At 35.8% G+C, this 144,179-nt stretch overlaps 4 protein-coding genes across 8 annotated transcripts; 1 reads left to right on the top strand and 3 right to left on the bottom strand.

The window, feature by feature from the left end:
* Positions 1-365: 365 nt before the first annotated feature.
* On the bottom strand, positions 366-3,612 carry LOC116173424 (protein phosphatase 1M). Of its 2 annotated transcripts, XM_031490893.1 has the most exons (6): positions 3,031-3,612; positions 2,870-2,983; positions 2,741-2,819; positions 2,597-2,662; positions 1,116-1,273; positions 366-1,063 (listed from the first exon to the last, which is right to left on the bottom strand). In XM_031490893.1, the coding sequence occupies exons 1-6, from the start codon at positions 3,460-3,462 to the stop codon at positions 605-607; spliced, it is 1,308 nt and encodes a 435-aa protein (XP_031346753.1). In that variant the 5' UTR covers positions 3,463-3,612; the 3' UTR covers positions 366-604. The 2 variants fall into 2 exon arrangements, with proteins under 2 accessions (XP_031346753.1, XP_031346752.1); XM_031490892.1 differs by having other exon boundaries at positions 2,597-2,819.
* A 21,125-nt stretch (positions 3,613-24,737) lies between these two features.
* Positions 24,738-63,052, bottom strand: LOC116173776 (filamin-A). 2 transcript variants are annotated; one of them, XM_031491463.1, is made up of 28 exons: positions 62,884-63,052; positions 55,645-56,073; positions 45,521-45,662; positions 45,342-45,471; positions 45,086-45,291; positions 43,944-44,323; positions 43,479-43,679; positions 42,261-42,430; positions 41,988-42,213; positions 41,384-41,939; positions 41,099-41,340; positions 40,441-41,007; positions 39,914-40,255; positions 39,692-39,864; positions 39,361-39,647; positions 39,152-39,308; positions 38,930-39,097; positions 38,745-38,875; positions 35,154-35,289; positions 31,699-31,849; positions 27,090-28,184; positions 26,808-26,972; positions 26,509-26,748; positions 26,151-26,347; positions 25,875-26,100; positions 25,609-25,824; positions 25,348-25,557; positions 24,738-25,300 (listed from the first exon to the last, which is right to left on the bottom strand). In XM_031491463.1, exons 2-28 carry the CDS (start codon positions 56,033-56,035, stop codon positions 25,113-25,115), a joined length of 7,293 nt encoding a protein of 2,430 aa, XP_031347323.1. In that variant the 5' UTR covers positions 56,036-56,073; positions 62,884-63,052; the 3' UTR covers positions 24,738-25,112. The 2 variants fall into 2 exon arrangements, with proteins under 2 accessions (XP_031347323.1, XP_031347324.1); XM_031491464.1 differs by lacking the exon at positions 40,441-41,007 and having other exon boundaries at positions 62,884-63,047.
* A 10,928-nt stretch (positions 63,053-73,980) lies between these two features.
* Positions 73,981-75,349, top strand: LOC116173780 (3-ketodihydrosphingosine reductase). The gene is made up of 2 exons (XM_031491468.1): positions 73,981-74,796; positions 74,846-75,349. The coding sequence occupies exons 1-2, from the start codon at positions 74,035-74,037 to the stop codon at positions 75,047-75,049; spliced, it is 966 nt and encodes a 321-aa protein (XP_031347328.1). The 5' UTR covers positions 73,981-74,034; the 3' UTR covers positions 75,050-75,349.
* Positions 75,350-84,826: 9,477 nt separating this feature from the next.
* Positions 84,827-137,311, bottom strand: LOC116173777 (protein trachealess). Of its 3 annotated transcripts, XM_031491465.1 has the most exons (11): positions 115,582-115,756; positions 111,988-112,050; positions 105,604-105,842; positions 89,650-89,723; positions 89,259-89,348; positions 88,662-88,824; positions 88,036-88,157; positions 86,643-86,943; positions 86,439-86,586; positions 86,258-86,382; positions 84,827-86,179 (listed from the first exon to the last, which is right to left on the bottom strand). In XM_031491465.1, the coding sequence occupies exons 1-11, from the start codon at positions 115,689-115,691 to the stop codon at positions 85,149-85,151; spliced, it is 2,466 nt and encodes an 821-aa protein (XP_031347325.1). In that variant the 5' UTR covers positions 115,692-115,756; the 3' UTR covers positions 84,827-85,148. The 3 variants fall into 3 exon arrangements, with proteins under 3 accessions (XP_031347325.1, XP_031347327.1, XP_031347326.1); XM_031491467.1 differs by lacking the exons at positions 111,988-112,050; positions 115,582-115,756 and adding an exon at positions 137,257-137,311; XM_031491466.1 differs by lacking the exon at positions 111,988-112,050.
* Positions 137,312-144,179: the final 6,868 nt, after the last annotated feature.

Here is a 144,179-nt window from a genome sequence, read left to right as displayed (position 1 = left end):
ATTTTGATTATTCGTACAAATGTTAACTCCACATCAGTGAACATTTTAAAGCCAAAACAAATTTTATACGCCTTTACGTTTTTTATGGGCAATTGTTTCTTTTCAACGTTTGGGAAGTTGACAAAAACCGAAGTTATATAATCTCTTACCTGTAGGTCCCTGAAAAATTTTTTTTTACTCAACCACCTCACACATACAATAGCTACTCACTACTGGCCCGATTCGGCAACTTACCGCGGAAAAATACCAAACCGGTAAGATGCCCTTGACGGAATTACAAAACACGTGTCTATGTCCGCTTTGGCCCCTACTGTCCGCCTTCACCCCAGATGACGGTATGTAAATTTCAAAGAAAATGAATGCGCTTTAAATTCAATACTAATTTATTGAATAACGGCTATTCCAGTAAACATATAAAAATTTAAAAAGTAGAAAAAACAAAGTATAGACATTTAAAATCAAATAGTTGAGCTTATTTCGATCAAATAACTAAGATCCTTAATACCATGCGTCATTGGCTACAAAATCTTGACTTAGAAATAAAATTAAGATCACAAATGGGAAATAATATTAATAATAATAAAGAATCAATGGACAATACCTATTAGTTTTCATCACAATTCATAGGATTTGCTAAATAATGACTTTTCCAGTCTTGATGTTCATTTTTATAACATAAAAGTGGTATAACAAACACTGAAACGTCATCAACGGACGCCTGCTTGCCACATTTCAGTTGCCAAGAATGCTCATTAACTAAACTACCTCTCGCCGAGCCAACTAAACATGTAGCAGCACTCACGTAACGTTCTTTCTCACTAAAAATGCCTAAGGCTTTCGAAACAACTTCTGCGGCTTTAGTTCCACTAATGACATCCCATAAACCGTCCGTTCCCATCACTAAAACTTCATCCTGTTGGGTATTATCGAGACGATGGACCTGCACTTCTGGATGAGGTGACAAAAATGGCTTTATAGGAATCTTTTCAAGCTTCTGGTACACGGCGATTAGGTCATGGTCGCCAAAGCCACGTGTCACACCTATTGTACCCATCACTCTACTCTGTAATATATACATAATAAGATAATTGAAACAATCACTATAGCCGACACACCCTTTTTCCGTGACCAGTAATCACAGGTTTCTTGATATCTTCAGCCTCCACAGTTTTATATGCCCACCCTTTCATGTGGGCATCTCTATACATAACCGGTTTTCCTAAATCCATGATGTTTGGTTGTTTAATGTACTCGCGAAAGGTAAATTCTTTCCCTGTAACAGTACGCTATTTTTAAAATGATGTCAAAAAGTTTGTGTACTTCAGTTTGAGGCTTCAGTAAAAAATAACCATGCGTAAGGCCAATTTTAATAGATATGGTATCCAAGTAAAGCCTCCATTTCAAAAAATTTTGAGCTTAGTTTGTTCATATGGCTGTCCAAAATCATTTTTCTTGTAGTCACTTTGTACCTCGTTCCATAAATGAATGATCTGGTTCGTCCAAATCGTTGGTTCCACTCAGATGGACTGAAGAACAGTTGAATTTGAATCAGACAACCCATTCACAAAACTGTAATGGATTGGGAATGAGGATAATATGTAGAAAATGGTCCCAAAAAATCTTTCAGAAGAACAAAATGCATTAACTGAAAATGAAATCCGTTTCTTGTAACTTGTGATTACTAGTATGGACCAGAAACCAAACAAAAGTGAATTTTTGATGAGTAAAAATTTCCTGCCATGACAAGGTACTCAAAAAATACGCATTTTGGAGGAGGAGGGGGGGGGGGTTAGTCTTAAACCTCGCCACATGTCACCAGGAGGAAGGGGAAGGGGTTAAAAAGTTGCTGAAAACATCATGTGATGAATCGACAACCCCTTTCCATTGCCCATTACCTCAATGGTTCGATAATGAAAATAGAGAAGAGCATAATGTATTTATATTTACAAAAAAAATAGTACATACGAAACTTTATTTAACAAATGACCATACGGAACAGCTATATATACCTACCTACCTAAACTATGTTGTACTTAATATGAAGAGTTAGAATGACTAGAAAAGACACGCCAAAAAAAACCTATAGAAATAATTCAAAAAAATTAGTAGTTACACTTTTTAAATAAATAACATTTTCCTACGCAAGTGGGCACGAAATAATTCCGCATGGAGCGTACAGCTTGAGGAGCCGAAAGATGAATAGCTTGTCGACTATGCTAGAGCTAACATGTCTCAAACTTAACCCCGAGAGCCCTCAATTGAAGATGAGCCACATGTTGAATCCACTCCCCTCTCTCGAGGTCCTTGTTCAATGAAGTAATTGCTCCTAAATGTAACTAAAAAGTCAAATTGTATCTTTATACATTTCTTCTCCTTTAGATGAACCCTTAGATTATACAGATCCTTTTCTTGAAAACCCTGATTTTTCTTATAGAGAAGTGGGAACCTAAAGGCTATGCTTACTCCTCATAGTTGACATTTGTCATGAAAAATGTCCAAAACTTAAAACAGTTTTTAAACTGTACCTCTAGCATGGATTGTAAATTGAATGAAACATAATCACTTACTACATCTAAAGATTGGAGGAGACACTCACCTAATAGTGCAGGTTGCTGCTCTGCCAGTCTCCTGATTCTGTCTCTTTCAATTTCTGGTGTAAAATCTATAGACATAGGATGATACTCATCACCATTACAAATAATGGCTCGCGAATCACCGGCGTTTGCCACATATAATTTACCTAATATTATTAAAGCTACTAGTGCTGTGCAACCTCCCGCCGCTTGGTATTTATTACGATCTTCCGCTATTAATTGATCCTTAAAAAAGAGCAACATCGTAACTCAAAGTATACAAATTGAGCAGGTACCATCTCTTGGAATGCCGCTTCTAGTGCGCCTACAATTAGCAAGTCTCGAGATTTTACTTGGTGTTCTCCGGTGAATTCCAACCAAATGTCGTCTTGAGCGTCAACTAATTTTTCCTGCAAACAATAATCAACGTACAATACAAAACTGAGGGAGTAATTACGTGTAAAATGTGGTGTAATTGGTTGGCTGCGCAGAGAGCTGCTCCTACACCGGCATGGCCATCAAAAATTCCATAATAAGTATAAGGAATGTTATATGTTTTGGGGCCCAAAATATCATTCGTGGCAACCTTTGTAAGCACCCCTAAACGATAAACTGCTTGATCCTCGTTCCATTTCGATTTGCCCGCATTAACACATTCGGCATAGCCCGCATAATAAGGTAATTGACGACTTGGGTGTATTATGGGCCGTAATTTGTGATCTGCAGACATTTGGACTTCGTCATCTTCGAGATTTAAGAAATGGGGGCGTCTATAGGGAAACTTGGGGGCAAGGTGGTTTTTTTGATTGATGTCTGGACCAGAATGTATGCCATTTACTTCTAATCCAGTAACAGCACCAATCACGACACTTTTAAACCGATTCAACATGTCTATTTGAATCGGTTGTCTATTACAAATTAATTAATTAAAAGTTTAATTTGTCTAAAAAAATGCAATTTTTAATTGTCAAAGTAACTATAAAATTTAATAACAAAAGTGAAATAAGAAGCTGTCAACATTTACAGCTTGTCAGTCATTACTACCAATATAAAAACTAAAAAGAACTGCCATGAAAGGATAATAAATATTTACGTTTACATAACTTTTATCATTGAACCTTTATTTATAAACAAAAGTTCAATGATCTTTAGTTTACAGATGTGATACCCATCCTAAATAATTATCATACCATTGAATATGGAACAGTAGACATAAGTGTAAGGTGTGTTGCCTATGCACCTACTACTAAGGCGTAGAAGAAGCTATACGAGTTATTTTATGTCACTAGTGATAACCTTCCTTTTTTACCAAAAATCGAATGCACTCTCGGGAAAACACTTTTTCTTATTAATTTTGGTGCGTAGAATCCAAAACAATTCGTACTTTTTCGATCAGACTTCTCAATCAAAAGTTATAGACTAGAAACCAATTTCGAAAGAAAATTCAAAGGGCTGTAACTTTTGAACTAGTAGCCCAATCTTGGAACTGTTTGAAATTATGGATTCTACAGGCCACATTCTATAAGAAATTTTTTTTCCGGGTCGATCTGAGACAATTTTTTTTGCGGGGCAAAAAAAGGCAGTGTATAAACCTTCCTTTTCTACCAAAAATCAACTACACCAAAATTTCTCGGGAAAACACTTTTTCTGATTAATTTGGGTGCGTAGAATCCAAATCAATTCGTACTTTTTCGATCAGACTTCTCAATCAAAAGTTATAGACTAGAAACCAATTTCGCCCAGCTCTGCTAGTGACCGACACCGCAGACTATGCCTGCTCGGCGGGATTACGTTTTAATTTAAGACACGAAACTACAGTGGTCATTTTTCCGACGAAATTTGTAAATATATGAAGATCTTGCTCTACCACCAAGGCACCAACTTAATCTCGACCGTAACAAATGGCATAAAATTAATTAAAGCTAAGACGAAGTTCAGTAGGTATAGGTACAGATTAAATAATTAATCTGTGGTATAGGTAATAAACATGCAATTTCCGCTCTACCATGTAACCCATGCAATTTCATTTACAGACAGCAGCGAAGAAGAAATTGTTTAATTACGACAATGCAGCCGTCCATTCGTATCGTCTTGTGTCCCAGAAATTGTTCGATTTGCGTTTCCATTTGATTTCCTACAACCCTTAACCTCTTGATTTGGCTCTGTTTATAAAACTACCTATACTATTTTGAGAAGTTGGAGGAAAAGCACTTCCAGACGCGGATCGCGGGGTTGGGGAAACGCTCTTTGAAGTGCGTTGAGCTTCGGTGGGCTACGTCGAAAAATAAGGTCTATTTTAACTCTTTATCATCGTTATTTAACAATCAAAACAGCTAACTTATCCAATCTCTCGTATATTACAACATCAGCATCGTGTACCTCGTCTTCTATTCTATTCATAAGGGGAGCCCAAGCCCAACGATGCAGCACGTGGCGTATGCCCATTGTACCTACCCTCTTTCTTTCGGACCTAGGTTCAGAGCATGTTCCTCTCAATAAAGAATAGGACCTTCTTTAGCCTATAAGTTGCTTTCATCCTTCCCGGTTCCAGATAACTGTCGCCAAGGAGATGATGTCTGTTTCTGATCATCATCTGCTTCGCCACAGAACCTGCACGTGGGCTCTTCTACAAGCCCAATATTGTGCAGATGATAGTGGCGAGTTGTCGAATTGGCCGGTCACTCAGTGGCGAATTGATCATGTCCCCAAAACCTCGCCTGTGACCAGCATCGTGTTTAACACCACCCACATCCTCTACTCTAAATGAAAGCAATTTGCGCCAACTACAACCAAAGGGGCGCTAGTGTACAGGGTGGTGGTTTGCGCAACGTAGCATAGGATCTACAATGTCATATGAATCTTTTATTCTTCTTTATTTCTCAAACAACAGCACATTAACAATTAACAATTATTAATCCTTTAGTGGCGCAGCTATCAATTTAAAGGGAAAGCCCCCACAAGATAACACTGATAGCATGCGCATATCACATATCCCTAAGGATTTAAATGCTTTCACATCAATGCATACGCATACAGGAGCGCTATTTCACCTTATCGTTGGGAGGGTCCAGTGCTAAGCGACGAAGGCCTATGGGCTATGGTATATTACGTGACTGTTTTGACTGCCTGTACCATGTATCTACTACCTAGGTACATTTACATAGGCATGTTTTATGCCTTTTTGTTTATTCATTTAATAAACAAAGGTTATCCTAAACAGATACGATCCTTGGGGCATCATACGTTACATTTTTACTATAAGTACGTGTGTATTTGGTTTATTTTTTCATATACTTTAGGGGGGGCACGGCCCTCTCCTGCCACCTCAAATGGCGCCCCTCACGCATAAGTGAAAGTACGGAAAACTTTGCTGCAATTCGCGCAAAGACAATTTGATAATTATGTCTAAAATGGCATTCGTAGGAATTTGGAATACGGGGTGTTTTACAAGACTGTTACATATAAGTATAAAATTTAATGAATTCAAATAATTCCGAATTAATTAACTGCATAACAATACTATAAAGTCCTTACAGATAACTAAATTACGTGTTATAATTTAATGTGCACACTATTTTTGTATACCTTTACTTGCCTGCCCTTATCGTCTTTGATAATGCAGTTTGGTCCTTCTTTCGAAATTACTGTATATGGACCGTTCAACCAAGGATCTAATTTACTACGGTTTTCATTTGTGATCAATACTGGATCACCTGGTTTTATTAATCGAATTTCGCATGAATTGGCATCACATTTTCATTTACGACTTCTTTTCACTTTCTCTAGTTACTCTCCAGCTCTTTTTTAAGACAATTGTAAACTATACTTAACTTCTGTATCATATGCGTGGATATTATAGGCGGTTCTACTCGAGATCCGTTAAGATTCTCGGGTAAATCGGCTTTCTTTGCAAATAATAGTTCAAACGGTGTATTAATTATGGTAAGTGCTTGGTGTATGCAAATTATCTACTCCACGCCACTCCACCCCCAAGCTGACTGACCGTGGTCATTTATGATATACAGCCTCTTTTTATTCAATTCCTTTTTTTGTAAATTATTTGTTCGTAGTATCCGATCAACAATCATCTTAAAAACGAATTATTGTTGTACCAACAGGTACAACACCCATAACACCAGATTCACCGCACTGATGAGGTAGATTTACTGTCAATTCAGCAATAGTTCTGGAAATTAGCCCAAATTAAAGACCTTTCAAGTTTCGCTTAAATCCAAGCTTATTTGGACATTGCTAGCTAAAGGTTTTTGTGCGGCCCAGTACAAATCTCTTTAGTGGCTATGATTACAGCACACCTAAGGAACGGAATTAAGTTGTGTATAATATATTGTCGAAAGTTGTAGAGGAAAACCTACTATTATTATTAGGTAGTAAGTACTACAAGAAGTTGAGGAATCGCTAATTTCATATAATTATTTGGATTAAAGCCAAAATACTGGCGAATCTTATATGCACATTTCACACTTACATATTGTCCAAAGTTGTATACAACTCGTGTATCACTAATCACTATGTATTATTACGCAGTAGGTACTACAAGAAGTTGAGGAGTCGGTACTTTCATATAATTAATCGCTTTAAGTTTTATTTTTGATGTACATTTAGTATCTGTAACTTAAAACATAGTTACAGTTGACAAAACGTCAATTTTTACTACTGTCATTTTACTACTGTCGTGCAATGATCGACGAAGGAATTATTATTCAAAATATGAATCAATCAGGTCAGTTTTCTTTACTTTTGCATATTACACGTGCGTTTTAGTTAAATTGGAACAAAATGAATCGTTTTTAGGTGATGGCGTCGAGGTCTGCAGGGTGTGCGGGAAGTCTTCCGTTCCACTATCCGTCGTGACGCCGGATGACGATTGCTTTGTTAATGCGAGGGAGTGCATGCTTTATGAGGTATTTTTACGTATATTTTATTGTTCAAATTGAGCTCAATTGTATTTTATAGCTTACATCTGCAGGGAAAAGTTTCCCTATTTGCGAGACGTGTGAAGCTTCCTTAATCCATTGTGCGAAGGGAATTATCAATCACTTAACACGATCCAATGTTCTTAAACCAAAGGATTGCCGCTGTTGCTTCATGTGTGGTACCATAAAAGATTTAAGAGACTCCAAACTTGCTAACAAAAAAGCGAACTTTACGATTTTGGAACGTATCAGGCAGCGATTTGGCTACGTAAGTAGAAACTCCTCCATTCCACTTCTGTTCAAATGTTATATTTTGTAGAAAAATGAAAATGACAAGGTTATCTGCAAGACGTGTAGAGTAGGATTTGAGAATTTGTACCTAATGCATTCTGCAGTGAGCGAAACAGCGGAAAAGCTTAGTGTAAGTAGTATCCGAAGTGCAAAAGTACCAATCCCAATACTGGGTCATTTTAGTATTGTACAAACACACTTCACGATCTGAAAGTAAGTGGTGTTCATTCGGTGACGGATAAGGGACCCGAAACTGATGGTTCCAATTCAAAAAATGAAGAAATTGCGGAAATCTATTCACCTGCAACCAGCATTAAGAAAGAAGTGAAATGTACACCCGTGATAAATAATAGCACAACTACCCCTTGTGAGAAAACGGTTGTGCGTAATAACTTGAACCACTTAACCCCAGCTTTTACTTTAAATGAGGAATTGGATTTTATGGGAATCGAATCATTGAATATACCAGGCAAAGGTAATGGCCATTAGAATGAGTGAAGCCGTGTGTAATACAGAATATCCATATTTCAGATGAAAAGACATCCAAAGCAGCTGAAGCAGAACACCAACAAAAGGAAAATGCGACGGAATGTGTAGAGAACGATTGCGAACGTGACAAAAGTAAGATCTTTGGATTATTTTTGAAAAAAGCTTCGCTAGACTTATTTATTCACAAAAATTTAGCAAATTTATTTGTGGCAATACGAATGAGGTTACTTCGTAGTCAAATTGGTGAAACTCGATTCCAAATTTGCCCGAGGGTGGGGTTTGTAGTAATCAAATTTTCCCGAGCGAATATTCAAAACGTGAATACTACGGGAGTGAATTTTTTAAAGACAAATTTTCCAAACACTCCAAGAAACGACACGCAATACTTCCCTATTAAATCTAAGTTCCTTTGTAATTCCTAAGTATCGGGACTGAGTTGATTCGTGTAGGAATTGCATATTTTGTCGAAAGATGTAGGGGAAAATTCATATTTAATACTGCGTATTAATATGCAATAATACAAGAAGTTGGAGTTTAATTTGTGATGTAAGTACTACATTTAATATCTGTAAATTAAAAATAAAAGTAAGTGTTTTGAATTATATTTGAGAACATCCTTCCTAGAATTATTTTTTTACACCAATTACCACATTTATTGGTGTCAATATGAATATTAAATGCCAAAATCCTATATAATAAGTCAAATGCAACAATCCTCCAAAGAAATAGCCTAAGTTCCTGCCATATATGCATTTTAGAATTTGAATTATTAATAGACTGTAAATACTTTCTTCAGACAAATTTCTGGAGGCGAATATCCAATGCGGAATTTACATGGGGCCTGGGTGTGTGTTATATAGATGCCAAATTTTCTGGAGCTAATATTACGAAAGCAAATACTGCCATAAGGAATTTTTTGAAGGCGAATTTACCGTGGAAAAATTTTTGGGGCAAATTTGCCGCACATTCCAAGAACGACACCTATAAGTAACCTGCTTAATATTCTTTTTCTTTGTACATAATTTATATGTTCGGAATATCCGATCAACAATCGTCTTGCAAATGAATTATTGTTGTACCAACAGTTACAACACCAATAGCCAAAAGAAGTTCACAACTGATGAGGTAGATTTGCGGTTAATGAATTCCGCAATGGTCGTGAAATTATCTCAAATTAAAGCCAAAACACTCGCAAACCTAGTAAATCTAGCTTATTTGCACATTGCAAACTTTCATATTGTCTAAAGTTGTAGGGGAAAACTCGCATATCACTATATGTATTATTATGCAGTAGGTACTACAAGAAGTTGAGGAATCGGTACTTTCATATAATTAATCGCTTTAAGTTTTATTTGTGATGTACATTTAATATCTGTAACGTAAAACATAGTTACAGTTGACAAAACGTCAATTTTTATTACTGTCATTTTACTACTGTCGTGCAATGATCGACGAAGGAATTATTATTCAAAATATGAATCAATCAGGTCAGTTTTCTTTACTTTTGCATATTACACGTGCGTTTTAGTTAAATTGGAACAAAATTAATCGTTTTTAGGTGATGGCGTCGAGGTCTGCAGAGTGTGCGGGAAGTCTTGCGTTCCACTATCCGTCGTGACGCCGGATGACGATTCCTTTGTTAATGCGAGAGAGTGCATGCTTTATGAGGTAATTTTACATATATCTTGTTGTTCAAATTGAGCTCAATTGTATTTTATAGCTTACGTCTGCAGGGAAAAGTTTTCCTATTTGCGAGACGTGTGAAGGTTCCTTAATCCATTGTGCGAAGGGAATTATCAATCACTTAACACGATCCAATGTTCTTAAACCAAAGGATTGCCGCTGTTGCTTCATGTGTGGTACCGTAAAAGATTTAAGAGACTCCAAACTTGCTAACAAAAAAGCGAACTTTACGATTTTGGAACGTATCAGGCAGCGATTTGGCTACGTAAGTAGAAACTCCTCCATTCCACTTCTGTTCAAATGTTATATTTTGTAGAAAAATGAAAATGACAAGGTTATCTGCAAGACGTGTAGAGTAGGATTTGAGAATTTGTACCTAATTCATTCTGCAGTGAGCGAAACAGCGGAAGAGCTTAATGTAAGTAGTATCCGAAGTGCAAAAGTACCAATCCCAATACTGGGTGATTTTAGTATTGTACAAACACACTTCACGATCTGAAAGTAAGTGGTGTTCATTCAGTGAAGGATAAGGGACCCGAAACTGATGGTTCCAATTCCAAAAATGAAGGAATTGCGGAAATCTATTCACCTGCAACCAGCATTAAGAAAGAAGTGAAATGTACACCAGTGATAAATAATAGCACATCCACCCCTTGTGAGAAAACGATGGACGACAAATTGGACCACTTAACTCCTGCTCTTACATTAAATAAGGAGGAATTTGATTTGATTGGAAACGAAGCATTTAAGATTCCAGGCAAAGGTAGTGGCAATCTAATTTGGTGACGGTGTGTATTACAGTTGACCCGTGTTTTAGGCGGAGAGACTTTTAAAGTAGCTGAATCAGAAAATCAACAGGAGGAACATGTGGCTCAATGTATAGAAAACGATTATGAACCTGACAAAAGTAAGTTTTTTGGATTATTTATAAGACCAACCTTACTAGAATTATTTATTCACAAAACGTAGTAATTTGATTGGTGTTAATACGAATGTGACCAATTCGCATCCCAATTTTTATGGCAAAATTCAAATGCAACAATCCTCCAAAAAAGTTTCCTAAAAAGGAACACGCACTTAGTACTTATTCTTTCCATATATGTATTTTAGAATTTAAATTCTGGGCGAAAGCTTCCTCAAGCGAATTTTACGGAGGCGAATACCCCATGCCAAATTTACATGAAAGTGGTTTTTTTGTAGGGGCCAAATTTTCTTCAGCGAATATATTGCAAAGGCGAATATTAGGAGGGCGAATTTTTTGAAGGTGAATTTTCCGTGGTGAGGTCTTTTGCGGCCAATTTTTCAATGGGTAATTAAGACGCACCACTTGATTGGGTTGTGTAATATATAATATACTGTCGAAAGATGTGAGGGAAATTTTCTATCGTTTATAAACCACTACGTTTTACCATTGAATTCGGGTTTTTAGTCAATGGGATTAGAACAAGAAGTTGAGGAATCGGTGCTTTCATATAATTTGCTTCAGCTTTATTTGTGCTAACTTAAAACCTAGTTACAGTTGACAAAACGTCAATTTTTATTACTGTCATTTTGACTAATGTTGTGAAATGATCGACGAAGGAATTCTTATTCAAACTATGAACCAACCAGGTCCGTTTTCTTTACCTTTGCAATACACACATGCATTTTAGTTAAATTGTAATAAAATCAATCGTTTTTAGGTGATGGCATCAAGATCTGCAGGGTTTGCGGGAAGTCTTCCGTTCCACTATCCGTCGTGACGCCGGATGACGATTTCTATGTTAATGCGGAGGAGTGCATGCTTTATGAGGTGATTTTACGTATATTATGTTGTTCAAACTGAGCTTAATCTTTATTTTATAGCTTACGTCTGCAGGGAAAAGTTTTTCTATTTGTGAGACGTGTGAATCGTCCCTAATCCAATGTGCAAAAGGAATCAATCACTTAAAACGATCACATGTTTTCCAGCCAAAGAATTGTCGCTGTTGCTTCATGTGTGGTACGATAAGAGATTTAATAGAGTGGAAAGTTGGTAACACGATGACCGACTTTGCAATTTTGGAACGTATTAGACAGCGATTTGGTTACGTACGTATAAAAACTCTTTGATTCCACCTCTTTTTAAATGCTGCTTTGTAGAAAAATGAAAATGACAAGGTTATCTGCATGTCGTGTAGAGCAGGATTTCTGAATTTGTACCGAATTTATTCTGCAGTGAGCAGAACAGTGGAAAAGCATAGTGTGAGTTAATTTGCTATATTACCACCGAAATGCAAAAGTAACAATATAATATAATAAGAATTTTGTTTGACAGTAGATAGTGAATACAGGATAATTTTCAGTATTCTACAAACGCACTTCACGACCCACAAGTAAGTGACGTCCATTCAGCAACAGATAAGGGGGAGGAAATTGGTTCCAATTTAAAAAATGAACTTGTTTCGGATATGCCTTCTACTAACGATACTGGACCTAAGAGTTCACAAATAATAGATAATAGTACAGTCACCCCTTGTGAAAAAACTGTTGTGGGCAAATTGGCGAACTTGCCTCCTGCTCTCACTTTAAATAACGAGGAAGCACAAGCACAAGACGCATCAAAAATTCCAGCCAAAGGTAATGGCAACTAACAGTCCTAGTTAGTGTTGTTTAACACATTTTTTAGGTCAGCTACGGCCTCCTGTGCAGAGGAAAGTGATGACATCTACTGTAACCCCAATAAAAAGTTGCCTGAAAACTTCAAAATGTAATTCTTCATGTGGTGAGTTTTTTGAAAAAAACTGCAAACGTCTGGTTTCAATTTTATCATTCGTCAGCGAATCTTTACAAAACTGACCAATCACCAAAGCGAGTGACTTGGGGCGAATCCTGGAACCGGGTGCATGAATATTTTCCAAGTGCAAGTAGAAGTATGTCTGCAATGGGTCTTGAGGAAGAAGATTCTCTAGAAGACTCTTACACCGATTATGAGGCGGAAGAATCCCACAGCTCTTATAAGTCAAGCAGTTCTGAAGACGATTTCTGTGCCCCAGTGGTCCACAAAAATTATAGAACGGAAAGAAACTCAGTGCGTGGTGACGAAATGTTTGACAAATATAGTTCACAGAGTAAAGGTAAAAGGGAATATCATAGGAATGGGTTTAAATTGAATCGTAGGTACTTCTCGAGCATATGGAAAGCATGCTCCTCTTGACCAACCAGTGATAATGTCTCACAAATGCTGTACAGGAACGTGTAATTTATCAAATTCCAGTAAGTCTTAACCATAATTCAATTTAAGGTATTTCTGCCTATTATTACGCATCGTTATTTATTTCAGATGAAGATAATTTTGTGACGTGGTTAAGGAATGTGACTGAAATATGGAAGGACATAAAAAATTGTTCATGTTCACATAACCAAACCGGTGTAAGATGCATTCAGGGTAATGTATTATTGCTAAAATCTTTAGTGTAAATAACAGTTTCTCCCATCAGAACTGAATGCTGCAGGAGTTTCCGAAGATAGTGATAATCTGATATCAAATTATATGAAGTACAGAATTCATGGATCGAGAAAACACGTTCATAGACCGAAAAGACACATAAGCTTGTCCAGGAAGCGATCACAAACAAATTTTGCCATTTTAAGACACAAACCTTGCAACACTGATGCAAACACCTACCCAGGTATTTATTGTCTTTGATTTAAGAGAACGTCAATAACATCTTTTAGACGAGGATTTTTATGATATGGACAATGAGAAAAATTTTAGACCTCCTGTAATTATTTATGATTATATTGAAGCAGATGAAAAAAAATCTTCCGAAGAATCACCTTCATTAACACTCCCAAATCCTATACACTCTGTAAGTAGTTTTGATCTCCCAAAGATAAAGCATGTTGCTGGCACCGATAATACACGTACTGATAAACTTATACATCCAACTGAATTAAACTGTACCCAAACATCCGCAAACCAACCTGCAAAGATTAAAGAGCCTTTGTCAACAAGTACCTTTAGTCGTTCTTGCATAGGAATAGGATCTGGCAGTAAGTTTAGTTAACCGCCACAGTAAACGCGTTTACCTTTGTTTTATAGGGGATCAACATAATGGTGATCTAAAAAATCAACTGCCTTCCAAAGTCTCTTTAGAACCAAAATTAAAAAACGAAGGTAAATTAATGAAAAAATGCCATTGGGAATAATTTAATGATTTCTAGTTAAAAAAATCTCTCCCCAAAGCACTGCACAGTTAGACGGTACAGGTTATAACGATGACCCGTTAGAAGTTTCGAAAAGCAGTACAACTGACGCCAGGTCTGTAGGGTTTTCTAAGATTAAATCTATGACTCAGCAAGGAAAAAGCAAAACTAGTGGTGAAAATGAAACCGAATGCGATGTTGTTATCCAGAACTCAAATACAACGAACGAATGTGAAGACCTCGCACCGCTTCTTGATTCAAATAATCAAAAAGTGAAAGGTAGGGGAAAGAAAGAGATATTTGATACTCATTTAACTTCAACAGCTCGAACGATTTCTGCGGCTGCTTTAAAGAAAAAAACACAAGAACCCGACCGTGATCGTCCTGCGAAAGGAGATACTAGTGGCGATATTGACATTCATCAGAAATTGGGAAGCCCTAAATACGGACTAGCATATCCCAAAAAAGAGAATGTGAATACTATCCCCAAACATGAGGGTAGGTAAACGACAAAGAATAGAAGACAGATAAATCAATTGTAATTTACAGCTACAGCCAATCAAGGAGGTGGTGAAATTGCACAAGATCCTAGTCCTGAGATGGAAATGGCAGATGTAAAAGAAGGCGACGTGGACACTATATCATCTGATTCAAATGATCCAAAATACAAGGGTGTGGTTCAACAATAGCCATAGATCAGTAAATCGTTATCAAACATTTCAGCTCAAAAATTATTTGAAACAATAATAAAGAGCGGTATTCCTGAAAATGTAGAAGAAGAAGAAAACAGCTGCGAAGCTTACTTGAGGGAACTGTTAGCAGAAAGCCTGTCAGAGAAAGCGCCAAATAACAAACAGAGTGGCTCAAAACTCCATGTAACTGAGGATACTAAGGGTAATATAGAATCATAATTCCAACCTTTTGTTAATTACTACTTTTACAGATGAACCAGAATGTGAGGCTGAAGATGACTGCCCAACTTACGCAAGTGACACAAGTTGTGACGTTTCATTGGACCACGACGAGATGCCAAACAAACCGGAACAAGATAACCAGGATGACTTGAACGCTAAGGGTTGCTATTAAGTTTTTGTTACGAAATAATTTATTTCAATATTTCAGCTCAATCAATCATTGCCTTGTTGAATAAAATCCGGTCTTCATCTGATGTCGTTGTGGGTGAGTCAGGTGTGGGTGAGCCTAATGGTAACGAAAACACAAATATTGAAAACACCATCCAAACGTTATGTAATTTATTCGCTACACGTATAGCAGTTCTGCTCAATTTATTTTACAGGTTCGCTAGTGTCCCAAATGCAAGCTTCCAATAACTCCAATGAGGAAGAAGAATGCAGGTCCGAGGAAGAAGATTATTCTCAGGTAGATGAGGATTGCTCAGTGGCCTACAGTGATGATTTTGTATCTTCTCACGAAGCGGATTTTCCAAGAGGTAATACATATAATTGCTTTATGTTCCCGAACTACCGTTGGGGTTGTTGAAGTTCCAACTGAAATCGACTGCTAACTTTTTCTTATTATTGATATCCGTGAAATATTATCATTCGTCACAGGATTCGATTGTTCAAATCAGAAAAACGTTTAAGCATTGAGTTATTAAGACATTCAACAAAATTACATTCAAACGAACGGAACGAAAATCAAGGGAATTGTAGTTAATATGCTGTCTTTGGTAAAAAAAACCTAATAATTGCAACAATACTATTAAGTACAGTCCTAAACGCGATAATTGTTTAATTTGCCAAGCTTAATAAAATGTAAATTTTTTTACGGAGAGTAGTTGAATGTAATTCTTGTTTATAGTGCGTTTAGGATGTCTTTAATGCACAAAGTATGTGTAATTTGTTGTTCAGAAGTTTGTAAGAATATGCAAGAATGTGTTTTGTAAAAAAAATGTTATTTTCTTGAATATGCCCATATCCCATTGCTTAATTGTTTTTCTGATGAGCCATTTTGAACGGGAACGCACTGTATGATACCATTTCTAGGTCCGAAACGTAAATAAACCAGTAAAAATTAATGAGAGACTTCACGGAATCTGGCTTGAAGTCTCGACTGAAAATTTATACACATTTTCTACAATTTTGTTTAAATTTCTTTGAATAAAAAATTTATTTACCAGAATTTCGCAATTCTTTCATGGCGGGTGCCATAGAAACCAAGCACTCGTAAGCATGTAAACGTCCGAGCTAACGATAGAGTCCCAATACGAGTATACCTACCACAGACGATGATAATGATGATTTCCACAAGTTCACCCCCACGCCGAAAAGAGATTTAAATTAGCGATCAACAGATTATAGCGTCCTCAATCCAGATTGCGGTCGAGCTAAACCGTTGGCGGTGCTCGTCGACCTACATCACTAAAAACTGCAATCTCTTAATCCCTTAAATATATATGTACAGTGACAAGAAAAATGCTCCAGTTGAGACAAAGCACTACTGCTCTGAAATTATATATTGTTGGGAACAATAATCTCAAATGGTGTCATGGAGATTTGGGGTGCTTTCTTCCACCAGCACCCAACTCCAGCATAAAAAATATGTGGAGTGTAGAGTCAAATTAGTACATTGTGCATAAAACGAGTTTAGCTAAACTAAGCACCCCTCTTAGGAATTTTGTAACTTTGGGGTACCAATCTAAAGACAAAGCGCATGCAAATTTTTGCGAAAATTGACTAAATACTATGGTCGAAGCATTTTGTAAATGAAATTATTTTGGTGGGAATGCATTTTAAAACCACTCATTTGTCCATGGGTACTGTGCATGTCTATGGACACTTCGCTTCATTATAGTAGAAATTCAGTGGTACATTACATATAAGTGTAGTTAATAACCCAAACAACCCTCTTATGAAGCTGTAAGTTTATGGGTATTGTTACCATGACCACTCATCTTATAATTTATATGAAAATTAAGTAAAATACGGCAATTTTACCACTATTTCTTTAGGGTTACCAATTATTTTCTTACATTATGTAGTCAATTAAAAGACAAGTTACACAATCTGTAGACGCAAAAATATTTGGTGTATATCGCTGCATTTAATTAAATAAATATAAAACGGTAAGTGTTCCTAATGATTGTAATTTTAATACTTAAACAAGAATCCTTTCATTTATGTGATAAGGAGAAGCGGGGGAACAGACTCTACGGCCAATGCATTATTGGCCACAGGTAACTAATGCATTACTATACGTTGACATGCGCGTATTTCGAGTTTCGCCGTCGAAGATAGAGAGTCGTTTCGTTCGTCTTCCCGTGGTGGTTCGTATTAAAACCGATAAGGGTAAGTTTTTGACTTATAATTATGGTATTAATACTTTGTAAATCAAAAACACAGCAACTAATTTGTGTCAGAAAATGAATCAAATCTTTTCATGGACAGTACCCGTCCTCCTTCGGAAAATCAGTCATTTAAGAAATTTGCGTGTTTAAGTGATCTGGTTATTTAAATTTTTGCATATTGCTCTATAGACGTAGAGTGTTAATCGTTCCCAAAACATAGATATGTGCCTATTTATACTAATTCAAAAATAACATAAAACAGTTAAACCCATCGAAAATGTAACATAACTTTCTTGCTATTTGTATATCTTGAATTAAATTTGCAATTGTGTGGCACAGATGTTTGGACTTTGCCTATTAGTCATCTCTTCACCTGGGCCCGATTTATTTCTATAAAATGTTCTTATCTATACTTGACCATTTCCTTTTACTTAATTATAATCAATCGAGTGTTTTTATTTAAATTTAGTCTTTAATGTGACAATGATCATTTCATCAAAAAAATCTTCGAAGTGTATACAAAATCCACGAGCTGGGCATCGCCTCCTTTAGTCGATATTAATTACTTTCAGATTTTTGCGCACAATGACGGAGGTGTTATGTAACTTATCAACAACTGCCTTGTAAAATTAAATAGAATTACGGGCGGCAGGAGCACATTCGTGGTTTGGGCTTACCCAAATATTCCAAACGGCCCAAACAATGTTTTTAGGGACGTTATAGATTTTCGAACGCTGTCGAAGTCTGAAATTTTATTTAAAAATTGACTAGAAATGCAGTCATAAATGCTTATTTGTGAAATCATTAAGTTATTTTGGTGGAGAAGTTTTTATGTTGAAGCCCTATTAAATAATAATTAAATCGGCAAGTCAATTTAGTCCAGGTGTCAGTCAGGAGATCGAAAATCGTACTGTTACGTTATTTAATTGATATAAATGCAACTTTTCACCAGATTCCATAAAACGAGAACTCCAAGGCACCGCCTTTGTAACTCAAAATTCTCATTAGGAGTATAATTTCTTATACCTTTTGGTTTAAAAATTACTCCGACTGGATTAAATAGACTTATTGCCAAGGAATTCTCAGATGTTACCGTAATTGTGGATTAACCTTAAACCCAAGTAAAGTCAAATTCGCCATGTCAAAACTTTCCTAAAAATGTTAAACAAATCCAACAATTTATAGGTATTGTATATCATTTTTAAATTTATTCACAATTTCACCCTGAAACGACTTGAAAAAGAAGAATTTGCAACAATCCGGCCCCAAGACTTTCAGACTTCCCGGCCTAAGCAATGCATTATTCGCACGCGGATGCCAGCAACTTATAGGTATTTCAGGGGCCCTTCTTAAAAAAATAGAATACGGTATCCATCCTATATCATTTGCTTTACGAAAATTGTCTCTTACGAAAAAAAATAGTTCCCGCACCTACACTGACATACGAAAAAGAGTCGCTAGCTGTAATTTGCAGCTGCGATAAATTTCGTAGATTCCCATTTCATGTGACGCAATTATCTTACCAACTTATCTAAGTTCGGAAGACGGTTTAACTTTACCATTGAGCATCATGGATCTTTAAACAACTTTTCGAAGAAGATGAAATTTCCTCAAATTATACCAATTATGACCCAATGTTAATTCGATCACTGAAATTTCTGAATCCTTCATATCCATCGAGAATCACCAGCGATCGGACAAATATTGTGACGTCATCAAATCCCATCTTTAAAACGGAAGTGATTTCAATAAGTAACGATTTGCTAACATGCGCGGTTAGTCGGTATAAAGAAACTAAAAAGGGTTGTCATATCGCAAAAATTGTAACAACTAATTATTTATTATTATCGTTGTTCGAAAATAGGAAATCACAATTCTATAACTAAAACCTATAGATCAATCGCTAAGAAATTCTGGTGATACGGTTCCCCTCCCAATAGGAAGCTAAAAATAAAAACAAGGATTTTCAATTTTCTGGGCGAATTGGATTCTACAGCTCAAAATCGTCAAAAAATCACCGATATAGGTGAAGACTTACCATCTTTGCCTATTTTTGTGGATTCTTTAAACAATTTCGCACAAAATTTTATTTCATAAGTTAAATCCTTCTTCGAAATTTGATAAATATATACTTCCCCATGAAATTTATTGTTGTAGAAAATAGTAAATGCGACTAGTTTCGCCAATAAGGCATCATCAGGCGTTAATTACCTATACTAAAATTACAAACTAGTGAGGGTTATCACAGCTACTTACAATGAGTTGTTATTGTTTCATAATTTAAACAACTCATTGTAAGTAGCTGTGATAACCCTCACTAGTCATTAAGTTTGTAATTTTAGTGCAATTAACGCCTGAAGATGCCTTTTTGGCGAAACTAATCGCATTTACTATTTTCTACAACAATAAATTTCATGCATGGGGAAGGTATTCTTCCAGACGTTCCAATCGCTGTTTGTGATGATTTTGTATCTTCTCATCAAGCGGATTTTCCAAGCGATAATGCATATAATTACATTATGCTCCCGAACTGCCGTTAAAAATCTTGTTGGGGTTGTTGAGGTGCTTGCTTTGAGGATTGATAATTATAACTCTATATAGCGTGATCCAACTGAAGCCGGCTGCTAACTTTTTCTTAATTATTGACGTACGTGGAATATTGTTTCACAGGATTGGATTGTTCAAATCAGAAAAACGTTTAGGCATTGAGTTATTGAGGCATTCAACAAAATTACATTTTTTTATGGAAGGCAACAGTTACAAAGCACATTCTAAAAAAAACGGAACTTAACGTAAGCTAAAAGTAAAGGAATTGTAGTTAATTCACTGTGTTTGGTACAAAAAACCTAATAATAGCAAGAATGCTATTAAGTCCAGCAATCAACGCGATAATTGTTTAATTTACCAAGTTTAATAAAATGTAATTTTTTTACTGAGATCTGTTGAATGTTTTTTGTCTTTGTTTTGCGTTTAGGATGTCTTTAATGCACGGAGTATGTGTAATTTTTCGTTTAGAAATTTTGTAGAATATCCAAGAAGGTGTTTTGTTGAAAAATCTTATATTCTTAAATACCTCCATATTCTTTTTCTGATAAGCCATTTAGAACGGGAACGCACTGTATGATATCATTTCTAGGTCCGAAACGTAAATAAACTAGTAAAAGTTAATGAGGGACTTCACGGAATCTTGCTAGAGCTTTCAACGGAAAATAGGTACCTATTTTCTTCAATTTTGTTTAAATTTCTTTAAATAAAAAAATTATTTACCACAATTTCGCGAGTGCCATAAAACCAAGCACTCGTAAGTATGTAAACGTCCGAGCTAACGATAGAGTCCAAATATACCTACCTCAGTACCTCAGACGATATAATGATGATTTCCACAAGTTCACCCCCTTCGCCGAAAAGAGATTTAAATTAGCGATCAAAGGATTACTGTCCTCGATCCATTGTACTGACTGAAATTATATTGTTGGGAACAAATAATCCCAAATGGTGTTATGTATGGAGATGCAGATTTGGGGTGCTTTTCTACCAACAGCACCCAACTCCAGCATTATAGATACCTACTGTGGAGTGTAGAGGAGTCAAATTACTACATTGGGCATAAAACGTGTTTAGCTAAATCATTGAATAATAAATCTGAATTCTTTATTCATGGCTAAACTATGCACCCTCTTAGGAATTTTGTAACTTTGGGGTACTAATCTAAATCAAAACGCTTGACTAAAAATACCATGATCTAAGCATTTCGTAAATGAAATTATTTTGGTCGGAATGAATGTTCAAACCCCTCATTTATGCATGGGAGCTTAGGTGTGCACTGTATATGTCTATGGACACTTCGCTTCATTAAAGTGTGGGCAATACCCCAAACAACCCCCTTATGAAGCTGTAACCCATGACCACGCACCTTATAATTTATAATAAATTAACTAAAATGCAGCATCGTTACCACTGTTTGTTTGCGTCTTCCAATTTTTTTCTTACATGTAGTAAATCAAGGAAGTTACACAATATGTAGACGCAAAAATATTTGGTGTATATCGCTGCATTTAATTAAATAAATATAAAACGGTAAGTGTTCCTAATGATTGTAATTTTAATACTTAAACAAGAATCCTTTCATTTATGTGATAAGGAGAAGCGGGGGAACAGACTCTACGGCCTATGCATTATTGGCCACAGGTAACTAATGCATTACTATACGTTGACATGCGCGTATTTCGAGTTTCGCCGTCGAAGAGAGAGAGTCGTTTCGTTCGTCTTCCCGTGGTGGTTCGTATTAAAACCGATAAGGGTAAGTTTTAGAATTATAATTATGGTATTAATACTTTGTAAATCAAAAACACAGCAACTAATTTGTGTCAGAAAATGAATCAAATCTTTTCATGGACAGTACTCGTCCTCCTTCGGCAAATCAGTCATTTAAGAAATTTGCGTATTTAAGTGATCTGGTTTTTATTTAAATTTTTGCCTATTTCTCTATAGACGTAGCTTAAGCGTTAATCGTTCCTAAAACATGGATATTTGCCTATTTATACTAATTCAAAAAGAATATAAAACAGTTAAACCCATCGAAAATGTAACAACTTCTTGCTATTTGTATATCTTGAATTAAATTTGCAATTGTGTGGCACAGATGTTTGGACTTTGCCTATTAGTCATCTCTTCACCTGGGCCCGATTTATTTCTATAAAATGTTCTTATCTATATACTTGACCATTTCCTTTCACTTAATTATAATCAATCTAGTGTTTTTATTTCAATTTAGTCTTTAATGTGGCAATAATTATTTTAACAAAAAATCTTCGAAGTGTATACAAAAGCCCCACGACCTGGGCATCGCCTCCTTTAGTCGATATTAATTACTTTCAGATTTTTGCGCACAATGACGGAGGTGTTGTGTAACTTATCAACAACTGCCTTGTAAAATTAAATAGAATTACTGGCGGCAATACTTATAATTCGTTAGGGCATTTCGAAAATGGAGTTAAAACACATAATCTCTATAACTGGGGAAGGAAACCTAGGAGTACATTCGTGGTTTGAGTAAGCATAATATTCCAAACGGCCCAAAGAATGTTTTTATGGGCCGTTATAGATTTTCTAGCGCCATTCTCATGGCCAAAGTGTGAAATTTTATTTAAAAATTGACTAGAAATGCAGCGATCAAAGCTTATTTGTGAAATCATGAAGTTATTAAGTCCAGGTGGGAAGCAACTGGTTTCCTAATCTTAGTAAAAATATATAGAGCATTAAACTAAACTCATGTAAGTCTCCATTAAGTCATTAAGTTTAAATTGACACGAAAGCTACATCTACAGGGGATATGAAGAATATTTTATATATTCCGCAATTATCGATTTTCTCACGATAAATGGGACACCCTGTATATAAATTATTTAAAATTACGAAACTGGTAGTCGCGAAGTTTACCCCGCAACTACCAAAAAATTGATCGTTACACCCCAATTCGTCTTGCAGACACAGTTAAACCCCAATAAAACATCCCCTCAAATTGATCTTTTCTAGGCAAAAATGCTTTCTTCAAAATATTGTATCACCCCTATTTTTATTACTATTCAATTCCGAATTCCATGTCCTAGATACTGCGACTACACGCGTTTTTTTTTACTTTTGTTTGTGTTTATTACTAATAGGTAATTAATTTATTGTCTACAGTCAAGCAACGTTGCTTCCGGTAGTACTCGTGTTTAAATGGCTAACAACTCGAAATCTGCGCTCGTTAATGATTTCTAGGGAAATTTTAAACTTTTTTTAATTTTTAAAAACAGCAGGTTAAAAAATTTTGAAATTTTAGTAAGCCTCTTTGTGTAATAGATGTGGTATCAATTTAACACCAGAGCACATACTTTGTGTTTGTGTAACATACCAAAATGAGCGTGACCTATTTAAAATTAGTGAGATATGGGAAACAAATTTTGCTAGTCAAGATCGCTGTCGAGGTGTGTTGGGATTCATGCGAAGCATTGGAATTTTAAATGATCTGTGATAATCTGTGATATTATGCGAGGCATTGGAATTTTGAATGAAATGTGATATTAGTATGTATGTATGTTGCTTAGTTCTTGTTCGTCGTACTTGTCTATATCTGTGTAAAAACTTTTCAAAGAAAAGTAATAAAAATGGGTGATAGGCAAATGGCCTCAGCAGCCGAAGCCTTAGGAAAAAAAAAATGTTGGTTTGCATTTCTAGAATAGAAATCAATTAACGCTTCAATAAAGTAGATTAAAGCATTTTGGATTTTCATAGGAATGGGTGACAACGATAAATTTTTAACGCCAACGACCCTGGATCCTGTGATTACTGAATACACAATATCACAAGTGATTCGAAGGGAGTACGAGGTTATAAGGTTACGAACCCTTCTTTTGTGACCTATCATATCAAATAAATTTTGATTAAGGCCAGTATCCAAACGTATATGCATTAATTTATATGGTTTCTTCATTAGTTATCATTTAAGAAATCCATAAATTGGGTGTGGATTCTATTAAATTACTAAATTATTGAAAATAAATATATACTTTATAGCCTCTCAAAGTCGAACTTATGCGGCACCTAAAAATTATTTATTAATTTAATAAATAATAAAGTTTTAATGTATACCCGACCTAAGTAGAGCATTTATCTACCAGATTCAAAACAATCTCTGCGATTGATGCACTCGTTCAAGAGCTGGCCTATTTGAAAATCATATATAAAGAATACATTGAAATATCTAGCGTGTTTTGCGTCATTTTGGTCTCAATATTGGAGTTCAATTTTGAGTACAGTGCCCCCTTTTGCGTTTTTCGGATATTTATTCAAATTAAATCTTAAAAGTTGCATGAAAAACTATTCAAACCGGTAAATAGTTTGAGTATCGAATCAGAGAAATTTAATTTAAAATCATTAAGCTGAATTACATTACTGGGCATCTGAAAACGTGAGTTTGAACGATCATTGCAATTTTTGACATGCCCGTTATTTGCAATGTGCAATTTTCGATATATTCGCTCTTAAATATGAGGAATTATAATCGATCACGATAAGGGATCGCGGTGGATGACTGTAGTTGGTAAAAATTAATTTTTTTCGTTGAGATCTTTCGTTCGAGTACCCCAACCCCTCCATTTTTAAAAGGGGAAGGAAGAAAGGCGAGAGTAAATAGAAAACAGTTCCTTAATTCTGCAAATGTTCTTTTCATAATCCTTTAGGGATGCGCGGTAGAAAGCAAAACGTTTAGAAAATCCCCTGCTACACAATAATGTAAAATAACGAAAGAGATTTTCGTAAGCAAATTTTATTTTAATTAAAAGTAACATTCATACTCAGATTTATGTCTAAATTTTTAGTAGTAAAGAATAACGACAAATGGGAATAGTTTCATATATCGATAGTAAAATATAATTTTTTAAAAATAAATATTACTTGCAATCAAAAGACTTAGGGAACAAAGGTATGTACACGTAAGCACCATTTTAAATAGCAATAATAAAATATTAAATTTCGCGTTGATTATATAGAGATGTGCTTAATAGGTAGAAAAATGACGAAATGGCACAAAATTTAGGAAAAAACGCGAAAACATATAAATTAAGTATCAATAGCAAAATGATAAAAATTAATTAACGTATTGAACTTTTATCTCAAGTCCATCCATTACGAAACTTCCACTTTGAAAGGAGAGCCCGGAACATGATCGTCGCCCCACTTGAGAATAATAATATAGTCACCGCGTTCTCGAACAACATAATTGACTTGATATTGATTATGGCCTTGGTGTTTGATGAAGACTTCTTCGCAAGGACCCTTTGGTCCATGTACTCCCACAAACAAGATATTCGTGCCTGTAAAGCAATTTGAGGTGCGTTCGCACTATCATTCCGTAACTTACCAGCTGTATTGGCGGAGACTGTAAACTGATTTTGCTTCCCAATATACGCTTTCTTTAAGCCCATTCCTTTTGAGCTCACTTTAGAGGCGTCACTTTTGAAAACTGGCAGTATTGACGCCTTTACACCGCCTTCTTTACTTACTTTGGCAACAGTTTCAACAATAACCGAAGACGTTTCTTGCGAACCAACATCGACCATCGTAGAATCCCCTGAAGAGGCATGTTTACGTACTTTGAAAATAACAAATGATGCAAACATACCTGTGCTGTGAACTTTAAATGGAGAACCAACAATATGATTGTTGTTGTATTTTATGCTAACGTAGTAATCCCCTGGAGCTAATGGTGTATAACGAACTTTGTACCCTTCTTCTACCTCTGTGCAATCCATAGAGACCTTACTTGGACCATCAATGGTGACCGCCAATGTACCCGCACCGGCGTTAAGAGTGTCAATGACGAAATCAGTTTTAACACCTTCATTCAAAAGTAACGTTTAATATTGTGCATTTATAGGATTTTATTACCTGTCTTAATATCCTTCAAGCCATTTCCATGAGCATGAACGGCCGCAGGATCGGCAGTGTCTTTACCAACTTTTACTTGGAATGGTGATCCAGGGATATGGACCCCATTGTACTTCACATGAATTTTATGGATTCCATTTTCTCTCGGCATAAATCTTACGGAATATTCCTCTGCGTCAATAATTTGAATGAAGCAATCATCTTCATGGCCAGAAGGTCCTATGATCTGCGACAAATTTTGGTAAATTGTGAATCCCTATACCTAATAAAGGTTACTTTGCCATCGAGGTCTCCTTTTCCAGCCCCGTTTCTTTTCACAATGAAATGAGAAGGTGTATCGGCCTGAACACATCCTTGAGGGAATTGCGCCACTTCTAATAAATGGGCGTCTCCAACAGCCGGTGAAATGTAAACTTTATACGGAGAATCTGGCACATGCTCATCGTTGAATTTAATCCCAATTCTATATTCGCCTATTACATTCAGAAAAAAAACATTGCGTTAATAAATGTGGCGCTATACTTATTTACCTACATTATAAAAATAAGTTCGCATGTAACAAGGTCAATAATTTACGAACCTTCGCAATGCAGCGCTATTTTTGTCATATACAACAAGGATTAATGGGCCTTACCTGGTTCTGAAACTTTATACGCAACGTCACAAGATCCGTCTTTACGATCCGTAAATTGAATTTCAGCTTTGCTCGGTCCTTCAACAGATATGGCCAACTGACCACTACCGGCTTCTCTGGTCCACACGTTAAATTCGTTAATCTCTCCTTGTTCACCACGTTCTAAACCGCCACCTCCCGCTTTAACTAAATGAGCTCCGTGATCCCTTAAGGGTCCAACCGTAAATTGGAATGGTGAACCTTCATTTAGAAACAACTGGTAATGTGGGAGATCCTGTCAAAGGGTAGGTATAACTCACCAGGTATGTGCATATCCTTGTACTTAACAGAGACGGTATGAATACCCAGTTCTTTAGGGACAAAGTGAACGGCATACAAGCCATCTTGAACTTCATTGATTTCTGCATCTTCGGTGACCCCACCCGGCGAGGTTACGTTGGAGGACAAATCAAATGCTGTAATACCTAAAGAAAGTATGAGCTGAGTAATGCATACATTTTGAAATATCTGGCAAATGCTGTGGCACAAAAATATTTTTCGCAGCCATTTGCCCGGTATGATCGAAATATCATGGTACGTACCTGGCATTTTGAAGGTCAATTTACATTGACTTCCAACTTCGGTAATTGGAACCGCTTCGCGTTCCCTTTGGATCTTTTCACGTTGGCGATTAGAACCCTCGCCCGTAATTTTGGCAGTAAACGGAGATCCTTGTACATGATGGTCGGCGAATTTTAAATTAATGATGTAGTACCCAGGTTCGGTGGGTTTGTACGAAATATTTAAGGTGCCGTCTTCCTTATCGTTGCACTGGATTTCTGCCTTGCTAGGACCTTCAATGGAGAGCGACAAACCTCCAAAACCAGCATTTCGCGTATCGACAGAGAACATGTTGTCTACCTGCGTTTTACCTTCTTTTAATGCCGTTCCCGAAACTTTAACTTTCTTCGCGTCTCCAACCTCTCTTTCACATACGTTAATTTTAAAAGGAGAATTTGTAATATGTTTTCCCATTTTTTTAACTGACACAACATGTTCACCAATTTCACGCGGCGTAAACGATATTCCGATATTGCCAGTAGGTAGTCTCTTTAAGAAGCACGGTTCTTCCAAGCCGCTAGGAGCTTGAATCGAAGCGTTTAGAGCGCGGATGTCATCGTCAGATATTTTTCCCGGTAGAGAAACTTCACTACACGATCCAACAGATATTTGATTACGTTTTCGACCTTCCCCAGTAATTTTGGAGTTGAACGGCGAACCTTTAATGTGTTTATCTCCAAACCTTACTGATATTTTGTATTCTCCGGGCGCCGTAGGAAGATATGACACCGACACTGTTCCGTCTTTATTGTCGTGGCAACTGATTTCGGCTTTACTAGGTCCTTCTACGGCTAACGATAGGCCGCCGGCTCCAGCACCCTTTGTGGAAATGGTGAAATTACTGGGTTCGCCACTTACACCATGCGTAAGCCCGGGCCCATAAGCAGTTACGTAGCCCGAACTTATAGAATCTACGTGGAATTTAAATGGAGAACCTTGGACGTGTTCGCCGTTGTACTTCACCGACAATTCGTGAAGCCCTTCCTCACGTGGATCGTATTTAATGCTAACGGTTCCATCCCGATTGTCTTCGATTACAGGTTTGTCTATGTTTCCGCTTGGCATTTTGATATCCGCTATAAAGGAAACATTTCATAAAGCGGGGTAATTGCAATTATGCAAAAAAAAAGCGCAAAAACCACCTACCTTTATGGGTGTGAATAAAGTAATTTGACCGAAAAGTTAAGGGATCAAAATTTAGTCCAAACCTTTCACCCGCAAGCGGATTTGATAGTTTATCAATATAAAATACAGTGCTTTCTTCGTGATCAATATCGGAATAAGTAATACATTTGTAATTTTCTAAAAATAATGTTGAAATTTCGGACCAAGTTGCTTGTTTAGGTTTTTTTAACCACGAAAACATATTCTATGAAACACAAACATAAAAAAGTAGAACCGCTTAATTTAAGAAAAATTAATTCCAGTAGAAAATAACTTTTTACGCGAAGAATAAAGCGATACGGTTCACCACTTGCGTCGGTGGTATTAATGAATATGTCGTCCGCACACCGTGAAATCTCAACGGTACTGATGTCAAAAATTTAATATTAAGATTATATCCATCCCTATCAAATACTTAATAACTTGTCATACCAACAGCTGCACGCGAAAAATATGAAAAGCAGGTAAAATATGTAACTTCTAAAAATATAAAATGTTGTGAGGTAAAGTTGGGATCATCCCAATAAAAAATTGACTATTAATTAACTTTCAAATTGGGGGTTTAAAATTGTACGTGCATTTTACACGGGGGTTTATACCTATAAACGCCAGTACACAATACCTATTGTAATTTAGCTATAGCTTAGTTCAAATGGTTTAACGTAATGGTAGTTGCCGGAAGCTTGCTAATGCCAAAATTAACTAGATGTCTGGTCATTAATCGAAATTTTCGTGAAACTGTAACGCCCCATTTACGAACTTGGCATCAATTTTAAAATGTAAAATGGTCACAGCATGTAAGAAATAAAATTCTCAATTAACTATCTCCTTTTATCTCATTTGCTAAATTAAAGTTGGGATGATTAACAATTTGACAAAAAATTGAAAAAACCCCATTGTAAATTTGTGCTGTACTTGAGAATTTCTGTGACGGTCGCGTATTTTAACGGAAGATGAGAAAAGTTATAAAAATTCCGGAATTTAAAAATAGAAAACATACCGAGTTATTACATTGACATATTTCAACCGATTTTTTTATAATTTCAAAATTGCGGGGTATGAAACCACGGAATAGATAATTAGAAACCATACGATACTAGTTATTGCGCAAAATTAATGATATCCGAGAGTGCCCACATTGCATGTAATAAAAGTGCATACTTTTCGGTATTAATTTTATTAACATGTATTAAAAGCTGCTATATTTTGAAATCTATGCCAAGTTATAATTTAATTTGCGAGATTTTATAAGATGTACTGCTTCGCATCTATTTTTTGACAATGAAAGTTCTAATCGAAGCAGAAAAAAAATAATTTAACGTAAATGTGCCTTTTGCCCTTTAAACGTTAAAAATATGAATGCATAATAATGGCCGTTTTTTGGCAAATTTTGTCATATGAAAGTGTATAATTAATCATGGTTTTTGACAGCTTGTTTAATAGTTGGACGTAGGTGAAGTATAAGCAATTTGGAAACGGTCACTCATTTTAAGCCATCTGTTTTTCTCCACAATTTGCTCATATGAACTGAAAAATTTGTAGCGATTTTTTAAGACAGTTGGATGTCAAATATTATTGCCGATACAGAGCTGATTTAGCTAGCCGAATTAACTACTCTCGAAGGTGGTGAATCGATGGTCCAATGCCAATTATGCAACGACCATGTGAAATGCATAAACCTCTCCGCAGAAGAATACGAAAGACGAAAATCTTCATTATGCTCCACGAGTAAAACTTCACAGTCACTTCCTACATCTGCCAATAGTAAATCTATAGCCCGTCTCCCTTTCCCTTTCAACTTATCATGCCCTAGAACGAACCATTTCCATCTCAATCTAAAGAAACACTAATAGAAAATCTCCAAATCTGTAGGAAACAATATAATGTTGACAGAAAATATTATTAGTATTATTATAACCAAAATGCGTAAGAAACTTTTTCTGAAATATGGGCATCATTACCCCTGGAAGACAAATAGTTTAGAAACGAGAATATTGGCTACATTCTTTTCCAGTCAAAGACTGTTTGGTGCAAAGATGAGATTTTCGAAAATAGGTAGGTACATATACTAAAAAAAAATATCGTAAACTACCCACTGCTAGGCAGTGGATTAAAACAAGTTCTGCACATACAGTCAGGGGGGGGTAAGAAATAGAAATTGGGTTGCAGGTTGCTGATGCTGGTAGTCATTTATCTATTTATTATTGTACAGGCGAAAAAGATTAGATTAGAACGGTATTTTATTTCTTACTGCTGACAGGCCCCTTTATTGCTTTTGATTTAATTAGTCAACGAAAACTTTGAATAAGTAATAGGTATATTTATGGACAAGAAACCAATTTCGACAAAAAATTCAAAGGGCTGTAACTTTTGATCTAGTAGTCCGATCTTGGAACTGTTTGGAATTATGGATTCTACAGGCCACATTCTAGAAGAAAATATTTTTTTCCGGTCGATCTGAGACAATTTTTTTTTCTGGGCAAAAAAAAAGGCAGTTATTACCTTCCTTTTTTACCAAAAATCGACTGCACCAAAATTTCTCGGGAAAAAACTTTTTCTTATTAATTTGGGTGCGTAGAATCCAAAACGATTCGTACTTTTTCGATTAGACGTCTCGATCAAAAGTTATGGGCAAAAAAATTCCTGTTTTTAAAATTTAAAATTCTTATTTTCGTCATTTCGTGAAAGGCAGGACGCAGGTACCTCACCTCAGTAGCAGTACTAAGTACCTGATACCTATTTGTTATTTTGGGCATCAATGTAGCGAATTGCCGATCGATGCCGAATAGCCAAATCGTTGACTGCCAACACTGATCACTCACTGAATAGTGAATACTGAATACTACAGAATATTTAGATTTTAGTGACTTTAGACTTTAACCAAAACCAAAATTGCTCTCTATATATACCTATATATTATTGCCTTTATTTTAAAGTGGGCGGAGCGGATAGCGGAGTATTACCTAAATACCTAATAGCTATGATGATAACTCAATTCTTCTGGAGGGGGGATATATCCCCTTCATCCGCCCCGTAAATACGCCACTGCTGCTAGGCAAAATGCGTTATAATCGCACTTTCGTTGTACACTTACCCCCGTTCTCATTGCAACCTAGAGCAGTCAGTTGAAAAACATTTTTGTGTGATGGGAGTGTTTTGTGTATGTTGAATCAGCCAAGAGGCCGTTGGCACTTTTAATTGGCTTAACTCAAAACTGACCGATCTTTTTTTGGTTTTTGTGTTTACCGAGTAAAATTGTATAAGAATTCATTCTTTCTATACACAACTAACTACTTTATTCTGATTGCCATACTAACAAACTAATTTAGGTTTTTTTTTTCATGTCTATCTGACAGTTAATTTGCAGGAGAACATATGTTACTCACATAGGTTATTAATTAACTTGAAAAACTGAGGGTAACATACCTGTAACGTGTCCTCCTGTAGTCGGCAGAGGAATATTATCAAGGTTTACAACCCTATAGGATGGTTGCTTCTGAAGTGGGGCGGTAGTCTTCTTTACTTCTGTGTGCGTACCGGAATAGGTTTTCTCGGTTTGTGTTATATGTTCCTCTGCCTAAAAGAGCAAAAATAGATTTTTGGAGATGTAGATTACATGGAAAGTATTAAAAAAGCACACAACATATTTTTTTAAGCAAGCTAGTTTATAGGATTTGAATTATTTTAGTTTTACATATAAATAGATTTGCAGCAGTTGGTAATATCGCGCATAACATTTCCTATTACTATATTTGAGAACCGTCGCCAACGACGTCTTTAATCACACAACCTAGAACCCACGTAACATAATTTAGATGCTTATGAAATTTAAAGTGCGATGTAAATATCTGTGATTTATACTAGGAAAATATTTTTTTAAGACTATTCCCATCAAACAGTAAACGGAAATATTTTAGCAATTAACAGTTCTAATCCAAAAATAGAGCCAAATTTTTCTTTGAACCTTATGCTGCCAAATCTTCACTTCACGGAGATCAATTCGTATTAGTAAAAGTAATTAATAATTAAGCAAATTAAATGTTCAGCTGTGATGTAAATGTCGGGTCGGTTGTAATTATTCCGAATGTAAATTAGATAAACTGCTTGTGTATCAAGTAATTAATTCTAATGCTCTTATTAATGAACAATTTGTTGCCAATGCAAATCACGTACAAGCGTATATCATTAAAGCACACTTTGATTGTAGTATAGTATAGTTTGTACAGTTGTAACTGGGAGATGTCAATAGTGCAGGTTACAAGCCTTGTTGTTTTTGGCACATACTCTGCTTATATAAATTATAACACTTCTAGTCACAATAAAATCCAAGTTAAATTTCAACTTATCGAATCCACCACTGTGGAGTCCAATTTGATAATTTTAGAAAGGTGCAAACCATGTTAAATTTATATGAGATTGTTACGCCAAAAAAAAGCTAGTCTAGAACAATGCCACTAACTACGCCAAAATAGTGACAAACTTTGGTCCAATTTGCAGAGACATATTGTAACAGGTGCGAAGACTTAAATAATTCCAGCAATGAATTAATTACTTACACAAACGCAGTAAGCACATTCCATGCAATTTATCAATCAAGACGATATATGAACTGAACCGCACATTTCAATCTGCATTTTTTAATGAAAAATTATGCCACTATTGTGAAAAACTGAAGGTTTAATACGCACTTAATGTTTGACCTTGGGGGTAAGTTTCCCAAAGGAAGGTTTCGAACAAGTCTGCATGATTGCATTACGAAAAGTTGTGTCGAAAACCAATTTAAAGTAACACAACACAATTACGTTTTTCTAATTTACCAATGTTCAAGGATCGCCACAAAAATAGCAAAACTCTTACAGAACAATAAAATATTTTCAACACCCCATTTAATGTTCCTCCATGAATACAAGAGTATACTAGTGCCAAGGTAACTTGAAAGAACATGCAGTCTAAAAATCTCTACACCTAGGTAAATTCTCGCTAATTTATGTACAATAGTCAAACATAAAGCCAACATTTTCTAATAATGAGGAGCACAATCGAGAATCTATTTCGGCACTGAAATTATTACACAATTTTCGAGATGCAAACCTAATATTAAAAAAAAGCCAGAATTGTGTGCATGCATTTAAATAGCTTGTTCCAAATAGTGGCAAAATTAAAATTTGAAATGATCACGATGGTAACAGTTTTATAATCAGAATTTGCTCGTTTTAAATCAAGAAAATGAGTTTCAGTGGTGAAACTCTAAGTAAATTCAAGTTACTAATAATTTTAATTTGGCAAGTGTGTGAAGTAATAAATGTCACCTCAAACTCCCCAAAATACTTAAAAATCGTTTAATTGAAACGATCAGCGTCCATAAACGTACCTTCTTGTGGCACGTACTAATCCACGTGGGAACAAGACACTACACTAAAAGTAACTGAAAGACAATGAAACTTTCAGTACAAAATGCATTATTTGCAAAAAATTAGGTGGGTCACGCCCCTTAGTAGGGTGGATGCCCAAAATACCCAGCACCTTCGGGATTTGTCGATTGTTTTCGTCTATTTTTTTTGCAAATTGTCCGAAAAAGCAATATTTGTAATAATTTCAAAAGAAAACAGCGTGCGAATTGCTTCCTGTGCTTGAGATAAATTATATACCTACACGTCTCGCGCTATTTATTTATAATGTGTTCAGAAGATGCTTTCATCTTTCATTTTTCGACAAATAACCAGAAATTATAAAGAAAACTGTATGCTTTTGTTACGTATTCATCAGGAGCATGTTCTAATCGTTTTTATATTTGGAGGATCCTCAAATAAATACATTTTTACTAATTTTATTTTAAATATAAATCGAGCTAAATTATGTTAGTCTATCTAGCATAGGGAACATAAATAGATAAACTTCTCAGTCAGGAATTTAGAGTATTCCGTTTCATAAATTCGGGGATAATTATAACTAGGGAAATCGAAAATGTTAAAACAATCTATATCGCGTAGCCCTTAAATGGAAAATTTTTAAAAATGCAGTTACTCTACATGCTCAAAAAACACTACTGCTGTTTATACTCTTCAAATTTTATGCGATTCGTTCAGCTCGTGCATATTAGTCAAACTTCAAAAACGCTTTGGTTAGTATGCTACTGTACTCATCATTAAGTAGGGTACACTTACCTTTTAATAGCTGAACTGTACGAACCGCAAAAAATCGAACATACTCCGAATGTACAAACACGTACTTAACACCATATATTTATACGTATAGCCCACGAAAGGGAAAAATCAATTTGCAAACCAAAAATATTTATTTCGTTATACAGAAACTAGTTCTAGCACTCACTCACTTGGAAAATTGTAAAAAAATTCTGAATACTGTAAACGCGCATGCAGCATTAATTCTTAAACTTTTCATAAACGGGATGAAAGAAAATACATAAAACATTATATAAATATTATTGAGTGTACACAAACAAGACACATGCGTAAAATATTTACATTACAAATAGTAAGAGAGGTTTTCCATTAAAAAATAATGGAACTGTAAAAAATTGAGAAGATGCATGCAAAGTGATGACAATAAATTATGTAAACAGTCTCTACCGTTCTAGATCATTACATACACTCGGCTCTTTTATTCTGTAACCTTCACTACTTCAAAATTGGGTACGTGCACCCAGAATTCTGCAAAATATATAGAGGATACAAGCTGCGACTTTTAGAGAATAATACTGATGAATTGTGTAATCAGCGTGTAGGCTCTGTTTTTTACAGAATAACTTTCAAAAGTCTACCCCCATACCACAAACATGAAAGATGTATCCCTAACTTGAAAATAATGGGCGGTTTACATTACTATAAACCTTAATTAGAAAAATTCTCATTCTCACTTACAGTGAAAGTGTAAAATCCTCCAGAAACTGGTTGGCCACCAAACTTGATACTGACGGTGTAATCCCCGGCGTCTTTAACGTTGTAGTAAATGTTGAATGTTCCATCACCATTATCGACGATATCAATATCGAGATCACTGTAACAAAATTGCTTTTGAAGTTCCACTTTCGAAGGAAATCGACATATTTGTCCAGTGTCTTTTGAAACCTTCAGTTAAATGAAAATAAGTTCCTTACTTTGCTTGAAAAAATCACACAACATAAAGCGCTTTTACACGACACCGGAAATTGACTCTTAATTAATTTGTTATTTCAAATGGGATATCCTTTTTCATGAATTTTTGAAAAACGGCACCCACTGACAAAAATAAATTACCTTTTGTAAGACAAACAAACTATAGCCACTATTTTTCAGCATCTATTTAATTAGGTCAAGATTTTACCTATTATATGTAAAAACTGGTTTTTATACAGGTTGTGCAGGAGTCAAATTTATCATTTCGAAATTGATTTTTTTAAATGGTAGGTACACTATCGATCAATGGAAGTCTATATCTAAAATGAACAGTTTTTATAAAAAGTAAAACGAACATTACAATTTAACATAAATCTTTGCTCTGTAATTTGGAGAATAAAATGAAAAAAGACTGCTTGGGTTGCTGTTTATGCGGTGAACATAAGCTCGGTGTGTGTGTAAAAAGAATGGGAAGGAATGCTCCCAGGTGTCACACTGCTTCCTCTAAATCAGTTAGGTTTTAGTAATGAGGACCAATTTGTCAGTGATCTGTGGAGAATGTGACAAAATGGCACTAAGACTTTGGACGTTGAGGCCCAAAATTTATTTGTGCTTTTTATGAACAAGAGCATTGAATCATCAAAGCGAAGTAATTATTGAATATGTGCGCTTCGTTGCCCGAAATGAAAAACTGTTCATTTTAGATAAAGGTTTGTAACCATAAAGTGCCCTATTCAGGACAGAATTCGTTGATGAAGAATCGCATACGATTTTCAGTAGGGGAATTTTTTGTCACTCAGCTCGTATTCGGAAACCAGACTTTTTTAATCCGACTCATATTCAATAGCACTGATCCTTGAACACATGAAAATGAACTGATTCGTATATCATTCGACGAGGAAAAAATCTTCTTTCGATTGGTGTTATTATAAGCCCTCTAATAAGTTAACATGGGGAGCCAACTATCTACAAAAAACCTTTTTCATATGTTAATTCCCTATGTTCGGTTTGGGAATATTCACCCGGTATAAGCAAATCCAATTGTGTTTCGAGTGAGTTCTATCATTCATTCGGAGTGAAGTATATTACGCTCCCTCTCGTATGTTGTAAATTGTGAGTGATAGTAATAAATTATTAATCCATTTCAAGACTGTTATAAATTTATTGTAAGTATGTAAATAAATAAATCATGTAATTAAATTTACGTTACAGCATCATCTCAAACTTTTAGAAATCTAAGAGAAGACAATTAAACTTGCGTTTTAAATTTTAGATTACTTTATGTTCAAACGGAAATTATTATAAACACGCAATTTTTTAGTCTTAGTTATAACTCACAACTTTCATTATAAAATGCAAAACAAACTTGGGATCCCAATATATCTCGAGAAACTAACCTCCGGATTTTGGGACTATAATTTGTACCCACTAGGAAATTATGAGGTGTAAACACACGTGCATGGTATTCTAATCAAACGAAAGGAATTTGGTTCTACAAACTATACCTAACCTTCCTCATCGATTCCTTTGAGATCAGTGGGTGGGGGTTAGAAATTTATTTTATCGTTCATAGTATTCTAATGAAAGGTCTCAACGAAAGCAATTAATTTCTAGTGATCGGTTGTATGGAGTTCCTCATATCTCTAGAGATGAGTGTCGGATGCGAGTACTCACACAGCGCGACTTACAAATTGGGAAGAAATATATCCGTTGATGATGTCAAATCTTTAAGGGCGAATATCTCCAAAATGAAGTATCGGAAGAGGCACTCATAAGGGTACTCTTAAATGTGAAATGTGAATATCTCGAAAATCGAGGTTCGAAAGAAGGTACCTAGGCAGGGAAAATGCAAGATTGCGGACCTAAGGGCTTGATTATTCTTGCAGTGTATGGCGTAGATTTTGAATGTGTGCCATGCGGCCTTTAAATGTTTATGTGTAATGAGGTCTCTCTCTATTAGTCATCTACCAAGCAGGTAAATAGCATGCTATACCCCACTATACCTTATAACCCAATTATTTGCTATGCGCTTTATCTGCACAAGAGTTGTGCACAATTTGTATCTACTTTATAATAAATTGCACTTTTCTCTTATGCGCCGCCAAAAATAGCTTCTGCGCCATTACTGTTTTTTTTGCAAATGTTAAGGATGCGTATGCTATCTCATTCTTGTGGTTGTTGAGCTCAATTGCGTCCTAAAAATAAAATCCAGGGCCGAAAGTAACCCATACAGGTACGATAGAGCCACATTTCCTATACGAGCCTGGAAGGTTTCCATATTCTTTGCAAAAAAGTATTTTTACTCAGGATATCAGGTGTAACACATCTAATTAGTATCCGGATATTTGAAAATCGCTTAAAACATTAAATAACGAATAAAGAAATGAAATGATAATGAAGAACTTTTGAAAATATGAGGGTAGATGTCTTTGTTTAAATTTTAACAAGGCATTATACAGTGTGTCAAATTGAAAATTTTCAATGCGAATACCTATCATCAGTCCTATCACGCCAAGTAGAACAATTGCAAGAATGCGGTTTGGAATAACTGGAATAGAGGTTGTGGGAACGGGAACTAGAGCCAATTTATTTTTGTCACGAAGTGAGTCATCCCCTAAGCGCCCCCAACTCTCCAATTTCCTTAAACTAAAGGTCTCATGTGACTAGTATCCATCTGCTTAAGAAATATTTGCCATTAAACTCCATTGCACGTAATCAAGTAGGTAAAACGATATTTCGTTAAAAAGAATTTTAGGCGAAGAATTAAAACATTTCCAATTTGTGATTTCTGTTATAAAAATGGGCACATATCTGTACGTAAAGTCAGCACTCTGTGGAAGTCGAGGAAACAAGGTTTGAGTATATGTACTTTATTTACAAAAATGATGGCACCTTTTATATAGTTTTACCATAGACAACAGTTTCCTGTGCATTTACCCCACTTTTACAACAAAATATTATTTCGACTGTTTCAAGGTAGGATTTGTAGGAAACACACTAACCGTTTACTTTTATAGCATTAGGCACATTGACCGTCTATCTGTGCCATTGGCGTAGCATGCCCAAATGGCGCCTATGGCAAGCACTAAAATTGGACCCCTTCGTAAATTACCTTAATACAAAACAAGACACAAAGATTCGCATACGATTTTCAGTAGGGGAATTATAATTAAAACAGCTCGCATTCGGAAACGACTTTTAATCTGGCTCAGATTCAATAGCACTGATCCTTAAACTCGCAGAAATCGATTGGCGAAGGTTCGACATTACTCTCAATCTGAATGTTTTATATTATGCAATTTTTCTTGCACGACAGTAATAATATTATCAATTAAAAAACGCGTCATTGACACCTACCTGCCAGAAGTCGATCGGATTCTACAAGTCACAGCACCAACACCCGCATTTTCTGCATTAACGACAATGCAACATTCTTCTCCGCTAACCAGGTGTTTTTGAGCGCCTTGCGTAATTTTACACTTTTCGGCCTAACAATGAATTCAATTTCAAATAAAAACGTTCTAGTTTTAGAAAACACTTACATTTCCCACTGCGTAAACCTGTACGTGGAAAGGAGATCGGGGAACTTCTTGATCGGCATATTTCACATCCACTTTGTACCTTCCACAATCGTCAGGAGTGAAGGTCGCCCCGAACGTTCCGTCCAAATTGTCTGTAATTTTTACTGGTCGCAAATGGCCATCCGGTCCCTAAGGGATCGCCAAAGATTACATCGATTCGTTTACCAAGCCGCGTGTTCTTACCATAATTCGAACTTCTAAATCACCATACCCAGCGTCGTTAGTGTCAACTTGAATTGTGGTAGGAATGGAGGCAGGCACGGATTTTTCGGTTATGCAGGGCCCGCTAAGTTTGACATTGTCGGGTTCGGCATAGGGACGAACTCGCAGTGGAAACGGACTAAATAGCAAAGAAAAATTAGTTCAATGTTATAGCATGTGACCTGCCTGACCTGTGAGGTATATCTTTCCCATTATATAAAATTTGCGCTTGCAAATTCGCCCCTTCGTTTGGAGGGATGTACGTTACGTCGTAAATACCATCACCGTTATCCACAATTTCGGGTTTCTTAGGTAAAGCTCCTTGATCAGATCGAATATTAACCGATAATGGAGCTCTGCCCGATTTTGACGTGTCAATGGTGAACTTTGTTGGTACGCCAGTTCTACAGTGTGATGGATCTAAGCCAGGCCCATATGCTGTTACCAAGTCTGCGTCGACCTCATACTCAATGTTCACCTGTACAAATAATTACATTCTGAAGAAACCACAGTACTACTTACTTTGAAGGGCGAACCAGTTATATGTTCGTCAGCAAATTTAATTGTTACATCATATTCCCCAGCTTCTGTTGGGATATACTCCACAGAACAGGAACCATCACGATTATCTGCACAGGTCATCTTCGCTTCAGAAGGACCCTCAATAGCTAACCCTAAACCTCCAGTTCCGGCACCTAGTTAAACGCAAATGTTAGAAGAAAATTTCTCGAATCCATTGCTTACCTTTTGTTTCTACAGTAAAAACGTTAGCTCTATTAACGAAACCTTGCTCAAGACCAGGTCCAAACGCTCTACATTTCTTGGCATCGCACCCTCGCCTTACATTAACTATAAATGGCGATCCAGGGACTGGCATATTGTCATAAAATATATCTATAGTATGTCTTCCTTCTTCAAATGGAGTGTAGCTAACTTTATAGGTCCCATCGAGCAAAGGTGTTACTAATTTTTCAGTTTGGGCACCCGACGGATTCGTAATTGTGCAGGTCACTTTACCATCATCTCGTAATTTCGGTATTCCTCGCGTATCGACCAAGAAATCCGTGGGAGAATCAACATAAACACCTAAAAATTGACAGTAAAGAATCACTTTATCTTATACATTCACGAAAACATGCAAATTTCACATTTCGTTAATCTATTTAACTACAAGGATATTAAGCTGCAATTGAACGGTTAATGGTAGTACACAAATTGTATCCATCACTATGTTAGAAACATGCGAGAACGCTTGTTGCACACCGATTTACCATGAAACTGGATACCATTTCCAGAGACTTTAATTTTGGTGAAGTCTACACCAGGTACAACAATAGCTTGGTAAGGGCTTCCAGGTATATGATCATTGTTAAATGTAATGTTAATAACGTAATCTCCAATTTCTGTAGGGAGATAGGCAACTGAGCATGTGCCGTCTCCGTTATCTCTACAGTTAATAGCGGCCTCACAAGGTCCTTCCACGGTTACACCAAGTCCCCCTTGTCCTGCTCCTCGAGTGTCTATCATAAACTCCGCCGGTTTGTTAACAATCCCTCTATGCAAACCGGGTCCGGAAGCCTTCACTTTCAAAGGGTCACTTCCGGTCAAGCAAGTTAATCTAAATGGCTTATGTGAAATTGGTTCTCCTCCGAAAGATATTCCGAGTAAGTATTCTCCAAGTTGGGTTGGGGTAAAATTAACGAGAAAACCTTCGTGCGTTGGAATAACGTGCGCTTTTACTTTACTTCCCGAGGGACTTGTAATAGAAACGGCAAATTCCGCCTTTCCAGCGCCGTGCGTTATAACTCGGAATTGTTGTAAACTATTCACTGGTGCCGCTATGGCCCACAACAGAGTTAAAACATTATTGTAAAGTTGTAAATATCCCACACCGTTCTTAACTAGACTAGGTTAGTATGAAATACTTACTTGGTTCCAATCCGTCAACTTTTATCTTCGACACATCGACATTTGGCTCGACTTTAAACTTGATTGGAGTACTAGGCACGTTGAAACCGCCATAATGCAGCGTAACTGAATGCGTTCCGGAGTGTGGAGTTTCATAATCTACAGTATAAGTTCCATCTTCGTTATCTGCAACGTTGACAGGAATTTCGTGTCTAGTGTCTTCATTCATAAGTACCACTTCTAAATCAGCCTGCCCAGCGTCTCTGTGAAACGCGTTACAGCACGTGTTAAAAAGGAATATTATACCTGGCGTCAACATTGAAATGGGCGGGCGTGTTAGTTTTCACTCCATTTTGGATTCCGGGACCAAAGCAGTGAACTTTTGTAATATCCAGTGGTTCTGACACAAAAACTCTGAATGGAGAGTTATTGGTTGCAACTCCTCCGTAATTAACCTGAACTGTGTGTTTATTTCCAGTTTTAGGGGTGTAAGAGCCGTCGACGAGACCGTCAGCTTTTTGTTTTAAATTTACGTCTACTTTGTTACACTTGGGGTCCATGACCTGTACGTCAAGTGGGGCCGATCCTGCTTTGCGCGTGTCAATGGAAAAAGTAGCAGGCTTCCCTTTGTGTACTCCTGTTGGTTCAATACCAGGCCCATACACCTCCACCTTATCAGGGTAGTAATCAGTGGTCGGAAAAATTTGAGCAATATATGGACTATTTGGAATGTCTTCGTTATCGCAAAGTATATGCACTGCATATTCACCTGGGGCGGTGGGGTAATACTTGATATCTGCAGAACCGTCTCCGTTATCGTGACAGTCTATTTTTGCTTGCGAAGGGCCTTGAATACTAAATCCTAATAACACTATATTAAAGAAAAAGTTTATCTATCATAATTCAGTACCTAACGCGCCCGTCTCTCCATGGGTTTCCACAGTGAACAGAGCCGGATAGCCTGTAACTCCTCCCATTAAACCGGGCCCATATGCGCGAATTTGCGTTTCTTTGTAAGGTCCTACATTGACTTCGAAAGGAGATTTGTAGATTTCTTGGCCAGCGAATGTGACCATCACAATATACCTTCCCTCTTTTTGAGGATTGTATACGACTTGATACGTTGTTCCGTCAACCTAATACAATCACAAAAATTACATTGTAGTGCAAATATTGGACGTACTTTGTGTAATTTACAAGGAATTGCTACAGCACCAGGTCCGATAATCTTTACTTCAGGATGCCCTTCGCCGGCACCCTCGGTGTATATTTTAAAATCTGCATCGTCTTTTACTCTAACTCCTTGTGGTTGTAAACCTCTACCGCTTGCTCTGACTTTCTTCGCATCAGATACTAAAAATTATTTATGAAACACACAATCTCTTACTATATGCACACAAAAAATGTAGACTCCAGATTGAGGTTTAGTAAAAGCACGTGCCAAATTCTTGACAGAAGAGCTAACTAGCACAAAGGTTTTGACATCCTTTATGCCAAACACTTACAGACGTGGTAGTGGTGTCGTCATTCGACCAGAAATTAAAAATAATGTCATGTTTGTATTCTCGTTAAGGCATGAAACGTCCATAAGGGCTGTTAAAATCGAAAAAACGAATTTGAAAGTGCACACTTCATCTCTTGCTCACAAGCGGCTTAACAAATTTGTTTGTAATAAAACCTTGCATAATTTTTGTAGATTATAGAGAGAAAAAGAAAGTCTTTCGAATAATTTAGTAACAAATTTCCGTTTCTATTTTAAAAAAAAGTTCGGTCCCGTTGCCACGCTCCAAATGTTTTTTTTTTTTCAAAAATCCGGTCCGTAATTTTCGTTTCCGTATGTCTAATATACATATACAAAATTTAAACAAAATCCGTCCAGCCGTTACTTGCAGAAATTTTATTCTTTGAAAGTTCTTTAAAATGATCTAAAACGTCATCATTTGGTGAAATTTTGACATGTCCGAAAAACGGCGATGGCCATCTCGGGATCGTATTGTACCAGAATTGTTGTATCGATAAATGCATGACAATGTAAAATGGAAAAAATTACTTATTATTTTTTCACGTAGCAAGGAGGCGTAGACTTCCTTCGACTGTATTATGGTACCCTTACACAAATAATGTCTCTTAAACATGGTTGAATCAAAGTAACTAAAATGCAGAGGAAGGGGAGGGGAGATCGTAGAATGGACGAAAGGATGAAAAATAACTTCCGCTGTCAGAATTGTCACTGCCAAGTTCCTTAGCATAGGAAGTGTATGAGTCGTGAGAGTCACCGCGAATTAGCCAAAAAAATTTTTTGTTAGCCGTAGTGTTAGCGTTAAACGGACCATTATTTCATACCGAGCCCATTCAAAGTCTACAGATTTTTGTGCTCACAGTAATTAATGTAGGTACTTACCAGGTGATATACGTACGCCATAAGGACTGTTTGGAATGGATTTTCCAGCAAAAAATATATTAACGGAATGTAAACCAACAGTCGGTGAGACATATTCGCATCTCCAAATGTCGGGAGATGTCTGCCGGACCTTTACGGGAACCGAATTTTTATTTCCTGACGGATCTAATATAATCACCTCGGGTACCCCTCTCCCGGCATCTGCGTTATTCGATGATTAGCACGGATGTGCCGCAGGTCACTAGTTCCAAAAAATTAGGGAGTAGAAGAGACCAGAAAAACAACTTTTTTTTCAATGTAAAATTTTGGCAAAATCGGAAAGGGGATGTGCAAAAAAAATGTGTCTTGGCTCGATTGCTAAACCCGAAACGTATCCGAGTCTCAAATTATTTGGAAAATCTCTCCTCAGTCACCCAATTTTTTGGCTGGTTTGTTAAACCTGGTATAACAACGTCAATTTGATACCTTTTGTAGAAATATCAAAGTATGTTGATCTATTAATGCAAACACCATCGGGTTGTAACCCAGGTCCTGAAGCAGTTACTTTGTTGGGATCTCCCGCGTGCCCCTCAACTGTAACCTGGTACGGACTCTTGGGAACCTCCCTCCCAGAAAACTTCACAGTTACTTTATGGACGCCTTCTTGTTTCGGAGTATACGCTATTGAGTACGTTAAGTTCCTATCGTTGTTGAAACGAACTTCTACCGGTTCCTTCTGGCCAACAGGGTTTTCTACTGACACTTCAACTTCTCCCATGCCTGCAGAAAAGGTTTCTATTGTGAAATTTGCAGGCGCTCCAACAACCGGTCCTATCGGTTCTATTCCTGGCCCGTAAACGCGGACCCTACAACGGTTCATAAAAACGTGTTAAATCGAATTTAAATTATTAAAGAAAAATCGCCAAAAAAGCCACATATTGAAAAAATTTAGAAACAGTTTTCGGATTCAAATATATCCACAGCATAAAAAATTATTTTAAACACAATATAACACAATGTTATTTATTAGTGTACAACAGGTGAACAACCACCAATTAAGTACTATAGTTAATTTCAAGCTTTTTTTTAACTTACCGAGGTGGGGCAATACTGATATAACAAAGAAATACGTTAATACTCTTTTATAGTAATATAAGTATGTAGTATATTTTAACTGTTAAATAAAGGTAATTGTAGTTGGGGTGGGATTCCAGAAATATTACGTAAATGGTCACGTCTGGCAATTATTTAACAGTTAAAATTTTAATTAGGCAGCCAAAGCGTATGACCACATATTGTAGGGCTTTTAAATTTTATACACAGGAAGAGTGATGAAATTATAATTGGCGCTGTGCCTAAATTATTGCTTATATTGTACTCCATTGAGATTTCTTTGTATATGTATATTGCTTAGGTGCACAGTGCACAGTATAATTTTATTTAATTGCTTTAAATTTGGCCACCTTGTCTACGTTTAAAATCAAAGTTTGCCACGATCAAACAGGGCTAATGTACTAGCAATACAATTTGTTGCTCTAAATTTAGGCATTTTGCGTTTAAAAAGTACAATTAGAACTGTTTGAAACTTGGCCAGTAAATCCTACAGTTAGTGCATAATAACAACTTACCTATTGGGATTTGTTTTTGGTCTTAATGGGGCACCCGGTTTTAGTTTGGCATTTGGATATTGAGATAAATAGGTCATCATTGATTGTTCGTCGATATTGGGATTGACCATTTCTTCTGGTTTGATGAGTTGTGGAATATTTAGCCAATCGTCGGCCAAGCCCATAGCTTCTGCAGCGTTTTGTACAGAATCGTTCGTATTCCAATCCTAAAATGTATCCATATACCTTCTCTTATTAAAACTGCAATTGTATATACCGTCCAATCGGGACACAATCCTGGCGCAACGGCATCGACTAAAGCTCCAACAGCTTTACCGCTCGACCAATCTGTAGTGAAATTTGTAATTGGTAAATCGGGTACTTTGTTCTGTATCCAGTTTAGAAGTCTACAAAAGATGGTGAATAGGTACACGGTTTTGCTCTGGAAATTACAACCTTTGTTTTGGAGTAGGTCCTTGCCCATTGCTTACTTCGTCTTCTCCCTCCCACATAGGCAATGAAATTGAATAATGTAAAATTAATGTCCATATTAATCCTAATATAAGTTTTAATTTACAGTCCACTATATGTGATGAATCTGAAAATAAAACATTGACGCTTCACTTATTTGTAAGAAAATCACGTACATTCTCGTCAGAGAAAGGTACACTACAACTACAGTTAATTACAAACGTGTTAAATCGTCCGTCTGATCGTTTCATTTTCTTATACTACAAAGCAAAGGCATTGGAACCAAGTTGTATGAATGCATGTTTAATTGCGTCAGTAATAATTAATCTGCCTTTACATTATCTTGGGTCTCACAAAATGGAATGACGCATCTTACTGACCAAATTGGGCGTCTTAACTGAAGTGGAGCCAATTAGAATAATTTAATTTAGCGCGGCGTCCTTGTGTTTTATGTGGTAGCATTTTTACTAAGATTGCGGTATGAGTAAGTACTGGTTTTCTTTCAAAAGACCGGGATTATGGAACCATTAATAGAAAAGGCGTGTCGTCCCACTTTAATATTTCATATACTATCATTTTTAGCGCATTTCCACAAATTAAAAAAAATGCTTTATTGTGGCCACTTCGTTCGTCTGTCTGTCTCTACGGCTATACCGCTACTAGGTACATCATTATATTAAGAGCTAATTTGGTTCGTTATGGTATCGAAGCTTGCGTTTATTACTAAAAAAGTTATAGTAAAAAATAGATTTTTTCAGGTTCCTACCATAATTTCACACTTTTGCCAATTATAATTTTGTATTGCCGTATGTCTGTCTGTCCATGTCCTAATTCAGTTGTATCAAATTTTTGTGTTTATGTTCCTTGACGTGGCAAAGAATACTTTGTGCATGCGCAGTGCTAACTTTCTTATTTGTGAACGGATTTTTGGGAAATTTTAAAAGAAGGAAGGAATGAATGAAATGCACATCGAAAAATAAATTATACATACACGGACTAAAAACACACGTAAAACAATGAGTACGCATGCTCACACCGTTACATTTTGTGAACCAATCTTTCTGAAATTTTAGGGCAGAATTCTTCTTGTAAAATGAAACTGAACTAGCACGTCAAAAATAAATTCCACGTGTGCAATGCTAACTTTCTTATTTGTAGGCGGATTCTTACGAAATTTTAACAATTGTTACAAATGGGAAATGAATACGCTTTTCGTAAATTGTTTACGATTAGTTTTTTAACTTGTCTAACTTGTCATCTACAACACTTAAAATACATACGCATAAATTGTAACTCAAAGAGAGGCTTTCCTATGCAAGTTTAGGTTTATGTCTTAAAATCCCAAACCAGGTTCTCTAGGACATTGTTTTTCAACCTTTTTGAGCACGCGACCCCTTTGCAAATTGAAAAATTATGGCGACCTCCTACCGCCTTAAATAAATTATGTCAATTACTTCAATTACAGACTACGTATTTAATTTTCATTAGTTTGCGACCTATATCGATCGAAAATGAAGTAGGCACTATACTTAATTTTAACTGTAAAAACAATCGTGAGAATTCTGCGTAATTTTACTTTCTGATTTAAATGATGCGCTTAATTAAGTGATCAAATTTCGAGAGCTTTCATCGTACACTAGTTTCTACTTCCATGGTTCAAATTCGAAAAATCGTACGGGGCTATTGGCATGACACATTTAATGTTTTCTTGCAGTTTTCCCGTTTTTTAGAAAAATGTCATTTTTAGTGTCTCCCAGTGAAATTCGATAATTACAAAACATTTGAAACCCGTCATTTAAACGAAACCACAACATTTCATTACACTAATGTTTCAAAAATTGATTTAATCAATCTCCTACACCTATTTAGCTTAAAGATTAGTGAAAATCCGTTTTTCTGATATGTTTATGAGGAAAAGCTATTGATGAAAAAATAAAAAAAAGAACCTATAACACTTTTATTTCCATAAATATTTTATAAGATCTACGCTATAACCCAATAATTTGGTCTAATTTAAACGAGCTGCCTTGTGTATTTCATTTCATCTTTAATATCTCTCAAACTTTTTTTTGTATAAGTAATTAACATCGCCCAACAACAACCTCATAAGTGACAAATGCTGATGCAGGTCAATGATAGGGAATTTGACTGTTAATCCATCAATAACGAAACAATTCATAATGTATAACAGGCAATACATTTCAATTTTACTTGCCCAAAGAAACATTCTCTTACTTGTAACTTCATATTCTCCTGTAATGGAATGTTTGTTGTTCTGTTGGGCAATAAAGGAAATTTAATTTTATTCTCAGCGAAAATATATACTAGCTAATGATCTGGGCTAATGGGAATCTACTTGCAATAAGAATATGGAATCATAGATTTAGTTTTATTCATTATTAAAATAAAAACATTCTTCGTTTTTGGAAATTCATTTTTCTTGCCGCTTGAAGGATCCAACTAAAAACGTGCCAAGGGCCTATCGAATAAGAGAGTCTATCCAATTAGACGCAAAAAGGAGAATAGGTGTAAATGTTTGAATGTTGTTAGTTCTTATGTGTGAATTTTTTTAATAACAATAATGAGACTGACCTCTACTGATATGAAACAAAAACAGTTTTAAAATATAAGTATCCTTATTGACAATGTAAATATATGCTTACTGTAAGACTAATTGAAGAATTGCAAGCATGACTACTAATGAGGAAGTTCCGCGAATATCACTTAGTTATCAAAATATAGTAATACTCAGCTTATTCGTCCATGAAAACGTCAATTTTCAGCATCCTTGACACGGTCCCAAAGGAATTCGCGTTGTACAGTAAAATATCGCATAAGCATATCTAAAAAGAAACTTATCTAAACTATCGTATGTACGTTTTTAATAGTTTATGGACAAATTAACCGCAGCCTCCGTTCCGGTTTTTTATTCTACTTCCTTTTGAAAAATACAAAAAGTTAAACTCAAAATTATGGCTTAGTTTTGAGTTTGGGCCAACCATGCGGTCATTGCCATATTTCGAAGATTAGTGCATCGTACATAAAATCAAAGGAATGTCTACGTCAGCCTAAAATTTTTCAAATTCCATCTGCCGGTGCAATATTTCTAATGAATCATAGGTGGAAAGTAGGCATGAAGAAGTTTATTTTTCCAGCATTTACATCACAAAAATGCTGTAAAACAAATTACGTTGTAGTATTTCCTTTGTACAATGACCCGTTTCTCCAAAACGAGAAATGCAAATAGTTACATTACAAACCCATGTAGAACCTGATCCATCGTTACATGTGAATAAAGAAAGAAATACGTCCGTAGATCTCGTCGCCTGTTATTTCTTCAGTATAATTTTTTAATTCTTTTTAAAATTGTAAAAGTAAATCGTGCCTGCGAACCGCGCACGTACCAAACTTGTTTTTGTGGATGGAATTTTCGGTGTGCAGACTTCCATGTGTCAATTACAAAAAGGTGCCAAAGTATCGAAAACTGGTACCTACCTAATAGAAAGAGGACATGCTAATTTACATTTTCTTAAAAGAGCGTCGTTCATTTTTTCATTTCTAGATTAGTTAGGGTTAGAATAAAATACACAATATTGCTGTTGAGAGCCTTTTTTGCTCAGTTTCCCTTGAATGTAGTTTCAAAATAAGTTTGTCTAAATAAAAGGGGAGGTAAGTGCATGAACACTAACTATGTGATGATCAAACGGCGAGAAAGTTTACAATACGCAGAGATCAGGAAAGCCGATGACAAAATGTCAATTGTTCAAACCATATCCATTTGTGTTGAGTGTTTCCCAAAATTGACCGCTTTTCGCAATGACGTCTCTTGAAGACCAAGAGAGAAATAGCGTCGCCCAAAATCAATCTGTTTTATTGGAGGATGTTCAAAAATAAAGTCCTTTGATGAGGCACATGACGTGTAAACTTCATTATAAATTTGACCACATACACCTCCACTCCTCCACATGCCCTATTATTATTAAATAGAGATTCGGCATAGGTTTGCAGACAATATATATGCATCGGGAATTGATTATTAGAGAGGGTTGCCATTTGTCGGGGTTTGTCCTAGTTGAGGGGGCGTCCATTTTAAAACTGTAGGATTTTAACATTTTAATTAATTCAAAAATTAATGAAAAGTGTGTTAAAAGCACAGAAGATTCCACGATTCCAACAGTTTACCTAAAGGACTCATTTCAGTTTTAAAATTCGCAGGGGTACTGAATATTACGTTTGTTATTCTTTTACCATTACTGCCTTTAAGAGTAACATAAAATTTAAATTTTAGAATCGTGAAGTTTTAAAGCTTAAGATGCAAATTTTGAAAATCCTACTTCCACTGGGCATTTTTTAAATACCCAACCTAATTATTTTTTTTTATTTCATTTGGTTTTCAGTATTAGCAAAAGTATTCTTAGACACTTAGTACAATTGTAAAATTAATTTAGACATTGATACATTATCGAAACCAGTCATATAATAAATGCGTTAAGTTGCTCAGGGCGTTAGTCCCTTGTTCAGAAAATTACCGAAAATGCTGGAAAATATGTATGACATTTGAGGAAAATATGAGTAACTTTTCGGGGAATAAGAAGAAATGAGATTATGAGTAGAATTACAAATGAAGGGAAATTCCAAGTTAATTCGAAGAAAAAAATAATAATGGAGACTTTAATATGTTTTCATTTGAGTGTGTTTAATTACATTTATTTATCTGATTTTTATTGTCCTGTTAATTTAGCAACCTTCTCTTGGCGTTTCATCAGTAGCGTTTCACAAATTAAGAGTTCGTGCCTTTTTTGTCTTGCCTTGCATTAACAATTTCGGAAAAATAGATGTCTGGGAAATTAAAAATTCTTGTGTTCTCTTCCTTTTTCACGTTCTTGCCATCTTCATTTGCTGCAAGACCAAGTTGCTAAGAACGAGAAGCAAGAATAGAAAGTTTGTGAAACGATACCACCTGGGACCCTAGGTACAGTGGGGAAGCAGGCGAATGCTGGTTTTCTTCTTGTCGAAACCCTAAGAGGACTGTATTCAAAATTGTTTTTTTAATTTCGTGGTCGTTATAACTTCTAGTGGCAACATGAAGTTTTAACGCCTAAACTTCTACTTAATTTCGTGTTTTAGGTCAAATGGTAAAATTTTGAGTCGAAGTTTTGCGATCATATTTTGAATTTACAGTTTTAGGATTAAAATTAATGTCGCAATTTAAAAGTATGTGGGCTCCGTAATTTTTTACATCTAAAATCTTCTGTCTTCTAAAAGTGATGAGAACTTTTTTGTCGTCTGGCTGAATAATTGAAATTTATTCACTTAACTAAGTCAATTGTTTAGGTTACTCCAGACCAGAAATAATGGGTTCATCATCATCGTGATATCAAGGACAATTTAGGGCATAATTTTCCGCCGGCTTTTTAAATTCCAAAAGGTGAAACTTGTTTAGGTATTATCTTATCGCTTAGTACACAAATACTTTACGTACACTTGCGATAAGTACCCTACTAAAAGGACGTGATTCATTTTTCGTGAGGGAACAATAAATTTAAGACTTGCTCATACGTAAAATATTTGGTTTGACGAAGATTAAGGCGTGGACTTTTTTCAAAATACTTGTATGTAGTAAGAAAACTCATCTAGTTTTTTCTAGGACATGTTTATTAATATCCCCATTATCTACATCCTCACAACTACAACGTATTTTCAAAATTGTTGGATGTGAGTAACAGTTAGCAACTGGACACGTACTTTGTCATAAATTAATAGAATCATTTGCTACATTTACTTTTATTAAGTGTAGTTTTCTTTTACTTTCCCAACAGTGCTGCTACTTTTTAAATACCTACGCAATGCTGAGGTTCTACAGGATTATATGAGTTTCTCTTGCCTCTGCAATGTGCCAAAACGAATTATTCCCATCAAATTCACCAGATAAAGTATAGCAGCAAAGCCAGTTTACCAAAATGCACATATTCACTTATTGTATTTATTATATTATTAAATAATACATTTGAAGTATTGATGAAAAATTTTGGCAACAAAACTTCTGTACAAAAATAACTTGCTTCTGTCTGTGACTATACTTTTTATCCCTTCATCGGCCCATGCATTCCAAAGCACGTTTTGCTGAAGAGTGGTATTGATTCAAAACTTTGGTACCAGAACGCTTATGTAATAGCCCCCCCCATCCCTTCTTTTGTGTATGACTACCAAATGTGTGCCTTGTTACTTCCAACTTTCGTATTAAATTCTAGTCTATAATAGTAATAGGCAGTACAAGTATTATTTAGAAAAAAAGACTCGCATGAAAGCCCAGGGGGTGAGACTATAAAAACAATTTACTATGAAGTGAAATCGAATCCTGTGACAATTCCGTAAAAGTTGCTTGGGCATTAATCAATAACCTCAAACCCAAAACTAAAAAAAATAATTATCCTCTAATATCCGACAGTAAAGTGACCAAATCAGATTCAGTCGTGGTAGCAAATATGTTTAATACATTTTTTTTTAAATGTCCCGCTTCAGGTCGTTGCTCACACTCCAGTTAATAGACGTTATCTAAAACATGCCAGCTCTAGCAATAAGCCATTAACTATACCCTTTTAACGGTCAAGAATTACTCAGTTTTTTAAAACATAAAATTTGACGATTTGACGAAATCAGGGGCGGACTGGCACGGGGGGGGCGGGGGGCGATTGCCACCTAGCCTGTAGATCATAATGGCCCGTTGGAAATTTATAAGTATGTGCTGTATTTAGTTTCTTGCACTATTAGTAAATTATTAACACGTTTCTCTAATTGGGGTTGATGTTAGGTTGTTAAAAAATTCTGTGTTAATTGAAGTGTTTTACAATGAATTTATCATTTTTTGTCGTAGTATTTTGAAAGTGCACATACAATGATAGGCGACGCACCTCGTGTGGATTGTATTTTGTTACTTTTAATTATCAGCTGCAATTTTAAAAAAACTGTATGGTAATTGATTTTCGAGAAAGGAGTAACTTTGTTGTAACTTTTGAACTAGTAGCCCAATCTTGGAACTGTTTGAAATTATGGATTCGACAGGCCACATTCTATAAGAAAATTTTTTTCCGGGTCGATCTGAGACAATTTTTTTTGGGGGCTCAAAAAAAGGCAGTGTATAACCTTCCTTTTTTACCAAAAATCGACTACACCAAAATTTCTCGGGAAAACACTTTTTCTTATTAAATTGGGTGCGTAGAATCCAAATCAATTCGTACTTTTTCGATCAGACTTCTCAATCAAAAGTTATAGACTAGAAACCAATTTCGAAAAAAAATTCAAAGGGCTGTAACCTTTGAACTAGTAGCCCAATCTTGGAACTGTTTGAAATTATGGATTCTACACGCCGCGCCACCTTCATTACTACACTAATACTTTAATGGCCCGTAACCTATGCAATTCCACCTGGCCCGCAGTTACCCAGTCCGCCCCTGGACGAAATACCAGTATTTCTGTTTAAAAAATTCTACCGTGTATAGTGTCTTCCTTAACATACAAAATTGACAGTTTCTTGTTACTTTGACACACTTGGGTATGCGCGATTCTGACCCTTGTTTTAATGGAAATGCGAGTACAAACACACAAACCGATCGACATCATCGAAATTTGGTTTAATTCGGATTCCTGGTGCTTCAAAACGTGTATTCAATGCAATACCTCCCCTTACTAGCGTGCGGGTGGTAAAACTTGACTATCATTTGTTACTGTTATTTCCAATTTTCATACTAAATTCTACACAGTATATAATAGTAACATGCAGTACAATTATTATTTAGAAATACTACTAAGAGGGTGAGTTGTACTCAGCATGATATGAAAATAAGTTTATTGCGCATTGAAATAAATAAAATGTCTCGATCAAACGGGGTTTAATCTTAAGCGGAAAGTAGTACAATTATTATGTAAAAATAAACCCCTACAGTGGATCTAAAAAAGCCTCAGAGCACCTGGGTTTGACCCTACGGGGTCATTGAACTTGACCCATTTTCAAAAGGCTTGTTACATGTGGCATGTAGGTCAGCTGTGCAAAGTTTAAACCGAATCGGTCCACGCGTTTGGCAATTATCGTGTTCACGGACAGACGGACACCATCGACTCCCCTATAAAGTTTGCATCGCTTTGCTCTGCCATTTAATAAAAGGCACGCACTCAAGTCTAAGGGGTGAGATCTAGAGCACAGAGAAGAGTTATATTGAATTGTTACACATCTAAGAGTCATAGGGAATAATCTAGCGAAAGTCCAAACTCGATACATGACCTAGGTACTGAAATATGTAGATTTCTATCATATTGACCCGCAGTGTTTCCTGTTCCCGATTCACTTGAAGTCCTACTTTTGTTCCTATTGAACCAGCTTCCCGAAAATCAATAGGGGCGTCCGTCGTTAATGTCCAAAGTACCCGTACACCAAATTGCAATACAAACAACTAATGCAAGGATCTAAGGGGGTAAGATTTTCCTCGCAGCACACCGAAAGTAAACATTTTTTTTAAAGTTGTCGATTTAGATCGCCTATGGGATAGATGTAATGTAATCCCCTTAGGCGATGTCGCACCTTCGTTTAGTTTCTGAATAATGATGGTACTACCCTATTTTGAAACCAGGACTAATTGCGTGGTTTTTTAATCGATTTTACCCGTAATTCAACTATTTGGTATATTTTCGTAAACTGACCCCCTAAAGTTTTGACTCAAATTTCTAAATAGACAACGTTTATCATTAATTTTGTCTTGATAACGAAATGTAGGAATATATAAACCACAGGGATATGGTGGTACTTTTCTTAGCAAATCCTGAGGAACCCCACATCCTGGCAAGTCATTTTTTAAAATAGCTACAATTATGTCACCACTTATTGAATTGGTTGTTTAAGTGACTGTTTTTAAATCCATTTAATGCCTATTTCCATAACACGTTTCATAGAAAATTGTTGAATCATTAATTTGATATTCTGCAAATGTTTAATCAATGAAAAACTATAGATTCAATTAGATTTTTCAAAAAAATATAACGGAATTCCAAAATTTTTTGCAAGTAGCGAAATCGGTATCATTTATGTTTACGAAATTAATCTAAAGCGGAAATTTTATTTTACAGGTTTATCCACTTCCTGGAGATAAACGGTTGGGACTGAATGAAAAAAGCGTATGCGAATAACGGCTGTAAAACAGGAATGTTGCTGCAAACTGTGCCATTATTGCAAGGTAGGTACTATATACGATTTATGACTAAGGTGAGCATGACATAATTGGTTAAAATTTACAATCTGACATCATTCACCGATGCCAGGCTAACTTTTAACAGGTGTCCTTGCAAAATACAATTTTAATTTGTTGAACGAGATTTCAACCGAAACGTCGGGAATTTGTTCATAATTTTTTTGGGTATTTAGCGCAAATATTTTATCGCTTCGTGGGAGATAAAATAATCAACTTCACGACCTAGTTATAAAGAGTAATTATTGGCTGGTTATGATTTACCACTGGGTACCGACACGAACGTATCTTGAGAACAATCATCGATTGAATTGGCTATAATTCGTCATAAAATTAACACGGCGTGAGTTTAGTTATATGTGATTTCATTGCACAACTGATTTAATGCAAATGAAGTAAAAAAGAGCTGAATTTTAATTAGATATTACTGAAATACTTTGAACTGAAAATGAAAGTAATTAACCATTGTACAGTTTAAATAGTGTAAAATAGGGATGGTGGTGGTATGCACCTTTAAAATTCTGAAAAAAAATATCGAGTGGGTTTATCATTCAAAACAACTACAGCATGGATACCTTATCAAACCTACACTTTTGTAATTAGTTTATATAGTTATCAAATTAAAATACTTGATAAGCTACTTTCGGACTTTTGTGATTAAGAAGGAAACTTTCATAAATGATTTCACCCTTTCGCAAGGGGTGAGTGGTGTGACGCGCGCTCGGATTCAAAAATTAAGCGGCATTAAGTAGGACCTGCGCGTTTCAGAAATCCTCACGTAAAACAGGTTAAACTTCAAGGTGCAAAAGGCCTTGAACTTGGAATTAATTTTGAATACTATAAAGTTATTTAGTGACTTAAGAGAGCACTTACCTATATTTACAATTCTAATGTTCTCGTCTTCTTGGAGAAACTTGAGTGCCACTGATACGTTTTCCAATTTTTGCGAACGAAAAGTCGGCCTTTTCGTATGTTTTGGTAGTTTACGTCCTGAGAGTACTTCAATTAGTGTAATTAAACGTAATCCGTCACTTAGATCTGTTTCCAAATTTCCTATGTGCTTTTGTACCGTTTTTAAATGTTCGTTTGCCCACCTCGTGAAGGTATTTTGTTGGATTTTTTTCCATTGCGCGTCTTCGGCTAAATCGCGCTCCGCGGCAACCATCTCGTCCTCGTCATCAACTTCGTTATACTCGTCTAGGTCGCGGGGCGATGCCAGCGAGCCCAACCCGCCTTTATATCCCTGCTCCGCTGTAGTAGTCATCTTGCTTCTACTGACCAATTTAATTCACCTCTGACCTACTGGAAGAATTTCTATAATTATTTTTTGTATCAAATTTAAATTTGGAAGCATTTAATGCGACTAGGGCCCGTAATTTCGAAAATTCTAGAGTTCCGGTGCACTTTGCATTTTATAGAAATGATGTCATTGGGGAGAGTCATAGTTCATAATTACTCGTAATCTCGTGAACATAAAGCGCTAATTACAATCGCGGGTAGGAATGTACTTCCTATTTTTTTTATTTGTGCATATATAATCAAAAGTAATTACATTTTTATATGTTCATTTACCACTCGGCACGAGCTATGCAACTCAATATGCTTAGCGGTGTATTAGGTTTCAAATTAAAGCATTAATGTATCACTATATACAAAACGTGTACCTGATAAAGTGTTGCACTGAACAATAGAAAAAGAAACCATTTCCTTGGCTTAAAGTAACAAAAAAAAACAATTACTTAACCCAGGCAAATTCCAAGATTTTCAACATGTAATATTTGCCCGATGCGACTTTGAATTGAATTGAAGAAACTGGACTAAATCATTTTTTGTAATTTTTAAAAATCGCGGATTAAAAAGCAAGACGATTTAAGAATTTTCAAAACCTTTTTATCCATCTTGGTAGCACAAACTGAAAACGCATTACACCTACTTGAAAATTACACAATTAAACAACAATATGGAAAATGTTACTAACAGAGAGAAAATGTCGCCGTGAACCACTAAAATACAATACTAATTATACACTCGCTTTATCAAATGAGGCAAAGTAATCAGCAGGAATTTGTGTTTAGGTACTGATATAGCGGCGAGCTAGGAATTACGAATATATAAGGTGAACAAAACAACTGGGTAAATGTTACAATGCCACTGTTTCATTGCTTTTGAGCTTATCCAATATGCCCATGGCATGTCTCCCATCAAGATTCCCGGCAATCTCCCCTATTGTAGTCCAGTAAGGCATCTCATTGTAACTGTTTTTAATAAACTGTCTTACAGAATGCACTGAATTGAAGTCTCAATTTTGACTCGAAAAGGAATTTGCTTTTTCGTGTGTTTTAGCGTATTTTAAAAAATAAAACAAATGTGCCACGGGGGCTGCTTTACCCACCCGAAGCTTGAACCAAAGGAATTTTTTCACGTATGTAATAATTTGACTCCTGCTTCTAACGCATGCACCCTTGAATCTTGAATACTGTTCTTGGACCAAAAAGGACAAACAATTGTACTTAAATATGCATTCACTTTTTCTTGAGGTTAAAATTTTGATGGAATTTTCAAAATTACAAGTTGTGACTCTCTAAAGCATACACAAAAATGAAAAAATTCCAAACTTTCAAGCAAGGCCCCATCTGATTTGACAACCTATAAATCCCCCGCATTTCCACAAAATATTCCGCAACCCTTTAAAATCCCCGTAATTGTAACTAATTTCTCGTAATAAGTTAAATCTCGCGCAATCCCTTATTTTCGGAATCTTACCACAATTAGCAAAGGCTGAAACGACTATATAGGTACAACCAGTAATTATTTCTCGTCACTTTTTGTTTTCGTAAATCCCACCGTTTCACATTCGCATTTGCTTGAATGGATTTTTGGAACCTACATTCTCTTCGATAAGAAAACCATAAGCTCGGTTATACATCCCCCAATACGCAATGAAAAAAATTATTGCCCAACGAAATTTGATTTGGTGTCTCTGATGAACGTTGAAAAGGAGGAGTAATAAATCACAAAAATCTACCACCTGGAAATTGTTACATACTGTTTCCAGTACTTGCACAAGAGTGAAAAGTACCTGTATCTAAATGACAAGGAGTTGTAACGTATCGCGCAATTTTCTCCAGAAAAATCCCATTCTCTTTTAGGCGAGGAAAACGAAAAGGGTATACGAATGTTATCTTTGACACTCGTAATTGTCTATTATGTGTAATTCTAATAGCAATAAAACTATTCCAGTATTATTTCCAATGGTTATAGTGTTGATTCCAGCATTAATTTTATAGATTTATTTAAAGCAAAAGTCCATATACTTTAAAGGCATAGTTGATAAATTAGGGGTTGAAGTGGATTAAGCTTTATGTTCGTTGGGATTGTGGTTGGTTTTTGTCTAAACTTTGTATTTCAATATCAATAGATGTTATTAGAAAGCGTGCAAAGCTAACGTTGGTAAGTAAATTAGGGATTGGGGGGATTACCTACTTTTTATGATCGTTTTCGAGGATTAAGGAATGCATTATAAGGGATTGTGTTTTCGTCTAAATTTTGTCTTTCATTATCAATTCATTAGAATAATATATAAGTACTTTAGAAACAAAATTGGTAAATTAAGGGTTGAAGAAGATTGTTGGAGGGTTAAGATGGGGTAGATTAAGATGTTTTTGTCTCTCATTATCAAAAATGGATCTTTATTAGAAACCGCACAAACCAAAAGTTGATTTACTTTACGCAAAGTTGGTAAATTAGGGGTTGAGGTTACGTTTTACGGTCGTGGTCGAGGGTTAAGGTAGAGTAAATTAAGGTAAATTGTGTTTGGTTTTGGTCTCTCAATATTAAAAGTCAATTTTTATTAGACCGCGTAAAGCAAAGGTTGATCTTCTTTAAAGGCAATGTTGGTAGATTAGGGGTTGGAGTCAATTAATTACGTTTTATGATCGTTGTCGCGGGAGGTTAAGGTAGGGTATATATAGGGATTGTGTTGGGTTTTTGTCCAAGTGTTGTCTCCGAATATCAACAGTGAATTTTTATTAGACACAGCATAAAGCAAAGAGTGATCTTCTTTAAAGACAAAGTTGGTAAATTAGGGGTTGAAGTGGATTACGATTTATGTTAGTTGTCGAAGCTGGCAGCCAATGCCAGCCCGTAGAAGAAGGAAAGACGAGGAGTGTTAGGAGTGTATATGTACCTACCGGGGCCGTGTCATTAACAACTTTAGGAACAAGGCTACATGATGGGGTTGACAACATCTGGACACAATCCCCGAACGAGCTATATCAACGTGGTGATTTTTAGCGCTTTGTCGAAAAGGAAAATGAACGCTATTGTCCGCACTTTGTCCGTCTGTACCACCACTAGTCCTCCAGTTTAAACTGTTTCGTTGTGGTTTCTTTCTTATACGGTGTAGCACAACCCCGAGACCAGAACGACAAAGGATTTTTTAGATTAGTCCCTTCCTACCCGAGTTATTACTGATTCTGTGCGGGGAAAATGTTCTGTTTTTCCTATCTTCCTCTTCACTTTCGTTTATTCCCCAGGGGGCAAAATGAACCACCTTTTGTAAGGTAGTCGACTTTCGGCGCCCAAAACTTTCCTAGAGCTCCAATCGCGGTCTCTCCTTCTCGTGTCGCCATTAGAAGTTCGAGCTGTGAGAAGTGCCCCAAAAATTGAGTACTATTTTGTGAAGGATTTTTAGCGAATCTATCAAAATGCGAATTTCGTGTGAACGGGACGTCAGAACATGGATTTTTATTAGAAACCGCACAAAACAAAAGTTGATCTATTTTAAAGGCAAAGTTGCTAAGTTAGGGGTTGGAGTTAATGACGTTTTATGATCGTTGTCGAATGTTACGGGCTAGACTAGGGATTGGATCTGATTTTTGTCTAAAATTTGTCTCTTACCTTCATTAGAAACCGCGCGAAGTAAATTCGTAAATTAGGGGGTGGTGTGGATTACGTTTTGTGATCGTTTTCGAGGGTTAACGAAGGATAGATTAAGGGATTGTACTTGATTACAAAGTAGGTAAATTAGGGGTTGGGGTGGATTACGTTTTATGATCGTTACATTATGGGGATTGTGGTTCATTTTTGTCTAAGCTTTGTCTCCCAATATAAAAAGATGTTTGTTAGACACAGCGTAAAGCAAAGGGAAATCTTTTTTAAAGGCAAAGTTGGTAAATTAGGGGTTGAGGTGGATTACGATTTATCTTCGTTATCTGGGTTTAAGGTAAGGAATAAGTATAGATGAGGGGATTGTGGTTGGTTTTTGTCTAAACTTTGTCTTTCATGATCAAAAATAGATTTGATTAGAAGCGTGCAAAACAAAAACTTTGGTAAATTACGGGTTGAGGGATTACGTTTTATGATTGTTCTCAAGGGTTAAGGAAAGAAACAATAAGGGGTTGTCTTGGTTTTTGTCCAAGTTTTGTCAAAAATAGTAGAGTATACTTTAGAAACAAAGTAGGTAAATTAAGGGTTGGAGAAAATTGCGCTTTATGATATTTGCCGAAAGGTTAAGGTGGAGTTTTATTGAATAATATTTTTGGTTTTTGTTTCTCATTATCAAAAATGGATTTTAATTATAGAAACCGCGCAAACCAAAAGTTGATTGAGGTCATTTACGTTTTATGATCGTGATCGAGGGATAAGGTAGGGTAGATTAAGGGATTGTGATTGGTTTTTGTCTGTTCTGTCTCTCAATATGAAAAAAAAAGATTTTATTCGAAACCGTACAAAGCAAGTGTTGATATACGTTAAAGGCAAAGTTAGGGGTTGGGACGTTTTATGATTTTTCACGAAAATCAAAGTAGGGTAAATTAAGGGGTGTATTTAGTATCTTTCAAAATTTGTTTCTCAATATTAATATTGGATTTTTTATTTGAAACCGTACAAAGTAACAATCTATCTATTTTAACCGCAAAGTTGGTAAATTAGGGATTGAGGATTACGTTTTATTATCATTGTTGAGGGTTTAGGAAAAGTACATTAAGGGATTGTGTTAGTTTTTGCCTAAATTTTGTCTTTCAATATCAAAAATAGATTTCATTAAAATATATACTTTAGAGGCAAAGTTGGTAAGGGTTGAAAAAGATTACGTTTTATGATATTTTTCGAAGGTTACGGTGGGGTAGATTAAGGGCATGCGTTTGGTTTTGTATAAATTTTGTCTCTCATTATCAAAAGTATCAAAGTTGGTTAAAAAGGCGCTAATACTGACGTTTTATGATCGTTGTCGAAGGTTAAGGTAGTTGTTGTATCTGATTTTTGTCTAAAATTGGTCTCTTACCTTAATTAGAAACCGCGCGAAGGAAATTCGTAAATTAGAGATTGGTGTGGATTACGTTTTATGATCGTTTTTGAGGGTTAAAGGGGTCTACCGCATTTTGGTCTATAATTTTATCAGAATCCGTGCAAAGCAAAAACTGATATACCTTAAATGCAAAGTAGGTAAATTAGGGGTTGGAGTGGATTACGTTTTATGATCGTTGTCGAGTGCTAGGGTTGTGTTTGGTTTTTGTCTAAAATTTTGGCTCTCAATATCAAAAATGGATTTTATTAGAACTCGCGTAAAGCAGAAGTCGATTGAAATTTAAAGCTCCCCAAATCTTTCTAACATCGTTTAAAATTTCCTTTCAGAACCTTTGCATAAAATATTGTTTTGTGTAGTTTTCGACGTCAACGAAATTATGCATAACAAATTTTGAAGGTTAGCTTCCGATTAACAACCATAATATATGTAATGTGACTCGTGTGGAAAACGGTCTAAAAATCTGCCCTTGTTTGCATACTACCTAAACGGTTTTGGTTTTTTTTCGGTGTTTTTAATAGGAAAAATAGAACTTTTTCAAATGCCATCCTATACAATATACATAATATTCATCAGAAACTGCGTTTTGAATAAGCAAATGATACATGAACGAGTACATAAATATCTATTTTCAGAAGGTAGGGCACAATACTCGATAAAATATTACGGGATCCAAAAAATTCTTGAGTAAGGAGAGAGGGTGGTACTACTTATTGTGTATTTCGAAGGATGTGTCGAGACAGTATTAGGTACACGTACACTTGAATATTCTTATGAAATATTTTTAATGTAGGTACATAATCTGTCAAAGGTCTCCTTAGATATCAAAACTTTAAAGAAAAAAAATGGCATCTACAAGCAGAGGGCGGCAAATTAAATGCGACAATACATAATGGATAATTATTAATTCACTAATGGTACTACCTTCTCTTGTTCCTCCGACTTCGACAAACACTTGAACACAATGGATACTAAATATTTGTGTGTATGTGTCATCTATTTTGTAGGCCGGAATATGTTTATTATTAATAATTATTTAAAGTTATGATAACAATAATATATAAAATGCATGCTAACAGCATTTGGTATCAGACACAAAGCAACGATGCCGGTAATTGTCTGCTTCTTTGCGATGTTTCAGGATTTGCATTCTTGAAGTTGTGTGGTCATTTAGACAACAATTTATTGGAATGCGGAGACTGTGCATTTACCTATAAGTTTAGATAGGCATTTAAAAACGGGAGGCTTCTTTCACATAACTTATTCTAATCGTTTTCCATGCTTAAATGCATTCCAATTATAGATGGGTTCAAGTTTAAAAATAACAATCGTATCAAGGTTAAACGATACGATGCAAGTTCAATACTCCATTTAAAAAACAAAAGAGAGAAATTGAACCATAATCGAACCGACGATTCGCATATTTCCGAAACACGTAATTGTGTGTCTAGCGGAATTGTCAAGTATAGGCATGGCCAATGGGGTGAGTAATACAAATTTGTCATCAAAGATCGAAAAAAATTCTAAAATATTGAATAGTTCCAGATAAAAACGTGAATGTGGGTTTTTGACTAAAAATAAACCGAGAATTTTAATAAATTTAATTAGGCCGATGTTATGATGATGAGTTTCAAGGTAGGGATATAGTTTTATTAATATTTTGAACTCAGGTGAGGCGCGCCAGAAATATTTTTTTGTTTTAATGTGTTAAAGGCCCGGAAACAACCTGAACAAAGTGAAATAGGTTTATTTTCTAAAAATTCCGGCCGGAAAGTCAAAAATTCGAAGTACAAAAGGTAAAGACTTACCAATCTTATCACATAAGCCACACAGTTGTGATGATATTCAATGAATGCATTGCACTATTGAAATTGTTTTTCAATAAAAATGATGAGCAGATACAGCATCCAACTTAAAACACACACGTCTCGCAAGTCACCAAGTTAAAGATATGTACGATACCTAATAATAGCGCTCTCCTGTTCGCGGCTTGGGATGTACATATAGCTTTCCGTCATGTTTGAACCCCACTTTTTCAAACGATCCTACCACAATTTGTCACATGTTTCATATTTTCGAAAATATCCAGGTATTTTCAAATTTTCTGTAACTGTTCTGTTGGTCAACTTTTGGTTCGTCGCCCCGTAAGCACCACAAAAATTGAAGCAGGTTACCATTTAGGATAACATTTTTGTTTACGTAAATAACATACACGCACACATTCACCTATTGAATTAGAAACTCCAATTTTCCACAAACTTGCCCAATTCGAATTCAAAACTGCAATTATCTCGTTTGATGAAAGGTGAGGATTGTTTACTCTAATGACAATGATTAAGACCATAGAAACTTAATTTAGCAATTAATATTTTATATGGCAAATATAAAAAATACTGTTTGAGTATTCCAGACACTCATACGCTTCATAATTGTCTTATGTTTGAATCTTTTTTACAAATTATTTAAGGGGCAACTTTCTAAAATCCTATAATTTCACATACTGTGGAAAATAAAATTCTTTCACTGTAATTTTATGTTGATTTAATGTTAATTTGCGCTATTATTTTGGATTTAGCGCTATCCATCTGGATATTTTTTGGACTGTTATAGTAAGAACAATTTAGCATTTATTGTGGTGCCATCAAATCAACAATCTCATAAATGTATCTTGCTTAAAGTTCATGCCACTATCAGAAGAACTGCAAAGGGCTATATTTCATTCCAAAAAATTAAACGCAAAAGAGGCCTTTGTAGATCTTTTTACAAAAAAATTATAATACGTAACTTATATTTTTGAGACGTTCTTTTGAATACAAAATATTGTAAATTATATCAGTTTCCTATTATAGTTTCTGTACTACTAAATCTCAGGTATCGATTGCAAGGGAAATCATATAACATGAGTTGAAGAAATGGCTAGATAAAGCTTGAGAATACTTTTTTTAAATGTATTATCCCTCTCTTGTGTATTTTCAGCTTGTGACAAACTATCTCTTATACAGTCCTCGAGATATTCCAATCCGATAGGTGTTTCTTGAAATCGTGTGGTTGTCCGTCTGTTCACACAATATCCCTCGAACGGAACGTGTTATAGCCGTAAATGTTTCTATATAGCTTCCTCTTGGTCCAAGTAAGGATCCTTTGAATTTGGGGGTGAAAAATGCCAAAGTTTCAGGAGTCAACGTAAAAGTTGATATAAATTATGAATTTTCATTTAGTAGTATTACACTTTTATTCGTTTTTTAGCGCATTTCCATAAAAATAAAAAAAATGCGCTATTGTGGCCCGTCCGTCCGAATTCCGATCGCTACTAGATCATTTCCTTAAAAGCTATTGTCCTACTTTGTTGCTGTTTGGTTTGTTATGGTGTCAAGGCTTGCACCAAGGCAGGAATTTGTTCTGCGTTTATTACTAAAAAAGTAAATTTAGTGATGCCGCCGAGACGAGACTCAGTCTCGTCTCGTCTCGTCTCGTCTCGAATTTTCGAGACGAGACCGAGGTTCAGTCTCGTCTCGTCTCGTCTCGACGAGACGAGACTAAGCATGAGTCTCGTCGAGAGTCTCGCCGAGACTCTCGTTTGGTCTCGAATTTGTTTGTATTTATTTGTACTGTTTTAGCGGAATAGTCTAAATCGAGAACAAAAAAAGATAAACTTTTGCGAATCGATTTCTACGAGTTCAAGGATCACTGCGGATTAGAAGTCGTGTTTCCGATTACGAGCTGTCAAAAAATTCCCTGAAAATCGTATGCGATTCTTCGTACATATCTTGTTTAATTGTGCCCACGGACACGGAGGCCATCTTGAGGCCTCCAGTTGTTGTGTTATGAGTATAGCAATTCACAAAAAAACAGTTCAATTAATCCGCTTCTGCCGCTATTTCCGGCTGGACAAAACTCGGTAGAAAAGAATTTTTCCTTAAAACCCATCGCCCTCAACCTACGGTTATCAATTTCAGGTGGTTTGGTTTTTGGTTTAATTTGCGGAAAAAAATTCACCGGAAGTGCCTATTTTTAATAACATTCCGGCCAGAAAAAGGCTGGCAGAAAACTCATTTTGTGTTATTCAAGTTGCAAGGAATCCAGTACCTAACAAAGATTTCATCTTGTTAGCTTATCACTACTGGTTCCATGCGTCCGGCTCTCGTACCTACTATATTACTCCTATTATTTACTTGTCATGCCTTCGTAGTTCGTGGTCTTTGATATGCTATATGCTCATTGCTCTACCTACATACACTATATTTGGATAGTGTCTCGAGACCAGGCGAGACCAAACGAGACTAGACGAGACGAGACGAGACGAGACGAGACGAGACGAGACGAGACGAGACTGAACCAGGACGAGACGAGACTCAGACTTGGTCTCGTCTCGAGGTAACGAGACGAGACGAGACTTTCGAAAGTCTCGTCTCGTCTCGTCTCGTCTCGCGGCAACACTAAGTAAATTAGTAAAAAATCCATTTTTTTTATTTACCGTAATGATGATGGTTCAAGGAGACGAAGCGTCAGACTTAAAATTAACACTAGCATCTTGTAGAGGGAAAAAGTGGCCATAATAATGTGTCATTTATTTTGAAATATCTTTTTAAATATCTTCGGTAAAAAATAAAAACGATTTTACAAAATTTCGTTTTTGTTTCAGGATATTTCCGAAAGTAGTCAAATTTAAACTAAACCTACCTATTTCTTACAATTTACGAGATCCCCGTGGTGGCCCTCGAATTTGAATCATCCTGTATAGTCCCCACTTTATACGCTCATTTCAAAGCAATAACCTTTCGTCTACAATTATAGTACAATAGAGTACAATAAACAACAATTAATCGATGCGCCTGTAAATTTCTGATAATAGCCTAGTCTATTTTATACTTTCAAGTGTTAAATGAACCCAGGTAGAATTTCATTGATAACTTTTTATCGCGTAGCTCGCGTAAAAGAATATAAAAGATATGTAACTTATTTTAATTAATTAGTTCGTTTTTTGGGTATTACAATTAGCGGTTTGTTTATAATTTTGAGTAAATAACGCATTAAAATATATTGAAAATAAGCATCTTACGGGTAATTCTGCTTTTGAATTTGCACTCCCGAAAGCGGGCCAAATTGTTGCCTGCGTTTATTGATCCAAAAAATATAGACAGGGAGACAGGGAGAACCCCCATTTCTTCCCTAATATGCCTATAGTCTAGTTTAAATACCTTTTTAAAAACCTCCATGGAAAGCTTCTTCGTAATCATTTTACATCATTTGCTTATAGGAATATTCCCACTGATCTTGTCGCAGCTCGTACACAAAGTTTACCTACATCCCAAATCTTCTTGGAAATTAAATACATATTTGGAAATTTATTCAATCTTACTGAAAATAGTCACCTTTTCGGAATTTTAGAAAGGTCCTGGAATTTTGAAGTTTGTCATAGATTTCCAGAAATGTATCTCATTCTCCCATATTGGGCTTGAAAAGTTAAAGTTGCTAAAATTTTCGTTAAACAAATTTGCGTAGACCACAGACCATCACTATAAGGTGAGCCAGATTTTGCAACTATTTGGTTCAGCATGTTATATATAATAAAAATCTTACATTATTTTGTGGTTTGGGGGATGGAGCACAACAAACTCTCGAAGAATTTTTGTCGTAAAACGGATGGCACATCTTAATTTATTGTACAGGTAACGTACCACTGATATAGATTTTAAAACATAAACAATTATTATCTATTATTCTAATTGTAATACAAAATTCTATTTTAATTAGGCGCGTCGCCAAAACACGATTTTATGTTTATGATATTCATGCAGCTCATGACATGACCAAGTTGAAATGTATAGCGTGTTTAACCACAAAAGTTGTATCTGATATAAGGAGGTTTTTTCCTCACAATTTCAATTCGATCACAATTGTAGGGATGAAAACAGAAACATCCTTGGGTTGGCAAACCAATTTTCCAACCAATTTTTTTGGAAACCTGTTTGGAACTAAATCTCTATACGAACCTTGCAGTTTTCCAGTGTAAATGTAATTTTTTCAGGAATCATTTTTTGAAATTTTTTGATTTCCTGAGGAATTAACTAGGGATATTTCAACAATCTTTCCAGAAAATATCTTAGGCAGGTTTATATCCATTTTAGGCATTTTGGGCTGTAACTTTTTGGCCCGTTAGTCTATGTAGCCGAAAATAGCGAGCTTTCTTATATCCGGAAGAACATGTGTATATCAATTTTCAAAGCGATCGGACGTTTCTACACAAAGTTATCGTGCACGCGGACAGACAGACGGACGGACAGGCAGCAATACAAAATTATAAACGATCTCGAGAATCGTTAATAAATATATAACGATGACCAACTCCAATATTTCGGCAGCTGATTTATATTTCCGGGGCGAATATTCTTTGGTCAAATATAGGTATATCGTGGGTAAATTTTCCGAGGGCCATCATTCCCGGAGCGTATACTCTTGGAATGATTATTTCTTGTTGGCTTCCACAAGTAATGATAACTATCATAGTGAAATCGCAAAACATTTTTCAAATTTCTATCCCTCAAGAAATTTAATCCACATCGGAAACTTTACCAACGCTTGATGCTTATAGAACAGTGCAGTAAGTGTGATAAAACTCGAAGCATCCACAGGCACTTCCTTTCTGAAAAGGCCAAAGTAATTTCAATTATATTAACCTGCAAGTGCACCAGATGTAATTGTTAGTAGTTATAATAGCGCGTTGAGAAATCTTGTCAGATAATTATAATTTGAAGCATCGTTTACCAACCAAAAACAGTCACTGATTAATTAGCCCGAGGTGAAAATATTTAGAATTCATTGCACGAGGTAATTCGACAGAAAGCTGCTTCGAAAACCGCATGCATGCCCAAACAAGCAAAATTTACATCCCAGGAGCTTTTTTTCGACAAATATTTAAAACTGAATTATATTTTCCAATTATTTTCTTGTGAAAAATCAATCAGATGTGGCCAAATTGTCGTTTATGTTAGAAGTAGAACATAAAAGAATTTATTGGCTTAACCTTGCCTTATACGGTTTAATCTGGCACAAGCAAAACCGAAGAGTATTGCATAATTTCTTTTGAATACCCTTATAAGGTATCAGATTGAATCATAATGCTTTTAAAATTACGTTACAGAAGAGAGCAACTTTCAGTCTCCGCGCGATTTCAAAACGTATTTTTAATGTGTGTTAACAATCTATTCTTGTCTTCTTTTTTAAGACAAACGGTAGGAAACTACCTACTCAGATGTTCGATAATAAATACTACAAACAGTAAATACTAAATTAAGACGCTACAATTAGCATCTTCCGTTCTTCTTATACTGTGTGGGCTAGAAAAATGAACCTCGCTTTTAGATCGAAGGCAGTAAAGAATATTAGAATACGCTAAATTTATTTTTTGGGGAATATCTGCCCATCCGTCCGTTCTTTTTCGTTTAATTTTTATAAAATTTGAAAGTATCCATAGTTTTGTGATACAGAACCAACTTTATCATTTAGGAAGAGCTTTCCTTGAAAGTCCCTTAAAAGAAACAATTAGGATCCACATACATATCACAATTTAAAACTTCTTTGACCAAGTGTCCTTAAATATAATGTTATTACTCTGAATGGTAATGGGGATGTTAGTCAAAACCTATATATTGTCAATTTACACCTCTGACTCCAACACAGCATAATCTACACAAATAGGTATTGACCTCAACGTTAAATAATTAATAAGATTTTTTTTACTTATTGGGAGCGTCTCAACTCTTTTTCATAGTTTGGTGTTAAAATATAGGGTTTTTAGCATGTGCGCGAGATCTTTTGCGTCATTTGTCTATACGTTTTTATTACTTTTAAGGAATTTCTTGTATTAATTGTTTTAGTTAACGAAAACTTTGAATAATAGGTATATTTATGGGCAAAAAACCAATTTCGACAAAAAATTCAAAGAGCTGTAACTTTTGATCTAGTAGTCCGGTCTTGGAACTGTTTGGAATTATGGATTCTACAGGCCACATTCTATAAGAAAACATTTTTTTTCGGTCGATCTGAGACAATTTTTTTTTCTGGACAAAAAAAGGCAGTTATTACCTTCCTTTTTTACCAAAAATCGACTGCACCAAAATTTCTCGGGAAAAAACTTTTTGTTATTAATTTGGGTGCGTAGAATCCAAAACGATTCGTACTTTTTCGATTAGACGTCTCCATCAAAAGTTATGGGCAAAAAACCAAGTTCGACAAAAAATTCAAAAGGGCTGTAACTTTTGATCTAGTTGTCCGATCTTGGAACTGTTCGAAATTATGGATTCTACAGGCCACATTCTATAAGAAAATATTTTTTTCCGGTCGATCTGAGACAATTTTTTTTCTGGGCAAAGAAAAAGGCAGTGTATAACCTTCCTTTTTTCCCAAAAATCGACTGCACCAAAATTTCTCGGGAAAAAACTTTTTCTTATTAATTTGGATGCGTAGAATCCAAAACGATTCGTACTTTTTCGATTAGACGTCTCAATCAAAAGTTATGGGCAAAAAAAATTCCTGTTTTTAAAATTCCATTTTCGTCATTTCGTGAAAGGCAGGACGCAGGTACCTCACCTCAGTTTGTAGCAGTACTAAGTACCTGATACCTATTTGTTATTTTGGGCATCAATGTAGCGAATTGCCGATCGATGCCGAATAGCGAAATCGTTGACTGCCAACACTGATCACTCACTGAATAGTGAATACTGAATACTACAGAATATTTAGATTTTAGTGACTTTAGACTTTAACCAAAACCAAAATTGCTCTCTATATATACCTATATATTATTGCCTTTATTTTAAAGTGGGCGGAGCGGATAGCGGAGTATTACCTAAATACCTAATAGCTATGATAACTCAATTCTTCTTGGGGGGGGGGGGGGGATATCCCCTTCATCCCCCCCCGTAAATACGCCACTGTAGTTTAGCAAGTATATTATTGGGTTCTTTTTCTATGATTTCCCTTAAGGGCTCTAGTTGTTTTTCTATCTGCTGTGGCTGTAAACCACTAGGTGTGCATCGTAAACGCGACCTTATAAAAAGGAAAAAGCTTGACTTATTACATGAAATTTTAAAAAACCGGGCTTTTCTGTTCGCAATTTTCCAAAATAATACCGTAACAAATACGGATAAACAAAAAGCTTAGGACGACGTTTTGGAAACGATGGTCTAGGATTGCCTCAGACGGGGAGAAGATGGAACAATCTTTCTTTTAAACTTTCAAACAATGCATTTTCAATTAGTCTTCTTGTACGCTTGTGAGTTGTTTTGTAACGTTTCTCTGTGGGGTCATTTGCACCTACATACTGTAGATTTTCTGCTGCAGAAGCGCACGACGGCATGCGATATAAAAAAACACTTTCAACAAGATTCATTGCTTCATTTTAGCGCATTGCTGCGAAAATTAAAAAGATGCGCTATTGTGGCAACTTTGTCCGTGCGTCCGTCCGTCTTATCACTATGGATGCTGTGTCGCCACTAGATTTTTATCTTAAGAGCTGTCTAAGCGCTGACTAAGGCGAGACAACCGCAACATAAACCCAAATTACCAAGGTTTGGATCCTGGTCCAAGGGTGTGTGAAAATGCCATGAGGTGTGTGATTTCCATAATACGCGGAGCTTTACGGAGATAGACATTTTATTTCCTCAATACGAAACAGACAGTAAAAAAACAATATAAACAATCCAACAGTGAAAACCGAAGGCCCTGATCGAAACCGCATAGTTATTTGGGTAGAGAGAGCGGAGTCAAGCTGCCAACTGCCCAAGCAACTACCTCAGGGAGGACGCCTAAGCGACACCACTCAAGGAGAAGTATTCCACACCAGATAATGACATCTACCATTAAAAAGTCAAAATTCTGAGCAAGTTGAGTAACCAACACCAAATCCTTCAACGACGCAACTGCTACAATCTTCCGGATGGCGAGGAGACGTTGATAGAAGAGGAAACAGGGACTTAAGGACGTGGTGGTCAAATTTTCAAAGTTTTTTATTTTTTTATTTTTTATTTTTTATTATCCCTCTCTTGTTTTGGGCCCTCAACAGGCATGCGCCCAATTACAGAGTGACCCGCATAATGCTATTTAGAGGTGCCTCTGCAGAAGGTCTTAAGATGGTCTATACTACTCCGGTATTTACCTTACGAATTAGGAAAACTGCAGGAAAACCTAATTCGGAGTAGCCGGTAGAATGCTCGGAACTGGCCTAAGGTAATTTCCATCTCCGCCACAGATGAAAAATTCACCTCAACCCAGGTTCGAACACCCGACCTTCGGATTTATAACCCAATGCTCTTACCACTGAGCCATAAATCCGATAAGTTGTATAAATGTATATTAGTGTGGTTTTAAAGGAGCGAAATATTCGAACCCATTGTAAAAACATGTTGTCGCCGCCTATGCCATGTTTAGAACTGATCATATCATAACCAACCGGATGCACTTACGTGGTTTGATATCAAAAACAATAATAACAATAATGAATTTATTGTCTAACAGCAAAACACGCCAATTCTAAGACAATGTAGAAAAATTACAATGAATGTACATAGCTACAATAATAAACGCTAAATGCGAAAAAAAACAACATAAAAAAACAAAGATAACAAACATTATTGAAAGCAATTAATTATCCAGATTAATAAATAACAAACGTAAATCATAAAATAAAATTAAGTTAACAATATAATAGCAAAACAAATAGATATCTACATAATTTAAACTATTACCTTACTATAGACAGGGGCGGACTGGCACGGGGGGGCGGGTGGCGATTGCCACCTAGCCTGTAGATCATAATGGCCCGTTGGAAATTTTATAAGTATGTGCTGTATTTAGTTTCTTGCACTATTAATAAATTATTAACACGTTTCTCTAATTGGGGTTGATTTTAGGTTGTTAAAAAATTCTGTTTTAATTAAGTGTTTTACAATGAATTTATCATTTTTTGTCGTAGTATTTTGAAAGTACTGAAATACAATGATAGGCGACGCACCTCGTGTGGATTGTATATTTTGTTACTTTTAATTATCAACTGCAATTTTATAAAAAACTGTATGGTAATTGATTTTCGAGAAAGGAGTACTTTAAAATGTTTTTGTGGTGCACCTCAGAGCCAACCCCCCTCCCTCCCTCGCCACCTTCATTACTACACTAATACTTTAATGGCCCGTAAGTACCCAGTTCGCCCCTGTGTATAACCTTACCAAAATTCAACTACACCAAAATTTCTCGAGAAAACACTTTTTCTTATTAATTTGGGTGCGTAGAATCCAAATCAATTCGTACTTTTCGATCAGACTTCTCAATCAAAAGTTATAGACTAGAAAACCAATTTCGAAAAAAAAATTCAAAGGGCTGTAACTTTTTGAACTAGTAGCCCAATCTTGGAACTGTTTGAAATTATGGATTCTACAGGTCACATTCTAAGAAAATTTTTTTCCGGGGTCGCATCTGAGACATATTTTTTTTTTCGGAGGGGGCTTAAAAAAAAGGCAGTGTATAACCAGGGGCGCACTTGGCCCGGGGTGGCGGGTGGCGACTGCAACTGGCCTGTACGTCATAATGGCCCGTTTGAAATTTATAAGTATGTGCTGTTTCTGCACTATTAATAAATTATTAACACTTTTCTCTAATTGGGGTTGATGTTAGGTTGTTAAAAAATTCTGTTTTAATTGAAGTGTTTTACAATGAATTTATCATTTTTTGTCGTAGCATGAAAGTGCTGAAATACAATGATAGGCGACGCATCACGCACCTCGTGTGGATTGTATATTTTGTTACTTTTAATTATCAGCTGCAATTTAAAAAAAACTGTATGGTAATTTATTTTCGAGAAAGGAGTACTTTAAAATGTTTTTGTGGTGCGCCTCAGAGGTAACCCCCCGCCACCTTCATTACTACACTAATACTCCGTAACCTATGCAATTCCACTTGGTCCGCAGTTACCCAGTCCGCCTCTGACTATAGTAATATATATTTATGAAAAAGTATAAAGTATGAAAAACAATAAACAAATATAAACGAAATGTAAACGAAAATTAGTAAACTTAACATTGAAATTACACCTAGCATCTTAATTCAGGGGGGTTCTAGTAATAGCTGTAGATAGGTACCAGCAAAATTTCCTGTAGTGTAGTAAATAATTACAGTAAACAAAATAAGCCCTATAATAACATATATAATAGTAATGATTAATGAAGGTAATGGTGATTATTTTATCTTGAAATTCTGGGTATCAAATTAGGGGCCTTAGCGTACGTCACTGGAATCTACGTTATCAATTCTGTTGCTCTCTAACCTGAAATTTGCATTTAGCACTTTAAACCGCGAACTTCGAACTGTAACTGACGTTAATTTGTTGTAAACAGTTTAGGCCCAGTGGCGTACCGGAACTAAATGGCGCCCAGGGCAAGTGCCGAAATTGCGCCCCCCCCCCTCTCCCTCATTCACCATCTATCATCCAGATTTTATATCATTTTTAACAAGCGAAATATACTTAGGTTTCTACTGTAAAATACATGATTTTAAAGTAGAAATTCATTTAAAGAAACCAAAGAACACAACAAATCAACTATCAAAATAAACGTTTATTTTTTCAATATTTTTATTATAAGAACCTGTGAAGTTATAACTATTACCTGCAATACTACTAACTACTATACCAAAGAACGCTTTGCATTCAAGTTTATGCAAAGTTCACATTACAAACAGTCTTAGATTTACGCAATTTTAGGCAAATTCAGCCGTAATTTTGAGTTGTTTTGAATTTTCCGGAACTTTTTTACAAGAGTGCCAACACTCAACCGCAGACTCTCTCGTCTTTTCCGCCCTCTCGAGCGCCTGGGGCACGTGCCCTGTCTGCCTCACCTTAGATACGCCACTGTCTCAGCCCCCTTCATTCAGTCTCTTGTATTAATTACAAATTTCATAGTGATTAAGCTATGTTTTTCCTGCTTATTCCGGTTGTCTTGTACATGTTAATTAAAAAATATTTTTTCTCAAAAAGTCCAAAGAAGCTACTAAAGAAACATGTTGTGGTAACGGGAGGTTCGAGTGGCATCGGGAAATCTGTTGGGATTTTGGCCGCGAGTCGAGGTGCAAACGTCACAATTATTGCTAGGGATGAAGACAAGCTAAAGCTGGCAGAAAGGGACATAAAAAAGGCCTGCATCGATGAGAATCAGCAAGTTAAAATTTTCTCTCTGGATGTTACGGATAATGTAGCAGTTACGAGAGTTTTCGATCAAATTGAGGATTCCGGAGGTCCAATTTATATGTTGATCAATTGTGCGGGAAAATCGATCTGTAGAACATTGGAGGATATGAGTGTCGATGACATAACATCCATGCTGAATTTAAATGTGCTCGGCACTGTGTTTCCAACTCGTTGGGTGTTGCCAAAGTTTAAGGCGAGAAAAGAAGGAATAATTGTTATTACGGCGTCGCAAGCGTCTCTAATTGGTATCTACGGTATGTCTGTCTATAGCGCCAGTAAATTTGCCCTAAGAGGATTCGCTGAAGCTATTGACATGGAGGCTCGTTTTCATAATGTTAGTGTTACCCTTTCACTGCCACCTGATACAGATACACCCGGGCTTCATGCCGAAAACATAGGAAAACCTGAAGAGACTTTGTTAATATCAGGATGTGCCGGATTGTTTCAGCCTGATGTAGTGGCAGAAAGGTTACTGGATGATGCTTTAGTAAGTTTATGAAGCATTCTTGTCCATATAATGGATTATTTTATTTTAGGATAAAAAGTTCTTTAGCCATATTGGTTTTGAGAGCTTTGTTAGCACTACATTGGGTGCAGGAATGTCTCCATGCTCTTCTATTGCAGAAATCCTCCTGCAACTATTCTGTATGGGACCACTTAGGCTTATTGGTTTAGGATATTTAGCACACTTTCATCGCATAATCCGTAGAGGCGTTGAGAAGTCAGAAAAACAAAAATGATTGTAGTGGTCCTCTTAGTTGTGCTGAACGATTTTGTGTTGTTGATCAGCAGTCATGAACTAACAGAACAATCCTTTTGGAACTATTAAATGAAGCACAGATCTAACTTTTATATGCTGTAAAACTTACATCATATTTTTCAAGATCTCTCCTAATTTACTATTTCTTAAGCACATTATTTAAAAAAACTTCTTTGTAATAGTTGACTCTTTGTTCCAATTAATATAACAGGCCTGGCCAAACTGATATCATTTTACATTATAATTTATATATATTAATATAAGTACCCGTTTTTCCTTTTGTGGGAACTGCTGAATCTCTCATATGAGACATAAAGTTCCAGATCTATCTGGGACATACTTATAAAAATCCTATGTAAAATGACTGATGGATTACTTAAAATATAACATTGCTGCGTACATTTCAACTAGGGCTCCATAAGAAAGGTGGTCATCTACTATGATTTTTACACCTACATAGTTTTAGGGATGAGCAGAGGTTTATGGCATACCTATATTAAACCTCAGTTTGAAACATGGTGGGGGGCATCCCCAGAGATACAGAGGTTCACTATTACCTACTTAATAAAGCTAAGATGAAGAAACTGTCGAACATCGACCAGAAAGTGTTACAAAATTTATTACCTATATACAGGGTTAAGACAATTTGAAAGTTCTACCTTTGGCTAACACATGTAACTAAATACATTAAACATTCTCAGAAGCTTGCTGAGCAGACATTCTAATTCGTCTTTTGGCCTCTACAGATTTTTCGTAATTCTTCTGTCGCCGATTGATACGTTCCTTTTTTAGACACACCACAACTTGATGATCAAACACATTGCAATGACCGATGAACTTTCGAATACTGTGCTAGAAGAGAAAATGTGAACTTTCAATGAAAACTTTGCATACAGTCACTTACATTTTCGTGGCAATCTTGCAACAACTTTATTAATTCGTTACATTCTTTTGTGTGTAAATGAGGCGACAAATCGGGATGCATTTCTCAATTTTTCTGTTTTATTTGGGCCCTTTTGCCAATTTGATGTTGAGGTTATGTCACTTCTCGGAGATTGTACTTAAAGTACCTTCAAATTTCAATAACTCAATTATTTAGGGCTGTGGTTAAGATGTTGCGCAGAGAGAAACGGTTAGGCAACTTGTAATGCACCTTTTTAATCAACAACAGTAAAATTATTGAATATGAGCATGTTATTGATTGAATAGAGTGTTGGAGCAAATCCTGTGGTATACCTAACTACGACAAACATTGCACTCTCCAAAACGGTATGGTAATTATAAATTAATGTGCAGCAGATTTAAGGGAATAATGCAAAAAACTGGATAATGTATTTTTTGTGCCAATACACAGTAAGTACCACATACTGTTTTGTCTGTGGTTTAGAGTCTGTAAAATCCACTTGCTGTGTTTTGGAATAGTATATTGAATTACGTTGCTGCAGATACTGGGTTTTGGCAATAACGGTAATAGATAGAGCTATCCTGGTTAGCTTAAAACATGCAGAAATAACACAGTATCTACATGGAAGTGATAACTCATTTTTGAAAAAAATGTTGGTTACTGTGTTTTGGAATGGGGCAGCCGATTGTTTCGCTTTTTCTTATTGTCCGAATTCATTGCTTCGTCTTATTGGTTTTAGGCATGATTCTAGTTACACCAAAGCACAGTTACTTTCAAAAGATTCTTTGGAGATGTTCACCCAATGATCCTTTGTCTGAATGTAGTACATTAAATACTGTTACTTGTGGTCTAAACTGTAGCCCGCATTTAGCATTGAGAATACTTCAAGAATTTGCTACAGTTGAAGAAGCAAATCTTCCTGAGGCAAGCAAATTATTGAAGAGTCAATAGACGATGTGAATTTAATGACAAAATTTGCACAAGACGTACGATATTGTTCAACATCGGCCGCACTTTCAACCAAAGATCTTATGCAATGTTTGTGGAAACTGAATATCGGTTGGGAGGAACCACCCCCACAAAATATTGTGAATAACTGGCTCTAAATATTTTCTCTGAAATAGGTACCCGAACCTTCAAAACTTACCCTTCTCCGTAAAAACTTACTAGAGCACTTCCGAAGGTGCTTCTGCGACGGTTCTAATTTAGGCTATTGGGGCTATTGTTTATCTACCTTGGAGAAAATTTCAGTTTTTCTTGTTTGTGGCAATTGTCGGACTGCACTATCAAAATCATTAACGATCCCGCGACTTGAACCTATAGGTGCTAAAGTTCTGTCTGATTAAAACCGTAAAAGACAATTACGCAGATTAAATTGTCTTTGAGAATAATATCTTTGCCTGGTGTGATTCACAGGTTGTATTAGCATGGCTCGCTTCCCCGCCTTGTCGATGGGAAACATTGGTGGCGAATAGAGTTAGCTACTTCCAAGAAAAGGTTCATTATCGTTTTTGGAATCATACTTTTCACTCTAAATGCGATAGATTGTTCATTTAGGGGGACCTCTCCTTTCCCTCAATCACGACATCTGGTGGAATGGTCATTCGTTTCTTTCTTTACCGAGAAATGTTTGGTATGAAAGTGACCTTTTCACACCACCAGCCGATGATACAAACGTCATTCGGGGAGAAAGAAAGGTCATTTTAACCACAGAAACTACTAAAGCCTCATTTCTTAGATGCACTACTAAAAACCTTCAGTTCTTTACTCAAAATTCAATGAATTATTTCGTTCTGCTTTCGTTTCGCATACATAGCAAAAATTTAGCAACTAAAGATCTAGAGCCTCCCCACTTTTTACATGAAAAAGAGAAAACGAATTAATTATATAAATGATTTCTTAAAATGTAAATGAAATTTTTTATGGTAGTCGTGCTATCAATTTTAGCAATTTTGATTGTAATCTAAAAACGTGGGAAAATTCTTTGAAAAAAGTACTTAGTAATATGTTCCGCGAGCACCAACAAGTAGTCCAATGATATCGACTTTTTTAATCTATCTATATGATTCTTTGAAAAAGATCTTTGTTGGACCATAAATCTCTCTTACTGGAGCGACATAAATCATTTTGATTGCGTCTTTCAATTCTGAAGAAGAGTCTAATATGTATTAATATGTGGGAGGGGGTTGGTCCTTAAAAAGGTTTACACATCTACCTTTAATTACCAATTTAGTCTAATAAAACGGATCTTATACCTATATTTTACGGGCTTGATCTATTAAATTAAGCTTTTTCAAACGTAATTCGTTTTCACATTCCAAGTTTCTTGTTTTTATAAGGATTTCTTCATTAGAAAGTTGCAGACGGTTACATATATTAATATGTTGTAAATAAGCCTCCCAACCAGCCCAAAACAACCGGAAACCATTACTATTTTCTGATGTGTACCTACTATCATTGCATTTGGAAGGTCTAAAATTTCTTTTAAAGCACAGCGAACCATTTTGTCAATGTCATTAAAAAATTCATTGTGCATTATAAGTAATGGAGCAGTTTGAAAGTTGTATGTTAAAGTGGGCCAAATATAGGAATTCAGAATTGTTAACTTTTGAATATCCTTCAGAAAAGGGTGAGAAATAACAGTATCAAGCTTTGTTCCCAATTTTTGAATTACTTCTGATGAATTAAAAGTAATGTCGTTATTACAATTGACTCCTAAATATTTTATAGTTCAGGGATTTACTTAATAATCCATTTATAAGTTAATTTCTTCCTCAAACAATTTGCTTTTGATAACATTTATAATTTTGGTCTTCTTGACATTTAAATTCAATCCAATTTCACAAAATAGATGAATAGCTATTTCATACAATATCATAGCGGATTCTTTTGATTTCCCAATTAGTATACTGTGTCATCAGCAAATCACTAATAAGTGGAACTTGATCAATAATTTTGAAACCAATAAGTTGATTTGAAACGGAATCTTCGGTTAACTGATCCAATCTTTTTTGAGCCTTATTAATAACTTTCGTGGTAGTATAGGTAATTTTTTTTTGTAAATAACTTCAGGGGTTCTACGAATAAGTTGATTTTTACCTGGCCACAATAAGGACATCGTGAATTATGTATTTCCTGTGATGACTCAATATGAGTTGTAGAATTAGTGTTCCCTGGATCACTTTTAATAAATGCGTCCTCTTCCTAGTTACCTTATTTAATGGGTTAGTGAGCGGATACGGTAATAGTTGCCAAATGCTTCGAAGCGTTTTACTTCGTCAGCTGTCTGTGGTGTTGGATAGTTTTTTTAAAATATTTCGAGTCATCCGGTAGAATACCTTGGTCTGTAATTTTATGACCTAAATATGTAACTTCTATCATAAAAAAATGACATTTTTTGGAATTAAGTTTTAAATTAAATTTTCTGTAAGTTTCAAATACGTGTTTTAAGTTACTTAAATGATGTTTATCGGAACAACCTACTACTATTAAATAATCCATGTACAAAAATTCCTGCTATTTCCATGCACATCATTTTTTGAAAACTATTTGGGCTAACCGATAGACCAAAAGGTACCCTTTTAAAACGATAAGAACCTGAATCGACGCTGAAGGATGTAGTAGGTGAATTCCTATTTGGGATTTACAACTCATGATAAAGTTTGACCGATCGATCAAAATTGTTTATTACATCCTTTATGATGATTTTAGAAGGGGGACCAGCAGGGGCGGACTGGCACGGGGGGGCGGGTGGCGATTGCCACCTAGCCTGTAGATCATAGTGGCCCGTTCGAAATTTATAAGTATGTGCTGTATTTAGTTTCTTGCACTATTAATAAATTATTAACACGTTTCTCTAATTGGGGTTGATGTTAGGTTGTTAAAAAATTCTGTTTTAATTGAAGTGTTTTACAATGAATTTATCATTTTTTGTCGTAGTATTTTGAAAGTGCTGAAATACACTGATAGGCGACGCACCTCGTGTGGATTGTATAAAATGTTTTTGTGGTGCACCTCAGAGCTAACCCCCCCGCCACCTTCATTACTACACTAATACTTTAATGGCCCGTAAGTACCCAGTCCGCCCCTGTGTATAACCTTCCTTTTTTACTAAAATTCAACTACACCAAAATTTCTCGGGAAAACACTTTTTCTTATTAATTTTGGTTGGGAGCGTAGAATCCAAATCAATTCGTACTTTTTCGATCAGACTTCTCAATCAAAAGTTATAGACTAGAAACCAATTTCGAAAGAAAATTCAAAGGGCTTTAACTTTTGAACTAGTAGCCCAATCTTGGAACTGTTTGAAATTATGGATTCTACAGGCCACATTCTATAAGAAAATTTTTTTTCCGGGTCGATCTGAGACAATTTTTTTTTCGGGGCTCAAAGAAAGGCAGTGTATAACCTTCCTTTTTTACCAAAAATCGACTGCACCAAAATTTCTCTGGAGAACACTTTTTCTTATTAATTTTGGTGCGTAGAATCCAAAACAATTCGTACTTTTTCGATCAGACTTCTCAATCAAAAGTTATAGACTAGAAACCAATTCGAAAGAAAATTCAAAGGGCTGTAACTTTTGAACTAGTAGCCCAATCTTGGAACTGTTTGAAATTATGGATTCTACAGGCTACATTCTATAAGAAAAAATTTTTTCCGGGTCGATCTGAGACAATTTTTTTTTTCGGGGCTCAAAAAAAGGCAGTGTATACCGGACCAGACAAACTTTTAGGGTGGAGGTTACGAGAATACACCTGATGAGTCCGTATTTTGAAGTTGCGTAATTCATTAGCTTTATCAGTTCTTAACAATTGATTTTGTTTACTTTTTCCATTTGTTTTGGTATCGGAAAGAATACAAAAATAATTGAGGTTGAACAAGTGTGCGATTCCTTAGGGCCTAATAGTAGCCGGGTACTCTGCCTTTGGATGGCTCTTCCGGGATGTGATTCAACATTTCCATTTGTAGTTGTTTGAAATATAAATTTAGGAAACTGCAAAAATATTTCGTATTTATTTTATAGGTAATAAAACTTCGTTCGTTTAAAGAAATATTCTTATTCTATGATACACACATTGACGAAATCTTTAGATACTTGAAACCTTAGTAAAAGTAAGGTAGTATTTCAAATACCACACTTTAAGGGGAACTATCGTATTCACAACCTGGTGGGGGGGGGGGGGCTTCTTAAATTATTTATAATAATCTAATGAACCTTTTTGAGTGGTTGGTCAAACTTTATCATACACTGTAACTCTCAAAGTACTTTTTAATGGTACTTCATACCTACTAGTTTCAAATTTCGCAAGGGTATTTGGTGAAATCCTGAAATTAAGTCGATTACTGAAAATCACTTGATCGAAGATAAACGAACTAATTCCTATTTAGTTTCCTATTTAGTTGTCTGCGATCAATTACCAATAGCCACGATTTTTCACCGTTAGTGGATTTCTTAGGTACTAGTAAAACGTAAAACTGGACTATTGTTCTCTTAACTCACTCGTTTTATCATATTTCACTTTTTGTTCTTCTGTTTATGGACCTTATCTTACGAAAGAATCATCCAAAAGAGTGCAAGTGGTACAGAATGCGCGTCTTCGTTTGATCTTTGGGATTAAACGAAGGCAATACATTTCGCATAAGTTAGTTGATGCCTCATGGCTTAAAACATTGCGACTAGACAATTTCTGCATTCATCCCTATTACTTTTTAAAATTCGAGCAACAAAAACGCCGTCATACTTGTACAATAAAATAACATTTCGCACTGATGTGCACAACATTAATATTCGGCGTAAGGGCCAACTTAGTATACCATTTCATAAGGCCAAAATGTTTGAATGATCTTACTGGTATATAATCGCAAATGTGCTAAATACTTTAGGTACCCGCCGAATATAAGTGTTCCAGCATATTGAAATTTAAAGTTCTTGTTAGTGCGAAATTTTTTTGTACTTAATACTAAGTGAATTTCATTGTGGTATTTGGTTTCATTGGAGGATATGATTGAATGGAAGAACAGGCATCATGGTTGTTTCTTGCATGCCTGAACTCCGCAAATTTTTCATTTTGTTTGTTTGTTCATATTTCTATAATTTATGAAGGGCAGTTGTCTTCCATAGAATCATCCATTTTAATAAACACGAAGCCACTTCATTTCGTCCTCTTCCTGTCACACTTTCATCTCACGCATGCAGTAGCTTCTGATGTTCTCTGATTGTATAGTTGAAAGTCCATAATTTTAAAGAGTAAAACTGAACGGTTTGTAGCTTAGATGTAGGCAAGCATTTTTCTAGATGAATCTGCTTTTATCGTCTATTGAAGAAGAGTTATTTAATACATTTTCATGGTTTTCAACTTGATTTATTGTTGCAAATAAAATTATTTGCCTTCTTGAAGACATGTCTACGCATCACATCACATTTAAACATAAACTGAGAGTAATTTATACAAAATTTCCTCCATACACGATAAGAAACAACCTGCAGCATATTTCGTATACTTACTGTACCAAGTTTACCAAACAATACAAAGGGTAGATACTATGCACATTTAATACAGTTTACCCTTCAATGTTACTGCAACTACTGTTTGCAGTTCTCTAGCTCTATTGTTTATCATCAAACAATACTAAATCCATATACAGTGCGTTCGAGATAAGAAGGTTACCCTACTATATTTGGCGAGATTTAAAAAATTTCAAATATAATTTTATATATGTGACATTATATGATTTATCCCAGCACATATTGAAACTTCCGGTATCCGGTTTTACCGGAAATCGAGGCAACTTTTGTTTTTCAAATGCAATGTCGATGTTTATTTTAAGATCTTTTAAAAGAGCAATCAATTTGCTGCACAACAACATCAAATTTGCTTATGGTTGATATAAAAAATAGAAACATTTGTGATTCAATATTTAGAAAACTAATGAAATCTAGCATACCGTGTGCCATATCACGCACAGAAGACACCTTCATCAACTTATTCAATGTTTCGTTTTGAACTACTCGTGTAACACAACAGACACCGCACGTTCTGACAGCACACAGCATGCGAGGTTTCTAAAGAAAACACGAATTTCTCTATTTTTTTGTATATCAACCATAGGCATATTTTATGTTGTCGTACCTACAGTAAATTGATTGCATTTTTCAAAAATCTTAAATAAAACGTAGGCGTTCCATTTGAAAGACAACAGTTGCAGGGATTTCTGGTTAAGCCCGAAGTATACGATCTGGTAGATCGTATACAACTTTTTCGTCTCTCGCCAAATAAAAGAGATATTGAGGTGACCCTCAAACGCACTGTATTTCTTGTAAAAAAACAAAACCTATGTGTTAAAAAAAACCACTTTCTGGGGAAAGTTTACCTCTGTGGTACAAATATGACGTATGAAAAAAAAACTAGTACGTTTTGGCCGTTTGGGCAGTAAGTCGAGAGATTGCTCTCCGAGCGAAAGAGCGTCTAGGAGGTGAGGGGTCCGCACAGCAAAAATGAAGTTTTGCAATCGATTATTCTTGCGTGGTATACGGTGTCGTTATAAAAAGGTACTACAAATTAAACAAACAGGAAATAAATGACGTGAATTTTCTCAATAAAGTGGAAATAGCGTTTGGAATTATTTCCATGACTTCTCTCATTTATTACATGTTCAAATCAAAATCATATCAACGATTTATTACATTCCTCGCCATGATTCGAACTCAAAAATCCCGCCGCCAATAAATTATGGCATTGTTGTTGAACCCTGAAATTTGATAAGGTGGAATAATGATTATTGGGAGCGTCAAATTTATCCACCTATTGTAAAGAGAGCTTTTAGCTGATTTAACCCACTTGGATCTGGTTCTTTTTTTTTTCTTAAAAAGTAGTTTATGTACCTGACCAGCTGTCATTGTTCATTATTAAATAGTATCCCCCATTTCCCACTGTTACCCTTCAGCCTTTAGAAAAGCAAAATTACTATTTTTTCATTTTGCATTTGTTGAAACGGGTGGCAATGATATGGAGATGCACTTGGCCATTGATTTATAATAAACTTATCTCTTCAAGTTAGGGCCGATTTGACTCCTTGGAACTAGCACCAGATGAGGGAGGGTCTTGTGAGGTGCAACAAAACGAGGAGAAATAAAACACTTTCTTGTTTACGGTTGCATTATAATTAAGTCAACTGGATTTCAAGTGTATATTGCACATAAATACGTACCATATATTACAAATTCATGAAGCCGTTACAACTCACATACTAAATTTGTACTGCATGCGATGCGATAACTAACTACTAAAACATTTGGATCAATTAAAAATAACAAATTAAACTGATTATCACATTCCTATGTTGTGAGCACCTTTCATCTTCATTGTGCCAAGCGTTGTTCCTTGAACACATGTAGAACATGGGAAATGTAGATGAGGCCGCCCAACAAAGTATACCCATTTAATAATGGTATATATTTTTACAGGCCCAAGAGGCTGCAATTTCATCATCAATGCCCATAAATATGCAGCATGCTTTTATGTACAGCTCTGCTATTTGGTGGGTAGCTATGTACAGACATTTTAAGATATGCAAAAATGGAATGGTATTTCTGTATTTTCTTTTTTCCTAATTTGTGTCACTATTCGCAAATAACATCTAGCAATAACCAATGATAAAATAATATATCCTATAATGTCAATTTAGTTTTATTTTTAAATATATAACGCTGAATATATAAAACGGAATGTATACGAAGTTAGAAAAAACCTATTCTCTAAACAATTAAACCTAAAGGTAAAAACATATAAATAAGCAACTTGAAAAATATCAAACAATAACATAAATACGCACTGCAGTGTTAAATCTGATCAATTTTTATCAAGTTGGCACTTTTAGACTTGCACTAAGCACGTTAATCTGCTAAAACTTAAAATTTTTGTGTACTATTTAAGGACACATTTTCAACTAAAACCCTATAGATAAGAGCGTGTAACCCAAAAACGAGTTAATTATTCAGTTTCAATATTATGTTCTTTGGTTTAAAAATTCTTATAGTATCCCCAATGTCAATATTCCCTAAGTGATCAAATTTATTTCGCCAGTGATGTGGTAAACTCAAACCTTGAGATTTGCCAGTTTAAGGAACACATTTGCACAAGCACTCTATTGAGTCTTGAATAAAGTAAATAATTTACTATGAAGACGAATACCAGTTTGTAGGAGTTGTTGGCGCACCTTTGCCAGGATGATACAAATGAAAACTGGCACTCGTTGCTCCGTGATGATAAAACTGTGGTTGATCTACGTAGGAATACACCTGTGGCTTTAGGGGAAGTGGGCTATCTGTATATTGATGCCGCAAAACGTCTTGGTACATAGGAGTTTCAAACGTTACACCACTATGAATTTGTTGATGTTTGTCACGTGGGGAGACACTGGACGGAGGAGTCATTGCGGAATGATAGTCCATAGTATAACCGGTTGAATAGTTCTGATGTTGCGATAATAAAAATTGATGATCACTATATGAAGATGAGCCTTCACTACCCGGAGGTGTAGGCAAGGTACCTACCTGCGCCTCTGATCCATAATACGACGACGCACCTGTCGGACGTGTTGTACCACCAGTTATACCGTGTACGTTTGCGCGAATAACACTCTCGCGATTAGCGTATAATTGTCTAAGTAACGCAGAGGCCGGTAATGGACCTTGCTGTTGCAGTTGTTGATGATGGGCACCGATCCATTGAATAGTTGTTCGCTGTTGTTGCTTTAACAAAGCATCCGTACTGAAATCTGTGGGTTGATGAACCGGCGACTTGCAGGCTGGCAGGTGTTTTGACATCGCATTTTCTAAATCTTTCACAGAAGTACTCGTAGTTTCTTCGTGCGTTTTTGGACTAGTACCGTTGGACTCTACCGTGATAGCGTGTGTTCCCCCTGTCGAATGGCAGGATGAAGAAGCCGGACTAAGCACCATGTTACGTTGATGCGCCGAATCATCTTCGTCTTCCGAAGAACCACTAGCGTCCTGAGTTGCTTTCCGTTTGGCCGCTCTTTGGGAGCTTGTCGACTTTCGCTGCTGGCTGTCTGATGTGGTCTGCAACTGCGATAAATGTTCTACTCGTCGCGTTCGAGGGTCCCCAGCTTCTTCCGCGCTTCCATCCTCCATTCCGTGAGGTGGTTCTTGTGGTGGATTAGGCGGGGCTCCACTGCTGCGATCATCTTACCAGAGATAGAGATTAACAGTAGTTACATTTTACTATAGACTATATGAATAGCAATGGCGGTACGATAACGTACCTCCACGATCGGCGTCCGGCGATCCGTTCTCCGGGTCGTTCCCGCTGGTCTCCTCTCGCTTTACGGTATGAGAATTTTCCTCCAACTGACAGCAGTCCATTATGACGTTCTCGTACTCCCTCCCGCTAAAACACACAGGTGCGTAAGCAAATGGCGGGTGCAACACGTATTTGAAACGTACCTTATCACATAGTTTACACAGATTATGTTTTGTTCGTCCACATTTTTTGAGTTGCAAACGACTGTAGCGCAGGTTTGTAGCCACGTATATCCTCCAGTTTTGTTCATAAGGCGATAGTAGTGTGTTAACACTTGCCCTTTGTTAATGACTGAAAATTGATAAATATTTTAGCAAAGAATATTACAAAGCAATCGAAAGACATACGATCAACATGTGACTTTCTTAGTTTGTTTGCATCTTCTCCATGGCATAGAGTGTATAGGTTCTTTCCCGTAAGCTCATCTGCAGTGTAATCTAAGATATCTGACACCTTTGGTTCACAGTGCGCTATCCGAAAGTCAAAGTTTATCCGAGTGACGAACATGTCTGATTCCAAGCGTATTTCGTGCACACTTGGAGGCGGAAGCGCTATTGCTAAACCTACCATTCCTAGAAGAGGAGGCTGGGACTTGCGGGAGTGTGAAAAAGTGTATTGCGGTCGAAGGTGACATAACATTAACACAACCTGAAAGTCATACATGCGTAACAATTTTTTGAATGGTTTCTTGCTTTCTCTCATTATAAGCTATTTATAAAAACTAATACCACCTGGTTTTTGTTCCAAATACGGTTACAACCTCTTAGTTACATCCACTGATAAAATTTCAATTGATATTATAAATACTTCCGCAATGCATGTCGTGAGTTCTATATTAAATTCGTTTTTAAATGTCCACCTCTTCCAATCTCAGGATTTTAATTGTCGAGATGATCGAAATTGGAAGTCCAACGGGGAAACGGTCGTCGAGATTGCACTTCTAATTTGTGGCAGCTATTTCGAATTCCCAGATAAACGTGTAAATTACAGTTCGATCTGTAGCTTAACAAAAAATAACTTGAATGCCCCTTCTACGTTTCCGTACAACAAAGATCACTAAATCCTGCTTCAACAACGGTCGAATTGCTAAAGATGACAACACAAAGATAAAAATATGATCGTTTCTATAGTCAGAACAGTCATTGCTCATATTGCATCTGTGTAAAAACTGGATTGAAATACTACTTGGCAAACAAATACATAATATGTAAATTTCAACACTGCCACATTTGTGACGGCCTGTAACTATTGTTTTATTCAGTTGAAATATGCTGATCAATGTATCTCTGGAACAAATAGTGTTTTGTCATCTTTCATTTCCAAAATTTCCCAGAGAAAACCCACGGCCGTGGCCAGATATAAATTTTTCAGTCAAAAACATTTCACATAGGTCATTTGGATATGGAACGGAGAGAGAGATTAGATTTGCACTTTCTTGTGCAGTTGTTAAAACAAGGAGAGGATAGCTCTCACACGACCACCACATTTTTGCTTGTTAACTAATGCCAGATAAATGCAAGTTTTATGGTGTAGGTACCCCTTCCCACCTTCTTGGAATTATTGACTCGCGGATCACGTTGACTTTACTTTGGACATTGAGCTGATTAGTATTCAATGTGTGACGATTTGTAGGCATGCTGCAAGTTTAGAAATTTCCATATGTATGGTTTTTTCGACATATGGGTGAGGTATTAGTTTTTATAAAATGATTCACTATTGGTACTGTTGATAGATACTTACTCTATACCCTGACGTTTTGAAGTGACAACCTCGTTTTGTTAACGTTGATTTCATTCTAACACAGAACGCCCTTTCTAGTCCTTTGTAAGGTGGACTTCCGGAGAGCGACATTATGGTTGATACTACAATAAAATAAAGGAAATCTCTTAGTTATGCTGTGGAACAACATCCATAAATATTTAGGATAAAAACATAGCAGAAGCCTGGTTGATTGTAAATAAACCTTAAATAAGGTAGAAAGTGGGACGATATGAAACAATTCATTGAGTAAACGATTAGTTATAGTGGCCGGCAGCCACAGCATTCCTGGGCGTGACACAAAGCATCGCCACAGAATAACAATTGACCACGTACGCTGGGCCGCCCTTGCTTTGCATGCTTAACCACGGCTTCCTGTCACATCCACAACAACCATCATCGCTTACTGCACCCGCAACGTAATTGCAATTTTAAATCTGAAACTACTTCTATGAGTCGACGTTTTCTAAAGAAATCGTACAATTGCCGTCGTTGTAATGGCAAACGTGCGTCGTACTTTTCGAATGGTTCACGTTCCACTTTCTTTGGTTACTAATTACAACTGGCCTAATTTCGGGATTTGCGGGCAGTATGATTAATTTCCTTACCATCGGGATTGTTAGTTCCGGTTGTGGAAGCACCTTCTTCTGAACCACTTCCGGGCGATGCTAAATTTTGACTCTGCGACAATCCAAGTCCAAGATGTTCCGCTATTTCAGAGTGATCTAAATGATGTATGTAATCAAATACGCTACTTCCCGTCATTTCAACCTATAAAGATATCGGCGTATGTAAAGTGAGTAATTGAATAGAGGATGGATGGGATTTGCAACTAGTCGAAAAACGATTAAAAGCTTTTGGGTGGGCTTTGCGATTTTAATTTGACGCGTGTAAAGAAAATTTAGAGCCAAAATCTGGCGAATTGATAAAGAAAGCATTTACAACGTAAGAAGGAGCCCGTTTATGGCAATTAGTATGTGGTGGCGCAACGGGAAAGAGATTTAAAACTATAGGTGATAACATGTACGTGTGCAGCTAAGGTCGGCCATGTTCCCGGCAGTTGCAAACACCCTATTGATTGTAGCTCCCGCCAGCCACATTATGAATGGCAGGCACGCCGCTGCAGAGAACTACGTGAGGAGCATTTGCCAGTTAGGTGGAGGGTGGCGGCGGCGGCCGGCGCTGAAGAGTTGTGCTGTACCCACCTGCGAAAGGCCCAAGTATATTGACACCGTCTCCGATATATATAAAAACCGACCGTCTGCCGCTAACGCCAAGGCAAATCCATCCAGAGACTGAAAGAGAAATAATAATTAAAATAATCGTCAATTTTAGTTAGTAAAATTTAAAAGCGTTTATCTTTCGAAGCAAAATCCTGTTTGGAAACGTTATAGAGGGCAGTTTGTTATTCATATCATGTCTTGACGGTCATTCTTTATACACCGAAGGGATCAAACGTCAGTCAGGACAAGCGCAAGGAAAATTGGCTGGAAGAAAATATAAATAAGGGCGCGTCGGGACATTTCTAGTATGTTCCTGTTATTTCATCATTTATGAACCTTCCTTCCGCAACTAAATCACATAATGGATATTTACCTGTAATATATGCGTTCCCTGGTGTTGTTCGAAAATGTCCATCGCTAGTCCGGCAGAAGATCTATTTCTTCCAGCTGTAACAACATAATTATTAGATGAGTCAGGCTAAGCTAAAGGGTAATGCAATGAATATCGGTCGAGGGGTTCGTTAGTCTAGGGGTTGAGGAACTTTATTAAAGGGAATAGTGAGGACAATTCTTATTTATATGTACCTTATAGCTACTTAGTTCCGTCGGTATTTTCACATATGGGCAGGTTTATGCATCTGTCCTATTAATATCGGTTTCGTGCTTAACATATAAATTAATTAGACCTACACAGGGAATTATTCCATACTAGAAACGGAAGAAGAAAGAGTGTAACGCTCCAATGTATTACGTAGTGCTACTTCCATTAACTCTTCCTATTTTCGGCACGTTTAGTGGTAAATTTTAACAGGTGATGAGGTTTTATACAGTAAGTAAATCAGATGGCAACTGCAGTGATCTGATAATCAGGGGCCACTTTAACATTTTATCTAGTTTCATAATAGATGTTAATTATACTTCGAGTAGGTATATATGTTATTCTCAATAGCCAAAATCGGACAATGCCAGAAATTTATAACCATAACGCGTTGTGGGCACTGCGGTTTGCTCAGAATGCGATAAGAGTTTAGTTTTCCGACGAATGGGTAAAACAATTTAACAAAACGCGTTCTGGGCATATTAGTCTGGAAGCCAGACGAAAAAGCTGGAAGTAAGGTACGGTGAAAATTTTTTTGCGGTTTTAGGTCACTAAGTAGGTCTATTTTAAGAATCCGATTGATGCCACTCTGTCACCCTTGAGCATTTTGAGAAATTCAAGATGGCGCTCAAAAATGTCTACAAAAAATACAAAAATTAAATTTTTTTAAAATATGGGCATGTAGCACATCGATTTTAGGGTTTTCGAGCCTTCTGAATTTAAATCTTTAGTTAAAAATATTTTTGGGGGCGTTTTGGAGGAGTGGGGGGGTGTTTTTAAGGGGTTAGTTTTTATATTTTTTCAATATTAACGTGTCGTACATCGATTTATATGTTTTTATGGATAAGGATCCCGAATTCCATATCAAAATGGAGGTACAGCAAGTTATTCAATGTTAAAAAAGTAGAACGACGCCGACAGACGGCCCGAAAATAACATAACACGCGCGGTGCGCCGCGCCCGCGCTGCACAACGACATCATTTTAATAAAAAGATAATAATTATAACAAGAGCGATACGTCTTTTTATAGGTTTTTTGGGGTGGAGATTACCATTTTGATGTCAAAATATGATTATTGAATAACTCATAGAAAGATATACAAGGTAACTTCAAAATTTAGAAAAGTTTACCAGTTACTCCAATACCCTTACTTAAATATCCTCCTACCTAATACCTCTACTAATATCAAAGCAAAAGTTTTGATTAGTTTAGTAGTAATTTTCACAGTTACAATATTAACTTTTTTTCAGCATTTGTTTTTTCAGTAGCGGAAGTTTTGAAATACGAACTATCTTCGGCGCCTCCTTCAATGTTTAATGATGATGGATCGATGAAGGAGGCATCAACAAAATTGTTTCTTATGAATTCACTGGCTGTTTCCCAGTGTATGAGACTAAATACTAGACCGTCTTTAACAATAATTGATGGATGTGCAATGATTTGGGTTACACTGGTCAGTTCGAGGAACGGTTTCTGATTACCTAAAACTCTTTGTTGGTAAACTTGTTGCTTATTTACGAGAAGCAGATGTGATTTTAATTTTTGATAAATACTACGATTACAGTACTAAATCATCCACTAGAACCAGTCGAGGAAAACATTCTGCTAGACGTTATGTTCTAACAGAACAAACGATACTTCCCTCTCAACCAGTAATTTTGACTTCTACCAAAAAGAAAAAACAATTAATGGGGATATTTAGGTAGGGGTATATTGGACTAGATAGTATATTTTTTACAAGATGGGATATGTGGGATGGAGATATTTAAGTAACGGTATTGGAGTAAATGGTAAACTTTTTAACTCTAAATTTTGACGCTATCTTGTATATCTTTCTAGGATTTATTCAAAAATCATTTTTTGACATAAAAATTATAATCTCCACCCAAAAAAACCTATAAAAAGACGTATCGCGCTTGTTATAATTATTATCTTTTTATTAAAATCATCGCGTTTTATGTTATTTTCGGGCCGTCTGTCGGCGTCGTTCTACTTTTTTAATATTGAATAACTTGCTGTACCTCCATTTTGATATGGAATTGATCCTTATCCATAAAAACATATAAATCGATGTACGACACGTTAATATTGAAAAAATATAAAAACCAACCCCTCAAAAACACCCCCACTCCTCCAAAACTCCCCCAAACACTTTTTCCTAACTCAAAATTTAAATTCAGAAGGCTTAAAAACCCTAAAATCGATGTACTACATGCCCATATTTTAAAAAAATTTAATTTTTGTATTTTTTGCAGACATTTTTTGGCGCCATCTTGAATTTCTCAAAATGCTCAAGGGTGACAGAGTGGCATCAAACGGATTCTCAAAGTAGACATCCTTAGGAACTAAAAACCGTCAAAAAAACCTTCACCGTACCTCACTTCCAGGTTAAGCCAAAAATCCCATTTTGGCATCCAGACTATATTTATTCACCCATAATACAATGCGAACATATAAACTAAATAGCTCAATTTTTTTAAGAAAATCACTGGCATAAACAGAATTTGGTCATCGCAGATTGTGATTTACCGATTTTTCCTTTAAAATTGTAGCGATTTTTAGTGTAACTGTAGAATAAGCTGATAGGATTTCTTTAAATTAGTAAAACCCCTAAAAAATGTTCCTACAAAAATCGTTTCATTTAGATAGGGGTTGCAATGTCAAACTGCTCTTGTTTTTCAATAAAAAATTTATCGGCAATGAAGAGACAGGGTGGGGAGGGGGCATTCAAAGGGAGATTTACATTTCCAAGGGTAACTCTGAACACTCTGTATAAGCTTTTCGACTAGTCCGGTCAAATTATCACAGGTACATAAAATTGAAAAAACGCTACGCTTATTTTTCACTGTATCCTCCATTCAAATGACAATTTGTATTCCCAAAAGCATGACTGAGTGCCCTTGGAAGCTTTTTGGGTAAAATCATCAGTTAAACTGATAATAGCTTAGCTGAAAAGGCTTCTTTTATAGTCCCTATTTACATATTTCTGAAATTGTTATTTGCAGTGATTTCCCGTGCTTCAGCCCTTCAGGTCGTTGTTGGAAATCTGGTGTTTTATTTTTTTGGAAATTTTTTGTCACTGACAATTTTGTAAATTTTCTGTGAAAAAACTCGTATCTAGGTTAATTCCTGCTATCAGTACATGACATGCCAACATACTGTAACGTAGAATGGTGGTAATTTTAAATGAAAATGCTTCATGTTTCGCATTTCACATTTCTGATTGTATATATCTAGGTAAAATGCTCATCAGTATGTTTAAAGTGAGATAAGCAAAGTGATTTTGAGCTCTATGTTTGTTTCTAGGGACCTGCAAAGGATTTACCCCCAAAAATGTCTTATATACAACCCCAAGAAAGTTATTTAAAAAATAAAAAAGCAATGTGTTCCCTTACAAAATTGATGTTTGGATATCACACTGAAACTGTTCTCGCTGCGACTGAAATCTATATCTACCAATGAAACTTGCAAATAGGAATAACATGAAAAAGTGCGCATTTTAAAACATAGGTACTCTTAATGAAACAAATGATAAATACGTTGCACGGTGCGATTAGCTGTGGCGTGTTATACCAACAATATAATAACTTATACAGGGTGAACAAGATTTTTTAAAAGAAACTTTTTATGGTATCCAAAATTTATAAAAAGTTTGCTGCCAATCTACGTACTTTGTAGTAAATTTGTTGTCAGTGGTGTACTTCTGCATGGCAAAGGGGCATATTTTTTTTATGGCAGCACCTAGTTTTCGTTACATATTCTTAAAGAGTACACTTTGGATTTAGCAACATAAAAAACTTATTACATTACATAATCAAATTTAAGAGAAAAACTCAAATTAAGGAAAATAGTTGTGTTAATTAATTTTTAATTTCACTAGTTTGCGTTGCGTTGCACAAATTTAAAGTACGTAGCAAACTTTTTATAATTTTGGAAATCATAAAAATAAAAAATTCTGTTTTGAAGATATATCCAGTGCTCCACCCTGTATATCTCTTTACTCTTTAAGTATTTTTATTGGTGCAAGTATTGAAAACCATAAATCAAACCTTTTTAGTTTTTGGTGACAAAATGGGTTTTTTGATAAGTAAACATTCTCGTATAGGTAGTGTAGGACGAACGTCGACACGTTGTTTAAGAACTGAGTGGATCGATGGACATTAAAGGTGGCTAAGTGTGCCCACTAAATCTTACATCTACACAAAACCATAAACGATAAAAAAAACTTTTTCCTCTCGAAAATGGGAGCATACATCATTTTTCTTGATTAAAGTATTTATGGTCATAGGATGTGCAAAATTCAACTTTTGGTTATCCAGGCCTTTGGTCGTATTCCTTGGTCGATAAATAATGGTTTTTTCCAATTGAAAATTTGCTGAAACTCATTAAACCAATAGTGGAGCGAGCGACTTTTACAATTAATTAACGACAAAAAAAACGGGAAATTATGATAGGCTATGCATCGGATACGACTTCTCCCTAAAAACAGTGAAAAATTGTATACCTTTTCACCATGAGAAACGTTCATGGCAAAAATTTCAAATGGAAATAATAATCGAGTTAACACCTTATTTGAAAGGACCAATTCTTCATCCAACCCGTAACGTTTTTTTTTACTTTACAACGATAAGCAATGTCAGAAAAAATAAATACTCTTTTTGAAATTTTTGACATCTGGCTTATTATGAGAAGGGAATGGTTGGCAAGGGGTAGAAATGTGCCCCTCTGAAACCTAAAGTTGCCGTTTCACGATTTTTTCCTCAATATTAAATTACTAATTAAGAGCTGGTCGTGTTAACTGTATAAAATCGTGAAAACGACGAAAATATGACCTAATTTTGGTGTGCTTTGTGCAAACGGTGAAACGATTAGTTATAATGTCATTAAGATATAAGCGTGTTCCACATTTATTATAGATGTGCGTTATGAGGACAATAAACCCCACAAAGTGAGAAAAGGTTTTTGGCAACTATATGGTTATTTAATCGGAAAGTGCGACCTTGTATAGTACGCGTGCATGTCAGTAATAGTAGCCTTTCGAGCGGAAATTTATTCCCTGTTAATAAGGTGGTGGAGTTTAGCTAAACGCAAGCCTGTGGCAAGAAGGAAGAATGTTGATTGTAAACACGGCACGTGCCTAACCTGTTAAGACACTTTATTGCGCCACGTCGCTTGGAGGATACTAATAGATTCGAGATCATAACATTTATTCTATTAAAGATTAAGAAGCGGCAGTAAAACCAAAGTTGGGAGCAAGTTATGGAAGTTGGCGCTATATAGAGAGACACTTTATGTCGGTAATCGCGAAGGAAAACCGCGGACAAGATTGACGGATGTTTAAAAGACAACGGTTGACAGTAAGTTAAGATGTCAGGGAAACAATGGCTGTAGGTATATCGTAAGCATATATTGGACCAATTCTTGACAGCGCAATTAGTTTTTATCATAAACCTAGTACAGTATATACTGCAAAGGCGGAACACAATTTGTAATTAAGACGTTATAATGTCGCGCTATTCCGCACCATCATAAAGTTGATCTTACAGATTAGAGCAAACCGTATCCTAGAGCTTATTAGTGTTGCAGGATTACCTACTGTCTATGTTACGCTGCCACTTTTATTCGTGAAAATATATCGACTTTGTTATGGATAATGGAGAAAAAGATTCTTTTTTTCGTCTCGCTAACATATCTTAGTACAGTAAAACAAAAAAGCTTCTTCAAATTTTCAGTGCCTACCGTGCGAGATACATCGGAAAATGAATTATCACACCTTAACAATCCTTAGAATGGATACTCAAAATTAAAGTTCGGTTCATATTGAGCAATAAGAAAAGTCTCCACGTATATCGACATTAAGTTGATCTCCCAATTCCAAAAACAGAAACATCCCTTCGAATGTAAATTGTACTTATTTCGCATTAACTCGGAGAGTAGGTATCTATATTTCCTAGTTCTTAGTGGATAGCTTTAACTGGCCATTAGTGTTATTTGCTACATTTAGCAACATCTATTATACCGGGTGGTGCACGGTAAGTAGGAATACAGGGATTTAACATGGGAAATTAGTTTTATGCAATATCCTGTCCTCCTGTACATTTTGAGTTTAAAGTTGTTCAGAATTAAAAGGTACATACAAAACTGTTTTTACATGTTTTATTAAGCTTTTGGTATACCCGCAAATTTAAAAATAAATTTCAACATTTCTGTTATTAGTAGGAGTTCATAAAACAACAAAAGTCATGGCTATTACTTGCGGGTATATAGTAAACAATTTTTCATCGGAAAATCTTGGAGCGATAATGAAAAATCTTGAATTTTTTAATTCTGCAAATGGGTAAAATAAGCATGAAATTGTAAATCCAAATTGAAGATTTTGTGTCTGTTAATAATGGCACATAAAACTTAGCTGCAATTTCCGTAGAGTTCTCAATTTGAATTCGTAATTAACCCTTTGATACAAAATTCCGCCGAAATTGCACAATTTTAGGAATGAGTCATCATCTGGTAAGATTTTGGGAAACGTTTGAAAATTTAGGTTAAAGTCTTCTACGTGTTACGGTTGATTATATAAGCTTTTTCACTCTAAACGAACAACTTTTGACATGTTTTTCTTGGTCTCCTCTGTTTCTTGCACATTTAAAACAAGCAAAATAAAATAAGCATTCGCTACACAATTTGTGCGATCCCCCAAATTTTGAAATAATCATGGAGCACCATGCGTTTTGTAATTTTGTCTGAAAGAAGAAAACACTGATTGTACCAGCTTGAGCCTAGGCTAGTACAAGAAGTAATTTCGTGTTGTAGTTCCCAATACTTGGAGAATGTTGCTAAAGTCAATTTTCTAAACATTTTTTTATTAATTGTGAGTGGTTTGAAAACTACTGCTTACTTTGTGCACGAATTCCTTAGCAAATATTGCGGTTTTATATGCAAATGATATGCAAAAACCCAAACTGACCTAAGAATTCGTTTAAATTGCAAAACAGTAGATGTGTCATCAATACCCGATGTAACATCAAATTGAGTGCGTATTTAATGAAGTGATTTTTGAACAAAAACACAGAGATTGAGTGCAATCCATACTCTCTGCAGTTGCGCTGCCACAGAAGGTTTGGTGTGTATCGGCGGTTTTCCTCCGAAAAACTTAGATATTGTTTTCTAAAGAACCTGCAAATTCTAAGCGTTGTCCGTTAACATTTTCGAGGTGAATTAGTATTATCAAAAACACGTTCAATTAGCAAATTCAAATAGGGGTAGTTTTAATTTACAGACAGAAGGAAACATTTAACACTTACATGTTTTACGAAACTATACGTTTCTTCAATAAAGTTCTCTGTTAAATGAAGGAAGAAATATGGACAATGCATTTAAAAATCAAATACTCTCATCTTCAAACCCTTCCGATGGACGCTCAATATCAGGCCACTGCTTCATTTTGTACTTGTTAGACCTGGAGTGCCATTTCCGTTATCTCTCATTACTAGAGAAAAGCCTTTCTACCAGCTCAACTCAATTACGTACGAAATTAAACGAATTTTTTTCACTTCAGAAATATTCATGTTTCAATCGATCTAAGACCTTTAATGAGTTTTAGAGGGAAGACTAAACTGTATGCTATATTTTTTGGTAGTTCAATGATAATAATAATGTGTCTGTTAAAAAGGCGACGTTCAACATCCGCAAAGAAAGTATAACAAAAAATATAAACCCTTTTCATCATATAGTTTTTCGTCCATTTAAACTTTGAATGTAATCAAAGTATGGATTTAAAAGTAGATGACTTATAAAATAATATTTTCAAAACACGATAAACAAATACATATATATCTTACTTCCTTATCGACTTATACTAGTCGATCTTGAATAATTATACTCAAATAATTCAATTTTTGAACTATTTTTATCTGCTTACTATTAATTTTGTTTGGTGGGGGTCGTCCCAATATCAATTTTTCTTTTTAAAATTATCATTTCTGTTTTATTATGTGAAATTTGTAATCTGTTTTCTGCGCACCAATTTTTTAAAATTTTGGTTTTCCAAATCTTTTCTAGAGTTTTCTTTAATTGGGCATAATAAATCTAGCATTAAAGACTACATTCCATAAAGTTATACCCAAAACAGAGCTTGAAGACATCCCTTCCTCACTTCTTTTGTTATTTTTGTAAATTAATTTACACAGCATGTTGTGCGCTATTGTAAATAATTTTTAATCAAATTCAGCAAGTAGCTATAGAAATTATTGATGGTCACTATAAGTTATCAAACGCCCCTTTGATATCTTTTGATAATGCTAATTTTTTTCTCGAATTTTGTACTATGGTAAAACAAAGAACAAGAGAGGGAGATTTGCCTTCCCAGAATTCAAAGTGATTAATATTGTTTAGCGTTAACATCACCTTGTCTAGTATTTCAATTTCGATCTCGTTTTTTCAAACCATCTGCCAGAGTTTCCAAACGCCAAGACAGGAATACTAACCGAAACGCATTCAGCATTCAGCTACATAACAATTCCGTTATCTTTGATTGTTTAGGTAGGCTATTATTGTGCCTGTGTCACTACTACATCTTCGTTATTGTCACCATTAAGCTTAGAATAAATCTTGGCCCAAAATTTTGATCAAAATTGCCAAACTTATTATCTTCAGCAGCTTTGGGGTTCAAGACATTAAAGCCATTACTTTTATCACATATAAATGCAACAAACCGTGATTTGTACTGTAATCATTTTGTAAGAGCAAATTTTTTAAATCGTAAACAAGTACTGATTCTTTCAATTTGTTTGTTTTGTTGTAGTCTTGCGATTCATAAGTTTAGTTTCAGTACCAAAACTTTGGCAAATTGTGTTAGTTGAATGATCGTTTATAAAATTGAGTATCTTTACAAATTACAGTAACATAATACGTGAGTTGATTGGGTTTTAAGTGAGTCAAGTCCCTGTAAAAAAATGAGAGTTAACGATGAGCTTTTGTGCAGTATTCGTGTAATGTTTTTGAAGGCCGTTGGATAGGGAGTATGTTTGTTGTAATCTAATGAAACAAAGAATGAAAACTTACTACCAGTCACGATGATAAAACTTTTTAATCAGTGAGATCGCAATGCCTCATGCATTGTGGGTAGTGCAATGTAGGTACTAAATCTTAAAAGTTTCCCACATACATCTTATCAGCGTCATTTTGTATGCAAGACATTTCATACTAATAGTCATATATTTCATGTACAGCATAAATATGAACGTAGATAGTAAACATGCAAAACGGTAATAGAAGAGCAAATCAAATTCAACCTTTATAAGTAAAATATGAGCCGATAGGTAATATCGTCAAATTGAGTTAATTATAGGAATGTAATGTGTAATTTGTGTAACCACTTCGCATAAACTTACTTGACGTTATGCGATGATCATGGGAAAAGATACATGTCAGGAATCGACCATTACATCACGTACTTGATCTTTTTATTCTGCGGTGAGAGATTCAAGACCGTGAAATTATAGAAAAACCTCGACTCATTAGAGTTTGATGCCTGCAATCGTATGTTGACCATTTTTTTTAAATTAAGAAACAGTATTAGATAGATCTCAAATACTATACGGAATTGAGCCCGTAGAGAAAAGTGGAAAACAAAAATATCGATGGTTAAGATAAATGATGCAAGTATGAGACAGAATTGCTGACGGCCCGTTATTGAATTATCGCGAAAGCGAATAGTGACCGCTGGCCAGGGCTCCCGAGGGACTTGATCCCACCTTCTCAATATTGTTTTTATGAAGGATGGACGTTAGCTCGTCCGTCGTTGTGCTGTACGTATGTTAACGTTGATTTTACTTAATTTCGACAGTTCCCTTCCTTAAACGAAATTCCCTCGCGAGTTGTTCTTTTTTCGCCCTTACTAACGTCGAGAAAATCGAAATATGTTGATTGCAAATTAAGTAGTCTTTGTTCAAATTAGGTTTTGTTATAAATTGTGGATTCGAATCATAGCAGCATACCTTCCTCCGTTACAAACTATGTTCTATTTTGGAGAAATCTAGGATCAATTTAATTACATACACCACCTAAAAGGGATACCTATGGATGTTATAGGCAAAGTAAAACATTTACAATGCGTGTTGGATTTTTCCAATTTCTCAATGGATTTTAACGGTCAGACATCATTTTTCTTTCTAGAAATCTGTTCTTAGTCCATATTTTGTATGTATAGACAATTCGACCTATTTTGATTTCCACAGCCCGAAATCTAGAGAAAAATTGCGTTTCCCGGTCGATTGCAGGCAAGTCGTTTTTCGATAAGCTAAGCCATTGCTCTTTACCATATTTTTAATGCACTTTTTCTGGGCACAGTGTTACTTCTGTACATTCGTCTGAGGGTTGAAATCTTAGTATTATTGAGATATTCAAAGAATTTTAATAGTTATAGCGCGGAGAGAGTGAAAAGAAAGAAATTAGTCCTTGAGTCTGTATAGGAGCATTCCACATTATTTTTTTAAAGCTAGTACTTATATGAATCTGACTGTATACTAGAGCCTTTAGAAACTCTCAAAAGCCTTTATTAGGGGAGCGTGTAATAGGACTGTAAGAGAGTCCTTAAGAACTTTTAATAATAATATTAGTTTCCGTTTCATAAAGATCTTAAATGACCTTTTACAGTTTTCAAGATCTCTATCAGTGCGTTTTTAAGAGCATTTAAAACTCATTAAGCATATTCTCCTAAAGACTTTTACATTTTACAATGGCTTTCAAGAGCCTTCAAGAGTATTAAATGATTTGAGAGCTTTATTTGGCGTTTAAACCTTCATAAGCTCGACACGCATTAATAACATTTAAGATATGTGTCTCATAAAGCATTTAAGAGATCTTAAAGGTATTTAAAAGCAGTTTGGGACTTCCAACAGCCTCAAAAGAGATGTAGGTAAATAGCCTTGTAGAAGTGTTTGAAACCATTGGGAGCTGTAGTGGGTCTCTGTAACATTTTATTTTAGAGAGCCACCCTTTATTAACTTATTTCATATACACATAAAAGTGTAGCTCTTACTTGTTTCACAAATTGCAATTTTTTAGATGAACACTCACTTTTCCATAATGATTTGTCTATTATGAGAGCGCAGTTGTTGGTACTTCAAATATTTTTGAGTTTGTTTACAACGGCCACAAGCCACCCTTTGAATACTTACATATGAAGGTTTCTCCTTTTCGAAAATTAAATTTTTTTATAAAACGCATTTTTAGGCAATGATTCATTAATTATGAGGGCTGTAATTTTTGGGGTATTTTATATATTTTATTTTATTGTTTGATTTTTGTTACAGGGTCCACGTATACTAGTTTGTTTTATAATCGCCAAGGACAGAATTTTTCCCGATATCTTAGGGGTAAGTAGGAAAAATGCTAACTAAGGTCTTTTACTAGTATGTTCGTTGAAAAAATAAAAAAAAAATCTTTTAGGGGCCCCAAACGAAACGTTTTGGACCCTTGATTTATTGGCATGCTATATTTGTCCCCGTGTAAATACCTTCCCCTGACACTCCACCTTTTGAGAGTACCATAAGGATTAAAGTCAAAGTCGGTTGTTGATAAGTGGTAAGGGAGAAGGGGAAGTTGTTAAAAAAAACAGCTCCTTTCCACATTTATTTAGAATACCTTGGACGATAAAACCAATTTCCCCACCTCCCGCCGCCACTCACTGATATCAAAAAGGGATCGCGGAGATATATAGAAACCAATTCCTTTCGATGAGATCTATTTCGACTATTTCCGACTCACTTTAATTGGGCAAAATTTTATGTATGAGACCAAGCGGGGTATCTCTTTCACCCCAATCACAAAATGCTTAATTGTAACAAATTTAAATTAGATAAATGTACTCAATATGCCATGTATATTTGAGGATTAGCTAAAGCATCGTACGTGAAAATAAAAGTTTTACGAAATTATGCTAAAAAAAGACCTTTGGGGTAACTGAGTTACACGAGGGTTCAACATATTTGCCAAGAAGTATGTAGCGTTAATCCTATGTTTAAAATAAGAACTGTTTTGGTTATTTATCGATTTAACCAATTCCAAGTAAAATTTAGACAAGTAAATTAAATTAATAAAGTTGGTAGCCGACAGTTGACTGCAACGCTATATTTTTAATTACGCATATTTAAACAAAACGGTGCAGTCTCGAAATATTTTCCCTGTAAGAAAATTTAATTCGCCCACGAACATGTAAATCTCATAAAACATCTCATATGTAAACGCATCCCTTGAAAGAATTCCTTATTAAGAGCACCTACTCCAACAGCAAGTTTTCTTAAGGGTACTGACTTAAGAGTTTTCCTGAAACCGTTTTTCGTTGCGTTGCGGCTGTTCGATTCCTGGAGAATTTTTACACTACAAGTTCTAATGCTTGCTTCGTGTAAGGAAAAAATTATTAAAGTCTTCGTACGAGATCGAAGGGAGTTTCGCGAATTTTTGTGTGGCAGATCAGTATTTTATTAGTAAAAAGAAAGTCGCAAATTTTTTGAAGTTTTGACATCCCCATCAGTAAAATGTTGTCCGGTGTTACCACATTTCCTTTGCCGGTACCCCACAATCACATAATGCGCCATTTTGATGGATTTCACTAAAACCCTCCACAAAATAGTACTTAATTTTCGTAGCACTTCTCATAGCTCGAGCTTCTATTGGCGACACGAGAAAGATAGACCGTGATTCCAGTTTTAATAGACTTTAATTTAAACCGCGTGACAAAATTTGCAGCGGAAGGTTACTTTTGGGCATCTCTAGCCGACTATCCCTCGAAGACGCACGCCTTGCAAAAGGTGGTTAATTTCGCCCCTAGAGAAAAAAAAAACAAAATCACCAAGGTAATAAACCACCCTCGGGGATGGCGCCCAGCTATCTTCGTAACCTCGTCCCTAAAGTTGTTCATTACACCGATTACACGACCTTGGTAGGTAGACGTACACTCCTCGTCTAAGTCTACAAGCGGTCTTCTACGGGCGATATCTAAACAAATAAGCTCTTGAGCAGAGCTGGGCAGTATTCGATTTTGTAAATACTTTTTAGTATTCAAATCCTTTAAAGTATTCAAATACTTTGTAATTAAATACTTTTATGGAAATACTTCGCATAGTATTTGAATACTTAACCTTCCTTTTTTACCAAAAATCGACTACATCAAAATTTCTCGGGAAAACACTCTTTCTTATTAATTTTGGTGCGTAGAATCCAAAACAATTCGTACTACTTTTTCGATCAAACTTCTCAATCAAAAGTTATAGACTAGAAACCAATTTCGAAAAAAAATTCAAAGGGCTGTAACTTTTGAACTAGTAGCCCAATCTTCGGAACTGTTTGAAATTATGGATTCTACAGGCCACATTCTATAAGAAATTTTTTTTCCGGGTCGATCTGAGACAATTTTTTTTTCGGGCCTCAAAAAAGGCAGTGTATAACCTTCCTTTTTTACCAAAAATCGACACACCAAAATTTCTCGGGAAAACACTTTTTCTTATTACTTTTGGTGCGTAGAATCCAAAACAATTCGTACTTTTTCGATCAGACTTCTCAATCAAAAGTTATGGACTAGAAACCAATTTCGAAAGAAAATTCAAAGGGCTCTAACTTTTGAACTAGTAGCCCAACCTTGGAACTGTTTGAAATTATGGATTTTACAGGCCACATTCTATAAGAAATTTTATTTTTAAATTTTTAATATATTTGAGTGACAAGTATTTGAATACTTTTTATATAGTATTCGAATACCTTTGAAAGTATTCGAATACATTCTAAAGTAATTGAATACTTTTCAATGTATCTGTATCTACTATTCGCTTGTGCTGGACGTAAAAGTATTTAGTATTCAAATACCGTTGATTTGTGTAAAGTATTTACTATTTAGTATTCAAATACTTTTTGAAAGTATTCTGCCCAGCTCTGCTGTTGAGAGCACACAATGGCCCCGCAGGTCAAAATATATTTCATTTTTAGATTCTTCGCACTAGATTTAAAAAAGAAACAAGTTTTTGTTAATTTTCAAAATTTTCTGTGTTCGGTTTTGGAATATTCGCCCGGTACCTATACGTGGCGCCAAGTGAAAAATATGGTTTAGCGACTCGGACCAGAAGCAGTGCTTTTCCTTTTACTTTAAAATGAAAGTAGGTAATATAGATACCTAAGGGTATATAAAATAAAATTGTATTCTATAATAGTATGAATAATACATTGTAGCGTTGACTATCGCTTAAAAAACTATTACCTTGACACTGAAAACACACAGAATATTTATGCACACCTTTGAATTATTTGTATTTTTAGTTAATTTTATTTGTATCTGAAAGTCCAAAACAGTATATTCTTATACATCTTTTGAATATCTTTCGCTCAAAGGCGGAAAGGGAATAACGTACAAACTTATTATGCAAAAACCATCCAAAATTTATTTTGATCTGATCAACAGATAGTCTCTCTACTTTTCCTTTGCAAATATTAGGTAGGTAGCATATTGTGGAGGAATTTTTGGAAATGACGACGAACGACATGGCAAAATTATTGGCCGAGTGAAGGAACGTAGCGAAATTGAATCAATTCAGAATTTAAAATTAAAATCGGCTTGGGAAAATTAGGTTAGTGTATATCTAATGAAAATTGCCCCATGCCTCGATTGGCGAATACCTATGTATATGTGGCGTATTTGCGGAACTGTTTAGGATAAAGAGGGGTATGTGGTTAAAGGAAATCTGCGTAATTCGAATCTCATTTGAAATCTAAAACAAAGCCCCTAACCCTCTAGATCGATGTCAATTCATTAAGGCTGTATAACTAAGAATGTTCAAGCGCAGACTAATTTTGCATAATTATTTCACTTAGAACCCTCACCGCCGCAAGTACACGAATTACGGCTGTAAATTTTCCAAGTTTGGTTTACAATAAGCACCACCTAATTTTATCATTCTCGGGCGGGAATAGAATTGGATTTGCTAGTTGAACAGCGAGGGTTCATGATTAGATTTACATGTTGTAGTTCGGGGGACATTTCGTGCTCGTCAGGAGCCCCTTTGGTGATGACATAGTTTCAATCAAACCAAATATGTATGTCACCCGCCCTCGTCAAGTGCGTGTGTGTTTACGTTCTTTTTTGTTTTTGTAACTAACGATTTGGGTTGCCCTCTTCGATATTCCGAGAAAATAGTGAACAATTAAATGCTAACCAAGGGAGCTTTCTCTTTCTAGCTAAAGAAATATAGCTTAAAAGTTAAAGAGATTGGGCATGTTAGAAAATTACAATTCAAGAGCACGTATCACCAGCAAATGGCTGTAATGCAAAGCACACAGGGGCAAGATGGCTGCCTAGTTTAGTATTCCAGAATCGTAAATTGAGATTCAGGACAGTGTCACTGTCTTAAGCTTAACCTTATATTACCAGCATAAAACTGTACAAAGTTAAAAAAAATTAAAAATAATCTCCGTTTTCGTATCTTTTAACGCGGGTTGTACCGAAACCAAAGTTGGGATTTTATACTAACAAGTTGGAGAAATGAATTGCTCAGTTCGCTCTAACTGTATAGATCTAACGGTTTTGGCTGCCTGAATTCCATTTTGAGTCTCACATACGAAATGTAAGCCTTCTCGTGACATCTACAGAATGTATAATTACCAAATAAATAGCAATTGAATTTCAAATTGCGGTGACATCGAACCCATCGACACGTTTGCGTGAGATTCATTAAATAGTACCTTACTTTTAATAGATTTGTTTGGCGGAGGTCCGTCTCGATTCCATGGGGGATCGCCGTGACCGGAAAAATCACGAAGTTTCAGGTACGATATTGTTAGTCTGATTATGCTAGCCTTGTCTAATTGAGACGTAATCGCAGCCGGCAGAGGTAACATTTTTGCGAGTTCATAGAATTCAAAATTTTCTTTCCCTCTTCTCGATCTGGCGGCGTCCCTGCTTTTCTCTTTTCTCAACTCGAGTATGCTGTAACAAAAATAAAGGTCGTTTAGTAATTTATAAGACAATATAAGTGTGCGTTTAAGAGTTTACGCCTTAAATAAATTGACGCTAAATAAGTGTAAATGCTGTTTGCTATCGTGAAAGCTTGAAATAATAAAGAGTGGGTCGTATTGAAATCAGAGCTCCCAAAGGGACAAGTTGAGAATGAAAAGCTTCGGAATCGGGGCAAGGCGAGTTGGACACCGCTCCCTGAGGATGAATAAAAGTGAAAAGTAGCAGAGGCCAGAGGTTAGTGCGCCGAAGATGATGATTAGACGTTCCTAAACTGAAATGTCCTGCGGTAAGTGGGGAATAGCATCGAGGAAACTAACGTTGATGAAGAAGGACCGATTTTATGATCCTTTATTCGACTCGTACCTGAAATCTAATCATGAGAATGTCACTCAAACAAAGCTGAACGAAATCGGATCTACTTGTGCAATTAGCTTTCTTGTTTACCATTAAAGTCGCACACCCCAGAATTCGGTTCTAAAAGGTGAAAAGTCTACTAGAGGCATTTGTGAAATTTGAGTGAATAATGGACAGGTCAATGTTTTACGATAATGAAATTTGAAGATGAAGGTCGAAACAATATGATCACTGGGAATGGAAGCCTCTAGGGAACAGTCGTTAGTACGACACGTCACCAGCTCGCCACACGTATCGTGGACCATAAAGCTCCATCCGCGGCTGCCAGTCAGCACTCCGGCGAGTGTCTTGCTTTTACCGCTACCCGGACGTGGTCCATTTGGAAATCCAATCGGTAAGGGGAAGCTATTGCTTGCGATGCACACATGAGAAGATAAAAGGCTTCGTCCGTGGTCTCTAGGGAACTTACAAGGTGTCGCCAGGTATAGAGCGGCGAGAGAGGATGCCGATAACCTAATAATCGTCCGTCGAGGGGTAACTCTCCACGGACTAAAACGACGGTTGAACTAACGTCGACCAATTTCGCTCAATTTTACCAAAAGTTCGACTTAATTTTGTTTTCACACGCTGCCCCTCACAAATACCGTAAATTGAGCAGACGCGTTGCCGACAGAAACAATTCTTTGGACCAATTTACTGGTAAGGGTCCCTAGCGTCCGGTACGCAGCACCTACTATTATTGCGGTCGCATTATGATCACCTCCGATAGTTTTTTCGTTTTATCGAGCTAAAGAAGGGCAGTATAAGATAATACGATTATATCGAGGGAATAACGCTTTATAGGGGAAAACGAAAATAAAATGAAAACAGGTCCAATTGTCGCGACTCGGATTTGTAGATTTTAGATTTGCAGGCGCATTTACGCGGCCCCAAGCGACTCTTTCAATCACGGAGATCACTGCTTAGTTTTACTCACAAGGATTTGTATGAATCACCTATCCTCTGTCCATATTCTGCCCTATTTTCTATATGTTCCTAGAATGCATAATTTTATGCGGCGTAGTGAATATTTCGACCGCAAATTCCACACATTTTTCCAATGGTTAATAATTACACTGTGCCCTGTGGTTACAATAATTACAACATTTTTGCATTATGCATAAAAGTTTAATAACTTACAACATTAAAGCGACAAAAAAGACTCATTTTTGTAGAAATGGCAATAACAGCTAGTACGAATCTGTGGAAAGTGAGCAGGAAATTTAAAATCATAAAATATCGACCTTTTGCTCAAATTATTTTTTATGCCCGCAGTCATAAGCGAAAGTGGGATTTGGGCTGTAACATCAACAAAATTATTTCTTATATAGGTAACCAACATATCTTTATCCTCTGAATATGTGTAGCTCTTGTGACTCAGGCATAGAACGACCCGTTGGTAATTATAGTAAAGAGGGAAGAATTTAGAATGCTACTAACGAGTGGGATCCTCATATCATAAATTGACTAGAATATTGTTTTCCTACGGAAGGACATAAAATCTTACACCCATCTGCAGGTAGGATGAGTTATGCACTTTCTGATCTAACAATAAAAAAGTTTTTTTTGTTCTCGAATTTAATGAAAATACAAGTAGGTACTTTTTAGTGCACTTTCACTGTCAAAAAATAAAAAGTGCATTTTTGCGCTCTTGATGTCCGTCTGTATGAGTCACAAAGGCTCCGGAACTGCACCACTTACAGACTTGATATTGGTCTCATTCGATCAGAAATTAAAAATTATTTCATGTTTGTATTATCGTTAATGCCATAAGCGCTATTAAAATCGAAGAAACAAATTTGAAAGGGCACTCTTCACCTCTTGCTCACAAGCGGCTTAACGAATTTTTTGTTTTTGATTACTAAACATAAAGATTCTAATACATAAAATGAATGAATATACAGATGGCATCTGAAATTTTTCGCTTCCTAGCATGTGCTAGGTAGCTATTGCGATAGCCGTTTTTTGAACATTTCAAAATTTCATCAAATGTCGACGTTTTAGACCATTTTAAACAACTTTTAAAGAATAAAATTTTTTTCCGTCTGTATGTACGTACGTACACGAACGTACGTTTGTTGGCAATTTTCTGAGAAAACGGCTCGATGGATTTTGTTGAAATTTTGTATATATGTTTTAGGTATACCGAACAGAAAAATAACGGGCCGGATTTTTGAAAAAAAATTTTGGAGCGCCGTAACGGCATCGAACTTTTTTTTTCAAATAGCAACCTAAAATCAAATGTTGACGTTTTAGATCATTTTAAACTTTTAAAGAATAAATTTTTCCCGTCTGTAAGTGCGTACATATGTTGGCAATTTTTGGTTTCAGCTAGGAAGCTATTCTGTCAAGAATTTGACACCTGGTTTTAAATAAGGTTTATAGGATTCCTGTCGGAGCGAAAACATTGGGTAATAGCATAGTGTAAGTGGTAATACTAATAGCTCTGTTTTGCATTTTAAATATGCGAGAAATTTGATGATTAGTGGCATTCAAATATAGAATAGTATATTTGCAAAATCACAGAAATGTTTACAGCGAGACAATGCGAAAATCGTTGAATGCAATTTGATATTAGAATCTATTTACAAATCTTTACCCCTAGGCAGGGAGTTCAAGATCCTGAGGTTGCCATTATTTTGTAAAATTGGACGGGACTTAGCTCTCAAGAGAACCAATTTATTGATAAAAAAGTTTAGTTTTACTCCACGCAATCAGCTAATCTTAAGCGAACGCTATAGCGGAAGCTTTTTCTTTTGCTACCAGACTCGCTTGCTCCTCCGTCGGTCGTTTTCTTATAAGCGCTCTAACTTTTCAGGCAATTGTGTTAGGAGCACGAGAATGATTTTTACGGCACATTTTTCACCTAGAATTCTTTAGATCCTCCCTAAGAATCTTCTCTCGCCATGAAATTCTTTAGAACCTTGTTTTAATGTTCATATAAGCTTTTTATGACCTCCATAGAACCTTTTTTAGAATCTTTCTTGGAATCTCTTTAATAAACTGTTACAATCTTAGTCTTCTTGTCTCGAAAACGAAAAAATTCGGCGATTAAAAAGCAGTACCGGTATAATTTTGTTATACCTAGTTGTTTTGTATAGTTAGCTTGGAGTAACAATTGAGTATCCATAAACAGTGCATCATTGTACAAGTTAATTAAAATTACGTACAATTTAAGAAGAAGGGAGCTGATAGTGCATCACGTGCAAGGTCGAATTTTTGAAACTTTGATTCAAAACAACTCAATTGCTACCCCATGCTGACTATGGCTAGAGACAATTGATTTATAACCGCCTTATTAAAACTAGGTGCAGGGTAGTTTGGCTACATCTTCGAAACGGTTGAAAATAAAAATATCGTTTATTCCCGTTGTTGTCTTCAAATAATCTCTAGTTATTATATTAATATTTCCCATTCCTCCTGGGACACCCTGTATACGTTACGAATGTCATTGCCGCATTGACATAAGGGGTTGAGCCCCAAAAGTATTTGGTCCCGGAGAAAACTCTTTCCTCTAACCTCCCCTCCCCTTCCCATTTTTTAACCATATTTATACAACAACCCCAACAGTAGAAACAATAGGATTAAGGCAAAAGAACAATATCCTCTACAGACGAAACTTAAACCAGATCACACTTGAGCTTTCCTACGAGGTCTCTTTCGAACACGAAAAAAATTCATTTGATCTGTGCTTTCGTTTCATTGTAAGTATGTATAGCGGACTTAATACCATATACTTTTGGAGATCAGAAATGCTAGTTGTTTCTTGGATGTGGTGTCTAAATTTTATTGGGAATCAGGGGTTTGTACGCTGTTATCAAGGTTTTTGCGAACCTCTGCTACTGTATTGTAAAACTTATGAGGCATCAAAGCCTTTCGCGGTCAGCTTCTTTTTTGAGTTATGGGCCGATTTTGAAAATTTTCAGCCAGTTTCGTATTTTGACGGATACATATCATCAATGCGTATACTACGTTTCCTTTGTAAATGTCCTCTTTCGACTCTGTTCTCAAAATGAACGCATTTGATTTTTTGAAAACCTTTGCATCTACAATGGGGTCTACCATCAACATTTTTAAAATCTCCCTTAAAAAATGATCCAGTCATATTGTGTGTTTGATTTTTTAAAATAATGACCTCGACCAAAGGAAATGTATTTCATTTGTGTTTGCATGGACTGTGTGGAAATTTTTTATAAATCTACTCTCAGCATCCCTTAAACTACGTTAAGAATGTTCATATACGCTCAATTTCGTTAAAAATAGTTGAAATGGGATTCTTGAACATTTATGTCCATCTTAAAATATTGGGTGATGTCGGAATATCTTTTTCTAAACTTGGATTTGATCAATCCTGATTGTATAAAGCTCCACTACTGCAATTGCATGGATTTATTCCGTTTTAGATCCTTAGTCCTTTGGCACATCACTAAACTGCAAATCCATAATCGATCTTTAGCATATATTATCTTTGTAATAAGGAAATTGACAGAAAACTTTTCATTATAATGAATTCCGAGCGATTATAACATAACTATAATGCTGTTTACTTAGGAATTTCCTTGGACGCATATTTACCATATAAAATTCGCATTGCAAAAATGCGCATGGAGTTAAAGATCGGTAATAATAGGTATACTTCAAAAACTTGCCTACTCCGATTGGAGTACAAATGCTAATACTTTTCGTATTTCGAGTATTGCTTTGGTATTTTCTGCTGCTGAATATTATCTGGTTTAGATGAGTAGTAGTCACGCAAGTAAAATTGGTGCTAAACTAAATAATAGGTACCATGAGGAATCAGGAACATTAAATTCTATACGCCAACTCCTTGGTTATCACTAGGTAGTATATCTCATATAACCCCGCCAAGAATAAGAAGACAAATGGTATAAAAGCGTAGTAAATTTCCTATATGTTAAGATCTCCAAAATCCTTCAACATACGACTAAAATCGAGATTTTACTGGACATAATCGCTGTAATGCAACGTTGCTCAAATGAAAATCCGTATAGAATTACCAAATTGTTCTCAATGCATTGATACCCCCGAGCCGAGACAATTAATCATATAGTGGATGAATGACCTGAACATATAAGTTCAATGGTGGCTGTGGAGAGATTGATGCATTGACAACTGCAGCAATGGATTGGTTAAAAAATTTCTAGCCAATTTGATAATATTATTGCCCATCGCTTTCTAATCAGACACGCCAGCGTATGGTGTGTTATTGGGGAGAGAGAGGGGGGTGGGCTGGGAATCCATCAACGGCTTATGACCAGAGTTGAGGTGTGTAGTGTAGATGCGATTTTAAAATTTTGGAAGAGATAGCCATAATATTGGTCCAAAACTAACGACCATTACAAATGTGTTCAAAAATGGTGCCTTCGAGCCCTATGTCAGGCTGGAGTATCAACTTAACTTGACAGGTCTAGTACTTTCAGACCGCAAACAATACGCACACTCTTAATAAATTGTTATTCTGTTACCCAGGACGGGTATATAATCGAATTTTAAGTCCTTGGTTGAACTCAGTCATTCTTTAATTTTGAACGACTCTATTGATTTATGATTCGCAGTGTTTCAGATCTGCTTATTACATTGGGTTAACTAAAAATTTGCGTCCAAGACATTGTTTTTGTAATGCAAAGATCTCCAATTTGTCAGTTTGCAGTAAATTGTAGTCAACATAAGCATCTTATATAGGTAGAATACAAAAACTTACGGACAAGACAAAAGTGTGTTATTTTCTCCGTCTTGCCTCATGATGTTGTGTTGTACAAAATTCCTGAAATAATCGGATATTATGGATTTTTAAGGTTGGCAAAGAGGCAGGATGCAAAATTGGGAAACGAACAGATATATAGTTGTTTTAAGCATGCCTGAAGTATACATGCACGGTGTATAAGTATGAAGTTTTAGCATTTTTTTTAGTGGAACTTTAGTTTACCCGGTTATAAGAAATGTCACATAACAGCCATCAGTGTTCTTAGTCATGGTCATATCGTAAGTTTGTTAATTCCATCCAAACCACATATTAGTTCCTCAACCATAGGTACATCCTATGGGTTACTGAAAGGTTTGATGAGCAAGATGAACAAGTATTCAATATTGTTAGATCAGACCGTTACAAAAACAAAAGGCATAAGTATAACAAGGAGGCATTACCAATACGAAAAATTGGAGACGTTAACTTAGCACTACACCATTCTACAGTTCCAAAAAGAATACATTAGAAGCTCTATGTCTAGCACCACTTTCAAGTTTTGTAGCGCCCTTGTAGATTTTGTGGTGCAATGCTAATGCTAGCACCATAGCCCTCCTGTCCTAAACGTTAAATGCAAATTCTACTGCATTCGAAGGTTCAGCGCCGAGTTAAGGAAAAAGTCAACTGCACTTATAGAACTGTCTCATAGGTATGGCCGCATGTTTCGCGATTCACCATGGGGATCATGGTTGTCTTAAAAAGCTGGGATGCTGGGTAAAATAGGGCAAACTCTTTCAGTTTTCATAAGCATTAGACAAGCAAATTTCGAGTGTTTCAAATTTTTATTTTACAAAAAAACTATCTTGTTCATCGGTCGCCTTTTGGTTCCCAATATATAGTAATTAGGTATTTTAGTCAAAAAAAGGTATAGTATAGAACATCATACTTTGTGGTATGTAATTTTAGTTATATGTTAACAATCCAAAGATGCGGCGGCCATAAGAAGAAAATAAGTTGTATATTATTGTCAAAGAGTTTTCTTTTAAAACAGATCAGAAAAATGTGAAATTGAGCTGTGGCTTCAAATTTATCCCAATGTACCCAGCACTGTAGATGTATTTTTTAAGATAAATCAATGTACGACCTAAGTGCAACGAATACGTTTCTAAAAAAAATTAGTGGCAGAATCTCAAATAAACTCCTAGACGAAGGATGCAAAAAAAAAACACTGATCTCGGCATTTTGGAGCATTAAATTACAAAAATCTTTATTTTTGAAGGAATGCAAGCGCCTAGAGCCATTTTTTGTTGTTTTTTGTATAAGCAAGAATTGCAATTGGATTTTTTTGTAACATTAAAGAACGAATTGTGAGCTTTTCTTTTTTTGGACGATATAAAGCCCCCCCCCCCCAAATTGTATAGTTGCTCGTCTATGTCCTGTGAATATCAATATACACTGATATTTGGGCCGGCATTGGGTTCTGAAACTTTTAACATCTTTCTACCAAGAAATTCTACAAAAACCAACGAATTGTTCTAGGTTATAGTATAATTTCACCGCAAAAAAATGCAAAATGGTGATGCCTTCCTTCTCAATACTTCAGCCTCGACTTTAGCTTGTTCTGAAAAGAAATACCTATGCAGGGTGTATTGGGGTTTATAAAGATGGCACGTAATTTTAGGCGGTTGCCAATTTTGAAAATTAAACTTCTATCTGCAAGTCAGATTTAATTTATTTGAACCTAACCAAATTGGATATGGTACCTAGAGGTTTTTTCTCTGTAACCATACTACAGAGAAGTTTTTGATGGATACACACTTTCCAACCCAATGTGGCGCATCACTAAACGTCGGGGTGCGGAAAATAAACATTGCGATATCGATGAAATGGAATTCTTTTGCAGTCTGTACTTAAAATGCCATTCTGGCCATCTCTAACAATTGCAGGTTGATTATTTTTTTGGTCATTTGCAAAACGAATTTGGGTACATTGTTTTTTATTATGACTGGCCGATATCACAATTTCCGTTTCGCGCCCCCGTTTAGAGGTGTGCTATTTTGGAGTAGAAAATGTCCAGAAACTGGAAAAGGGCGCACACGAAAAGCTAAGTACAAAGCCGTTATTTCAGGAAGGGCGAGCGCCTTTCCACAATAAAATGCACAGTATACCATTTTTTTAGTAAATACAGTGTGTCCATTGTTTGTTGTCCGGTTTTTAAACACTACCTAATTTTGTATTCTGAATTTTCATGGTGCAAGAAATGAAATTTCGTCTATAAATCAGAATTTTTTGAACCCCCCTCAGACGTCGATCTTCCGGTGGAAATTTTAAGAACATTTTTACGAAATTAGAAAAAGTGTACCTATCTCTCCTAAAATCTGGGTAAAAACGGCACTCAAATATGACACAAAAAATTAAAAAACAAGCGGAAGACACTTTTTGGGATGTAGCTCACTTTTATTTAGAAATACCTCCAACCCATATTTTTGGCATATATAGATACTAAACGGAAGTGTGGTGCTAGGGAAAATTGACGCATTTAGTTTACTCTTGGAAATTGTGGGTGTTGGCGTCAAAAGCTCAAGGGCTTCGTTACAAAATAATGGTTCCTCTATGCACGCATGATATTATGGAGTGAACCTATACTCTTTAAGATGAAATTATTAGGGTGCTAGCTGCAGGACTTCGGTATGGCCACTTAGTGCTTACTTTTTGAGGTGATGATGGGACGACGCGATGATGGTGCTAGCCCGGAAAGTTGACTACAATAACGAAGATGGAAAAAATTGTTATTTGAGGAATGAATAAGTGCCCAAAATGAATAGAGAAATTTTATACGCAAACCCAAAATTCGTATATTGTAAGCACTCCTTCTGTCAAAGCACACCCTGCACGAAAGCTATACCTACACATTCTTTTTAATTTGAAATGCTGAACGCCATGTACGTTTATAGGTATTAATTTCTAGTGTGTTAAGAACTTGAAAATTTACTGTTTGGATTTCTACAAATCCTCGTCTCCCTTACGTTCCCACTTACACGTTCATGGTATGTCGTAAAAAGGTAATAAACCTGAGATTTTGATGGCGTTCGACATTTACCCTTATATACACGGTGTAGCTATTTTACAATAAACAGTTAAAGCTTTTACAGTGCTAGTTTCAACTATTATTGGTGCCCCATTCGCGAAAACTTATTTAGCAACCAACATTCGAACAAACCTGGCTAGTTCGGGATTTCAGCTTTGTTCCAAGATTATTCGTGTACGTGTAATTCATTTATGGTTAAAAATTGCAAATTGTTACAGTGAAATTTCTGCGACAATGCGAATCATAATCAGATACATTTAGATATTCACGTATAGCACTAGGAATCGTCACTTATTCTCGTTGATGATATTAGCAATAGGAAAATGAGTAAAATGAAGCTGAATTATTGACATGCATAACGAATATGAGTAACATGCTATGATACATTTTGAAACCCTTCAGGATTAATCGCTAAACGGATTCATGACAGCAACACCACAGTAAGCAGAGACAAATAAGTAACATGCCCTGGTTCGAGGAGAGGAGTCTTTTTGTAGGGGACACACAGATCCGCCGGTACGAACCAGGAGTGCGTGAAAGCCGGGTTGATGTTGACACCAAGTCCTATAGGTGTTTGCCTTTGGAAGCTGGACGTCACCGCGTAGTCCATAGCCACCGCCTGATAAGGCAACATGACAGCATTCACAACAAGCACCCGCGTGCACAAGAACACTATGAACTGTCGAAGTCGCGTGGTTTACCTTCTTTCGCTGAAGAACTTAAAACCCCTGAATGGGCGGATTCCAAGAAACCCGAACCGGCTGGTTGGTTGCGGATACGCAGCGGCGGATAGCGCACCTACGCTCACTTTACGCCGCGAGGCCATTCGTTTAGAGGTCCGCCCCCGCAAACGCATCAACAAGTAGCCAATACACCACGGATGCCATGCGTCATGTTATCACCTACTTCAACGTATATTCCGGGTATGCGGTCAAACAGCACCCGTCTTTATCGTCAAACATTGTTTTTATACTCCATCTCTTCCATAAAAATACTTCCTGAACGTAAACCTTTACCTTCCCAATATTCAGTCTAATATATTGCCACCCTTTTTAAAAACCACCCATATTGATCATTTTAACACTAGTGCTTTAACATGCGCTCCGATTAATTAAAATAAAGTTCCACTCTTAAGACAATTCATCGATTTTCTCAAGCGGTACGTACGTTCATAACATCACGTTTTATACACCCCAAGATAAAATACCTACTTTTCCCCGAAATAAAAATCTAACGCTGTGACTTCAGATTTTATACGTCGCCAAACGAAATTATAAAATTTTAATATTCATCCACCCTTACTTATTCTCTTTACATCAGGGTAGGTAAATTATATTAACTGTAGCCTACTTCTTATATAATGACTAAAACCAATAATCAGGTAAAATTATTTCGAAAGGTAGAAGCAATTTGAAAAAACCGCAACTTGAAATTTAAGATCAGCTATAAAATTATATTAAAATAGGATTTGGTTTGAAAAAATCAAGGTGTGCACAGTGCACCATTCAAGTCTGAGAGCGCTTTCTTAATTAATTAAATGAACAAAGGATCCAAAATGTCTCGTTATGAGAGTTACATCCTAAATGGCTCAAAAGTTGTGTTTTTTTCTTAATTTTAATTGTTGAATCTTGTATCATTACGAGGTTTTCGAACACCTATCATTCCATTTTTTACTTCAAAAGGAGGGTGTTTGCAAAATTCGCAACATTTTCAACTATGCAATCGGCATGGCTGAAGGTATCGATTGGTTAAGAAATGTAAACTTTGAGTAGTACGCAACCCTGGAAGGGCCACCTTTCTGACAAAATTTTCACATCATATGCAGTCGAATTTTAAAAGTTCGCACATCTGCATTGCCCCCCAAATGAAAATTCAAGGTAATAGTGGTAGGTACCTATATAACTCCAGATTCTATGCAAGAGAAAATTTTAAGAACTAGGTATCATATTTCATGGACTCTTGTTCTTTCTCGCCACAGTAACCAGGGCAGAAGGTAACACGTTGTTTTCAGGCATTTGGCAATTACACATTGTACAGTTTAGTACCGTATCTATATATGTATAGTAAGTATACCTAAGAGATCAAAGAAGTTTGAAAAGCGATACCATATTTTCAGGGGTACCCAATCTTGGAACTGTTTGAAATTATGGATTCTACGGGCCAAATTCTATAAGAAAATGTTTTTTCCGGGTCGATCTGAGACAATTTTTTTTCGGGCCTCAAAAAAAGGCAGTGTATACACTTCCTTTTTTCCAAAAATCGACTGCACCAAAATTTCTGGGGAAAAGACTTTTTCTTATTAATTTTGGTGCGTAGAATCCAAAACAATCCGTACTTTTTCGATCAGACTTCTCAATCAAAAGTTATAGACTTAGAAAACCAATTTCGAAAGAAAATTCAAAGGGCTGTAACTTTTGAACTAGTAGCCCAATCTTGGAACTGTTTGAAATTATGGAGTCTACAGGCCACAGTCTATAAGAAAATTTTTTTTCCGGGTCGATCTGAGACAATTTTTTCTTCGGGCCTCAAAAAAAGGCAGTGTATACACTTCCTTTTTTGCCAAAAATCGACTGCACCAAAATTTCTGGGGAAAACACTTTTTCTTATTAATTTTGGTGCGTAGAATCCAAAACAATTCGTACTTTTTCGATCAGACTTCTCAATCAAAAGTTATAGACTAGAGACCAATTTCGAAAAAAATTCAAGGGGCTGTAACTTTTGAACTAGTAGCCCAATCTTGGAACTGTTTGAAATTATGGATTCTACAGGCCACATTCTATAAGAAAATTTTTTTTTTCCGGGTCGATCTGAGAATTTTTTTTTCGGGGCTCAAAAAAAGGCAGTGTATAACCTTCCTTTTTTACCAAAAATCGACTACACCAAAATTTCTCGGGAAAACACTTTTCTTATTAATTTTGGTGCGTAGAATCCAAAACAATTCGTACTTTTTCGATCAGACTTCTCAATCAAAAGTTATAGACTAGAAACCAATTTCGAAAGAAAATTCAAAGGGCTGTAACTTTTGAACTAGTAGCCCAATCTTGGAACTGTTTAAAATTATGGATTCTACAGGCCACATTCTATAAGAAAAATTTTTTTCCGGGTCGATCTGAGAGAGTACCTACATGGCACAAACAATTTGAAACAATGAACGCGCAATTACTAAGTATATGTATATGCGAAGAATTAGGTAGTAGAGAACTAATTGAACGATGCGGCGCGTAAGTATAGGTACCAAAAATTATACAATTATAAAGATGTATAGCATAATGTTTTCCTTTGTAAGTTTATGGGTGTAACCCGTTTTTATAAAAATTTTTCTATACCTACCCCAAGATTACGCTTTAGTTTTTCATCATGACTGAATTTGCAACTTTTGTCAATGATCTAAAAGTTTTAAAGACCTATAGGTTCAGAACTTAGAATCTGTTCTTCTTGTCTGGATATTTTTCATTTAGTCTTGATTTTTCAAAAAGAACAAATACCCTACCTATACTTGGTTGAAAGGATTAAAATTTACAAATTTTTTTTGGGAAAATGTTTAGGTAGTGTTTCACATTTCAAATTCAAACTTCATACCTTAACAAAAATTTGTTTTTATACCTACCAATATATTCAATAGAGTAAAAACTCTATGCTATATTCGAACAGTTTCGCTACCCTTTTAAAACATCCATATTGATCAGTTTAGTACTCAGTGCTTTAATTTACGGTCTGATCAATTAAAATGACGTACGTCTCCTTTTAAGATAATTCATCGATTTTCCCGCAGTTTACGTCTTATCATTATAAATGTTTTTACTCTATGGTTTATGTAGGTACCTACCCCGAAATATAAAATACCTTCTCTAAACATCACCAAAGCAAGGTATAAAAATTTTAATGTTTAGCTACAAGTGCATTAACTTACTTCATTTTAACCTATACTTCTCCTCATTAGAACAGGGTAAGCACACTTTATTAACAACCTACTTATTAATTAAGTAAATATCTAAGACCAATTTAAGTAGTCTATTGAAATAAATGATAATGTCAAAAAATTTGAAAAGATTAAGACACCTTCAGCCAAAAAGCAGCACCTAAACACCTAAAGTTTGAGCGCTTCCACAGATTATCTGTGATGATTACCTAATTATGTTCTTGATTTCCTCTTGCGATGACACCTTTAGGTCCCCGGTTTTCGGGTATATACCTAATCCTTTCAATTTGATACCTAGCAATTTTATAGGTAGGTACTTACCTCAAGAAGATTGTTCGCAAAATTTCAAAAACAACTGCATTTATTATGGATAAGCAACATACATGGTCAATTATCGAACAGATTTTTAGATATACAGGGTGTAGCATCTAAGAGCCATCCGATCTTAATTCCTTTACCATAAAAGATATCGAAAAAAGTAAAATTTTACAAAATTCCGGTCGCCATGCTTCTAAAATATTGGCTTGTAGGTACTCCTGAAGGAATCTTGCTGAACCTATAAGAAATTTGGAATATACAGCTTTTCGTAAATACTGACAGTTTGAATTTCTCGAATTACAGTTGACAATTTTGAATTTCTTCCAAATTTAATGAATGTTTTGAGAAAAAGCGTTCAATAGGTCGTTGTCCACAAAGTGGTTAAATAAATAGCTTATGTAGTTCGGTGTGATTATAGCCTGTACTGAATCATTACGATGTCATACGACTTTATGGATGACATACCCTCCATCGATAACAAATGTGTTTGCTAGCACTGAGGTTTTCTGTGACTCAAGTGAAGGCAGCGTAAAAAGTAGGTTTTGTGCCTTTACGCAGCCCTTCGTCGCAAAATATGGCAATTGGATACGGATCGAGCTCGTAAGTGATGTAAGCCTCCTTTAACTGTAGGCCTGATCGCTATATATGATATCACATGCTCGACATCGTCTCTCTTCGTGCGGACCTTGATGGAAGTGGTTGCTCTTGAGTCAGAGGACTTTTTCTTTTCTTGAAAAAGTAACAGTCCCAAAAGTTTTCCCTGTGGTTCAGTTCGCCACTTTCAGCCCTTATTCCCGGGCAGTGCCACGGCTGATAGACAAGTTTATATATCGATGGGAACGGAAGATTGTAGGCGTCGGTCGGTGGTAGTGAACTAATGAGCCATCTCTCAAGCTGCAATCATATTGCCATTTTCTTCAGCAATCTGCGAAAGGCCATTTTCGGCTATGCGAAAAGTTATGAGCTGGTTAAGAACAATAATGGCTCAAGACCGTTTCTCTAATATTTCTCTTATATAGAAAGAGATGTTTCCGTCGATTCCGAACAAATTGTTAATAAATTTGCAAAAAAAAACTAGAAAAATACCTTTACGCCTGATGTAGTAACATTAACCAAATTTACTTCTTGTATTTTTTATAATAGTTAAAAATAACAAAATCTCGAACAAAATAATTTGATCAATTTACATTTGGTAATGTCTTAATTAATAATGTGAATGTGATGCTCAGAATTCAGAATATTTTCAAGATAGTAGAATGGGAATTGAAAGGGAAAGAGATATAAAAATTGGATGGTCTTTTGGAATGGGCTTTATAATGTACACCGGGCTGTAGCCCCCCCCCCCCCTTCCCCATAGTTCAAATCTAGTGGCGCCTTTGAGCAAGAGCAATAGGCCTGTAGGTTCAGAACTTAAATTTTCGAACATGTGTAAAGCTCTGAAATTTTCTTGATAAAACTATTACCTAGTGCTTCACGAATTTCTTGTTCTTGCAACAGGAACAAGACAAGAACAAATAAAGGAACATATGATAAAAATGAAATAAAGAAAGAAATGCACTTACTTCCTGGATGCACATGTCTATAAATTCTGTAATTTAATATGACCACGGAAGTATAGAAGTTATACTGCATTAGATTTTTATTTGGTGCGTTTGTTTTAAAATTGTGCTAACAATCTTCTTGGGGTTGAAATTGTTACCAAATAGTAAACCTAGGTAAAGTTGTTAAGAATTATGCAGAAAATCGCAAATTTCGGACTCCCAATGAAACATTTTGAACTCTTTTTCCGTTTATTAAGGAGAAAATTAATGTGGAAGGCGTTCAAACCTAAAACGTTGGTGTTGCTTTTGGTCTGAAAGTGCCTGAGACTTTGACCTAGAAGGATACACTGTAATTATTCGAAATTTTCTGACAATTGCCAATATAATTTTTATCGCACTTTTACTTTAAGTATGCGGTTATACCACGTATAGAAATATGTTTCGGAAAGCATATTACCTGTACCCTGTAAGATTTGGTTTTAGCTATTCATTTAAGTAATCAAATAAGATGTTGACGTTTTTGCGATCTAATTAATTCAAACTCGAGAATTGATCCCGTCATCAGACCTATAGCTGAAATTTTTCTGAAATCTTGCTGAACAATTTCAGCTAGTCCTAATGATGGGATCAATTTCTAAAATCGTTCGTCGAAAGAAACATTGAATAAATTAGTTCGCAAAAACATCATCAACATTATACTTTTTATGATTAAAAATTGAGCAATTTATAACTCATATCGGTATAATTAGGTTTTAGCATAGAGGAACTATGGGCCCGTATGAATAAAAGTAAGCAAATGCTTATACTTGCAAAATTCAAAGTAAATACTCGTAACTGGCCCTTCATACTGCTCTGTTTAGCATGGTTTAGCAGCGCTGCACTACGTCCTGTCCTTCTGCTTAGAAGCGCTGCTAAGTCGCCCAGTGCGAAGGAGGACTTACGAGTATTTACTTTGAATTTTGCAAGTATAAGCATTTGCTTACTTTTATTCATACGGGCCATGGTTTCAGTCGTCGGCGACATTCATAAAAAAATAAATTTTTTCTTCAATGTGGAATATTTTGGAAAATAATTTACTAAATAGAAACATTAGAGCCTTCAAGAAAAGAAAGTTCTCTTTAACTATAATCAAATCCCCAATCACTTTGCTTTGATAAAAGTGTGTGGTAAAATATGTCCCCTACACTCGTTTCGTGTTTAGGACGCCACGTTGTATAATAATGAGAATGAGGATTGTATCCGCGACTGCAAACTTCAAGCAAAATGATAAAAAAATTCGTGTTACAATGACCTATTGCAATACTCGTGGCTCCACTGCGCCCCGTTGTTGGTGCGACAAGATACTCATTACTCATATTACAAGAGATGTCATTGTAACACTAGTATACTATATTTCATACTATTAATTGTGCCTTGAAATTTTGAGCCTGAAACGTCTATAGGTAACTCGGAACTTTTAACATAACTCAAAATTTCTGTTCTTTTCCTTAATTAAGTTAGATACGACCGCAAAGCCTACAACATACCTACATTATTAATTTATAAGTCGAATCTCTAAATCCAGGCTAAAAGTACGATTGATTTACGAGAATAAATGTCGAATCCGGGGGTTGAAGATTCGAGATATAAACCAATAAGTTGGTTGGTTACCTATAACATAAATTAGCTTGTTTCTGAAACTTTGAAACTGTATTAATACTCATTTTTGGATTTCGAATCGAAAAATTTTTTTGGTCAGAAATATTTTTCGGTGCACATTATCCTGAAAGATTCTGTTTTGGTGTAAACACAACAATTCGTATAAACATGCTACTTATGGCGTACATTTTTTTGTGTATGAGATAATTCAATTACCTTTTATAAACTCAAGAAGCCTGACACTTGATTCGACCTGTCAATCAATTTACACATTCAATAAGTTCATATATAGTTTTATAGTGTTGTGTTTTACTTAGTAACGACTCTTGATTCAAATTAGAAGTCAGACCAAGTATTAACCCTAAATTTCCTATAGAATGTACAACTTACCTGTTCTATGGTTCATTTCGTAACCCTTAAATAAATGTGATATTGGCATTTTTTATACTACCCATACATTCTCTGAAGCAAAGTTACACTTAAATAATTATTACATGCGGGCAACAATTTCGGCGTTTGTACAACTATTGATGGCAAGTGTACCCCGATATACTTTGCTCATACTGTAATTGCTAATTTTCCGTTATTGTACGCTAGTGGGTGCATCGGATGACAAATCCAATATGTACCTGTAGTGTAATGTTTGTAATTAAGTTGTATCACAGCTAATAGTTTACAAGTAGGTGTAGCTGGCCATAAATAATTTATCAGCAACACCACTTCTTCACGAAAGGGTTTGATTTAGAAATGTAGCCACTTCGTATGCGTGTAATTAACCCAGTAACATTGGGTAACAGTGTTTCGTTAATGTTAGTACTCAGAAGTGCATAAGACATAATTCTTAACTTCAAGTAATAGCGCAACACATGTTTATGAATAATTAAGCAGCTTGTGTCATTGCGACAAGTAATCCTAGCCTTGAACTCTTTACGTAAAAATGTCTTCAAAACAAAATTTGGTTGGCAAATATCACCGTGTATACACAGTGGACATTTCCCCAGAATTCATTACCGCCCGTATTAAACTTAATTGATCCTACTACGGCGATACCATCTCTAAACTTAATTTGAATGTAGAGAAGCGCAAGGTAAATGGAGCAGATGATTCATAAAGTGTGTAATAAATAAGTGTACGAAATAATAGACGCAATAATAAAGAGAATGACGGCTGGGTGGCAAAGGAAAATCGATGCTGCATGTACTATTGATTGACTCTATACGTATTGGTTGCTGAATAGAGCTCGTTAGACTCAATTTAAGGCCACTATTTTCTCCGCAAAATAATAACTCTAAGTGCGTCTCAAATGTGAGGGTTCGTGTTAACCAAATCGTTATTAAGGAATAGGTAGTCAAATTCATTTATTCGCCGATTCTTTCTTTTAAGATAGCAATTGCTATTCAGGGTAAGTAAGAGCAATTGTTGAATGAGGTTGCTAAACAAAGGAAAATATTTGAAACAAGCAAAAGCAGTAAATGAATTAAAAGTCGTAGAATACATTAGAGTAGGGTCAAGCCGATAGCTGAGGCCCAGCATAGATACAAATTAAGATATTCTAATTGCGCGGCTAGGAAGAACCCCTAACTGTTCTTCATTTGCCGCGACTGCTGTATAGATCGTATGATATTACCCTTTCAGATTTACGACTAGCTGCAATAACACTTTATACTTTTCTGACAAACGTTTTCATTTTAAAGATGAGAGGATTAAAAAACATCAGCGAGACTTTTTGTCTGTAACTTAATTGCTTCATTTGTGTTAACCGGCCCATTTTGAGTTATGGTACAAAAAATGTGACGAACCCCGCATAATCTCCTCGAACAACTTTCATCTGATTCGAGAAAGATGAGTTTATAGGCACGTGCACGTGCGTTTATATGGGTGTTTGTACGCAACCCTCGAGATTTATACAAGGCGATTAATATTTAAAATTGACGTGAGTTTAACCTTAACCGTACATCGGATTCAACAGGTCATTCCCTTTAAATGGGAATTTATTATGAAACGCCAATGGTTGTAAATTGGACGCTAGTAGCAAATAATTTGATTAACATGCTTCAAAATAACATTCAGACAGGGCACGGATCGCACTGGGTCCCATCTACGAGTATATAGTATTAGGGTGGGTCGTGGGTTAGTATACACAAAAAACGAAAAATAACTTCGTTCACGTGATGCCCAGCTTCATAAATGTGTCACCAAGAAGAACCTGTACCGGACCGGAAAAATAAACGAAAACCGGGACCGTTTGTTTAACCCCCTACTCTCACCCCGCCGAACGTGCGGAATCGGATTTTTTTTGTAATATGTTCATTGTACTACACCACTATTTCCAATATGCCTACCCCTGCCTGGAAACGAAAAGAACCATTACAAATAAAGAAAACGTAAGTATTTTTAGAACCGAAACTCGGACCGGTACCGTTATAGACATTTTATTGATAAAAGTGTCAAATGGGGGACCATTTTCAATATGAAGTAATGCCTTTTCTATGCTTTGAGCTAAACATTTCTACATTACTGTTTTTCGTTACAACTTTTTTTAGGATCTATTTTTCCACAATCATCAATATTCATGATTCCCAGTTGATCTGTTCCATCGTACTTCTAACCCTACTTTGTAGAACTTAGAAAACATATAAATAGACTATTTGAAAACTGCATATGTAACCCCCACATTTTTAAATCAGGTGCCAGAGAAAATACCTTTCCCCAAACTGTCGATTTTTGGTTTTGCAAAATAGCATAAACAAAATACAAAAATCACACACTTCACCTTTTTTTGGCGTTTAGTGTTTTATTGATTCTAGGTTTATGATAAAATGGCTGTCTCACGGTTCTTTAAATACGTTCACATTTTTGATCAAGTGTTTTTATTGGAATAGGATCTCTTTTTTTATATCGAGAAGGATATGGGTACCGACTTTAGAGAGGTATTTATATAGTCGCAAAATATGAACAAATGAAGCGTTATATCTCGAAAGCCAGAGCCAGAGGTTGAGGTAGCAAAACATTGATGAAACATAGCAATCTACCCTAACCGTATCATACATGGGTAGGAATTCTAAAGGATGCACGAGCAGGAGACATGTCCCTGTTAAGTGTGTAGGGGAAGCTGCATACAGTTAAGATTTGAGTATTTAGATATTCACATTCGAGACAAGGTACAGAAATGAAGTAGCGATTTGGAACTGTCCAAATTTAAATTAAAATGTTACCACCGAAAGTGGAGCGGCCCAACTCTTGTTAATTACTTGAAGAGCCTACTTATTTTTTATTTGCGAAATTTCTGTGAAAGGGTGGCAATAAAACAGAGAATAAAAACTGGAGTCAGTGCGACGCTAAAATATATATTTTAAGCGCTAAGGTGCACAGCAAGTATCTCACGTATCAGCATAATTACGATTACACTAATCAGTCCACATAATAAAAGAACATGCACGCTCGCATACGAAATGAATTTGCGAATGTTGGGAATTCAGAAATACTTGTAATCGTATATGGGACACATAAACGTAGGTATCTTCTGAGGCGGTTGCAGCGGCATATTTAGCTCGGAGATGCAATCGGCATCATAAAGTGCGCGCTGGAGAATTGATAAGGTTATCTCTACACCACTAATTGAAAGCTAATTGAGCAACTCTCGCAGTTAAGAGAGAATGAGCGGCACCCCGTAGGCATAATGCAGATTTAGAACCGTGTGTGGCGCAACTTACTGCCCCCGGGCCTTGATAAACTACCGGTCGCGATCTGAATTACCGCACTGCGAACCAATTGTCTAAAGATTTAGCTGTTTCACAGATTACCTGCTTGAGATATTACCACATCGAATTGTTTCCGATGAATCCAATTGACCTCATTTTCCTAGCGTGTTTGGACAATTTATGGCGGAAAAAGAAAACATAATTTACTATAGCGCGATCCGATCAGTACAAATTTCCTTCATTCATTGACATTCATAATTTCATCGTCTTTGTCTCCCTAAAGAAAATAAGAAAAAGAAACACACTAAAGCAAAATAATGAAGTGCATTACGATTTGATTTGGATGAGGAAATAGATAATGCTATTCACATTTGTTTGTGTCGCTCTTGGTTTTTAAAAGTGGGGTTGCTCCCGTTTGCATTATCTTTAGAATTACATTTTTAGACATATTGCGGCATATGTTTTTGATAAAAAGGGTCTGTTATGTACAACATCCTCTTTACTCTCAACCGAACCAATCGCGCTTTATGCTTGCAACAGAAATAAATAACAATTCGGTTGAGATTTAAGAAGTATTCGCGAGGGAGCAATATTTAAAGTAACTTCGTAATTTACGTTTACTATTGCGAAAATGGAGATTTGAAATCGGTTCATGTTTTTAAATTTGGATTTTCTAATGTGCCCTGAGATGGGAAAAATATATGATGGATTATGTCTTATTCTATACTACATAAACGTGTGCCAAGTACGTAATCGCCACAAATGTTTTTATAGTTGTGCACTCCTTGACAATACCAATAGTACATTTTTAATTAATCTGTTTTTATTTTTAACATCCAAAGCATAATGATCGCCTTGAATTTTAGCATATAGTTCGGGGACGTGATTGAGTGCTATTATTACCTGAACTATCAGTTCTATCTTGACAAAATCAGTTTGAATATTTTTGAGCTTCATTTTTCCTTTATACGTAGTACTGAAAACCTCACTGATTACAGACTATACTTACTACTATACAATGAAAGCTTACACAGGATAACGCAGGGTGTCTTATCTCCTGAACGTCTTGCTTTGACAAAATTAGACTGAACATTTGAAACATTTTTTGATCTTCGTTTTTGCTCCCTTTTCTTAGTACCGAAAACCTCCCTTTCACCGACCACTTACATTGAAATCCTACACGGTGGTGCATTTAAAACCATACGGATTCTCTTAGTACCTTGCCCTGCCTTCTATTTCCCGAGATTCTTACATACCCAGGGACTCAAATACTGGCCTGATCCCATATATGTCGAAGTTTATTTAAGTAAGCCTGAGAATATATTCGATAGAGTTTAATGAATCACTCATTATTAAACATCTTTTCGTTGTAATTACCCTGGGAATTTGTTGCAGCGCACATATCGCAGCAGTATGCTGAAGCTTTATCATTAAGAGACCATCAAGAGTACGGATCCTCATCCACAATAATAGCTGCACCTGCTCCTCTTTCACTTTTGGATTTATCCGCATAGATGAGACTTTTGTCTGTGTAACTGCAAATATGTAACTATTCATCTTTTGTTTTATTTCTGTTCTGTTAATTCTAGTCTTATTTCAATTTCAGGTATCGACTAGGGCACATACTCATGTCTGCATTAATAGAATGCAGTAACCATGGTCTCATCTATTTCCTCTAGAAATTCCTTAAACCTTACACAAAGGGGACGTGTAATAGTTGTAGCAAAACCATTTTCTATGGGAAAGAGGAATATATTATTCGGGTGAGTGATTTGTGATCTAGCTTTTGTCATATAATTGTCGTATAATGAATTACCGTCTTATTTAAAACATTTATCTGAAAGTCTTTTTAAAAAACACGCACCCGTACTCCTTGCGCGACAGCATTAAGTTCCATCGTTATCATCATTATTGCTATCATTTTTTTAGGTTTTCATTTGTGCACTCATACTGAATGGTTTTTCCCCTGTTAAAAGTTCTAGGTTTTTTTTATGTCTTGGTCTCTTGGAATAACACGGTTTACTCCAGTCTGAACTGAACGCTGTTGTTGAGAAAATAATTATTCAGTGGATGCAATAGATATTGGTTAGCGTTGAATTGATAGCGGAGATCCGCACCCTGACGAAAGACATAACAACAATATTAACTTTTTGATATGCACATGAAAGTACTTCAACTGGTACTAATGACCAGTCTGTTTAAAATTCACAAATCAGATAGTTGGTCAAAAATGGTCCAAAATTGAACAGATTAGGGTAATCAATCCTATTGGTAAGCATATAATTGGGCTTTAAGGGTCGCCGCCATACTTATTATTTTTTTCTGTTTTCGCAAATCCGCTCGTGCGCAATATAACTATAGACCATTTATCTACTTCATGGCATATAATAGCTTACGTATTTGTATTTCAGGTGTGTTCCAAAATTTATTAAATCTGACGGATGGGTTTCTGTGTTTTTGGTAACCACGTTTAAATGCAACATTTATTTGTAGTTGGATTTTTGACAAATACAGTAGCCATATAGTAATCAAAAATATGACAACGGCTGCATAATTTTCGTTGCAATTTCCATAAATACTCTTCATTTTAGATACAGGGATGTAATTAGAAACCACCTTTATGTTTATGTTTATGAAATTAAGTTTTTACATTTTTAAAACTGCAAAATTTGTATTCCTGAACAATGGTTACATGTTAAGTAAGACCTATTTAAGCAAATCTTGAAGGGGTATATTTTAAAAAAATGTCGAAAAAACACATACTTCCAACAACTGTTCGGTTCGGTCCTATATGCTCACTTACATTACGTAGATTACATAGATCAAATAGTATAAAAATTAAGGTGTCTCATTTAAAATAAGAATATTTCGGCGTACGTATCACCCGAAGTGGTATCGAAAATACGAACGCGTTAAATAACTCAACTCGTCGTTGGACAGCCTGTATTTGTTTTGCGTAACTGCGGCAGTTTTATTTTCTATGACGTGGCACTTGCGCATGTAAGCCAACTTTTTAATTTCATGCGTAGACGTAATTATTAATCGGACCTCTGGTTTCTTTTAAATACTTTAACAATAAAAAATATAAAATGCGCCTACGTATTTCAACAGTTCTATGTTTTCCACCCCTTATTAATTATAAAACGGTAGTTTTTTACGGGCATCTCCGTCCTATGTCACACGGGCGGACGGCATCTGCGCCCCTATTGGTAAAAATTTGAAAGTATTAATTAGTACAGTGATAGTTTCGGGTCACTGAGGGTAATACTTATAAATATATAAATAACTGAACGGGAAACCACATTTTAAACACATTATTTTATTAACGGCGCTAAAAAAAATAAATTAACAACTCGCCTGCACTCGCTCTTAATTTCTAATAAGGTTAGAGAACGAAGACCATAAATGGATCAACTTTTAAAAATTAAACTTTTGAGGGGATCGTTTTCAAAAGTGATGTAACACCCTCCTTATGGTCTCGGTGACACGCATAATTGGAAAGACAAATGCAATTATAATCGCCTAATAAGAGGGGAGAACTATAAGAGCTTATTCTTCAGAAAATTGGGGGAGTCGTGTAACTAACAAGTCAAATTTATATACACCGATATCCAGTTCTTTTCGTTGACGAACAATTGAAGCCTTAATGAAATTATAAATTCGCGCGTAAATTAATGAATGAATAAAATACTTTTTAATCCACTTTCCATTTTCGCTTTCCCATGCGCCCCTAACTTTACTCACACATTCGTAATTATGTCATGTGAAGAAGACCCTCATTTTCTGATTGCTCTTAACCCCAACCCCAAACCAAATAAGTCGCCCTTTAAGTAAGTAAATACATCGCTGATCACCGAGTTCATTAGATTTAACGGTTGCCGCGGTAACGTCAATATTTGAAAGACGAGTCGCAGTCATAAATAATAAGTTGTAGCTAACAACAAAAAATTCACTTAGAAGTCCAGAAATTCGTTTTGTTAAGAAATTAGAATCCTCCTGATAAAAAGTAATCAAGGGAAGGAAACAGGAAAGAGTTACAGAGACGCCGCCTCGAAGTACTCTTTGGTTAGCAAGGGTTCCAACGGAAATTGCCAGGAAGTATTATGATGTATATTAAGACGTTCCCCATCATCTTAGCCTTTCATTTCGATTACACTCAATATTAAATCATTGCTGGAGTCTAAATTCAAAAATGTACGGTATAATACCGATTATATTAAAAGATTGGCACTCAAACCTTATTGAGATGTTCGAAGCATGAAATATGTCAATGACGAATATCACTGTCACATTATGTCTACTCCAAGATTCGATCAATCACCTATCCGGTGTGAAAAGAACAGGGGCTTGTGGAATCTGCAGTATTCCCGTTCCAGTAACTGAGTGCATGCTTTCGATTGTATTGGCTATTTCACAGTGCATTGGGTTCATTACGAGGGATGCACTGCACGAATTCAACTTCGATGTTCTACCCGCGGTACATATCTAAACAGGCTTTATTACATGTATTTCGGATTCACTCGTTTATAGAGAATTCGATCATTGCTCCTGCCAGTTCAGCCGTCATCCATCAATTACGTGTGAACGACAGAATTCTTCGGCCCAGATATGACAAGAATTTTTCTCTCGCGACGTAATTCGTAAACAGAAGCTTAAAAAGGCTTATTCAATTAAGGCGACTGTGGGGGCCACCGGCACTAATCTTCAATAATTTATTGATTCCCTAGTCTCTTATGTACTTTTTTACTCCAATATTCTAATTGTGTATTATGTACTATTTAATTATATACCGAAAGCGCGTGTGGGGGGTTCGTTAGAGCTACGGTTTGAACACTATTTACAACTGTGGATTTTTTTACATTACTTTATGTCTTTAAATTATTATTTTTTGTAATTACAAGAAGATACAAAGCAGTTCCCGACGTTTTCGGCTGCTGAAAGGTACCCCGAATTTTTTAAAAATCTTCACTACTTCGCGCGGGGCTACATTTCCCGCGGTCCACTACCCCGTAAAATTTGCTTTCATCCCCCGGCGGCCACCCCCTGGGGTACGCGTCGTCGCCGAGGATAAACCGTCAAACTCGAAGAGAGTCGTGGCCGCGGATAGAGCGGGTAGGAGGGCCGAGGCTTTCGAAAGGCGCGGACGCGGAAATCGCGGGGAGGACCCGTACGAGAAAACGACAGTGGAAAGAGGGCGGAATTGCTCGAGGGGGTACAAAGTTTGTCCTTATCGACGTCACTCCGCGTTATTCCTCGCGGCGCGAAAACGAGACGACCTCGGAAAAACTTACCATTGGTCAAATGCGGCCCAAAACGTCCCCCAACTTCGAACGAAAATCGGACCAATTTCGAGATATAGAATAATCGCCCGTAAAAAATATAAACAGCAGCAGAGCGGCATCGGGGAGGGTAAATTTTTAGGAACTCGCCGAGGTCTTTCCTCCGACGTTCTTTTCGCACCCTCGCACCCCTTCATTAACCCCACCCCCACCATTAAACGATACTTTTTCCTTTTTCGTCAAGGGGGGGGGGGCAAGTCCACGCGAAACTTACGAACAACGAACAGGTCTCACATGTTCACGTTACGTCACTGTACTCAAATTACGAAAAATTGGTCAAAATTTGTCAAGAATAAATAGTATGTTGGAAAATTTACATTATAACATCCCGAATTCGAGGGTTCTATAAACTGTTAATTTTAAATATAGGGATGTCATTAGAAACTGCTCTTATGTTTCAGTGTTTCCTTTTAGAAAAATTAAGTTTTCGCAGTTCCAAAGAAAATTTCCTGAGCAACCTGTACAAATGTTTTCAAAAGTATCTAATTATGCGTTACTTTAAACAAATCATTAAAATAATGGGCCTGCCTGTTATAAAAAAAAACAACTCTGTAACTGAAGGAGAATATTTTCTAAAAATATAGGAAAAACTCGTCTAATTCAGAAACCTTTCATCGTAGCTATACTTATATCATATTAAATCCAAATTTTAAGTAGGTCCTTTAAAAAGCGAATAAGAACCTAAGCTTCCCATTTACAATAACGAGGTCATACTTTGGGAATAACCGGGTGTGGTACAACATTGAAAATATTTCAACTGAAACGGGCTCATTTGCACATATGTTCAGAATTTTATTCACATTAGCTTTCCAGAAAATGGTCGACTCAGTTCGTTGTTAAATATGTTTTTTTTAAGAAAATAGACAAATATGCAAACTTGTATTAGTAACATTTATGGAAATATGATGATTTTACTAATAATGACGACTAATTGTACTAATTTTGAGTGCTAGGTATTTGAGTTACCTAACTAACATTACATGGATTTCTGTTTTTTATAAATAACTATTTGCTTCGATTGTATCCACATTGCAATGGCTGTTTATGTAAAAAGATTTTTATAATAAACAAGAAGATCATTATTGCAAACAATATTCGCTATCGGTCATTTGTTAGGCTTCACCAAAAGGAACAGCGTATTTGGTATATATGGATGGCAAAAGCTTTCTTGAACTCAGGACCAAATCTTTGAAAATATTGCGTTATGTGGGCAGAAACTTGGTGTGCAGTCGAGCAAATTGAAGAATATAATTAATTATACAAATATTTTTCGTCCCCTCCGTGTGGCCAAACCTGGGATATTTTCGAGGCCACTTGTTCTGCTAATGCATCTTTGTTCCGTAGTTGCTTTTTATTAACAAAATATAATGCAATAAATTTCGAATAATTTATAAAGAGACAGTAATTAAAAATAGTAATTGCAGAGGAAGGAAATACCAAAAGGAGAAAGATATCCGGCGTGTAGATAGGAAAAGGTAACGCATTTTCCTTTATCTACATTTACATGTCCTGCATGTTGCGACCTGGGCACTACGATTGATTTCCGAATTCCGAATGATGCGGAAATTTTAATTTTATAGCCTAACCGCTGTTAGCTGGGGTCATCTTTAAGACAGCGATGACACGAATACATTTACAATTACTAAGGGGTAAATAAATATCTAGTGATTTCATTCAATGTTGTTTGATAATGCGAATTGTAATATTGAGAAGACGTGAACTGCCTACCCTGAATGAGTATACTACCCCCGTTTGCCCACAGCAACTAATGAACTTTAGCGCAACGGAAATGCCGGGAGTCGGTGCCTAGCACCAGCACATTTAGTATTAATTTTCTTTCTTCCGTTTTCCTGCGTAGTGGTGTATCTGTATCATTTTCAGCTTCAGGACCATTTTTCACTAGCCTATCTGACGCTGGCATCCATTCTTAATTAGTATACGACTTCTTTAAGGAATATAACCTATTTTTTTCTACATAAAGTATTATTGAAGTACCCTTTTCGTTTAATTCACTACTGGTATGGCTTACTACTTTGCAAAAACTACAACGAGCTTAAAGCGAGAAATGCCGGTGCTTTGACGTACAAAGTACTATAAAACTTTTCCTTAGAACACGACGGGAATATTTATTTCACATTGGGGAGTTCTCGTTTACTATCACCGCTCCTCCGATGATAATAAAAATGAATTAACAAGAACGGGGATATTAATGTTGCACTTTTATAATGAATTTGTTTTCTGGTTTACGCCACCCTTGAGAAAGGACATATATAACACGTCAAAATATGACGGACTCGCTATGAAGATTCCGATCCCTGATAACTCTTAAAAATGCTTCGCCGTTATTCGACCACAACACAAACTGCTGGAAATAACAAACAATTAAAGCTCACGGTACAATAATAATAAATATTGATGCAGCGGATTATTAGATGTTTTCTCTTTATCTCGCCAAAAGTCTTAATTAATTCGTATCGCACTTTATTTGGGTTCAACCCTACCCCTTTAGGTATAGTCTTTATTAAGCTTGTGCATCGCATAGTGCAAGTGTATATATATAAAGTGATGAACTGAATAGCAACTGATTAGTTTTCCTGTGCAAGCGAACAGTATGACATTCGTATTATTGAACGTTCGGTCCCTCGGGGCAATTACGTGTCTGTAAGGCAGAACGGAATTTCGGATGCACACTGTCCTTCTCATTCTGTAAATGTTTTATAACGCATTGACTATTAGAGATGCACTCGAATCGAAAGTAGACAATATGACTGAACTGGTCACGTTTCCCCATTAAAGTTTGTAGTAATAAAATCTCATTTTTTTACTTATCTTACGTAGGTGTGTAATAAGCTTTTTAACTAAAGCTCTTTACCAACAACTCTGGTTATCAGAACGTAAATATTTAAAAAGATAATTGAAAAAAACAATGAAAATAGAGAATTAATGTAGTATCAAAGAAAAAGTCGGATATCTTAGAGCGGCTCGATAATAGATGATGTATTGAATTTCTTCAAATCAAATCCAAAATTTCTTTACCCTTTTGTTACCCCATTGGAACTTGGTAGATGAGAGGGAGACAATGTGTCCTAGCAAGTGGCATCTCATACGAGAGGACGTTCGTCAAATTTATTTTTCAGGGGGGCATATTTCTACGTAAAACTCTTGTCTCTTGTCAGCCACTCCCTCCCCATAGCAATCCATGAGCATTTTATTTTATTCTGACATGGCTTATCGCTGTAAGCTAAAAAGTGTTACAGGGTTGAATACAGAATTGGAATACTTTTTAAATAAGGTTTCAGTAGAAATTTTTGACATGAGGGTTGTTGTGGTTAAGGGGCTGCTAACAAGAGGTTGATTTTAACATAGAAATGTGTCCCCCTGAAAACCAAAGTTGACGTATTTCGCGATTTTGTTTATAATTTCAGTATTAACTGAGTTATCAAGGTTGCTTGTTTTATCTGAAATGCACTGTATATACAACCCCTGTGGGGAAATCATAATGACACTTATGGGCTCAACATTGAATGACTCTCTACTAAAATTGCAGTTAATGCATATTTATTGCATGTTTTGCTATTTTATCTTTATGTAATGAAGATTTCCAGTTTGGGGTACAAGTATGATCCGATAAATGTGTGATGATGTCTTTAATAAAAAAGAAGAAAGTAGCTAACTGCACTTTTAAATTAACTCTGGGCACTGAAGCACCTTTTCACTTCCACATTTTCATTTTTAACGACAAACTTTATTACAATATATTTATGATCACCCAAAAATTAAAAATATTTTCAGGGCAAAAATGTTAGCGTTTTGCGTACTTAGTTTTGGTACCAACCCCACACTTTTTTATTGAAAGCGTTCCATTTAAAAAATGTTATTTATGTTGCAATGTTCCATTTGAAAAAGTTCATTTTTGTGCTATAACGCCAAAAGTAAGATAGAAAATAATAAACACATAATCTAATGAAAACTTCGGGTAAAAGTAACTTATATTTTTTGTATTTTTCGATGTTATTAAAAATAAGTGAGATATTTTGGAAAAATGTACTAGGGCATTTCTTAAAATTGCGCTTTTGTCACGTGATAGACCAAGGACCTCAGAGCGGAGAATATGAATACGGTTTCCTAATATTCCTACTGATTCCTTTTGAGATATACATCCTAATTACATAGATAAAGGTCGGTTTGAGCTGGCTCCCATAAGAAAGTCAAACAGTAATTGTTATGAAGGGTATTAGAAAGGAATATTGTATTCTCATGTAATTTGGCAAATGTATAATTTGAATATTTCGAATTATTTATTAACGAAATCGTCAATTTTGTTTTTTTTTGCAAGAAATTAGTGTATCCACAGAGATGTAAAAAACCTGCCCCCTCTCTCTTTAAATAATATTCAACATAGCGCAGTCCACTCCAGGAAAGCCTACTCCCAAATAGTGAGCAACACAGTGGGCATCCGTTTGGAGGTTTGGGACATGGAAGCCATATTTTGAGCAAGAAAAATTAATCCATACCTATATAAAAAGAAAAATTTAGAATTCCTCATGGGCTAAAGACCTTTTTACACTGGTTTTTTGGGAACACTAGGGAAATTCAGGCTCAAATTACCTGCAGCTGGTGTGTTTTGATACATTGAATGTAGGTCTAAGAATACATGAATGAAGCGCATTACTGCGATTGAATTCGATTACCCAAAATAAAAGAATCCGCTTTCAACTCGTTTAAATATCAATTACTTTTCAGGGCACGAATACTGTTTCTAGCTTCCGGTGATTCAAGCAGCCACTTCTATTTATGGGTTGTCGATAATTCTTTGGTTAACGCAATATTAGTTTGTTTCCTATTTGAGTCAGCGCGTATTTACTATAGTCAAGGGTATAATATAAATTTCTCGAAATTGCGTAATAAATATTTTACATACACAAGTTAAGCGCGACCTAGTTTTATTTTAATCATGTAAAGAAATCTAGTTTTTGGAATGGTGACGTTATTGCATTGTTTTACGTACCATAATTAACATTCTGGCCTTTCTGTGACGAAATTGTGGCCTAAAAACACCTGATTCATACTTTTGGGAAACAAAGTTAGCAGAGTCGTGTCTAAATTACATTACGCTACCAGTAGTAATAGTAGCATCGGAACATTTTGAACATTACTCCATCTGATAAAATTTTGACAGTTATAATGTGTACATGTATCACCAAGTTAGATCAGGTAGTGCAAGGGATGAGGGTGCATAATACATAACGCACTCTTCCTTGCTTGTCACTATATATCTCTTACTCCGTTACTTTCTCATCTTAACGACCGATCGTTATCAACCATTTGCCCATTCAAATGAAAATATAATTTAAGGCCCAACTTCTTCAAAGTGCAAAATTTATAGGTAGGTCATCTCAAATTTGAAATTGTACTCATAAGGAAAGCAAATAAAGAAAGGACTTTTTATATGAGATGAGTATATGCAAAGTGAGCAATCTGTAACAATAAAACGTAAGAAGTATGTGACGGGAAATATGTACTGTAAAATTTCATTTTACAAAATGATGCGTTTTAAATTATCAGAACAAAATGTCTCACGGGACTATTAAATCGTTCAACCTATTACATCTTCGAGAAGGGAACCTGCACGCTTGCAGATGGAAAGTGGCTGCCATTTCGAGCGCAATCTTTTTCTTATTTTACTAACATTAAACGATTACAATACTTGAAAGATGCTTTAATTAATAAGGTAATTTCTTACCTTTCCGGATGGGACAGCATCATAGCGGGGGAGGTGGCAAATAATGCTGGAGCACCATCGCTAAAGATAAAGATAATAGAACTGTAATTTACAGTAAACTTAATTTGTATATAAATTATATTAGAACATTAGCATAATTAGCATACCACGTTGAAAACGATAGCAATTTAGTCGATCTGTTTATAGACGCTTTTTCTTAATTTAGCATTAATTGAGGATGCCACGCTAATTCGACGAATTGTGTAGAAGTCTTATGGAATCAGTAAGCAGTCGCGCCATTGAACCACAAAGTTGCTATACTGACGAAGTTACAAGAGGGAAGCTTCCCCTATCATTTAAATGCAACTCGACTCTTACTCAGTGTTGATAACAAGTGCCTATCTTTTTGTAGAAACAACTACAACAAGATGTAAAATTAACTTTAAATGGTTGCATTTGTTCACCTTTTAAAGGGTTGAATTTACGTTTTAATTTCACACGCAATAACACTCGAATTCAAGAAATCCTTAAAGGGTTACTTTTATATCTCTCTTATGGACAATTTTTCGTGGTAATTTCAAATTACCGACGCTTTAAAAACACAACCTTCTCGTCTACAGTGTTGGTTAAAATATGTATACGTATTGGTCACAAGAGACCTAAAGCTCGAGACTCGTTTTACCACTTAAAAGCTCCGCAAAGCACGGATTGTGCCCCACAAAACAGGGAAAAGACAGAAATGTGAAAATGTAAATGTAGTAATAAAAGTAAATCAGCGTAGATCTAGTTCCATCTGAAGTTGTCGAAATAAGCGCGGGGATCCGGAAAGATTGCGCGTGTACATCATAAAAAGAAGATCCTTCCTTATGTCGATCTATTTACCTGAGAACGTTTCGCGAATGCAGAATCATCGAATCGCAATTGTGGGATCAAAGAGATCTCTTTGACATACTATTTGATCTCAATAAACAAATTGACACCTTTACACATTCTCAATAAATATCTTCGAGCTTTTGCCAATAACACGAATTCGTATCCAAGATCATTAAGGATTCCGTGAAATTGATAGTCCTTAATGGACAAAACGTTGTGGATACGCGATCTAAACAAGCCCCAATTCCCAAAGCAAATCAATTGCTTTCCGATTTCAATAAATTTGTTCTCTCGTGACTATAAACATGTAAATCAATAATAATAATTGCGGGTGTAGTGAACAAATTGTCCGAAAAATAATGAACCTTTTTATGTTTTGAATGTACCTACACGAAAAGGTTTTGCAGCACATCGGCCCTTTTTCAAATATAAGGTTTATGAAAGAAATACGAGAAATACTTGTACATGAAATAACCTGTAGCACTCGGTGGATTGGTCTCGAGTGTGGTCCTTTAGGTTTCATTTTGGGATGTTCCTCTCGCTTTTGCATTGAAAAATAAAAGTAATGTATTTCACACCGAAATGACCGAAATCACGCAAACTGATGTACTTTTTTGGTTTGTTCCAGATTCAGAGCAATTAAACATCATTCGAAGCATTTTGTCCCTGGCCGTCCTTTGTCATTGTTGCTCTCCTGTTTGAATTGTGCAAAAACATATTTAAAAGTGCATCATCACCCTCTGGGGTGATCAACTGTAGTTCTATCGGTAGGTGTAGTCGGAAAAGTAACGCAATTTCTCTAAGGCACTCAGACTCACTAAACTCAGTGGCGTAGCTGTGAGTTTCCACGCCTCCTTCCACACAATTATTTTGTTGTGTCATTGTGCAAATTATAGGGTCCTATTTACGACTACTTAAAGTTTACATAAAAATTAGAAAATAAGAAATGATCCTTCTCGATTTTGATGAGCAAGCAGCAAGTCAAAATTCTTCAATGAGTCCGTTTTGACTAAAATATTTACAGTGTTATACACCTCTTTTTACCGGAACTAGACCCACACTTGGAGTAAATTAAACCGAACGGTTATCGAATTATATTCTTTTTAAGTTTTTTTGCTACATACAGGTCCTATTTTGCCGTCTCCGCCCTTTTCTATCCATTGCCTTTCTTTTCATATCCACGTATCCGCTCCCCTCTTTCAAATCGTCTATAATCTTCACTCGTTTTTTCCTCTTTTCCTTGTACCCCTATTCCATTGATCAAGCCTCATTCATTTCCTTCTCAAAATTGTGTGATACAAAGATCCTCCTTCCCTATTCTTTCAGACCACCACTTTTTTCAAGCATTCTTCTCAACATCCGCATTTCCATAGCTTCAATTCCTATGCTATGTCGTTTCAGCTTCTTCAATCATCTGTTGCAGTGGTTCCTAGATATTTACAGCTTTCTACCTATTCCAGCATGTCATCTTTCACATACCTACACTTGCATTTCTTCTGCCTCTCCCATTCTCATTAGTCTCTTTCTGATTTATATCTAAACCATACTCCTTGTCCCCATTTTCAAGTTCTTCAATTAATGTCATCAGCAAATAGAGGCGAATATTCCAGGAGCGAGTGCTGGTGAGCAAATTAACTTTATGGTGAATAATTATGGTCGGTATCGAGATTAGTGGGATAAATTTAGCAACAATGAACTTCTTTTGGTAGCGCATATTCTAGTGGTAGCGATTGTTTGTTGGAGACGAATATTCTCATTTTGTATAAAGAGTGTAGCAATTGATTCTCTGTACGAAGTTTGATCTCTGGAGGTATTTCCAGGAAAATAACGAATCTAAAATTAGTTTTTTGAAAATTCAAAAAAACTTGTTAGTTTACTGTATGTTCTTAATAACAAAACACCTCTCTAGAAGCTTATTAAACTTATTCGCTTTTCGGGTGGTGCATCAGGCTTTAGTAAAACGATGTGCTTATTTATATACTGCTACTGACATATCGCTTAGTGTACGCTTTGATTAAAAGAGAGATTTTGCGCACGCGATCTGTCACAAGACGTTTATACCTCGCATCGCGTAATAATTTGAAATTTTTTGTTGTCCTAAGATTCGCAGCTGATATATTTTTTTAAATTTTTAACAGTTCAATATTTTAAAAATTCGTGATTTTCATGTACAACGATCGGTTTGAAACGCCGCTCTGCCAGTATTTCTGGTCTTCTTATGCCAAATAAGGAAATAACTAGAAAAAAAGTTCAGGCTTTTTTGAGTAAATCAATATTTTCCCTTGCGTGAAAGCAATAACCGATATCCTTATGGGGCAGTACCAATTCAACATCTGAATAACCCTTTTCAATCATAATAAAACACTTCCTAACGAAGCACAACGATTAGCACTTATGCTAATGTTTCCCAATAAGGGCGAATTTGAATGCCATAATAAAGATGAATGTGCTGAAAAGCTCATTGCTTGCAGTCAAGCAAAAGCTAGCGCAAATGTCGCCTTTTTTGCGTATCCCTCACATTAGCAATAATAAATTATTACTATTATTTCGAATTCGCAATAACCAATCCCATATCATATAAATGATTGATATTTTTTGAAAAATTCAATAATTGTGCTTTAGATACGTCTTATTTATGTTATCATTCTGTTACGCGTAACGTCTGTTTTTGTGTATAGTTATAAGTACCGACTACTTACGGAGTAATAAAAGTTATTTTATTCTTATTGTCAATCAATTTTAGGAAGCTAAGTAGGTAATCATTTCCTTTATGGGAGCTGTCGGGAAGGAAGATACGTTTTTATTGTAACATTAATCACTTTTAGCTCAATTAGGCGGTTGCCAGAGATTATTTCCACAGTCCATATTTTCGCCGTTTTCCAAGTGTATAAGTAAAATATGTTCCATAGAAATGAGGAGTGATTGAGTTGCAAATCCAGATTTCCGTTTAGTCTGACTAACATCATTTTTTGGGTTGTTGAAAAGTAAGTATATTAAAGCGAAAACGCCGTGAAATAAGAGTGGTTTACACTTCGCTTCTCGCTTCGCTTTGAGCTTATTAATACGGTTAATGGAGCAAGTTTGATTAACATGTATGTCTGCGGCGTAATTTATAGTGTTTTCTATCACAGTCACATCTTTTATACATGACATGTCTTGAATTGGGTCTTCGTTTACGTCATGTGTATTCAATGTGGCAGACTTACTTGTTGGTATTGCTAATTCGATGTTTTCTAATTTATTTAAATTTGAACGGATTTAAGGAAATTGTGGAATTTCTATCAAGTGATACCGTGAACTATTGAATAATATAAGATTGGTTGATCCACAAAATATATTATTACTCGTAAAATTGAAAATCATTGTTCGGAAATGTTATAAATTTATCGTAAATAAATCTTGAATGATATCACTGTTAGTTGGTATGAACCACTTGATGTATCTTACAGCTTCATGGATAATTTCATTTGTTTATCGTAACTCATTTGTCCGTTTAACACCACCAAATTTTGGTTTGTGTCACATAGGTCTATAATTTATACTCAATCGTCATAGATTTATGGTAAATAAATCTATTTAGTTGCTGTTAAACTGGAATTCGTTACCCATTAGCTCATTTCTTTACAGCAACCACAGGTAGGAATATTGGTGGCCGCTTCTGCACCGTATATAATAAATTAAGCTATGGCTTAAGGATAAGTTCGCCGTCAACCTATTAGCAGATTGTTGACAGTCTTAGGTCTTTGAAAACAAAGCATTATTAATAGAAATATATTTATTGATGCGATATGAGTAAAAACAAAACTAAATAATACTCTTTACTAAATAAACTAAATAATAATACCTTAGTAGGAGAGCTGTTGCGGATGGTAGACAATTTTGAATAGATGTGTGGCAGCGTGAAAGTTTGTGCAATACTTCTTTAAAGCAATATCTAAACACAAAATCTTCAAGTAATGCTTTTAGATCAAATTCTTCCACCGGCAACAATTTCCTTTTTCTTTCTCCAGTCGTAGTAGCAGGAGGTGGAGTTGAACATTCGCTGGTGCTTTGTGGGGTTGAGAAATAAAATGTAAATGTTGATACTCCTGGACTATTGTATGCCATTGATGCAGGAGTAATTAACGTTGATCTTGATGTACATGGATCTTGACTATTATAAGACAATTGTTCGGTAATTATCGGTTCGTCCACATTCAATGATGTAAGTCTATCATAAAAAAATTAATTTAGATGCTTCAACAATTCCCGCAAATCGTTTGTACTTACGGTACAATGTTGGGCTGATGTGTCAAATCAATAACATTTTCCGAAATTGATTCATAGTCCCCCTATTACGAAGAGAGTTTCCAAAATTACGAAACGATTTCATGCATGTATCTACTTACCGTTAACTCCACAGTCCCATCTTTTTCTTTGTGAAAATATTCTTCCACTCTTTTTTTAAATAATAGACTTAGTCCGTATTTTGGAATTATTTCCGATAAAAATACGTTATCTTTTATAACTGATGGTAACACCTCTACCGTAATTTGATGCTCTGTAACAAATTAAAATTTTATAAAGATGTAGAGATGTCAACAAAACAGAATGGAGATGTGAACATTTTACATTCGTGAATGCATTAATAGTGTTATACTATATATTAACTAAGTTACAATTTTATACGTTTTATTGAATCTCCATGGAAAATAATGGATGTTCAAAAATTAACAGTTTGTACCACCACCACTAAGTCATATTTTCGTAACACGAAAATCAAAATAATAATTTTTGTCCTCTTAAAACCTATAGATCAAAAATTATTGGCAACTCATTTTTTATCGCATTGTACCTACATTTGGCTAACAACGAACAAACACAACCACGCACTTTTCAGCTTTGGTCAAAACTCAAAAGTATGGCATTAATTGTAGGTAATATAAATGAACTTTGCCATGCTAATATTCATTTACGTATACATACGGTTACTTTACCACAATTAAATCCGTTTCGTGCAAACGATGCATAGCATAAATACTATATGGAAATATTAAATGAAATGCCATCATGCGCATTATTGTGTTAAAGTAAAGCTAAATTACATAGAATATTTCCCTCCTCTCAATAAGTGCCAAGAGAAGTGCAATTATGGCAAAAATACAGCGATAATTGAATTGCAGAGAGTGAAAGAGCCCTGCGACAAACGTCAGTTTGAGAGATTGGCAGTTTATTCGGGAAATATTCCTCCAAATTTTTCTTATTAATTTTGGTGCGTAGAATCTTAAACAATTCGTACTTTTTCGATCAGACTTCTCAATCAAAAGTTATAGACTAGAAACCAATTTCGAAAGAAATTTCAAAGGGCTGTAACTTTTGAAATAGTAGCCCAATCTTGGAACTGTTTGAAATTATGGATTCTACAGGCCACATTCTATAAGAAAATGTTTTCTCCGGGTCGATCTGAGACAATTTTTATTGCGGGCCTCAAAAAAAGGCAGTAACCTTCCTTTTTTTTTTACCAAAAATCGACTACACCAAAATTTCTCGGGTAAACACTTTTTCTTACCTATTAATTTTGGTGCGTAGAATCCAAAACAATTCGTACTTTTTCGATTACATTTTTCAATCAAAAGTTATAGACTAGAAACCAATTTCGAAAGAAAATTCAAAGGGCTGTAACTTTTGAACAAGTAGCCCAATCTTAGAACTGTTTGAAATTATGGATTCTACAGGCCACATTCTATAAGAAAATGTTTTCTCCGGGTCGATCTGAGACAATTTTTTTTGCGGGCCTCAAAAAAAGGCAGTGTACAACCTTCCCTTTTTTCCAAAAATCGACTACACCAAAATTTCTCGGGAAAACACTTTCTCTTAATAATTTTGGTGCGTAGAATCCTAAACAATTCGTACTTTTTCGATCAGACTTCTCAATCAAAAGTTATAGACTAGAAACCAATTTCGAAAGAAAATTCAAAGGGCTGTAACTTTTGAACTAGTAGCCCAATCTTGGAACTGTTTGAAATTATGGATTCTACAGGCCACATTCTATAAGAAAATGTTTTCTCCGGGTCGATCTGAGACAATTTTTA

Source organism: Photinus pyralis, unplaced genomic scaffold (genome assembly GCF_008802855.1).
Source record: "Photinus pyralis isolate 1611_PpyrPB1 unplaced genomic scaffold, Ppyr1.3 Ppyr1.4_LG6, whole genome shotgun sequence".
NCBI lineage: Eukaryota > Metazoa > Arthropoda > Insecta > Coleoptera > Lampyridae > Photinus > Photinus pyralis.
Note: the sequence above shows the minus strand (reverse complement) of the source record. Positions and strands in the feature narration are given on the sequence as shown.

Coding starts and splice junctions, on each gene's coding strand:
- LOC116173424 (XM_031490892.1), bottom strand. CDS start 3,462: ATGTTGAATCGGTTTAAAAGTGTCGTGATTGGTGCTGTTACTGGATTA. Junction 2,820..2,869: donor AAGCGGCATTCCAAGAGATG/GTACCTGCTCAA, acceptor CTCTTTTTTAAG/GATCAATTAATAGCGGAAGA. Junction 1,064..1,115: donor TTACTGGTCACGGAAAAAGG/GTGTGTCGGCTA, acceptor TATATATTACAG/AGTAGAGTGATGGGTACAAT.
- LOC116173776 (XM_031491463.1), bottom strand. CDS start 56,035: ATGACTACTACAGCGGAGCAGGGATATAAAGGCGGGTTGGGCTCGCTG. Junction 41,008..41,098: donor AGTTGACGGATTGGAACCAA/GTAAGTATTTCA, acceptor TGTGGGCCATAG/CGGCACCAGTGAATAGTTTA. Junction 25,825..25,874: donor CTTGAAGGATATTAAGACAG/GTAATAAAATCC, acceptor TTTTGAATGAAG/GTGTTAAAACTGATTTCGTC.
- LOC116173780 (XM_031491468.1), top strand. CDS start 74,035: ATGTTTTTCCTGCTTATTCCGGTTGTCTTGTACATGTTAATTAAAAAA. Junction 74,797..74,845: donor GGTTACTGGATGATGCTTTA/GTAAGTTTATGA, acceptor ATTTTATTTTAG/GATAAAAAGTTCTTTAGCCA.
- LOC116173777 (XM_031491465.1), bottom strand. CDS start 115,691: ATGTTGCCTTATCAGGCGGTGGCTATGGACTACGCGGTGACGTCCAGC. Junction 89,724..105,603: donor GCCAAACAAATCTATTAAAA/GTAAGGTACTAT, acceptor ATGTTGTTACAG/CTGGAAGAAATAGATCTTCT. Junction 86,383..86,438: donor TGTGTAAACTATGTGATAAG/GTACGTTTCAAA, acceptor TGTGTGTTTTAG/CGGGAGGGAGTACGAGAACG.